This window comes from Canis lupus, chromosome 11 (assembly GCF_003254725.2).
Source record: "Canis lupus dingo isolate Sandy chromosome 11, ASM325472v2, whole genome shotgun sequence".
NCBI classification, from domain to species: domain Eukaryota; kingdom Metazoa; phylum Chordata; class Mammalia; order Carnivora; family Canidae; genus Canis; species Canis lupus.
This window is the reverse complement of record NC_064253.1, coordinates 11847156-11969051: the sequence shown is the minus strand read 5'-3', so window position 1 is coordinate 11969051 and position 121896 is coordinate 11847156. Positions and strand designations below refer to the sequence as shown.

The 121896-nt window shown below is 37.2% G+C and overlaps 1 protein-coding gene and 1 pseudogene across 1 annotated transcript; both read right to left on the bottom strand.

Moving 5' to 3' along the window:
• Window positions 1-7032: 7032 nt before the first annotated feature.
• On the bottom strand, window positions 7033-64142 carry SNX2 (sorting nexin 2). The gene is made up of 15 exons (XM_025432187.3): window positions 63982-64142; window positions 40944-41061; window positions 36034-36197; window positions 34434-34500; window positions 34149-34192; window positions 32656-32797; window positions 27581-27659; window positions 19452-19527; window positions 18206-18319; window positions 17858-17951; window positions 16463-16668; window positions 10218-10361; window positions 8923-9003; window positions 8735-8806; window positions 7033-7190 (listed from the first exon to the last, which is right to left on the bottom strand). The coding sequence occupies exons 1-15, from the start codon at window positions 64087-64089 to the stop codon at window positions 7140-7142; spliced, it is 1560 nt and encodes a 519-aa protein (XP_025287972.1). The 5' UTR covers window positions 64090-64142; the 3' UTR covers window positions 7033-7139.
• A 23803-nt stretch (window positions 64143-87945) lies between these two features.
• Window positions 87946-88967, bottom strand: LOC112650326 (ferritin light chain-like; annotated as a pseudogene).
• Window positions 88968-121896: the final 32929 nt, after the last annotated feature.

The following is a 121896-nucleotide window of genomic DNA, read 5'->3' as shown; positions in this document are numbered from 1 at the left end:
TGGTTGGCTTCACTGTAAATTCACAATTTCCAGACTCATTTGAGTCATTACCCTTCTTACTCATCTCTGTTTTTCTAAACGTGTACCATTTCCTTGGCCTGAAATCTTTGGCTTTCCTGTTGACATCATTCCCTGATGGCTTATTTTCCCGCTTCACCAAGAAAAAAAGCTTTCAGTCTTTATTTCCAGATACATGCAACTTCCATTCCTTTGTGTTCAGAAGTATTTACTTCTGAGACTCTTTCCATAGACCAGACTTTTTTTTTTTTTAAGATTTTATTTATTCATGAGAGACACACATAGAGAGGCAGAGACACAGGCAGAGGGAGAAGCAGGCTCCATACAGGGAGCCCAATGTGGGACTCAATCCCAGGACCCCGGGATCATGACCTGAGCCAAAGGCAGACACTCAAACACTGAGCCACCCAGGGGCCCCTTGATCAGACTTCTTCACTAATAGCTTCACTTTTGAGCCAGGGTTTAAACTGGTGGCTGACAGCTTAATCAGTCTTCACTTCCATTTTCACCTTAGATATTAGTTTTACCCAGGACTTGTCCTCAGCAAACTGATATATTTGCTCTCTGAAGCTGCTTTCATGAACAATCATGGTTTGAAATGTTCACATTTCTAAATGGATGATACAATAATCGAATTCTGACTTCTGTTTTCAACATTTTCATATTGGATGCCCAAAAGTACCTCAAGGATAACACGCCCTAAAGAACTTCATCTTTCCCAAACCTACATCTCCTATAAGATGCCAGTTAAGAAAAGCAGCAGTACCCTAACCCATCAAAGCCCAAATTCTGGGCATCATCCTAGGCAACTTTCTTGTATTTCCCTAATCTCAGTCCATTGCTTCAGTGCCTGACACAAAGTAGAGATTGAACATTTATCAAATGAAGCTTGCCTACTTTTATTTCCATTGTGTTGAACTATCTCCTTTTCTACTTCCACTCAGCGGTCAGACCCTGACCATCCCCTGACTGGCTGATTGCTGCTCCATCAACCACTATCATGGGTTTTTTATTCTCTATTTTTTCTTCACTGTTTACTATTTTCTGTAGTCTACAAATTATTCAGTTCTCACAAAGTTCTTGCGGATGGAAATAAACTACTTTCCCTAACTAAATCCCACATTTCTGTATCACCCTTCCTTCCTTTGTCCCTAGGCTTTTTTAAAGGTCTCTAGCTCATTTTCTGACAAGGCCCATTTGTAGTAGGGATAGTTCTGAACTTTTGTTGGCTGGATATAAACTGATTTTAACTGGAAGCCGTCAGTCCCCTCCACCACTTCTAACCCTCAGCCCCAGGGCTCCAAGAGCAGATCTCAAGGGCAGGGTTCCAAGAGGAAACCCTTCTAGTAAGCCCATTTATCTCATCAAGCATACACCCATTTTATTAAAGAATTCCCAGATACTGGTGAAATAACCAAAATGCAGATACTTCGTTCAGATGGAGATATTAAATACTGAGAAAACATTTACTGGATACATATTAGCGAATACTTATTAAGCACTTGCTAATGCTAAGAAATTCACATCAATTATCCTAATCCCCTTAAGGAGCACCCAAACAAGTACTATATATTACTTTCCATTTTACAGATATAGAAACGTTTTATAGAAAAATAATGGGCCCAAAGTCAATGACACAGACTTTTGAGCCAGGGTTTAAACTGGTGGGCTGACTGCTTAATTATGTACATCTTGGGGCTGTACCATACTAGATTCTACGAGAACTAACAAGGGCATAGTCATTCCTCAAGGGGCATGCAGACTAGTCAAAGCAGTTAAGACCAGGCAACTATCAGCTATAATGCAACACAGCCATCAATAAGTACAGTCTGAAAGGCACAAGGTGTTACTAGAATCCTTCTAGTCAGGTTCTAAAAAGGATATATGGAAGATGTGGACTTTTAAAATCTGGCCTTAAAGTCTAAAGAATGAATAGGATTTCAACAATTGCTGGTAAAGGAGAAAAGGTTAACTCAGACAAGGTAACATCAACAAGAGCACTGACCCAGGAAAGCTTTGGAGCATGCTCACAAGACAGGGGCATCATGTGATGAAAGCAAAGGTAAAGGGTAGGATCAGGACAAGAAGTTTGAGACCAGATTTTGTATAATTTGGAACTTTATCTGTAGTCTGTAGGGAGGTCTACTGAGGATTTCTGTGCTTGCTACTGTGGTTAAGAATTCTTTAGAAAGGTAATTTTAGTAGCTGATAGAAGGACTGATGGAATGGAGGGATTGAAAGAATGCACTTCATAGGAGACTTAAGATAGTTCTGGCACATGGTCACAAGATCTAGACCCTGGGAGAGAAACAGTAGAAATGAGAAGGGAATACATTCCAGAGAGAATCAACTCAAGTTGGTCTTGGAAAAATAATGGTACCTAAGAAATGTAAAAGACAGCATAAAAAGTTTGTGTCTCAACCACTAGAGGCTGGGAAACATCTTAAACTGAAATTTAGAAACTAAGTTGTTTGAAAAGTCTACTGTGATGCATACAAATATTTATGTACACATACCAATGCACACACACTTCATATATATAGTGAGAATACCTGAAATAAAGATCTAGAAAATAGAAGTTAAAACCAAGAGGTAACTTGAGACTTGACTATGGAAGCAGTAGGCAATTTATTGTTTAGTTTTGTTAAATTTTGCCTGATTTTAGTTTTTATTAAACAGTTACATATATATATATATATATATGTAAATTTAAAATAGAACCTTCTTTTTCTCAAAGTACTCCCTTAAAGCAGTTTATCCCACTAACTGGCCTTAATTAAAAAAAAAAAAAAATCTGTGTATTTCACCTTAAATGGCTTAAATTACAAAGTTTCCATTTGATCCAGTTAATAAAAAAAAAAAACAACTTTGAATTATTCAATCCTTTAAGTTTCTTTTTAAGCATGTGACAAGAGAAATGAAGATGAACATTTTTAATTCCTTCACATACGTTAAAAGATTAGACAGCAAGCTACAATTTTCCTGTTTTGTACAATCTTCTTAGTCATTTCTGAATTGACAGTTTGAAGAAATAAATCCTCTGTATCCCAAAGGACTTCCTAGAATTATATGTTAATGATTAGAACATGAATCTTGAAAAGCTTATCACGTATTTTCAAGGAAGAATGTTCACAGATGGTTAACAAAGAAAAAAAAATAGGAAAAACCAGTCCTTTTAAGCTCTAGACCTGCTCATCAGTAAGAGGAAGAAGTTGTACCTCACAGTCTTTAAGTGGCTTCTAGCAATACAGCGCTACAATTTATTCATAGTGGATACGGAGTATCCATCATCTGCAAAGAACTATGCTACAAAGATTAGATTGTACCTGCACTTGAGAGCAACAGCTACTAGTCCCTTTTATTTCTCTTCAAATTCTTCACTGTTTGTGAGATGGTAAATAAACCAGCTGTTGGGACTTAGCCTCCATTTCCACAGGCATTGTTCAAACCTGCACTGTCCAGTACTACAAATATTAGCCATGTGTGACGATTAATCACTTAAAATGTGGATACAGTGTGAATGGAGAAGTGATAAAAGTGTAAAATACCCAATGGCTATCAAAGATTTAACATGAAAAGCAAAATGTAAAATACCACAATAATCCTTGATATACCGGATTACACGTTAAAGTAATAGACTGGGTTTAAACATTTAAATTAATTTTGTTTTTTATTCAGTAAAATTTGGCTATAGAAAAATCATGTAGGTGGTTCACATTACATTTGTATTGGTCTAAACTCTTAAGGACTGCATCCACAGATTACCAGGACCTCTCTTCATAGCCTTGGTTGTAAAAAGCATAATAGTCATCAAGTGTTCACATCCCTTTTCTTGCTAATTCTGTCTGGCCAATCATCTACCTTCATTATTATTTGAAACCGTATCCTTCACTGTGAGGGTTAGTGATATTTATCAGATTCTGGATTTTGGATAGGGAAGGAGATGTGATTCTGTTCAAAGCCTTTTTCCAACTTTGAAACAGACACAACATCACATGGAGAAATACAACACTTCCAGACTAATGAATAGGACATGAAAATGCCTCCAAACTCCCAAGTCAGTGACTAGACTCTTCACAAGTTCTCTTTCCTTCTCACTACGTTTAAAACAAGATAACTTTGTTCAGCCTATGTGTAGTTACTGTTACTGAATTTCTGCTGTCCATCCTTGATTCCTGTCAATCACAGAACTACTCAAGCAGGGAGCCACAACCAGAAAATTGAAGTAGCCATTAGCTTTATAACTAGTCATAAGGTTTAAGACAGAAAAATGGAAGTCGGGGCAGCCCCGGTGGCGCAGCAGTTTAGCGCCGCCTGCAGCCCAGGGTGTGATCCTGGAGACTGGGGATCAAGTCCCACGTTGGGCTCCCTGCATGGAGCCTGCTTCTCCCTCTGCCTATGTCTCTGCCTTTCTCTCTCTGTGTGTCTCTCATGAATAAATAAAATCTAAAAAAAAAAAAAAAAAATATATATATATATATATATATATACACACATATATTAAAAAAAAGAAAAAGAAAAATGGAAGTCTTTATAATTCCCTTACACAATAAGAAGCATTTTTTAAAGGAATATAATCTTACTTCTCTATTTGTCTATATCATTCCTTCAGAAAAACCTGATTTTGTTGAGGCTTATTAAAAAAAACCACTCATGAAACAACTTGTACAAAGAATCTGTAAAACTTTACTAGATCTGGATAATAAAATATAGAGAAGAGCAACAATGAAACAAGGGTATTTTGAGGCCAGTATAAATATATATGCATGTATAAAACGAGCTAGATAGTTGAAAATAGCTTGTCAAAAAATACCATCAGGATAACACCCTTTTAGGTTTTAGAAATCCTCTTTTTACATACATTTCTGTTTTAGTCTTGTTTTATTAATAGGTGATTTTGATTAGAATTTGATTTTCTAATAGATTAATATTGATACTGAAATTTGATATTTTAAGCAAACTATTTTAAAGTGGAAAGGCACTTCAGGAATCAGTCTTATATCCTTGTTTTATAGATGAGTTTTATGTGATTAAGGCCAAAGTCACATAGCTAGGAAGTGACAAAGGAAGACTGAACCCATGTATGTTGACTCTAGGTTCAGCTTGTTCCCGTTTAGTCTTCTTTAACTGGTTTAAGAAAAATAAATTCAGATCTATACAAAAGACTATGTGATCAGCACTATTAATGCCCTGGTTCTATTTACTGGAGTGAAAGAATTTTAGTAATATGAATAGGAAATGTGAAGATTGATAGGTAGAGGTGGGCTGAGTGCTGAAGATACTAAAAAAAAGGCTGGTAGCTATCCAGAGGCTCATATAATTTACTTGACATTTTTAACAGACTCTTTTTTTAGTGAAGGTTGTTAAGGAAAAAGAAATCTGGAGCGGGGTCTGGGTCTGTTACTCTCTTCGGTTTGATCAAGAATAAAAATATTTATTATTTTATTTGAAGGTACTGAATATTCTAATAAATGTACCACAGAAGAATGGAAGATTTTGACTTGAGTAAGTTATTAACCTATGTGTAAACTGTATCTTTGGAAGTAATCTAATTATGGGTAATAGTAAGACATCACTATAGATTTTGCTCAGTATTGATGGGGACCAAGATAGTAACTGATATATATTACTATGAATTGCTCATTTCTCAAAAGTTTCTAAGTTATCTCTAACAGAAGCAACAGGAGAAGTCCTATTTCTGCTTTTTAAGAGAACATATATTATTTTGCATCTTTCCAGATATTTTTTCCTGTTCAAGTCTTTCTTATTAACCTATTATGTGTCAGGTACTCTTCTGAGTTCTAGGTGTCTAAATATCAGTAATGCCTATAGTAGGCTTAAAACTCCAGCTAAAACAAGTGGAAGCAAACATATCCCGAGAATACTTTGATATATTAATTGTATCCAGTAAACTGCTAGAGAGGACTCAGTTACACATACACTTCTCTGGGAGATGTAGCTGGAAAGCTTAAGAGGACATCTTTAAGAACACTTTAAATACTGAAAACAACTCTCATACCAGTCACAACTTAAACTTTCGTCAGCATCAAGGATTAGGTAACAGCCATCTGAACAGGATACAGTATAGGTAAGAAGAGTGTCAAAGATAAATTTCATTTTACTTCAAATGTGCTTTACGTTATCCTTGGTTATTCATCAAATCATGGGGATTTTTAGCACAGTACCATTCTTTGTCAGTTACGATTACAGATGATCTTACCTTCAGTTTAAATTGAAAAACAAAGAAAAGGCAAAGAATAAATTAAATATATGCAAAGTCTAGGACTTTGAAGATAGAAGATGAGCAAAATCACAGGACTTGTAACAGAAGCACATTAATACATTTTTTCCTAATTCCTAAACTGGACACTGGTAATACGGATGGACTAAAACAAGCAAAGAAAATTATTCATTCTCTCTTTTACTCAAGACAAGAGCATTCCCCAGAGTAGAATCAAAAGATAAATGTTCTTTGGTTTATGAGGACTTCAGAAGAGAACTTAACCTTCATTAAGTAATTTATAATGAAAGAGTTCAGCTTTTTCTGTCAACTAAAAAAAATTAATGGATCAGAGCATCACCTATGTACATCTAGAGGCAAAAATCTGTGATTAAAAATGGTTTTAAAAAGATCTCTAACATGTTTACATACCCAAATAATTTGTTACTAATATTTCACAAGGAATATCATTTTATTACTGTAATCACAAAATCATAATTTCTGTACAGGAATGTATAAGTGATCATTAATCAATGCATTGATAATTCACTTCATAAAGAGGGCGAACACACTACAGAATGTATTGTAAAGAAAAAAATATTGTAAAATTTTCTGGCCTTGCAGCGCACTTTTTAGTGCAAGTATTTAAGACACAATAGTGTTCAATTCAGCAAAGTATTGCAGAATGTCATGCCACAGTCCGCTTAATTCAAAGAGGGTCAGGACATGCAGCTTGTAATAAAATGTCAGAGTATATATATACATATATATGTATATAAAAAAACCACATGTAATCCATAAAATATAGAGTGGTTTATTTAGATGATTTTAAATGATTTCACTGTGGAATTCAGCATAACTGGAACAAACATCCAAGATCTTCATAACAGAAATCTTCTTGCTAGGCAATGGCTTTGGCTTCAGGCAGGAATGCCTCCCAGTATTTTATCAGCTGTGGATCATAACCAAAGATATTCTAATTATCTTTTTGCCATTTATATGCATTCATTCTGTATAGTCTTTATGAGTAGCTAACAATGATTAATATTTACTAAAGTCTAGTTCTAAGAGGAAAAATTTTAATTTCCCTACCTGAAGTCTGTCAATATAATTCATGTATAAATTACTTAAGATGTTAATTACTACTAGCTAATTCCAGTTTTTGAGGTAAATTTTTTAAAAACCTTAAAATTTAATTTTCTTTGTTTATGCAAAATTACATATAGAAACAGATTGTTAATGCAAATTAAATGAGACTATCTTAAGTAATAAACTGCAATGAACTTTTCCAATATAAAGTTATAACATATCCTAATTTCAGAAAATATTCACATTTTATGTTACTCTAGCCAAAAACCATGAAAAAAGGAGGAAGAAAACATTAGGCAAGAAATGGACATGTAGTCTTCTTTTGAGAGTGGAAGGAATTAACTGCCAGTGTTTCTTCTGTATTCCATAAAATTAATGAAAGTATAAACTAAAGTTACATTTAAAACAATTCCTTTAAAAACAAATTCATATAAATTATTTCATGAAGTATTTAAAGCCTATAATTTGAAGACATGTTATCTCTTTAAAAAAAAAAAAGATTTTATTTATTCATTAGAGACAGACAGACAGAGAGAGAGAGAGAGAGAGAGAGAGAGGCAGAGACACAGGCAGAGAGAAGCAGACTCTATACAGGGAGCCCGATACGGGACTCGATCCCAGGACCCCAGGATCACGCCCTGGATCGAAAGCAGACACTCAACCATTGAGCCAGACATGTCACCTCTTAATTAAAAAATCAATATATTTATTATATATTATATAATATTATATAATATTATATAACTTACATATATTATAAGTTCCTAACCCACATATTTTAAGACAAACTGAAAGAAACCCTTCTTTTTAAGACATTAAATAATTCGATTATTCAAATTATAAATATTTGAGAATAGACAAATATAAATAATTGAGGATATAAATATAAATATTAAAACATAGTATATTGTTATAGATTTTAATTAAAATCCATGGTCTTCTGTTTTCTAGTTAGGGAGACAAATGTCCCTGTGGGAAACAATCACCGCCAACCACATACAAAATAAAACAAAAATCAAAACAATACAAAACCCCCCACTAACCTTAAAAAAGCTAGTTCTGTTACAGAAGAGAATTTACTGTAAGAATTCACTCAAAGAGGTGTGAGCACTAGAGAAATAAAACTAGGAAGACAGGAAAAGGGAAACACTGTTGAGCATGTTTCTCTTCACCTTAATCTGGGAAAAATGTATCTTAACTGGTATTCAGGAGTAGAGGCAAAAACCATCTGAGAAGTACCAATTTAACTACCATATTTTTCTTTGTGGTCACCAGTTTTCTCTACTCCATTTCTTACTCCTCCTTAAGTTTAAAAACTCCTACCGCTGACATCTTTAAAGTGAACCAAAAATAAGTTCTAGAAGAAGTCTGTAAGTTACAAAGTAAGTCATAAAACAGTTAGCTTACCTGTTGTTGTGTTTGTACTAATGATTCTAAGTACTTGATAATAACAGTTTTAAAATCTTTCACTCGTTCTTTCTGTAGTACAATACATGAAGAAGAAAGCCCATCAGTACAAAACTAAATCTGATTTTACTACAAAATCACAGCAAAAAATGACCATGGTGTTGGGAAAAGTATAAAATTACACTTACCTCAAATCTTCCCACTTCTTTTCGAATTGTTTTAGAAATCTGTTCAAAATCTCTTTCTCCTTGTTGTACTTTTGCCTCCCACTAACAGAAACAAACAAAAACACACACATTTTTAATTCCTGCAAGGAAAGTATTATAGAACTAGCTGTCACAATCACTCATTTAATTTAAAGTAACATCTGTAAAACCCGAGGAAGCTCAATATTCGCAAATATCAATTTAGGATCTCATTCAAACTTTTATCTAACTTTTCAGTACTAGAAACTCTTATCAGCTTAATTTGCACTAATATTTCATTGTCAGATATACTCAAGATTAGTATATTCTAGTATTTAATCAATTACAACCTCCATAGTTTAATTAAATACAACTAAGACAGTGAAAAGATTTTGAGTATAAAATTCACTGTCAAACAATTTAATAGTGTTGGGGTAGCTTTATCATTTCTTTTTGATATCATCAATTATTCCACAGTGAATCAACAACATTCTACCAAGTTCAAGAATACATGTTCACCACATTTATATGCCCATGGAAATACTTTAAGAAAACTGTTCAACAAACATTTAAAAACATTTTTTAATAGTATAATGTTTGAATTTTTAAAAATGTGGAATTACAGTCTACTGAAGACTTACTGGTAAACATTAAGTTCAGTACAGAAACAACAAAACATTATGATTAGTGATCAATGGAGCAGCTAAAATAAAATAACTGAAGACTTAAAGCAATGAAATGATATTTTCCCACTATGTAACCAAAACAGTGGTACATACTCTTCAAAGAGCAGGTACATTTACTTTTAGTAATATAAAGGTTGTCCTACCTCTTCAATTTCCTTATTGAAGCATGGCAAAAAAAGTGTATAAATTATAATAAACTTATACAAATTTACTAAAATACCATATATAGTACATATATATGGGGGATAATGTTGCTTAAAAAGCTAAATGTGGGGCAAGTCTATGCTCTAAAACTATTTTCAGACATAAAATAATTATTTAAATCAAATTAACCATCTCAAAAGAACTGTGTAATTATTAATTAAAGGTTAATTTAAATCTTTTCCTTTTGTGCTTCTTTAACCATTCCATAATCATGTGAAACTAACAAAGGGCCCTGGAGATTTTAATGATGATCAAAATGTTGAAGTAAGTCTAACACAGTTCATAAAACTATGGAAAAATGGCTAGTGTTGATGGTTCAGAAAAAAACTTATGAAAAATTATGCATATATGAATGACTCATGGAAAATTTTGAGTAAAGCGATAAGTAAAGCATTTTATATTAATCACCTCTCTTATTTCATTTTTAGCTTGCTGTATTTTATCTGGTTTGTTAGCAACCATCATTTTTGCCTCAGTTTCACGTTTTTTGAGCAAAGTAATTTGAGCATCTTCCCATTTCTGCCAGCACTTCATTCGATGGTCAAACACACCCTATAAGTGAATGACATAATGCTAGTAAGTGACAACACTGATATAATTTCAAAATACCAGAAGTGCTGTGATACTGAAAACGAACACACACACACACAAAAAAAAACAAGTATTTTACACACTATTATCGTATATTGGCATAATGAAAATAAACATGTCAATACAGAAGAAAAACATCCATATTCATTTGCTTAAAAAAAAAGAAAAGCCCCTGGACAAATCAGAACAGTTCTGAATAAACCAACAGACAAAAACTACATACAAGATGGATTTCACTAGACTTCTGGGTTTTAGATTTGACTTATAATAAGATTTCTAACAGAGTTCTATGCTTTGAAGAAAGAGTTCTTTAAAAGGAAAAAAATCTGGTATCATAAGTTTTCCTACCAAATAGTATCAGAAGCAGATTTGAATGTTGAAAATAGGCCAGAAATTGCAAAAATAAAATGAGGAAAAACTTGTAAGACAACAGGAAGTGAAGAAAAATGTAGAAAAGAAGACCAACAGCAAAAACAAAGGCAAAGCAATTAAAAAGTAAAGGCATAACAATTCAAAAAAAAAAGAAAAAGAGAAAAAAGGAGAAAGAATTCTATACAAAATCAACAGGGCAAATGGGCAGAGATGCACTTGTGTGCATACAAGTAGGTATATGTATGTGTCAATATAAACATAAATATATCTATAACAAACACACACACCACACCTATCTAGGAGGCAAGACCAAACAAAGTACTGGACAAGAAGACCACTATAGACCAAGTCAACCAAAACCACTAGTTGTTTCATGGGGTTTGTTTGGAAAAGCAAGAGCAGGTTGATGGAAGAAAGAAATGAAATATAAACATGAAAGTAATTAAAATCTCAGGAAAAAAGGGGATGGACAGGATGAAAGAAATCCAACAGTAATTCCTTTCCTAATCTGATGCTGGGGATATATTCATATTATGTTAGTATTTACTAACTGAACACATGAAATAAGTCTTAGTAAACTGGGTGAACCAGAAAGCACTAAACCAGAGTTATTTTCATTACTCCAAACAGAACTTTTTGGATCAAGAAACAGTAAATAAATACATGTTATAGGAACTTGCTGAACAGAAAAGTATGTAGATAATTTATTTTAAAAATGTGGGATTTTGGGGTGCCTGAGTGGCTCAGTTGGGTAAGCATCTGCTTTCAGCTCAGGTCATGATCCCAGGGTCCTGGGCTCCCCGCTCAGCAGGGAGTTTGCTTCTTCCTCTCTCTCTAATAAATAAATAAAATCTTTTTAAAAATGTAGGCTTTGGAACTAATCAAATTTGGATTCAAATATAGCTTTGTCATTCTATGATCCTGGGTAACTTAATTTCTTTTTTTTTTTTAATTTTTAATTTTTATTTATTTATGATAGTCACACAGAGAGAGACAGAGAGAGAGAGGCAGAGACACAGGCAGAGGGAGAAGCAGGCTCCATGCACCGGGAGCTCGACGTGGGATTCGATCCTGGGTCTCCAGGATCGTGCCCTGGGCCAAAGGCAGGCGCCAAACTGCTGCGCCACCCAGGGATCCCGGTTACTTAATTTCTATAAGCCATTGTTTTCCCAAATATAAAAGGAAGAAAATAAGATCTATATTAGTGGATTGGAAATAAAATGAAAAAATTTAGCGCAGTGACTGAACCTAGTGGATGTTTAACAATTAGTAAGTATTATTATGGATTACTTCTAAACATACACATATAAATTACGAGTTGATTAACTCTACATTTTTACTAAAAGTGCAAACAGTAACAACTCAGTAACATGGAAAAAATCATAATCAGACTGCATTCATATTACATATCCTTGCCCCTCATCCCTTACAAACAACACCAAAAAATAAGATTTATATTCCTAATCTTTAGGGGAAGAAAGCCATATCAGCTCCTTGTTTATAAACTCCACCGTTTAATAACAATTTAATTATTTAAAATATGTACCAGTACAGGGCAAAAGCTAGCCAAAATGCCCTTTAATTTCAATATTTGCTAAAGTTCTCAATACATATATAAATTTGGTTTTTTTGGGTGATAAACTAATTTGTCCCTGTCCAATTTATTATCTCATAAGATTCCAAAACCATCACATGTTTATTATGGCAAAGATGTAGGAGGTATAAAATAAAGGTAAGGGGGATCCCTGGGTGGCTCAGGGGTTTGGCGCCTGCCTTCAGCTCAGGGCATCATCCTAGAGACCCAGGATGGAGTCCCACATCGGGCTCCCCGCATGGAGCCTGCTTCTCCCTCAGCCTGTATCTCTGCCCCTCTCTCTCTCTCTGTTATCTCTCATGAATAAATAAATAAAATCTTAAAAAAAAATAAAGGTAAAACTACTAAAGTCAGGTTATTTCTGAAAGAAAAAAATCAATCTCAGCTCTGTAAGAAATAATTTTTTCCTCATTTGTTTTCCTACCCTTGGAACACAAAAAGGGAAAAAAGAATCAAAAGCATATTCCATCTAAAAATGCTATCCTAAAGATCAATTAAATCACAACTGTATGTTAAGATGCTAGCCTGCTCCAGTAGACCAGCCTCTCCTATAAGAGGGGCAGATTTACACTGATGATCCACTTTGGACTTCCATCCCTCTGCCAATTTATGTTACACATATGTATGCAAACTAGTTTAGCTTAGACAAGGCTGCAGTTGTGGAACATTTTTCCTGGCCCATCAAAACACTGCAATTGTAATTTTAATTAATATCACATTCCAATTTAGTGACTCTGGAAGTATGCTGCTCAGCTTCCTGGAGTTCTGAAAGGATGCTAATTACTTACAGTCGAACAATGAAGCTTTTCAACTCCTTGGGGAACCCACCTACTAACTGGTTCAAAAAATATTTGATATGTTTTATAAATTTAGATTCCCTGAGAAAATATTTTATCAAGTGCTAGTGCTAAACACATTGAAAACCTTTATCTCCAATCCCTGACCCTACTCTAGTGGTTCAAAAGGCCAATTTATGAGAATGCACGCAATGAGTTTACTATATAATATGTTAGGGAACAGTGCTACCCAAAATATGGAGTCCTAGATGTGAGAGGTCATGCACTGCACAAAGAAAGTAGGAGTTTCCTGGATATGAGGCCAGGCCTAGGTAATATTATAGATGGTTGAAATTCATCCTTCTTTAGGGCCCAAATTTCAATTGGTCATAGTTCCTTTCCCACTTTGGCTCTGTACTCTAATTCTCAAGTACTCTTAGTTTCAAATTTATCATCAGAAAACTATTTTTGGGAAGCCACGGTGGCACAATTGGCTAAGCATCTGACTCTTGGTTTCAGCTCAGCTCATGATCTCAGGGTCGTGAGATGGAGCCCTGCATCAGGATCTGCGCTCTGCAAGTAGTTGGCTAGAGTTTCTCTCTCCCTCTTTCTCTATTCCCACCCCCTCACTGTGCTTAGATGCACAAGCTCTCTCAAATAAACAAATACTTTTTTAAAAGGAAAGTATTTTCAATATGGATAAAAACAAAGGGCTAAGTAGTATTAAATAGCTATTAGGAATATATAAGAGAAAACACAAAAGAAAATTGGGCAAAGGAAAAAAAGAAATTGGGCAAAGGACATGAAGAGTTCACACACACACAAAAAGAAATACTAACGGCTCATCATCCATACAGATGCTTAAATTCACACTAACTAAAGAAATTTATACAAAAAAATACCTTCATCATTGGGTGGGAGAAGAAGGAACAAGTATGCTGATGGGAGTATAAGAATAATAATCTCTTTGAACAGTAATATGAATATATTTTTTGAAATTTAAAAAATTCAGGTGGCCAGGTGACTCCACTTCTATGAATTTTATGTCCCAAGAGTTATTTTCAAAAACCAGTATTTACAACTAGACTGATTAAATAATTTAGGGTATTTTTATATGCTATCTAACAGAATACTATGCAAACATTAAAAAGAACATAACATATCTATATATGCTAACATGGATACCTCTCTAAAATATAATGGGTGAAAAAAGTAGGCAAAGAATAGTGCATATAATATGTTCCTTCGTCAAGAAGGAAGACATGGAGGGAAGGAGGAAGAAAGAGAAAGATGGGAAGAATAAAACAGAAAATCAGCTTCATACACGTGCACAGCTGATTCTGTAAAGACACACAAGAACGTAATAGCATAAGAAGTACTAAGTGGTCTTTGGTAGAGAAGAACTTAACCTTTTTGGGCTGTAAGACTGATGATGTCCAAGTATCACTTTTTCTAATACAAATGAATCAGTTTTAAAAAAAAACCAAACTGAATATCAAGATCATAAAAATTCCCTGTCATGCTACCCCCTAATATCTCAACTCCTTGGTGTGGCTGACCTCGGTCAGGTTTCAGCAGAAAACACAAAGCCAACGTGAAAGAGCTTCATCTACGTCAAGCTCTAACTTGAGCAAAGCTCTTTAAATCTCTTGAAATCAATGAATCACTAATTCAGTTCTTCCCAAAGTCTGTTCCATTTATGTAAAAAGATATTAAGTGGAAAAAGAACTCCTGTTCCTATGAATTTGGAAGTCTCTGAATTAAACAAATTTAAATGTTTTATTTTATTTTTTTACTCATAGACAGTTCTGAGCATTTCAATGTTCCATGACTCTATAAAACAGGGATATTGTACAAAATATTATCTCCCAAACTCAGCTGGTTGTGATACCTCTTTCAGTGTCACTGTCATTCTGGGAAACATGAATCCAAGTACAATTTCTGAGAATGTAAAAATCCAGCAGGAAGATTTAAGTAGCATGAGGCCGGCCAGCCCACGTGAGAGCTCACCACCCAGGACACTAGCAGGCCGTTCCTGCCAGGGACTGTCCTCCCAGATTAGCTCTTCTCAGCTGGTACTCCTCCTCACAGATACTGCCCAGCTTCCCTTTGTGGACCCACAGTTATTTTGCAAAGTGCTCTACTTTTTTACAGCAGCCCTCATGCTTGTGGGAATTCTGAAATGAGGTTGAGAGTGGGTGGGAGAGAAGCAGGAACCATTAATTGTGAACTGGATTTCTGTTTATCATAAGTTGCCTGATATATAATGAGTAACTGCTATATATATTAACTTCTTTAAATAATCAAAGAGAAAATTTAACTAAAGAAGGAATTTAAAGAGTAACACCTAAGAGCAGATACAGACAAAACTGGTAATTTTTCCAAACCCAAGATAGCAACATCTGAAGTACTAAGAATCCTCTAGCCATAATTGCCATGGTCAGCTTGAGAACAGGATCATAAAAGAATACGCAGTATACCAATGACTGTAGATGAATACTGATTTCATCATAGACTTTAGCTGAAAAAAATTTTGCTTAAGAAAGCAAAGAACAAGGTCTCATTAACTTTCAGTAAAAGATAAACTCCCAATTCTTCCGCCCTATGACAATTCTTGCTCATAACAATAACTGAAAAACACCCTAAGATCTTAAAGTACCTTCTGAAACACTGGATAGATAAAATAATACTTAGTTTAACTGTTGGAATACTGGAGATAACCTGTAGAATACCAACTGTCATTTGCTAACTTGATTACTTTCCTAACTATTCAGAAACTCAACTGTTTATCCTTAAACATTACCACTAGATAACACAATTTATTATCTAGTCTCGTTTGATCTATAAATAGTGACTACATATTTCAGTGTATGCACAGAATGTTTGCTTATAGTCCAAATGCAGGCTAAAAGCCACCATTAAACATACTCATGCAACCATCAGCTCTATTTTTGTTCTGCTTCTGTTATACCTTTACTAATGGGAACAGAGGCCAGGCTAGTTTCAGTTCATGTTAGATGAACAATAAATGCTACCAGTCGGTTGTAAACTTGTATATGTCAACACAGAAGTGAATGTGTGCTGGTTTTATCTTGTTTGGCACTTCTTAGAACTCTTAAAAACATTAATTTTATCTATTGTTCAAGTCATAGTGGAAGAAAATATTAGGCTATGAGTCATCATCTTGATGTCATTTTATATGGACTGGTAGAATAAAGAACTTACACTCTTAAATACATGCCTTCTAGCTAACCAAATTCTTCTAGAAGCAAACCACAGAAGTGAGATGATCTGAAGGAAGACTGCAAAATAAGGCTTACTTTCACTGCAGCAATAAGACGAATGTAGTCACTAAGTAGTTCTGAAAACATATAAAAGTCAGCAAAAGCTTGTTCTTGATGTAACTGGTCTATCTTCTCCTCCACCTCCGCAAGCTGAGACAAAGCTCTAGATAAAGCAGTATGGTCCTCAGAGTTACCTAACATGGCAGCACTTTTAGCAAAGGCAGCTGTGTTGGCCGAAAGTTCTGAAACAAAAAAAGGATTCATTTTTAGTATTCACTAGTAAAGTTTTTAAATATTGCAATGATTTTTCTACATTCCCTCTAAATTGTATCAATTCGTGTATCGCTCAAATAATTGTTTTAAAATAATTAATATAAAATCACCAGCCATTAAAATGCCTTTGGTATAAATGCCAATTGCTCAGAGCTCTACTGAAAGTTAAGAAGAACATTAAAGAAAAATTATGAAGAACCACTGCCTATATTCCCAGGGGAGGAACTATGTTTAATAATTTAATATAATAATCTGCCTCCTCTTTCTTCCTAAAGTGCTCATTGCTTTTGTGTATTCCTGCAGAAGATAAAAGATGTTTTTTTAATATGGAAAGCAATGAGAACACAATGACTTATACTACATTTTTTGGCCTTCAAGCATTTAAATGAAATGGAAAATATCTATAACTTTTAATGAATATATTATTTAGCTAATAAGAAAAAGCCAGGTAAAATACACACAATTCATAAAAACCTTATTCTTTTTTCTTTGCATACAATGCTTTAACTATGCTCAACTGAAATACCAAAATTTCTAAAAGAGATTTTTGAACAGTATCATTTCTGATACTTCGAATAAAGAAAAACAGATGTTTACAGAAATATATTGCCTAGAAACTGCTACATTACAAAAAACTCTCTAAGAACCATAAAGCTATTCCCTAAAAGATACAGTACAAATGGCAGTACAAATAGCTGTTATAAACTACTTTCAATAATGAATGTATTGGTTTATTTCCGTAACTGTTTTACTGAAACGGATTACTGGTAATGGCACATACTAAATGGCTTACTATGTATTTTAGAAACCTAACATTAAAATCCTTGTATTCTTAAAAAACACTAAAATTCTCATGATAGAATTAAAAAATTATAACTTAAATTTTCTGTCAATTTTTAACAAACCTCCTCCCTTCAGACTTTTAAATATGGTTGTTCAAAAATGAAGAAAATAACTCAAGAGATTTCTATGAAATACAGGTACACAATTTTTTAAAGATAAATTTCAAGTATCAAATTTTTAATGTTATTTTAATTATATCAGTTACCAATAAGACATCTTCATTCATTAAACTGTAATGTTCATTTTAATAAAATTTAAATAAAATAGTTGAATTAACTTATGGTGTTAAACAAATAAATAATAAGGCAAACAAACCTTTTCTATGACAGACCAAGGCTTCGACACTAGCATGAAGTTTCCTAAGTTGCTGATCCAGATTTTCAAATTGTTGCTGCTTTTCTTCAAACCACTAAGAAAAAAAATGAAAAATGGAGCTAATTTAGCAAGAACAAACCACTGTAAATTAGGTTACCAATAGCAAGGCACATTCCTTGTTTTAAAGCAACAAATTAACCATGTATAACCATGGTAGTCAACTGATGTGGCTGAGAACTAAACTCAATAAGCAAATTAATATCCTATTTTCTACTTGTACAGCTTTAAAATGCAATTGTTGGGCTCATTAATTCATCTCATTATTCAAGTCGAAAAATCAGCTCTTACTGCATCCGATTCATTCATCTTGATTGTCATTTTGTTGACAGCGTCGGCAGCCTTGTTCACCATCCTCAATATTCCTGCTCCACTCAGAGCCTGTGTGTTAACTGCTCTAGGCAGCTGGAATTGAATGACAAATAAGGGCAAACAAACCGGTTAAAAGCCTGGAGGTTTAACTGGGCACAAAAGGGACTGCACACCCCCACGATAAAAACGAAAAAAAAGAAAAAAAGGAGGTTGTATTTTCTTCACTCTCATACATTTCAATAGTGAGATCTAATTTCTCAAACACACTACTTGTACACTCTCAAAGGAAAACTTAAAAAATAGACTTTCCATTTGCTTTTCTTCTGCACGTTTACATTTAGATGGAACAACACTCTGTTTGTCAAAATATATTAAGAAATTGCCAGGTACCTTAACATTGGCCACCTGTTTGCTTGCAGAAATAAACTTGTTTATAAGGGAAGAAGAACAAAGTCTTAAGAAAAATCTCCTTATGCTGTTAAGACAGTGTGATTCCATATTTTTCAAAAATTCTGGATTCAAATAATTTTTTTTAAGTTCAAAGGGTAATAATTAAAACTCTAAACTGTTATGAGCCCCAAATGTACCAAACATCTCAAATAGAAAGAGTAGCACAGTTAGAATTTAAGCTCGTTTAAGCGACAAGTTTGCATTTCAGAACCTTGGTAAAAATATAGAATGTAGACATACAAACTGTGTTGAGTTGTCTCCAAAAGGAGGCCCAAATAAACTTATTTCAACACGATGCCTAAAGCAACAACTTAGGCACTGAAAGTCATTCTTTGAAATGTGGTTTAAAATTTTTGAAAAAGATACTGATCATTCCACAGTTATCAATGCAAAGAAGATCATTTGCTAGCAATTTATTTTTTATTTTTTTAAAGATTTTATTTATTTATTCATGAGAAACACAGAGAGAGAGAGGTAGAGACACAGGCAGAAGGAGCAGCAGTCTCCATGCAGGGAGCCCAACATGGGACTCGATCCCAGGTCTCCAGGATCAGGCCCTGGGCTGCAGGCGGCGCTAAACTGCTGCGCCACCCGCGCTGCCCAATTTGCTAGTACTTTAAATAATTAAAGCTAAACACTAAGCCAAAAAAAAATTTCATTCCATTTACTAATACAACTATTTACTGAACATATATTTTTATAAAAATTATTAAAATGACAAACACAAATAAGGAGAACATTAATAGCCTATAAAAATTTAAAGTAAAAATAATACCTCTGAACTTTCCAGGAATTGCCTTAAATCAGGATCCTGTAGTAAAGTTGGATGCTTCACTGTTCTTTGAAGATACCTAGATTTAAGAATAAAATTTATCCTTTATCAATACCATTTATTTTAAATCTTAATTCAACAGAAAAATAAAAATAAAGAATAATAAAAACTAGGTAAAATGATGTCCTCCCTCCGTCTTCACTTTAATTATTTAGACTCATAGCAATGTTTAGACTCTTTAAAGCTTTTTATCTTTTATAAATTCATAATTATGTAAAAAAAATGGTAGGTCATGAAAGTAGGGTCATGAAAGTAGGTCATAGGAGAGGTTAAATAACTTACCAAATCTCATACTGCAAAGTATTAGAGTTGTAAAAGGAAATATGAGTTTGGTGCATAATTTTATCTTTGGGTGGAGTCACCATGTTCCCAGCTATTATTTCAGAGTCCCAACACACATATCACTGTAAATATTCCAATCAACTATTTGTTGTTACTCCTATTACCAAAAAGGAGAAAAGTCTACCAGTTTTTCTTGTCAACAGATTTAAATGATCAAATCAGCTTTGATCCTTATTTGACACAGTAGCTAAATTTTCTTTAAAATTCTATTTTAAAAAAGATTTTGCTAAAAGTTCATATTTTCTTTTTTTTTTTAAAGATTATTTATTTATTTATGAGAGACACAGAAGAGAGAAGCAGAGACACAGGCAGAGGGAGAAGTAGGCTCTATGCAGGAAGCCGACATGGGACTCGATCCAGGGGCCTCTAGGATCAGGCCCTGGGCCGAAGGCGGTGCTAAACTGCTGAGCCACCCAGGCTGCCCCATATTTTTCTTATATGACACCACATAAAATAAAAATGAGAAGTAAAGAGAAACACTATTATTAATCACTATTAGCCCAACTTCAGTTGTTTGCCTTTAGGAGAAAATAGGAAAGCCCAAATTTCCATCACTTATAAAAAATTAACAAGAAAAAAGGCCCACTATTTAATGATTCTTGATTACTTATCTAATCCCATTTTTCAAAAAACTGTACTTTGCTTATTGATTACATGTGTATTTTGATTATTTTACTGTATTTCAGTTAATATACCTTTATCCTATTTTTGCAGAATAAACGTAACCAGTAATTTCTTCTACCTCATTATAAGATTATAAAATATGCCTGAAGTTTCTTTTTTTTTTAAGATTTTATTTATTTATTCATGAGCGACAGAGAGAGAGAGAGAGGCAGAGACACAGGCAGAGGGAGAAGCAGGCCCCATGCAGGGAGCCCGATGTGGGACTCGATCCCGGGTCTCCAGGATCATGCCTCGGGCTGCAGGCGGCGCCAAACCGCTGCGCCACCGGGGCTGCCCTGCCTAAAGTTTCTGAAAACAATGGTAACCTTTCATTAAGTTAAATTCTATTCAATGGTTAAGATGATTAATTTATCATGGCTTACATATTAACTTCTTTTTATGTATTTAAATAAATTAAACTTCAAGTCATTAGCCCACATAAGAAAACATTACCACAGAAATAGAGCATTTAATAGATGGTGCAAAACAACTACACTGTGGCTTAGGAAAATATATACTGCCTATATTACCAAGCTAAAAACAAGATGCAACACGAACTCTAAGTCTGTGTTAACAGACTTTCTTTAACTTTCCTTTAACACTAAGTCTGTGTTAAAGAAATGTTGGTATCTTCCCACTGGAATTGTAGTTAACATTTTAACACTCATGTTCTCCAATACCGTCAGGCTGTGTACTGCCGAGAGCAGTTTGCATAAGTTGTTCATGAAAGACAAAACATGTCATACCCAAACTTCAAAACATCCCAGTACTTCAAACCTAAATGTATTTACCTAACACCACTTACATTTTTAAAAAAAATTTTTTAAAATATTATTTACTTCTTCATGAGAGACACACAGAGAGAAGCAGAGACAGACATAGGCAGAGGGAGAAGCAGGCTCCATGCAGGAAGCCCGATGTGGGACTCGATCCCGGAACTCTGGGATCCCAGGTGTCCCATACCACTTACATTCTGAACAACTTCCCAAAGTGAGTTCTGTAGAATACTAGTCTCATGCAATATTCTAGGAAAAAGGATGGTTCTACAACCAAAAAGTCTAAAATATATTGCATACATATTTCTGAGTCATAATGAACAGCAGCCTATTAAGCACTGTATGTTGTCCTGCAGGAAAGAAACCTGGTTTAACTTTGTTAAACCTTATGTTAACAAGACTCCACTGTCTACAGTCTACAGACTTTCCTTTTCTCACCCTACCACATACTAGGATTCGGAGGAATCATTCTGGAAAACAGTATTCTAGAAGAGAGTAAAACTTTACTTCTTAAGGCTTATACAGAAGTAAACAGCCATCAACCATTTCTTTAAAACTATTAAATTGGGATGCCTGAGTGGCTCAGTGATTGAGCGTCTGCTCAGGGTGTGATCCTGGAGTCCCAGGATCGAGTCCCACATCAGGTTCTTTGCGTGGAGCCTGCTTCTTCCTCTGCCTGTGTCTCTGTCTCTCTTTCTCTCTGTCATGAATAAATAAAATCTTAAAAAGAAATAAAAAAATTAAATAAAACTACTAAATTTAGATAATGGTAAAATTATAAGCAGAAAACTAAAAGATTTTTTGTTCCATAGGATAATTATCTTTTAATGTTTTTTCTAAGAGTGTGAGTAGGTACACACACAAACTCACAGATACTTTGGTTTTCACAAAAATATAACAATTATGCTTGTAGTCGTGTATCCTTTTACGCACAACAGTATGTTACGGATACCTTTCTGTGGCATTAAATATTATTCTCTAATGCCATTTTTATTTACCACATGAAATTCTAGCATACATATGTAGTATATTTATTTTTTAATACTACAAAGACCACTACTTGCTTTCTTATCATTTGCAAAGTACTATCACATTCAATGGAATTTTATTCTTTAAATTGGTTGTACGTAATGTCTACTTTGCTTATCTCAATAGCACATTTTACTTTTTTTGTTTTTTAAGATTTTTATTTATTCATGACAGACACACAGAGAGAGAGAGACAGAGGCAGAGACACAGGCAGAGGGAGAAGCAGGCTCCACGCAGGGAGCCCGACGTGGGACTTGATCCTGGGTCTCCAGGATCACACCCTGGGACAAAGGTGGCACTAAACCGCTGAGCAACCGGGGCTGCCCTCAATAGCACATTTTAAATGAAAATTCCCTTTTGAGTAAGTGGTTTGTGTTTTTAAATCAGAAAATAAAGGAATGGATTTGCATTTTTCCTCCCTTCACATCAATCTTATTTTTCACTCTTTTCATTAGGTTTTTAATCTTAATTCCATTATAGTTAACATACAGTGTTATATTACTTTTGTGTACAATATAATGATTCGACAATTCTCTACATTGCTCAGTGCTCACCATGTTAAGTGTCCTCTTTAATTCCCACCACCTATTTTACCCATTCCCCACCAACCTCCCCTCTGTGAATCATCAGTTAGCATATAGTATAATAGTAGTTTTAGGTAGACAATTCAGTGATTCAATACTTCCATACTCATCAGGACAAGTACAATGCTTAATTCCCATCACCTATTTAACCCAACAGTCCACCACCACCCCCTCTGGTATCCATCAGTTTGTTCTCTATAGTTAAGAGTCTGTTTCTTGGTTTGTCTCTCCTCTCCCACCACGTTTGCTTGTTTGTTTTGTTTCTTAAATTCCACATGTAAGTGAAATCAAATAGTATTTGTCTTTCTCTGACTTATTTCACTTAGTGATATACTCTTCAGCTCTATCCATGTTGTTGCAAATGGCAAGATTTCATTCTCTTAATGACTGAGTAATAATCCATTTTACACCCACATCCAATCTTCTTTATCCTGGACACTTGAGCTACTTCCATAATTTGGCTTTTATAAATAATGCTGCAATAAACATAAGGGTGCATATACTCCTCTGAATTAGTGTTTTTTGTATTCTTTGGGTAAATATACTCAATAGTGTGATTCCTGAATCATAGGATAGTTCTTTTTTTAACTTTTTGAGGAACCTCCATACTATTTTCCAGGGTAGTTGTACCAGTTTGCATTCCACCTACAGTGTAAGAGGGCTCCTTTTTCTTCACATTCTTGTCCACACTTGTTTCTTGTGCTTTTGGATTTAGCCATACTGACAGGCGTGAGGGGATACCTCAATGTAATTTTAATCTGCAATTATCTGATGATGAGTAACGCTGTGAATATTTGTAAATATTCGCCAACTCAGTATTAAGGTCAGAGAGGTTACAGAGATATAAAGGATGGATGCAGAACAAAAAAAGGAAAAGAATACAGGAAGCAGACATGAAAAGGATCATGAGGAGAAAGAAACACTCGAAGGAAGAGAGAAAAGGAAGGCACAATGGAAATGGTGAAAAGTAGTATCACACTCAATGAGAGGTAGTTGTAGTTTTTCTGCACATTTGCTCTAAGGAAAGGCTGCTGATAAAGTTAGAAAAACCAGAGGATCCCTGGGTGGCTCAGCGGTTTAGCGCCTGCCTTCCGCCCAGGGCATGATCCTGGAGTCCCAGGATCAAGTCCCTCATCAGGCTCCCTGCATGCAGCCTGCTTCTCCCTCTGCATGTGTCTCTGCCTCTCTCTTACTCTCTCTCTCTTATGAATAAATAAATAAAATCTTAAAAAAGAAAAAAGAAAAAACACTGAAGGTTTTAAGCTCCTGTTTATTCATTTAAGATAAAGTAAAGCAGGTTATCCAAAATTCAGAGGAACAAAGTTAGGATTTCTCTTGCTTGAAACTCAAACATGTGCTAACAATGAGGGAGTAGAAAGGCAGAAAGCCTGAATCTTTGATGACATTCATTTGTTCATCCAGCAAATATTTAGTAAGTATTTACTACATGTCATTTTCTTAATGTGAAATTGTATTTTAGTAAGAGAAGGCTGATGATAAACTCTAAATATAATAAACACATAAATTATATACTATGGGAGAAGCCGGCAAAAGTTGTGGAAAAAAGAAAGGATAGAACAGTAGAGCAAATGCAATCAAGTACATAAGGTATTGTTGGTGGCAATTCAAATATAATAGGTAGAATGAAGCCAATCATCAGAATAGACTTCATTGGAAAGATACTTGAACATCTAAACTTGAAAGAGATGAGAGAATTAGCCATGCAGATACCTGGGAATAAAAGCTTTCTAGGCAGTGGGAGAGGCCAGTGAAAAATCTTAAGGTGGAAAAATGCTAAGGATCTTTGAAGAGCAGCAAAACATCAGTGTGGCCTGGAACAAAGTGATCAAGGAGCATACAAGATCAAAGAGTAACACAGTGAGCAGTGCATGTCATGTAAAGTTCTATAGGCCATTATAAGGACTCTGGCTTTTACTGAGTGAAATGGGGAGAAAGGGACATGATCTGATGTAAAGGGATGACTCTGATTGCTATATTAAAAGAGTTGGAGGCTCAAGGATGGAAACAAAGAGGTCAATTAGGAGCTTACTGCAGTTAATTCCAGTATTTGGACTAGTATTGTAGTGGTGAGAAATGGTTGTATTACAGATATCGGAAAGAAGCAACATGATTTCTGAATGAAATGGATAATCCTAAATACTTCTTGATATGAGAGAGTAGACTAATTAACCTACGTTGTTTAGGCCAAGTCAGTCGTGTTTTTGGGTACTTGGAGTACATAATCCTGATATATTTTAAGATAAGGAAAAGTGTATTTAAGTAAAATAACTTGCCCAAAGTCACAGAGTGTATATTGTGTAGTGGATTCTAAATCTTTTTCATGACACTCTATACTTCTGTCTATATTTGCAGAACTGTATTCTTACCTATGAAACAAATTCAACATGGTCTTAAGGGAAAATGTGAAGCACTCTCAAGAAAATCTAGAGAGGGATCTTAGGGACACTCCTCCCAAAAGTAGTTTCAGCTTACTTTAGTGAGAGTGCTCAGGAAAGTATCTTTCTTAACCACTCTCTTTCTCTTCCTGTCTTTTAACACCAGATGTTCACCCTTTCATTCAAGACAGTCACCTAGATTTTCTGAGTGGAGCAAACAAATAAATAAATAGTTATCATAGTATATACAAAGAGAAATACTTCCTGACCCACCAGATTCAACGAGGCTGGGTATCTCACAGATAAGCCTGCCCTAATTTTTAAGCAATGCCACAGAAAAAACTCCCTTTATAAAAAGCATTCCAATTCCTCTGCTTCTAGACCTTTATACCTATATTTTCTTTAGTCATAATTTTTAATGCAAAATGAATTTCTCCCTCATATTATTACACTGTTTCTTCTTCTTTTTTTAATCTGCAAAGTCCACTAAGGTAGCATGTAACAAGTAACATTTATCACTAAAAAACCCGTTTTTAAATACCCAGTAGGTCAAGTCTCAGTATTTCCTTACAGCTCTCCTCAATGTTTCATACTGCATGATGTTATAGTAAGTACTATGCAATGCATTCAAGTTGCAAGAAAGGTGAATGTAGAATCAAATTATATGTCCTTGGTACAATAAATCTTCATTAAGTTCCTTATCAAGCATGCCATCTGAAATATTTCAAATTTACTCATAGAAAAATAGGACTTGAAAGGTTTCTCAAAGGGTCATGGTTACACTTTCAGGAAGAACTAAGCAGAATCAAAACAGAACATTATCTACCTTTACTCTTAAAAACATTGTCTATGACCTCTTTCACAACACAAACAATTCTAATGCCTAACCTAAACTTCTCTTGATGCAATTTAAATCCTTTTCCTGAGTAATTGCATTTCTCACAGACATAATCTCATCCTTTAAGTCCTCCCTAATATCAAGTTGCATATTTTTTAGCTTCCTTGCTGTAAATTGTTCAAATCTGACTTTTTTCTGTGGCATTTTCTTAAAATGTAAACAATTTATAACTAAAACCCAGAAATAAGGTGCTTTAAAAATAGTCTTTAAAAAAATGTGTACCTGAAAATAAATATACTATTACTTAAAATCTGTCCAACCTACCACAACCACTGGTCTTATGTCAAAAGAGAAAATAAAGAATAAGCAAATTCAATTAAGATAACAAACAAAATTCAATTAAAAAAAAAACAAAAAAATCCTAAGCAATTAGAACATTTATATGCCTAAGCGATTACCAACTTATGTTCTAAAACTTGGGTTTTAAGATAGTTTCAAATTTATTTTCTCAATTTTCAGCATAACAAGTAAGGAATAAATGTTGAGATTCTGGGCTTGGGTTCCTCCTATCCATTCCTCTTTTTGGTCTGCTACATTGAAGACAAGTCTTCAAAACTATAGGAAATGTGTCAAGTATTCTAAAGGAAAGCAGAGCAAATACATCAGACTTTAAGTATACAGTTAACTCAATAAATGACTAATACTACTCTGCACTCATGTCAAAATCAATTATACAAAAATAAAGGACGGCACGCAAACCTAATTTCTCATTGTATTTAATAATGTTTCTAACCAAGTAATAATTCAAAGGAAAAATTACCTTCAGTGAACTATAGCCAAATTATCCAACAAAGAACTTGAATATGGGTAGAATTTCCTAAGAACCTAAACAATACTAAATATTAAAAATCCAAATAATTTTATCAATCCTTTCTTCCCTTTCACAAGTTTCATGGTTATCTTTTTATAAGCTTGCCAGTTCCTTACTTCTCATGCAGATTACAGCTATGATACATAAATTATTTTTTTTAAGATTTTATTTTCAGTAATCTCTATACTCAAATCGGGCTCAAACTCACAACCCCAAGATCAAGAGTCACACACGTTACCAAGCCAGCCAGGCAGGCACCCCCATGATACATTAATTCTATCTTCAGCTAACTGATATCTTTATAGTCGTCTTATAGCATACAAAAATAGGTGTTATCCCATTAGACACATTATATGCTAAATATTGATCCACTTATGAGAATTAATAAAAGCAGACCACAGTATTGTATTGTTAAAAAAAGTATTTTCTTAAAGTTTAATGCATTCCTAGCAAAGAGTCATGAAATGGTACTAATGAAAAAATTAATCATTAAAATACAGTGTGCCATATAATTAGACTCCTATCACTAAAGTAAGAACATGAGAATAATAAAGCATAGCTGTTTAGAATTACCTTTCAAGAGCTGCTCTCCGTTTTTCTACAAATTCAGTGGATGATGAATCTTCTTTACCCACTTTGACCTTGGTCATGCCTTTGAAAAAAATTAAATGAGATTCATAATTTTATATTATTGTGAATATCTTTTATAGTCATTTCAGCATAACTTAAAACATACTTCAAAAGGTTGAACTTGACCAAAAAAAGGCTCCTAAATTATCACCAGTTATCATACATCTGAGGAATTAACTCATGATATACTAACATTTCAACCAGATAAAGTAGAAGCTGAGCTCTGTCTGCAGTTTTCTCACCTCTGTTTGGGTTTCTCATCTGTCTGTGATACACTATACTCTTAGTAAATTAAAATGAGTTTGCATTTCAATATGCATAAAGAGATTCACATTAGCAAATTTAAGCTCAGTATTTTCATTTCTTATAAACAATACTTAAGGTTCTTCAGTTTGGGGACTAGAAAAATAAGTGTAAGCCATGAATTTGCTAAATATCTCCCCCAATGTAGAGTCGAAGAACATGTTGTTTATCATAGCTGGTTTGGTTATAGTTGAAACAAGTGCTTTCATAATTTATAAAATAAAAATCGTTAATCATCTCTGTAATGGCAGTTTCAATTTTAATACTCATGTACCAGATTGCAGAGTGGTCTTTTTTTCCTTGTTCTTTTTCCTTCAACATCAATTCTGTAGAAATGAAGTACTGACATATCCTATGACAGGGATGAACCTTAAAAATATGCTAAGTGAGGGCTGTCTGGGTGGCTTAGTTGGTTAAGCATCTGCCTTTGGCTCAGGTCATGATCTCAGGGTCCTGGGATCAAACCCCACATCCAGCTCCCTGCTCAACAGGAAATTTGCTTCTCCCTCTCCTTCTGCCCCTCCCTCATGCTCGTTCTCTTTTTCTCTCAAATAAAATCTTAAAAAAAAAAAAAAAGTATGCTAAGTGAAAGAAGTTTGTCACAAAGGCCCACTCATTATCTGATTCCCTTTATATAAAATGTCCAGAATAGGCACATCTACAGATAAGAAAGTAAATTAGTGACTGCATAGGGCTGGGAGTTAAGGGAAATTAGAGGATGATAGCTAAGGGGTAATAAATAAAAAATATTCTAAAAGTGATTGTGGTGGTGTGAACACAATTCTGAATATACTAAAAGGCTTAAATATTACATTGAAATTGATACACTTTATATTTAAATAAGCTCTAAACTCAATATGGGGCTTGAATTCACCATCCTGAGATTAAGAGTTAATGCTCTAAAACAGAGCCAACCAGATGTCCTGAATTATATTCACTTTAAATGGATAAATTACATGACATGTGGATTATATCTCGACAAAGCCATTAGAAACAGGACTATGTAAAACCATGTAATTCTTATTCAGGCTGGTACATCTGGTAAATAAACATTGCACCTATGAATGTTTTGTTTAACATAATATTTCTGAAACACAAATTTGAAAAAGAAAACTCAAACACCTAAAATTATCTACCCTGAATGGACTACTAGAAGTGGAATGAATGTTAATTAGTTCACATATTGTTTCCCTGAAAATATCTTACCACTACGCAGTTCTTTGCATTTTTCTTTTTAAGGATCTTCTGCTCATGCTAACCAATACAGGCCCAAGCAGCAAATAAAAAACACTCTAATCCCTTAGCTCTTAAAACTTCGCAACTTAGTTGTTATTGTTACTCTTTCCTAAAAGCTTAGTGAAATGTTTTTTATTTATTAATGAGAGAGAGAGAGAGATAGAGACAGGCAGAGGGAGAAGCAGGCTCCATGTGGGGAGCCAGGGACTCGATCTGGGGTCTCCAGGATCAGGCCCTGGGCTGAAGGCGGCGCTAAACCGCTGAGCCACCAGGGCTGCCCTGAAATGTTGTTTTTAAGTTAACTAATCTTATAAACGGGTAACAATTGTGGACTAATGAAAAGACTTCTCTTCCTTCAGGGCAGTTCCAACTTTTCAGCAAAGAAGACAAGTTACTATTCCTTTTCTGCTACCCCACCTTGAGCATTTATCACTTGAAAACTACTGCCTATGTAATTAATAAGGCCTCCCATATTTCAACAATTTCTTAGCCTATTCATTTTTCTTCAAAAAAAACTGATGGACAGTATGAAAAAATGACAGCTTCTCTATTTGGTTGGCTTTCAGGAGGTTCACAGACCAATTTGTTACCCACTTAGTAACTGTTCAGACTTTATGCATATATTCTGAAGAAACTGTTTCACTTGGTTTCACCTTACTATTTCACTATGTTTATTTTTCCCAATAATTTTTTTATTTTGATCTTTAAAAAAACCTGCATTACATGTAGTTGCCTCAAGTCCTTTCTAGAATAAAGTAGTATATAAATAATCTTAAAACAACTCAATCCACCTTAAATGTACATTAGATAAGTCTACAATAATGTAGCATTAGATTATTTTTAAAATTGGAAAGTTTTCTATTTTGAATACAAAATAAAAACAAACCATAACCATATTTTTAAAATCATACCAAAATTAGCAGACCAGAATAGTGATTAAAAGTGTAAGCTCTAGAGTAAGATGGCCTGCAAAGCCCAGCTCTGACTCTTACGAGCTGTATGGAGTGGGCTACGTTCTGTAACCTTGATGAACCTTAGCTTCCTTACCTATTAAATAAGGAAAACAATAAGCTAACGTCATAAAGCTACTGTGAGGATTAAATGAGAGAATGCACATAAATTATTTAGTACAGTACACTCTAAATAAATGTTAATTATCTCTATAATTTAATGGATAGTCTTACAATGTAAAGGGCTATCTATCTTGGTCATGTATATAGATAATGCAAACAAAACCGTGTGACTGTCCCCTAAAAACCCTTTGAAGGGTTTTTTTTTTTTTTGAAGGGTTTTTTTTGAAGGCTGTGAGGATCAGTATCAGAAAACGGTGCTCTTGGGATTTAGTTTCTCATTTCTACTTTAAATTTACACATGCTAAAAAAATAAAAATAAAAAAATTTACACATGCTATTTATTATACTGTAATAATCTGTGGAAGGTTGCAGATAATTAAGGCAAAATATTAGCCTGAAATATAATAAACTTGGGCATTAAAATTTACTTTTTTCAATTTTGAGGGGGGACACTCACTATTTAAGAACTAGATTAGCATGTTAGTCACCAAAATGAGAAAAATAGTTTTTTTCCTCTGATACATAAAAAGAGCTGCACAAAAAAGAAAAAAAAGATAGTAATAATTTGTGATGCGTGAGTTCCCTACACAGATAGTATGATGCCAAAAGCAAACGTCTAGAGGTAAGAGAAATAAGATTATTAACTAGGTTAGCAGTTTTCAAAGTATGGTCAGAATACCAGAAAGATTTCCGATACCCTTTTTGTACAAGTGTGGGGAAGTGTGTACCAAAGGCTACTTTCAGAATAATATTAAACTACTGTCTTTTTTACTCTTACTCTTTCATGAGAGCTCAGTGGAGTTTAACAAAGGTTATGTGGTATGCTATATCACAAGAGACAGGATGCAGAAACACACATGAGAACATCGCTATTTTGTACTAAGCTAGAAGTTAGGGATTTGGAAAACTATAAAAACAAAAACAAAAAGGAAGCCACCATTATCACTAAACATTTTGTCTTACAAATACTGAGTTTATTGGCATTTCAATTTTTTAAAGTTTTTTTTTACATTTAATTTCATTAATTTTTTTTTTTTTAAGGAAACTCTATGCTCAGTGTGGGGCTTGAGCTCACAACCCCAAGATCAAATCACAAGTCACCAACTAAAGCAGCCAGGCACCCCAAAAAAATTTTTTATAATTAAAAAAAACAGAGTATATAACAAATGCATTTAAATATATCAGGTTTCAAAATTATTAAAGATACTATTAGGTGCTTTTCAAAAAAAATGTCTAAAAACAGTAAAAGAAAAAATTAAAAAAAAAAAGAAAAAATTTAAAGAGTAGCAGAATTCATTTTTATATTTTCTGAATAATCTTACATATAAAGAAAAATAAATTATGGTAAATAACTCAACAAATGGGGAAAAAAACTAGAAAAATTTAAGAGAGGACAGATGTCTTTTAATGGGACAATGAAAGTTACCCTCTTTTGTAATTTTTTGTGTATTCTCTTTAAACATTTTAAAAGATTTATTTTCTTTATTTTAGGGAGAGAGAGCCTATACACATGCACAAGCTGGAGGTGGGACAGGAGAGGGGGAGAGAGAATCTCATGCAGACATCACGCTGAGCAGGGAGCCTGACTACAGGCTCTATCTCATGATCGTGAGATCATGATCTGAGTTGAAATCGAGTTAGATCCCTAACCAAATGAACCACCCAGGCACTTCCCTCATCCCTTTCTAAAGTAAGCTCTACACACAGTGTGGGGCTTGAATTCATGATCCTGAGATCAAGAGTCACATGCTCTATCAATTGAGCCAACCAGATGCTCCCTTCTGCATATTCTTAACTTTAGTACTTGTACAGGTAGAATTTTTATTTTAGAGATTTTATTTTTAAGCAATCAAGCTCTACATCCAATGTGGGGCTCCAATTTACAACCCCGAGATCGAGAGTTGCATGCTCAGGCATCTCATAGGCAGAAATGTTTTTAAACATTAAATTTAGGTATGAAATATATTAACATGATAGGTCTTATAAAATCTAGACTGGATGGAATCTTTTTTGGGACAATGAATAGCTGAAAGCCAAATACCTCCATCCCTTAGAAACATGTTAGTATGCTACTAACATAAAATATCTTTTGAGTGTTTCTCAGTAACATGACCCTTTCAACTGCTCTCAACTTGGCAAATCCTGATCCAGTATTTAACATTATATTATATAAATCAAATCTTAAATTGATCCTATATAAATCAAAGTTCTAAGATGTTAGAAAATAAAACTATTAGCTTATACATTCCTTAGTTGATGGGTGATTATCATAAAGGGAATATTTATTAAATTCAGTATTGCTAGACATTATGAGTTATCATGATAATGATCATGGTATCCTAATCTGTATAGTTAAAACTGAGCTAGAAACAGGAACAAGTTTTTAAAAAAATTATTCATACTTACCTACTATACTCTTTTCTGGAGCTGGTGGCACAATATAACCAACATGTAAATACTTGCTTGCTAACTTGCTATGCAAACCAAGAAAGTCACTGAATCTTCTTTTCACTGAAAATTCACTCTTACTGAACATGGAAAGAGAAGTCTACAAGTAAAGAAGAGGCATTTCAAATTCTGAATACTAAGCAATCTTTCAGAAGTTAGTATCACATATTACCATGAACATATACACATATATACACACATATACACATTGGTTTATTTTGCAAAAGAACGCACAGGAGCTAACTAATGTGGTAGACACATTTCTGATAAAAAAAAATCTACATTACACATTTTTGTTTTGTTTTTATAGAAACTTAAAAGGACAAAACGTTTCCTTGACGCGTCTCATCAACTCTAATTGCATTTATGTTAATGACTCTTAAATCTTTACCTCTGGCCCAGATGTCCTCTGAGCTTCAGTCTAATATATCAAAATGCCCAAGGGATACTTCTACTTAAATCTTGCTGCCACCTCAAATTCACCCAATCTCTTGCTGAAACATAATCTCCATGTGGGAAGGGCATTTGTCTGTATTGTTTCCTAATAAACCTTCTTGCTTGGAACAGAGCTGGACCCCATGTTAAGTGTTTAATAAAAATATGTTCAATGAAATAACAAATCTCATGCCAATCCAAACTGTGTTGCTTTTTCTCCGAGCTCACTCTGATAACCGTGGAAATACTCTAGTCAGTAACTTAGGCATCTCTCCTTCACTCCTTACATTCAAGCTCTACTGATTCTACCTCCTACACAATTCAAGAAGCCATTATTTTGGCTTCAGAATCAATTCCTGAGTAAAAAATATTATTTCTCGCAGACAGGATTGCTACAGATCCTCTCCCACTTTAAGATCTAAGCCTACAACCCTTTAGGAATTCTGATGGAATTAACTGGAAATCCTGACCTCTACTTTGCACTCCCAACTTAGTAGTCAGATCTTTCTAAAACAAAAATCTAATTGTGTTATACTCTTGCTTGATCTCTTCAAATGCTCTCCATTATACCATTATACTCAGGATAAAGCCCAAATTCTTTAATGTGGCTGTTCATAACATAGGGAGGCTACCGCCAAACAATTTTAAGTAGGCACCACTTTCTGCAGATCCTGGAAAGCACAATGCTTTCTTGACTCCTGGCCATTAAAAAAGCAAACCCCTTTGCTTGGAACGAGCAATCTTCTCCTTTCTCTGTGTCTCCAACCCCCCGTCACTTTCTCCTACCTTTGTCTATATTAAGTCCCTTCCTGCATACTTTCACAGAATATTTTACTTATACTTTGGAGAACATTACATTTAGAAAATGCTCTTAACTCAATGTAACTGCTTATTTGAAATCTTCAATGAATAGTAACCTTTGTAAAGACAGGAAATCCTTATACTTTATTTGCGGTTATAAACTCATACTACACATGGTGAGGGCTCACTATGTTTTTAAAGGAGCAAAGGCTCACCTTTGTTGTTACTCTATATGCCATGTAAGCATTCATGCCATCACCTATAAGAAAAGTCAAACAGTACTATTAAAAATAAGCTTAGCCACACACACAAAAGGTAGCTGTGAAGTAATATGCTGACCAACTTGATCGTGATGAACAATTCATAATGTGTACATATCTTAAAAATAAAGGTACCATTTTAACATTCAACACTGCACTTAATAAAGAAAAACAGCATATTAATAACCAAGGTACTTATCACAAAGAAGCAAATTTAAAATACTGTAAATACTGACTCACCAACTTTCTCTGGATCTGATACACCAATTTCTATATCAAAAACATCTCCATTTGCTTCTTCTTCAATCTAGAAAAGACAATTCTTTTCATCTTAAGACTCCAAATTACATCACTGTTATAACACTAATAACTTCAATTTTTACCATCTTTTATTAGAGTTGTCATAATAATTTAAAAAGCCACTCAGCATGGTTTCTGAAAAATAAAAGCTTTCATATTTCCTTGACTTTATTTATTTATGTTATGTATTTATTCATGAGAGACAGAGAGAGAGAGAGAAAGAGAGAAAGAGAGAAAGAGAGAGAGAGAGAGAGAAAGAGAGAGAGAGAGGCAGAGACACAGGAAGAGGGAGAGGCAGGCTCCATGCAGGGAGCCTGACGTGGGACTCGATCCCAGGTCTCCAGGATTACGCCCTGGGCCAAAGGCGGCGCTAAACCGCTGAGTCACCTGGGCTGCCCTCCTTGACAATATTTAAACACACACACACACACACACACACACACACACACACACACCAGGAAAAGGATCATTTGGTGAAGTTACAGAAAATCTTGTGTTCTCACAACTCCTCAGATTTGGTTTTCTGTAGGAATACTGTGGAATTGTTGTTCTCTAAACTGAGTCTTCAGATTCAGATAATTAAATACTGATACCTCAATTATTTTTTAATATGAGCACTTTTCAAAGTTGTATCTCTACTCTTTTCAACAGGAGGTAGCCATTACTTTTGCCAATAGAATCCTTCATATCTGTAAAAATAACCATACTGAGAATATCATGATTTCTCTGATAAGCTAGGAAACACATGCTCTTCTTGAAACCCATGAGAGCACTATAAAGCACACTAAGTAGGAAAAATGATTAGCTTGTAAGACTGCAGAGAAGCACTTTTTAATGCCTTTATAAATAAGCAATCCTAGGAGCAGCTCTGCAAGAAAGTCCTGTTACTCTCAAGAAAAGAACACAGAAATTGTTAAATCTGTAAACTATTTTAGAGTAATATTAATAGCTCAAGATTATCTAAAAGTTTTTCTAACCATAATCTTTTTTTCTCCAAAGCTGCCCTCTTGTACAGATTTTTAAGAAACTAAACCTTATTTGAACTATAACATAAACTAAGTAAATCCTAAGTATACAGCTCAGTAACTTTCACAAACACAATCATTATTCACAGGAAGGCCCTCTCGTGCTTCCTCTCCATTTACAACCCATCCTGTACCCTGCCAACATAACCACTAATATTTACTGCATGATTCATCAAATAAAATTACTCAAAATATCACTTAATTAAAGTTTTCAAAGAACTTTCATACATTTTTCTCACTAACACAGAAACGCTGAGAGTCATAAATAAACATCATGAGATCATAAATGATAAAATCTTTGACTTAAAAGGAAAGTAACATGCCCACGTCACTGGGTTAAAATGTGATAAAGATAAAATTAGAAGCCAAATCAGCTGACTTCTTTAGTCCAATACCTTTCCCTCAAAGTATCCAAAGGCTTTGATTAGAGATGACTAACAGGAGAGTGATTCTGTGGGGGAACAAAAAGCTTACTATTTACATATTAACTTAAGGGTACAAACATTTTCCCATACCTCCTCCCTGGATCTATCGAAGATCACAGGAGCAGACATACTCTTTGATTCAATTCTGGGAGCAATGAGTGTAGTAGGGGTCACAGGTGTGACTGCAGGAGAAGGTTCTGAAGACAGGATAGGTTCCCTTTCTGGACTATCCAGAGAAACTTCTTCTGTGGCTTCTAGATACAGATTAAACAAGTTAGTTAAGGATACTGATAACAAACTTCAATAGCCTCTATAGCAGTTAATGAATTATAAAAAATACTTTTATAATACCCACCAAAAAATCAAAATAATGTTACTTAAAAATCGTTGTTATAGTTTAATGAATCCTTCCTTAGTTGTTTATCAATACTTTAAAATCAACAGCTTGTTGATTTTAGGAAGAATTACAGTAAGTCAGCTTAATTATCTATACTAGTGGTAGGGATAAAGCTAGTAGAAAATCAATGATGTGGATAATTCCACATTCATTTGTGCTGGGTTTGTAATAGATCTTATGCTTGGGGTAACTTACCTTTCAATATCTTTTATTCAGGCTAACATTATGATTATTTTATACATACAAACAAATTTTATGACAACAGGCTGCCCAGAACTATCCCAGTTGGGATTAAAAATCTGTTATGCAAAATCCACAAAGTTAGTAATCTAAAGCAATTAACTGCTAAAGATTACTGAGTATTAGTTGAATACATAAACATGACGCGAAGCAAACAGCTGTTTAGGTTTTAATTTAAAATGCTCATCCACTTGAAAAATCTAAAATTAAACATATTTAAAACCAGATCAAATCAATAAACTGATTGTCTACAAGCTATTTAACATTGTGCTAAATGCAATGGAGAAACACAAAGAAATGTAAAATATCATACCTGCCCTCAGGGAGTTTATAATCTAATTGGGAAAACAAGACACAAGGATGTGGAATGTTAAATAATAATAAAAGACAAATAATAGCCAAGAGAACAATAAAAAGAATGTTATAAGACATTTAACTGCTATATGAACTACAAAACAAACTACCATTTGAGATGGGAGACAGTACTTTAGGCTGGGGATATCTGCAATACTTTATGAAATTGATTTGAGAGGATATGGATGGGTAGAGAAAAAATGGAGGAAGAATTCTAGGAAAACAAAACAATAGAACAAACAAAAAGCAAAATCAGAAAAATGAAAATTACAGTCAATGGCCATAATGAAAACCACGGTTCTGTGGGATTATAGAACTGTTAACAGTAAAAGAAAGGCAGGGCTATAAGGGAAACAGAATCAGACCAGTGGTTTCTAACCTGAGATTCTTAGATTCCCAGAGGTTTGGGAAGGTAGTAATGGCAGTCAGTGATCCATTTTAATACCTCAAAAAGTATAGCAGTAACAACATATTTACCTGAAATAAGGTAAATAATGTTAACATTTACATTTAAATGTAAACAGGGTAAACAGGTTAACATTTCATCAGTCTATTCTTACTGGTTTTCTCATATCAATGAGATCCTTACTTGACATAACTCTTTACATTTTTATATTAAACCAGAAATTTTTCCAACTGTGGTAACCAGAGAAGGAAAATAGACGACAGATGTAAAATAGAGAGACAACAAATGACCTCAATATAAAAAATTAAAAGCTTTCTGGCTATTAAGACTGCTAGTATTTATTTGTTTTTTAAAGAAATGAAACCAATGAACAACATAAGAAAATAAGAAAGCAGTGAATCAAAGCTAGAAAGTGTGAGATTATCTACAAACAGGCAAAACAACAAGCAGCAAATAAAATCTAAAATTCTTGAGAAGAGGTACTGCTATTGGCAACACAACCAGAGAGACAAAAGGCTAAAGGCATATTAACTTTATTGATATATCAGGACAGATATGGTAACTTTAGGTTTTCTATCACAATGTACTCAATAACTAGCAGATTTTGTGTTCTTTGCAAAGACAAGTTGTTTCATAAATAATATGAAACCTCTATATAAGAAAAGCTAAATATGAACTAAGTGGCTAATCTGAAGGAGGAAAATGAAAATAAATGGGTAGAGATTTAGATTTAGCATACTAATATACAGTCTGCCTTAAAGTCTTCTCATGACTTTTAGCTAATACTACAAATTCACAAGTCTTAATTTAAACCAGACCTAAAGGTCCAGGAGATGCCTCAGACGTTTTAAGTACAAAGATGAACTTTTCCTGGGAAGAAATAATATACGGACAAGTATAAATCAATTATGTCAATGCCAGGGAAGAAATATTTCACTCATACTCTAGATGCTAGAGAATTTTTTAAACAAAGGAATATTCATGAAACTCACAATTTGGTTTTTTTTTTTTTTGAAACTTACAATTTGTATTATTTGCTGAAATATTTAAGTGAAATAAGCTAAGGACCCTGCAGAAATAAGATTCAAATGTCCAAGACAATTTCCAACTTTAGCAATTTGCTTACCCTCACTTATTCCTCTATGATAGCTTGATGTTCAGCAAAGCTTAGTGAGAAGGATCTAACAAATGGAGGGGCTCTGTAGTCAACCATATTTGGTGAATGCACTCCAAGTAAACTAGTAACAGGAACATGTCACACTCCAACTCTTTCCGGTACCATGTTTGACAAAACAGTACCTGAAATGCTACCCAAAATGTATCAGTACTAATCTCTTCATGGTTTTAAAATCAAAATGGCTAGATCCCTAGAGAATTACTGATACTCTTTTCTCTAATATAGAAGTACATGTTCCTATTGCTTGACAACAGTCTTCATCATCCTGGAAACATATGCTGCTCTTTATTATGGTTTCCAATCATATTCCTCCATAAAAGGAGGAATTTGATATACCAGTTTAAAAGCATTAAAATAAGATGCAAGTGTACTATTAATGCATTCACATAAAAATGATCAAATTAGGTCTTAGAATATCTAATGATATCATTTTTTAAAATTTTATTTATTCATGAGACACACAGAGACAGAGAGAGAGAGGCAGAAACACAGGCAGAGGGAGAAGCAGGCTGCACGAAGGGAGCCCGACATGGGACTCGATCCCAGGTCTCCAGGATCACGCCCTGGGCTGAAGGCAGGGCTAAACTGCTGAGCCATCTGGGCTGCCCTAATGATATCATTTTGAAATGCAGCTGAGTTTAAGATAAAAGATGAACCATAAAGGGTGCCTGGGTCGCTCAGTCAGTTAAGTATCCGACTCCTGATTTCAGCTCAGGTCATCATCTCAGGATAAGATCAACCCTCCCCCTCCCCCACACACACCGCTGGAGTTTCTATGTTTGAAACAGAAACAGATGACTATATTTAGTCCCCGTCTCTCTCTCTTTTATGTTTTTTAAAGACTTTGAGAGAGAGAGCACCAAGTATGAGTGGGAGGAAGGGCAGAGGGAGAAAATCTTTAAGCAGATTCCCCGTGAGTGGGGAACCCAATACGGGGCTTGATCTCATGACCCTGAGATCAAGACCTGAGTTGAAACCAAGAGTTAGACATTTAACCGACTAAATCACCAATGTGCCACCCTCTCTCTCTTTTTCTAACAAATAACAGCGGTGACAATAATTGAATGACAATATTTAGTACAGATGCTAGGTAAATATGAGTAAGATTTTTCTCATCAAGCCAAGTAAGCAAATATTGTATAGTCCTCACTTGGCAAATCAATTAGTGTGCATACTGATAAAAAAAAATACAAAAAACAAAACAAAACAAAACAAAAAACCTTCATAGTTCTGTTGTTAGTTTCTGCATACTCCTTCTGTATGAATTCTGAGACTTCACAAGGTGAAAAGCTCTTTTATAAAAAGAATAATCTGAAACTTCTATGTATAACTCTATACATACACACAATTTTAGATTGGTATCCATTACTCAGGAGAGAAAGGACTTCTATCATTTTCTAGTTTAACACATAAATGCCATAAAAAAACTTTTAAGAGCTGACTGGGAAAAAGTCCATAAAAGGAAACAAAACGGATTGTTACAACTTTGGTTAATTCTAAGCTGTTAGGTAGCAAATAAATAAATAAATAAGAAACATTATTGGTATTTATTAGTATGGTATTTTAAATTCTGACATGATAAAATACATGAATTCATCTGTAATAAACACTTCATAAAACTGATCAAACAGGAACTTGTAAGGACCTATGTGATAGAGAAGCGTATCTTCAAAACAAAAAATATTTATACAAAAAATACAGAATGGTTCAAATATGCAACTACTATGAAACCTGAGGACACAATATTAAATTTTAACTCAATGAAAACCAGTTGAGGTGAATTAACAAAGGTTTACTACTTTAATTTTCTGTGTCATTAATTCTAAAAAATGATTTGCCTTTCAATATCCAAACATTAACTTTTACCTAAATTTAATGTTAAAACAGATGTAACTGTTTTGAAAAAAAATTCATTATTTTAAAGGTAGGACTATACCAAATCCTGCCCTGTAAAACAAATTTCTCAACCATCAATTTACTCACCCAGAAGTGAATCAAAATACACAGGTGGTAAATACTGAAGTATTTTATTAAAACAGAAAGATTTTAAATGATTTTAAAATCCCGAGTTAATTTTGCTGTGACAACCTGTAAGTAACAAAGATTTTAAACGCTGATATTTTCCAAAGTATGAATGCCACAACCATTAGTTTTTTGAGTGTAAGTACTGATCAAAACATCAAATTATAATATGTGATTTATTTTCAAATGCTTAAAACCAGAAAGGATCATGGTTTGCTTCTCTCAACAAACTATATTTTTCACAAAGTGATCTAATTGGAAATTTCCTATCAAGTTGTTAACAAGAAGAACTACCACTAACTAATACCTTACACAAAATTTCAGTTTTGCTTTAGAGAATATCTTGTAACAGGATATATACTACAGTGGACTATTACTAAAAAAATAAAGATATTTATATATACCTGCAAAAAGATCTTCTCTGTCATCATCTAGCACCACCTCTGCAGGTTTGGGACCATTGGAGTTTGTACTAACATCTTCTGCAGGAAGACTAGCTGGTTCCGGAGATGATGGACTTGACTGTTAAAAATACCAATATTAGATAAAGGATTATCATGTTTAATTACGACTCTACACATCATAGAAATAGAACATTCTCTTGATAGAAAGGGAATAAAGAACAAGGACAGTTATTTATAGCTACTTTAAGGGAAGAATAAACCAAAACCACATTTTTACTCACTTTCCTTCTTAACAAAAGTCACTTAAGATTTAAAAAAAATCTTTTCCAGTCATCCCTTTAGATACACTAACTTGTCTTGTTGAGTATAAATTAACAAAGATTTAGTGTTTTACAGCCATATACAGTAACACTGTTTACTATACAATACTAAAAGAAATTCAGATTTGAAAACATGTTGTGTGTATAAGTTCAAGTATTCCTTTACTGTAAAAGTTTAATACTATTTGAATTAAAATACTATTATTCTAAAATTGTATGGTTTAAAACTAAAAATATGCCTTCTTCCCAAACATTGTATTTCAACTGAACTTAGGGACTGTTTTTGCACTTCTTAATTTTAAAGTATAACGACCAACATAATAGAAGCTACACTGTGAAGCTTTTAGCTTTATTACAGGTTTTCGTATAATAGTTAAAACCAATACTCTTTTTTTTAAAAAAAAGACATAAAAATGAACGTGTGTATGTCAAAAGCATACAGCTAGGTATTTTCGCAAACCAAACACACCTGTGTAACCAGCACCCAGATCTAGAAAGAGAACATATCAGCATGGATTAGTTTTCCCTGTTTTTGTCTTCATAAAACGGAATCATACAGAATATTCTTTTGTTTTTGTTCTTAATGTTATGTTTTAAGACACATCCATACTGTTGTTATAGTAATAAATTACACATTCTTGTTGCTGCAAAACATTCCATTTTAAATATACCTCAATCAATTCATTCTATTACTGATGGACATATGCGTAGTTATCAGTTTTGTGCCACTATCAATAATGTTGTATAAACTTCCTAATATATGTGTCTTTTAGTAAACATGTGAACAAATTTGTGTTTGGTATATATGAGTAGAACAGCTAAATGACAGGGTAGGTGAATATTCTGCTTTAGAAATCTAAAGTGGCTGCATATTTTGTGAAAACATCAATTGCTCCACAACCTTGTCAACATTTTGATATATTTTATCTTTCTCATTTTAGCTATTATGGTGGTATAAAGTATATCTTATCGTGTTTGAATTTGCATTTCCCTGATGAACAATGATGCTCAGCAATTTTTCATGTTAAATGGCCTTTGAACATCCTCTTTGAAAAGGTTTAATTCATTTACAGAGAGAGAGCATGCATGCATAGGGTGGAGGGGCTGAGGAAGAGAGTATAATTATGAATATGCCTAAAAACTGGCCCCAAGTTTATCAATCACATTATCTATAATACTGAAGAATTTGAAATAACCTAAAGCATATCTACATAAAAAATGTAGCACAGTAGTCTCAACAAACTAAAAATACAGGGGAACTTTCTCAATTTGAGAAAAAATAGCTACAAAAACCCTACATCAACATTTTTTTTAAAGTAAGCTCCACACCCAATGTGGGGCTTGAGCTCACAACCCTAAGATCAAGAGTTACATGCTCTACCCAATGAGGCAGCCGGGCACCTCCTAAATCAATCTTAATGGTGGGAAACTAGAAGCTTTCTCACTAAGAATAGGAACAAAACAAAGATGTTAACTCTTACCACTACTTTTCAACATTGTACTGGAAGTTCTAGCTAATGCAATAAGACAAGGAAAGGAAATAAAAGGCATAAAAATTGGGAAGGAAAAAATAAAACTGCCTTTGTTAACAGATGACATCAGTGTCTAAGTAGAAAATCCAAACAAAAAAGCCTCCCAGAACTAATATGCATTTACAGCAAAGCTGCAGCATATAAGATTAACATGCAGAACTTAAGTCACTTTCTTACATAGCATCACTGAAAAATAGAATTTGAAGTTAAAAACAGTAACATTCCCCCCAAAATGAAATACTTAGGTATACTCTCATAAAACATGTAATAAGATGTGTATGGGGAAAACTCCAAAACTCTGATGAATGAAATAAAAGATCCAATAAATGGAGAGATGTTCATGTTCATGAGTAGGAAGGCTAAATACTTTCAAGATGCCAGTTCTTCCCAACTTGATATAGAGATTCGATTTAATCTCAATCAAAATTGGAGACAGTTATTTTGTGGATATCAATAAAATAATCCTAAACTTTATAGAGAGAGGCAAAAAAAAACAGAATAACCAAAAGAACACTGAATGAAAAGAACAAAATTGGAGGACTAAAGCTACTTGACTTCAAGCTTATAATAATCAATACATAATGTGGTATTGGTGGAAGAATAGAAAAATGGAAGAGAAAAGCCCCAAAATACATAAATATAATCAACTGATCTTTGAAGAATGAACAAAGAAGAGAATAGGGAAAAAAACAGTCTCTTCAGCAAATAGTGTTGGCTTAACTAGACATTCACATGCAAAAGTATGAATCTGCAGAGACCTTACACCCTTCACGAAAATCAACTCAAAATGGATTACATACCTAAATGTAAAGCACAAAAGTGTAAAATTCCTAGAAACAGGAGAAAATCTTGATGACCTTGGATTTGGCAGTGAGTTTTCAGATACAATAACAAATGCACGCTCCATTAAAGAATTGATAAACTTGGGCAGCCCGGGTGGCTCAAGCAGTTTAGCGCTGCCTTTGGCCCAGGGTGTGATCCCAGAGACCCAGGATCAGGTCCCACGTCGGGCTCCCTGCATGGAGCCTGCTTCTGCCTGTGTCTGTGCCTCTCTCTCTCTGTGTCTCTCATGAATAAATAAATAAAATCTTAAAAAAAAAAAAAAAAAGAATTGATAACTTCATTAAAATTAAAACTTTCTGTGAAAAATACTGTCAAGAGAATAAAAAAAAAGCCACAGTTTGGGAGAAAAATGAAAAGATGCCCCACACCATATATAGAGAAATGCAAATTAAAATAACAATGAGATAACACTATACCTCATGAAGGTGTATCTAATAGGTGTATACCTATTAGAATGATCAAAAATCTTTAACTCTGACAACACCAAATGCTGGCAAAAGGAACTCTCATTCACTTCTGGTGAGAATGCAAAATGGTACAGTTAATTTGGAAAACATTTTGGGAGTTTCTTTTAAGACTAAACATATTCTTGGGGCACCTGGGTGATTCAGTGGTTAAGTATCTGCCTCTGGCACAGGTCGTGATCCTGGGGTCCTGGGGTCGAATCCCACATCGGGCTCCCTACAGGGAGCCTGCTTCTCCCTCTACCTGTGTCTTTTCCTCTCTCTCTGTGTCTCTCTCATGAATAAATAAATAAAATCTTAAGGAAAAAAACACTAAACATATTTACCATATAGTTCAGCAATCACTCTCTTTAGTACTTATCCAGAAGAGCTGAAAACTTATGTACACACAAAAACCAGTACACGATGTTTACAGCAGCTATATTCATAACTACCAAAACGTGGAAACAACCAAGATGTCCCTTAGTAGGTTAATAAGTAAACTGGTGCTTCCAGTCAATAGAATGTTATTCAGCACTAAAAGGAAATGAGCTATCTAGTGACGAAAACATACAGGGAAAACTCAAATGCATATTAGTAAGTGAAAGAATCCAGTATAAAAAGATTACTGGAAAAAAAAAAAAAAAAAGATTACTGGGATACCTTCATCTGCCTTCAGCTCAGGTCGTGAACCTGGGGTCCGGGGATCAAATCCTGCATCAGGCTCCCTGCAAGGAGCCTGCTTCTCCCTCTGCCTATGTCTCTGCCTCTGTGTGTCTCTCATGATAAGTAAATAAAATTTTTAAAAAGATTACTTATCGCATGATTCCAACTGTATGATAATCTGGAAAGTGCAAAACTATAAAGATGGTAAAAAGATCAGTACACTGGAAGGGAAGGAGGGATGAAGAGGTGGAAACACATGATTTCTGGACAGTGAAACGACTCTGTGTGATATTAGGGTGGATATACAACACGTCCTTACACACCTGTCCAAACCCACAGCATGCAAAGCTATAAACTATAAAATTTGATGATTACAATGTGTTAATGTAGATTCATCAATCATAACAAATGTACCACACCACTTCTGTGGACGAAGTTGACAATGAGGGATAACGCATATATAGGGGCAACATATGGGAAATCTCTGTACCTTCACTCAACTTTGCTGTAAGCTTAATACTGTTCTGAAAAATAAGTCTATTAAAAAAAATAATAAAGCAGAGTAGCACAGTAAAAGGCTTATGTCATTATATGGAAAAAGTGGGTACCTACACACGATTCAACTTTCTGATAATATTCATTAAAACTAAGATATACTTATATTGAATAAGATATAAGCACTAAAGTCTTATATACAACTTGTTCACTAAACTAGAGCAGTCAGTCACTTACTAAAAGCTGTAGGAACTTGTCTTTGCTCCTGCCTCCCCATGCCTCTTTCGGTTTCCTAGTAAGTGCAAGAGGTGTGCAATGAGGAAGTGATGGAAGGGAACAAGGATGACTTAATTGCCTAGAGCACAAGTTCTGGGTGATCAGAACTAGTTCTCCAATATATGCAACTGTAGACACATCAGCATTTTTAATAAATGTGTATTTGCCCCCCTACATCATCACCTAGTAGTGTGCTGGAAATTATCCTTATAAAAAGTTCCAAGGTTGTTGTGAATGCCTTAGTATTTAAAATCCCAAACAAGATTAAAGAAGCCTACTAGAGCCCCTTTCTCTCCCAGTGATTAACACTAAAAGCTCTGGATAGAATACACAAAACAAAATCCTAAAATTAAATGATGACAGGTAAACTGGAAAAGGAGACAAAAACGCAAGGGTGAATTTTATGATTTTTTTTTTTTTTTTTGGTCCTTCTTTTCTCTTTCAGCTCCCTGAGAATGGCTCTAATTGTAGAACTATATACTATAGTGTGAATAGCAATGAGACCAAGAAAAACTTTTATCTTCTGATTGTCACACCAGGACTGCTGCTACCAAGAGAATGTAGGTGGAATTTTTTTTTCCCCTTTTCCTCCTCTCCCTATCCCATTTTCTTTCCCGACCCTGCCCTGAAGCCAAACCCAGTAGCTTATTAGGTGCAAGAAACCAGCAAGAATGAGAGCACTGACTTCTAAAATCCAAGAGAAAATTTACTTTTCTGGCCAGCTGAGTCAGGGAAACAGGACCTAGAAATCTGAATAGGAGGAGACAGACATCCTCCTTTGTATTAATTTTCTCTCCTTCCTTTTACCACTCTTCTCTAAGTGACCCAAGCTGAGTGGAAGTGGGTGACAATGCAACAGGTACAACTCTGACAGAAGACCAAGCTCCTGGGAAACAGACTTGGAAAACAGAGGTCACTGTGGGTTTCCCAAAGAACAGATTTGTTTTCTGTCCATTATAATAAAATGTCTTCTCTAGAACAAAGAAGAGGCACACTTATTGCCTATTTTAAGGATATGGGTTTTTCAGCTGTGACACAAACCGAAGACAGATGCAATATCAACCTCCCCTTCTCACCCCATCACATCACCCCATCAAGAGAGATAGAGAAAACTGGCACAAATGTGATATTCATGTGGCTTGCTATGCTTTGAATAAAAATGTTTAATCAACCATAAACCAGCAACCATAAAACATTTTCTAGATTAGAAGATAAAATTTCAGACTCTTTTCAGTTTCTGACAGAAAAAGCCAGTGAACCGTGAAAAGAAAATATCCAATCTGAATAACAGAGAAGGAAAAAAACAAAACAAAACAAAACAAAAAGCAGAAACTCAGGAACCTGTGAGATAGTATTAAAAATTCTAACATTCATGTCACTGGAATTCTAGAAAGAAGCATGCAAAAATATTTCAACAAATGATAGATAAAAACATTCCAAATTCGTTGAAAGACATAAATTTACAGAATCAAGAACAAGCAAACTCCAAATGGACATTGTTGCTATAAACATTGGGGTGCCGGTGTCCTGCTGTTTCACTGCATCTGTATCTTTGGGGTAAATCCCCAGCAGTCCAATTGCTGGGTTCTAGGGCAGCTCTATTTTTAACTCTTTGAGGAATCTCCACACTGTTTTCCAGAGTGGCTGTACCAGTTCACATTCCCACCAACAGTGCAAGAGGGTTCCCCTTTCTCCACATCCTCTCCAACATTTGCTGTTTCCTGTCTGGTTAATTTTTCATCATTCTCACTGGTGTGAGGTGGTATCTCATTGTGGTTTTGATTTCTATTTCCCTGATAGCAAGTGATGCAGAGCATTTTCTCATGTGCTTCTTGGCCATGTGTATGTCTTCTTTGGTGAAATTTCTGTTCATGTCTTTTGCTCATTTCATTATTCGATTGTTTCTTTGCTCTTTAGTTTAATAAGTTCTTCATAGATCTTCGATACTAGCCCTTTATCTGATAGGTATATCTTCAAGATTTGCAAATATCTTCTCCCATTCTGTAGGTTGTCTTTTAGTTTTGTTGACTGTTTCTTTTGCTGTGCAGAAGCTTTTCATCTTGATGAAGTCCCAGTAGTTCATTTTTGCTTTTGTTTCTCTTGCCTTCATAGATGTATCTTGCAAGAAGTTGCTATGGCCAAGGTCAAAAAGGGTTTTGGCTGTGTTCTCCTCTAGGATTTTGATGGATTCTTGTCTCACATTTAGATCTTTCATCCATTTTGAGCTTATCTTTGTGTATGGTGTAAGAGAAGGGTCTAGTTTCATTCTTCTGCACGTGGCTGTCCAATTTTCCCAGCACCATTTATTGAAGAGACTGTCCTTTTTCCGCTGGATAGTCTTTCCTGCTTTTTAGCATATTAGTTGACCACAGAGTTGGGGGCCCATTTCTGGGTTCTCTATTCTGTTCCATTGATCTATGTGTCTGTTTTTCGTGCCAGTATCACACTGTCTTGATGATCACAGCTTTGTAGTACAACTTGAAATCCGGCATTGTGATGCCCTCGGGCTCTGGTTTTCTTTTTCAATATTCCCCTGGCTATTCGGGTTTCTTTCTGATTCCACCCAAATCTTAAGATGATTTGTTCCAACTCTCTGAAGAAAGCCCATCGTATTTTGATAGAGATTGCATTAAATGTGTAAATTGCCCTGGGTACCACTGACATTTTCACAATATTAATTCTTCCAATCCATGAGCATGGAATATTTTTCCATCTCTTTGTGTCTTCCTCAATTTCTTTCAGAAGTGTTCTATAGTTTTTAGGGTATAGCTCCTTTACCTCTTTGCTTAGGTTTATTCCTAGGTATCTTATGCTTTTGGGTGCAATTGTAAATGGGATTGACTCCTTAATTTCTTTTTTTTTTTTTTTCAGTTTCATTGTTAGTGTATAGAAATGCCACTGAATTCTGGGCATTGATTTTGTATACTGCCACACAGAGGAACTGCTGTATGAGTTCTAGCAATCTTGGGGTGGAGTCTTTTAGATTTTCTATGTACAGTATCATGTCACCTGCAAAGAGGGAGAGTTTGACTTCTTTGCCAATTTGAATGCCTTTTATTTCTTTTTGTTGCCTGACTGCTGAGGCTAAGACTTCTAGTACTATGTTAAATAGTAGTGGTGAAAGTTGACATCCCTGTCGTGTTCCTGATCTTCGGGAAAGGCTCCCAGTGTTTCCCCATTGAGAATATTTGCTGTGGTCTTTTCGTAGATGGCTTTTAAGATGCTGAGGAATGTTGCCTCTATCCCTACACTCTGAAGAGTTTTGATCAGGAATGGATACTGTATTTTGTCAAATGCTTTCTCTGTATCTATTGAGAGGATCATATGGTTCTTGTTTTTTCTCTTGTTGATATGATCTATCACATTGATTGCTTTACGAGGGCTGAACTAGCCTGGCATCCCGGGGATAAATCCCACTTGGTCATGGTGAATAATCTTAACGTACTGTTGGATCCTATTGGCTGGTATCTTGTTGAGAATGTTTACATCTGTGTTCATTAGGGATACTGGTCTATAATTCTCCTTTTTGGTGGGATCTTTGGTTTTGGAATTAAGGTGATGCTGGCCTCATAAAACGAGTTTGGAAGTATTCCATGCCTTTCTATCTTTCAGAACACATTTAGCAGAATAGGTATTGTTTCTTCTTTAAATGTTTGATAAAATTCCCCTGGGAAGCCCTCTGGCCCTGGTCTTTTGTGTCTGGGGAGGTTTTGAATGACTGCTTCAATTTCCTCCTTAGTTATTGGCCTGTTCATGTTTTCTATTTCTTCCTGTTCCACTTTTGTTAGTTTGTGGTTTTCCAGAAATGTGTCCATTTCTTCCAGATTGCCTAATTTACTGGCATACAGGTGCTCATAATGTTTTAAAAATCATTTGTATTTCCTTGGTATTGGTTGTGATCGCTCCTTTTTCATTTGTGATTTTATTAATTTGAGTCTTTTCTCTTTTTAATAAGGCTGGCTGATGGTTTATCTTATGAACTCTTTCAAAAAACCAACTCCTGATTTTGTTGATCTATTCTACAGTTCTGGTCTCTATTTCATTGAGTTCTGCTCAAAACTTTATTAACTCTCTTCTTATGCTTGGTGTAGGTTTTATTTGCTGTTCTTTCTCCAGTTCCTTTGGGTGTGAGGTTAGCTTGTGTATTTGAGTTTTTTCTAATTTTTTGAGGGATGCTTGTATTGCAATGTATTTCCCTCTTAGGACTGCTTTTGCTGTATCTCAAAGATTTTGATTGGTTGTGTCTTCATTTTCATTAGTTTCCATAAATCTTTTTAATTCTTCTCTAATTTCCTAGTTGAGCCTTTCATCTTTTAGCAGGATGCTCTTTAACATCCACGTGTTTGAGTTTCTTCCAAATTTCTTCTTGTGATTGAGTTCAAGTTTCAAAGCATTATGGTCTGAAAATATGCAGTGGACAATCTCAGTCTTTTGTTATCGATCAAGACCTGATTTGTGACACAGTATGTGGTCTACTTTGGAGAGAGTTCCATGTGCACTTGAGAAGAATGTGTATTCAGTTGCTTTTGGATGTAAAGTTCTGTAAATATATGTGAAATCCATCTGGTCCGGTGTACCATTTAGAGCTCTTGTTTTGGGACGCCTAGGTGGCTCAGCAGTTGAGTGTCTGCCTTTGACTCAGGGTGTAATTCCAGGACTGAGTCCCACATCAGACTCCTTGCAGTAGGCCTGCTTCTCCCTCTGCCTATGTCTCTGCCTCTCTCTGTGTCTCTCATGAATAAATAGATAAATCTTTTAAAAAAGAAAAAGCTGTTTCTTTGGAGATGTTCTGCTTAGAATATCTGTCATTTGCAGAAAGTGCCACATTGAAGTCTCCTACTATTAGCGTATTATTTTCTAGTATGTCTTTACTTTGGTTATTAATTGATTGATATACTTGGCAGCTCCCACATTAGGGGCATAAATATTCATGATTGTTAGGTCCTCTTGTTGGATAGATCCTTTAAGTATGATATAGTGTCCCTCCTTCATCTCTTACTACAGTCTTTGGGATAAATTTTAATTTATCTGATATGAGGATTGCTACCTCAGCTTTCTTCTGAGACCATTTGAATGGCAAATAGTTCTCCAACCTTTCATTTTCAGGCTGTAGGTGTTCTTAGGTCTAAAATAAGTCTCTACTAGACAGCAAATAGAGGAGTCTTGCTTTTTTATCCAGTCGGGGATACCCTGCATCTTTTGATGGAATCATTAAGCCTATTCACGTTCAGAGTTACTATTGAAAGATATGAATTTAGTGTCATCATAATACCTATTCAGTCCATTTTTGTGGCTTATTTTTTGGGCTTCCTCCTTCTTTTACAAGGTCCCTCTTAATATTTCTTGCAGAGCTGGTTTGGTGGTCACATATTCTTTCAGTTTCTTGGAAGCTCTTTATCTCTCCTTCTATGCTGAATAAGAGCCTTACCGGATAGAGTATTCTTGGCTGCATGTTCTTCTCATTTAGTATCCTGAATATATCCTACCAGCCCTTTCTGGCCTGCCAGGTCTCTGTGGAGAGGTCTGATGTTAATCTAATATTTCTCCCCATATAAGTTAGGGATCTCTTGTCTCTTGCTTGAAGGATTTTCTCTTTATCTTTGGAATTTGCAAGTTTCACTATTAAATGTCGAGGTGTTGAATGGTTTTTGATTTTTTTTTTTTTTGGGGGGGGGAACCTATCTCCTGGATTTGAATGCCTGTTTCCCTCTCCAAATTAGGGAAGGTCTCAGCTATGATTTGTTCAAATAGGCTTTCTGGTCCTCTGTCCCTCTTGGCGCCCTCTGTAACCCCAATTGTACATACATTTTTCCTTCTGAGGCTGTCATTTATTTCCCTTAACCTTTCCTCATGGTCTTTTCATTGTTTTTCTCTTTTTTCCTCAGCTTGCCATCAACTTGTCTTCTATGTCACTCACTCTTTCTCCTACCTCATTAACCCTCGTCATTAGAACCTCCAGTTTGGATTGCATCTTTTAATTGGTTTTTAATTTCAGCCTCATTAGATCTAAATTCTTCAGTCATGAAGTCTCTTGATTCCTTTATGCTTTTTTTTTTCCAAAGCCACCAGTAGCTTTATAATTGCGCTTAATTGGCTTTCTGACACCAAATTGTAATCCAAATTCTATACTCTGTGGCAGAGAGTATTGCTTCTGATGCTTTCTTTTGTGGTGAGTTCTTCTTTCTAGTCCTTTTTCTCAGTGAAGAGTGGCTGTATGAGTGGGCTGAGTCAAGAATATCAACCACGACCTAAGTAAATTTTACCCTAGATGATTCTGCTGAGGTCAGAGACCAGAAATTGAAACCAAAGATCAGAACGAAATAAAACAAAAGGACCACTAAAATGAAAAACAAATTTTAAAACAAAGTAGCAAAAAATAAAAGGCCAATAATTGTAAAGAATAGGGGAAAAAAAAGAAAACAATAAAAGAAAAAGAAAGAAAAGAAAAAAAGAAGGGGGACTAGGAGATGGTGGAGGGAGAATGTAGTCTACCTGAGGGATTCTAGAGGGTGATCCTCTTGTTTCTGAGTATATTAAGTTCTGTATGTTAGAAGATGCTCAGTCCCAAATTTCTGTAAAGCAGAAATACTTGTAGAGGGCCCCAAAATTGACCACCAAAACATAAATGAGATAAAATAAGGGGGCAGAATGCAAATGAGGAATCTCACAGAATGAACCAGCATGGTATACCACTTGGTTCTGGATGCATACTGGTCATGTTTTAGAAGGTATTCAACTTCCGCCATTGTAGAACAAAATGAGGCAGAGAAAAGAAAAAAAAAGCCACACACAAAAACCCGTATCTTGTGTATCTCCCAAAATTAAGTTGAGTATGTTGAAGGGAATCCAGAAGTGGAAAATATATCTAGGACCTTGTTAGAAGCCAAAACCCTTCTCTCTGTAGTGTTCCAGTTCATAGATTTTCAGGATGATTTGAAAGTTATCTAGGTAAGTTGGTGGGGCCCAGTGATTTGAGGACCCTACTCCTCTGCCATCTTGCCCTCCCCCCATAAAAGTCTTACTTTAAAGATACAGATAGTTAACAGTAAAAACGTTAAAAATAAAGAGACCATAAAGAGCAATAAAGAGACAAATCATATGATAAAAGGATCATCAATTTACCAAGAAACCATAACAATGTTATAAGTCTATGTTTCTAAGAACAGAGCATCACTCTGAAGGAAAAACCTAACAAAAAATATAAATAAAAAATTAAAAATCTACATTACATTTGGAGACTTCACCACTCTTCTCTCAGTAATAGAATAGATAAGTAACAAGGCAAAAAATTAAGAAAGCAAAAGCTGATTCTCTGAGAAGATCACAAGATGTCCTGTAGTAAGACTAAAATAAATGAATAAATAAGTAAACAAACAGAAGAGATAAACTATCAATATCAGGAATGAAAAGGCAGGGGCATCACCCACAGATGCCACAGACATGGTCACAGGATAATAGAGTATTTTCTTTTAAAGATTTTATTTATTTATTCACGAGAGACACACAGAGAGAGGCTAGGCAGAGGGAGAAGCAGGCTCCTCCTCATAGGGAGCCTGATGTAAGACTCCACCCCCGGACGAGAATCACAAACCAAAGGCAGATGCTTAACCGCTGAGCCACCCAGGCATCCCAGAATAATAGAGTATTATGAAAAACCTTATGCCCATAAATTTCACAATTTAGACTGAATGGACAAATTCCTTGAAAGACCCATACTACAGAAGTTCTACAAGAAATAACCCTGTATGTATTATGAATTTGAAGTTAAAAGTCTTTCAAAAACAAAACTACATGCTCAGATGATTTCACTAGTGAGTCCTATTAAGACATAAGACTAATTTTATACAACTTTCAAGAATATAGAAGAGGAATAAACACTCTCCAATTCCTTTAATGAGACCAGTATTTCTTATACCAAAATTAAAGACATTACAAGTAAAAGAAAATACTACACAAATATCTATCATGACAATAATTGCCTAAACAAAATACTATCAAGCTGAATACAGCAACATATAAAAAGGTTAAGTACATTTATGATTCTATGGGCTTATTCTAGGAAAGCAAGGTTTATTCAGTGTTTTAAAATCAATCATTATAGGGATGCCTGGGTGGCTTGGTGGTTGAGCATCTACCTTTGGCTCAGGTCGTGATCCTGGAGTCCCCAGGAGGGAGCCTGCTTCTCCCTCTGCCTCTCTTTGTGTGTCACTCATGAATAAATAAAATCTTTTAAAGATAAAATAAAAACAAAAAGATAAAAATCAATCATTATAATCCACATTATAATTAACCTTAGAAGGTTACATAATCATCTTATTAAATGCAGAAAAGGAATTTGCTAACACCAGCCTTCAGTTGTGAATATAAAATTTCAGAAAACTAAGAATAAAACTCCTTTAATTTGATGAAAGAAATCTAGAAAAAAACTTAAGGGGCAACTTGCTGGCTCAGTCAATAGAATATGCAACTCTGAATCCTGAGGTTTTGAGTTCAAGTCCCATGTTGGTGGAGAGATTACTTAAAAAATAAAATGTTTAAAAAACAAAAAAACTTAACAGGTAACATCATATGTAAGAGAGAAAGAATATTACCCTCCTAAAGTTCACAAAAGGGAAAGTGATACCCACTTTTACTACTCCTATTCAATATTATACTAATGGTCCTAGCTATTACATTAAGACATAGAGACTGGAAACAAAACTCCAAATCACAAACAGCATGATTATATACATGAAAATCCCATGGATGCTACAAAAAAACACTACTATACCTAATGAGTGCTTAGTACAGTTCCTGGATAGAGGGTCAACAGGCCACCAATAAATAAATGTAAAAGAAATTGTGGGATCCCTGGGTGGCGCAGCGGTTTGGCACCTGCCTTTGGCCCAGGGCACAATCCTGGAGACCCGGGATCGAATCCCACGTCGGGCTCCCGGTGCATGGAGCCTGCTTCTCCCTCTGCCTGTGTCTCTGCCTCCCTCCCTCTCTCTCTCTCTCTCTCTGTGTGTGACTATCATAAATAAATAAAAATTAAAAAAAAAAAAAGAAATCGTGAAATAAGTATAAGCCAACAAAATATGTGCTAGATTGGTACGCTGAAAACTACAAACAGTGATGAAAAAAATCAAGTAAATCAACAAAATGTAAAGAAACAGTAAATCTATGCCTTAAAGGCTCAACATGTTAAATCTCCCAAAATTAATCTATGGATTCATCACTATCCCAAATAAAAATTTCAGGTGGAAGTTTTGGTAGAAGTCAATCAATTGATCCTAAACTTATATGGAAAGGCAAAAGTAGAAGAGCCAAAACAATTTAGAAAAAAGTCAATGGACTCATACGACTAATTTCAAGACTCAGTTACAGTAAGACAGCATACAACTGGCAAAAGGAAACAGTAAATCCGTGAAATAGAATGGAGTCCAGAAATAGATGTATGCACATATGTATGGTTCAACTGATCTTTGAAAAAGATGCAAAGATAACTCATCAAGAAACATTTTAAATCAAGCCTTTTTTTTTTTTTTAAGATTTTATTTATTCATGAGACACACACAGAAAGAGAAAGGCAGAGAGACACAGGCAGAGGCAGAAGCAGGCCCCATGCAGGGAGCCCAATGTGGGACTCAATCCCAGGACTCCAGGATCACACTCTGGTCAGAAGGCAGGCGATAAACCGCTGAGCCACCCAGGCGTCCCATAAGTTTAGCTTCTTAAACTTAGCACAGAGCATCTGAAATTCATTGATGATGTTGTATACACTGCAAAATACAATCAATCAAATTTGAAGTAACATTTACTGGACACTCCACTTATCAACATCTGACTATACATAACCTTTTGAAATGCAAACAAAACATTTACCACAAGGTCCATACTTTGAGCCATAAAATAAACCTTAACAATATGATTATTTTTCAATAATTGGTGCTGGAACAGCTGGGTATCCATATGCAAAATACCCCATATCGTGAACTTACATGTAAACTCAAAATGAATTGGAGGCATAAATGTTAAGTTGAAATTACACATGTCTAGGAGAAAGTGTAACTAAAACCTTTGTGACCTTGGGTTAGTGTTAGGAAAGGATTTCATATGTGACATCTAAAGTACTATTGATCACAACAACAAAAGGATAGCTCGAAAATAGCATAAAAAGAGAAGGCACGGACCGGGAAAAAATCTGCAAAACCACAACTGGCAAAGGATTTGTATCGAGAATTCATAAAGAATTCTCAAAACTTAATAAAGAGATCCAAATTTTTAAATGGGCAAAAGATGTGAAAGGACATCACCAAAGATGATTTTCAGATGGTGAATAAGCACATGAAAAGCCACTCAACATCACTATAACAGAATGTATATTGAAGCCACAATGAAATAACACTACAAACCAGTTAGAAGGGCTAAAAATCACTGGTGTGCTGGAAAATATTTAGCAAGAAGGTCTTTGAGAGGGAAGACTCATTTACAGCTTTTGCTCAATGCCTGCTGTGGCTATGTACCCCTCACTGAAAGTGGACTTGGAAGATATGTAAGTTACACTGTACAAATACAATAGACATATAACCTCAAGAGCACAGGAAATAATAAAATGCAGTAAGAGAATTCAGAAGTGACAAGTTTTTAATATTTATTACATTTTTTAAATTTTTTTTTTTATTTATTTATGATAGTCACAGAGAGAGAGAGGCAGAGACACAGGCAGAGGGAGAAGCAGGCTCCATGCACCGGGAGCCCGACGTGGGATTTGATCCCGGGTCTCCAGGATCGCGCCCTGGGCCAAAGACAGGCACCAAACCGCTGCGCCACCCAGGGATCCCTATTTATTACATTTTTAAAAAAGATTTATTTATTTGAGAGAGAAAGGAGAGGCAGAATGAGAAAGAGAATTAGTGAAGCAGACTCCCTGCTGAGTGCAGTCCAACACTGAGCTAGATCCCTGAATCCTGGAGATCATGACTTGAGCCAAAATCAAGAGTCGGCTGTTTAACTGCCTGAGCCACCCAGATGCCGCACCTTCATTTTCAATGTAATTCATTTAAATATGTTTGTGTAACTTAATTTTAACAATGGCTTTAAAAACCAGCTTACAAATTCCCAATTGAACAATATTTAACAATCACTTCTTTCAATCCAAAATAAACCAACCTAAAGCTCACCATTACCCAAAATCAAAACCGACATTAGCAAGAGCAGACAAGGTGTGGAGCAACCAGTATTCTCATTCATTGCTATGGTAATGTAACAAAACATCTCCTTTAGAAAAGGGTTTGGCAGTTTCTTTCTTAAGTCCCCCCCACCCCCACCCCGTCCTTTTCCTCCTTGCCTTCCTTCCTTTAAACCTTTTATAATTTTATTAGACTTCAAAGCAGGAATGAATAAAACTTGACCAGAGACTAAAATCTAGCTGCACAGAAGGTTCCCTGGGGCTAGCTTTTCAAGATTACAACATTCAATAATCATATAAAGCGTGACTCTGAATAAAGGTAAAGTTTCTGTATTAAAATGACTTTGATGATGCCAGGAAATACACTGACATGCTTCTGTATTGAAGCATCGTGTTTTTTAAAAAATGAAACCATAGCTTAACGATTCTCCGACTGGAATAACACTGTCCTAATGGGTAACTGTCCTCAGTTGTATTAGTACTAGAGCCATTAACTCATGGGATGAAAAGCAAATGACTTCACTTCTTGTAAAGCGTTCTGGCAGAAGTACAGCAGTTTCTTACAAAGGCAAACATACTTCCCATACAACCCAGCAATCCTGCTTCTAAGTTTTCATCCAAAAGAAAACTGTGTTCATACAAAAACCTGCACGTAAATGTTTATATTAGCTTTATTCATTAATGCCAGCAGCTGGAAACAATGGAATGGCCCTTCAACAAACAACTGTGATATATACATACAATGAAATACTAAATTCAGCAATAAAAAAGTAATGAACTATTGATAATGTACAACATGAGTCTCAAACCATTCACACTAAAGAAGCTACACAAAAAGTTTTATACTGTATGATTCCATCTATATGATATTCTGAAAAAATACAAACTCTACACACATCAGTGGTTGCCAGAGATTAGGACTGGGAAGGGTTGGGGATTCCTGGGTGGCTCAGCGGTTTAGCGCCGCTTTCAGCCCAGAGCCTGACCCTGGAGACCCGAGATCGAGTCCCGCATTGGGCTTCCTGCATGGAGCCTGCTTCTCCTTCTGCCTGTGTCTCTGCCTCTCAATCTCTCTGTGACTCTCATGAATAAATAAATAAAATATTAAAAAAAAAAAAAGGACTGGGAAGGGTTAACTATGTGAGAGAATTTTTTTTAGATGAAAGTGTTCTGTATCTTGATTGAAGTGGTAGTGAATTTTACTAAATTGAGGTTAATTTTGCCTCAAGTAAAAACTATCATCACAGAAAAAAAACCCATAGCAGTGCCATTTCATAGCAAAGTGGCTACTTGTAAAATTAACATCAAAAGCAAATTTTGTTCTTTTTAAGAAGAAAGTTGCAAAAAAAGTGATTAACTCTGCCTCAAGCAACTTCATATAATGACATTTTTTACAGGTACTAAAAGTAACTCATTCTCAAAAAACAGAATTTAATGGTTTTAAGGGAAAAGTGGTCAACTTGATCCTGCTTCATTAAATCTTTCTAGTAATTTTCAACGCTCACCCGCTTTAAACACTTGATGACAAAATGTCTTCTCCCTAACAGAGGTAACTCACACTGAAATTTTCAAAAAAATGAGTACTAAATTGGAGGTCTACCCAGAGATCAAAAAACAGAATTGAGAAAATTTCTACACTGTTACTACCTGTTGTATAGGCACAGCACATACTAATTTAGAAGCTTTGTAGCAATAGTCCCCTTGTCTTACTCTATTCTCTTGATAATTTCACCCACTTTCCAGATTTCAAAGATCATTTCTACGCCATCAAATCACTCAGTCTTCTATATCATTTTTGTGCCATGTGTATATTTCAATTACACATTGATCCCCTGGCATTGCAGGCAACTGTTCACACAGCTATGTTTATTATACTGACTCTCCTTGTTTCATACATGCCTTAGGACACGGACTTGATGTCCACAGCCTGGTTTAATGTAATCATTCAATAAATTTATGACAGATTCCTAAATCAACCTTCTTAGCCCATCCAGTATTTCTAACTACTTAATGTTCTTTTCATTGGTGTAAAGTAACCACAAATGAAACGAAACTTATAATTCCTGTGTCTAAGTAAGAATCACTCAAAGAGAGGGAGACATTTTAAGTCTCTAGATATCTAACTTTTCATCTACTGTTCCATCAATTCCTTTTCTCCTTTATTATTTGTGCTTTCTTTCTTGAGGTCTTTAACCTCAGACATAAAAAAAACCCTCCAACTCATCAACTTACCAGTAATACCTCCTTTTCAAATTTACCTCTTAGGCTGTGGCACATTAATCTTCCCAGGTGATCATGTTAACTGCCATAAAAATCTTTCATAGCTCTCACCCACTTAAATAACAAATTCCAAAGCCCTTCACAATCTCACCACATAGTAAACGTGTAACATCCTATATTCAACAACTCACACAGATTTTTTTATGGCTCCCTAGAATATGGACTGACTCTTGAGTGACCCTTGTTATTCTTTCACTTTGAAATTTCATTACCCCTTCAAGGTCTCTCTTATATATTATGTCTTTAATGAGCTTCTCCCAGCCAAGAGAAGCATTTACTATTCATCTACTATGTGTCAGAAACATCGATAGGAAGGAGAATCTCCCCAGTGTTTCAATGGTATTTTCAGTGGAAACTGGTATATTTTCGGACCATAGAATCACAACCTGTACCAGAGTTTTCTGAACATCTCTTTCTTCTCCACTAGAAATTTTCTGTTCTTAAAGATTTGCAGTAATTTGCTATTTGCACTGATGATCACCTAAACAGTATGGCAAAGAGTAAATACCCAAGTATTTGGAGGGTGAAGTCAATGAAGTCAGATATCTTCTGAGCATAGGGTTAGAGAAAAGGAATTTTAAGACCATCTGGAAACTCAAATATGAAATGCTCTATAATTTCTATCATGTGACACTTGGGAAAACTATGGTCCTCATCTTAACTTCAACTGACCCTTATATTTAAGTTTGGTATGAGAACCAGTGTGAACATCTATGGTCAACTGATTTTTCAACCAGGATGCCAAGACCACTCACATGGGGGAAAGAATAGTCTTTTCAACATATGGTGCTAGGACAATTGAACTGCCACGTGCAAAAGAATAAACCTCATGCCAAATTCAAAAATTAACTCAAAACAGATCAAAGACCTAAAAGAGCCAAAACCATAAAATTCTTAGAAGAAAAAATATATGTAAATCTTCACGACCTTGGATTTGGCAGGGAATTCTTAGATAGGACAGTGAAAGTATGAGCAACAAAATTTAAAAAATAAACTAGACTTCATCAAACAATTTTTAAACTTATTAAGGATGCCATCAAGAACATGGAAAGACAACCCAGAGAACGGGAGAAAACGTCTGCAAATCATATATCTGGTAAGGAACTCGCACCCAGAATACATAAAGAATTCTTATAACTCAGTAATAGACAATTCAATTAAACAATGAGCAAAGGATCTGAATAGACATTCCTAAGGAGACATACAAATGGCCAACAAGCCTATGAAAAGATACGCAACATCTTTAGTCAACAAGAAAATGAAATCAAAACCACACTTCAGGGCAGCCCGGGTGGTTCAATGGGCCTTCAGTTCAGGGCTTGATCTTGGAGACCCAGGATCCAGTCCCATGTCAGGCTCCCTGCATGGAGCCTCCTTCTCCCTCTGCCTGTGTCTCTGCCTGCCTCTCTCTCTCTCTCTCTCTCTCTGTGTGTCTCTCATGAATAAATAAAATCTTAAACACACACACACACACACACACATTCACACCCACTAAGATGAAGAGAACCAAAAAAAAAGTCACAATAACCGGTGTTGGTGACGATCTGAAGAAACTGGTACCTTCTTCATACATGGCTGGTGGAAATGTAAAATGGTGTGGCCACTTTAGGAAACCGGTCTGGCAATTATTCAAATGATTAAATGTAGAGTTACCATAGGACCCAGTAACTCTACCTGTACATAAATGTGTTTATTGCAGTATTATTCATAATAGCCAAAATATGGAAACAACCCATACATCCATCAACTGAGGAATGGATAAACAAAATATGGTATAGCCACTCAATGAAGCAATACTCCATTTCATTCCATTTTGTAAAAAGGAATGAAGTACAGACCTTGAAAACATGATGCAAGTGAAAGAAGCCAGTCATGAAAAACCAATTACAGGATTTTATTCATACAAAGTCTAGAACAGAGAAGTCTGTAAGAGATAGAAAGTTAATCAGTGGTTGTTGAAGGTTGGGGTGTGGGGGCAGGCGATGATAGTTAAAACATACAGGGTTTCTTTTTGAGGTAATGAAAATGTTCTAAAACTGTGGTGATGGTTGCATATATCTATAAATATATTAAAAACTATTAAGTTGTACACATTAAATGAGTGAAATTGCATGGTATGTGAATTATGCATCAATATAGCTGTTTAAAATAGAGAACAAGGGATATAATATAAATTTTCTGACTTTTTTTTATTAAAGATTTTATTTACTTGAGAGACTTGTTGGAGAAAGCAGACTTCCTGCTGAGCAGGGATTCCTAGGACCCTCAGATCAGGACCTGAACCAAAGACAGATGCTTAACGGACTGAGCCACCCAGGCATCCCTTTATTTATTTATTTATTTATTCATTTTCAAGGTGTTGTCTCCATGCTGTTTTAGTGTAAGCACCTTTTAAGCTTAGGGTTGTAGCATTTAAGGAAAAAGCAGTATCCCTAAACAATTTAAAGCCTTGCCTCTCAGGTACCAAAAAGAACGAGCTTTCACTGGATTCTTTCTCCTCATTCCATTCCCTGCCCCCTAATGCCAGCTTTCACCAATTTCTTGTTTCATAGTCAAAACAGAAACAAACAATAGGATTTTTAAATATGCTTTGTTTACTGAATTTGGCTTTATGTGATTATTCTTGATTGTGAATGGAAAAGAGTCTTATATTGTGTTAATAAAAATATACATATGCACTAAGCTTATGGTCATTACAAGCTTAACAAAGATGACAATGAAAATGTCTGTAATTTTATTTTCACCTATATGGATTTCAGTTGATTTTTCCCTCCAAATGCTCTCAAAGGAAAGTTTCTATATAAATAAAATTTTTAAAACTGACTTACTTTTGCTTTAATTAAAAGACATTAAGTTATATGCCTTTCAATTTACAGCTTAGTAATAACTATTTAAAGCAGATAATCTGCATCAGAATCATTTGGGGCTTAGCAACACATTACTGTCTATGGACCAGAAGGAAAGTCATGAGGAGTTTATTAAAAATGCATAATAATAGACTTATCCCAGCCCTACAGAATCATAATTCGTACTTTAACAAGATTCCTAGGTAACTTATGTATAAAGTTTGAACGCCACTGTTCTAGAGCATTTATTACACATGCAGATTCCAGTAAGTTTGAAATGAGGCATCTGCATTTCAAACTAGAATCCCCCCAACACACTGCTGTTTGAGAAGCACTTTTGAAAACAGAAACAGAGTTCATGGAAAAAAAAAAAAAAATCCCTTCAGAACAGTTTGCTATACTGAAAAGCACTGTTGTATATCCTTCCTGTTATAGTTTGGAAACCAAAAGAAGATTCTGAATTTACAAATCTCAGTTATACCACCTTAAAGTCCTGAATGAATCTATAAAATAAGGGATGTACAATCAAAACCAACTTTACAACTTGCACAGTGCACTAACCAAGATTAAATTTATTCATACTCAAACTTCTGTAGACTTCTATTGAAAAAAAAAAAAACCTTATGAAAAAGTCCCATCCAAATGAGAAATACAGATTATAGTTCTTTGTACTCAAATCTAAAAAACCTCAATTATGCAGAATGCTTAGTGTTCACAGTATTCTGGTTTACACTACTAGGTCAATAGTTTGTTTTGATCCTAGCTGATGGAAAACCTTTGCAGCCCTCAAAGGAAATACAGGCCTTTGAATCCTGGATAGATATTCTCATTATTTTTAAGGAAAGCCTTACAGTACATTTAAAGAGTTAAAAAGATACTAAATCCAAAAGGTCAATTCGTTATGCAAGAGAATTCTTACTAATTCTCAGGAGATGCTATTTTGACAATGAATCAAGCAAACATTTACTAATTGGAAATGTTCAAGCCTGGGAGGTACACAAAGATGATCAAGGCACTATCCCTAGCCCCAAGAAGCATATGATCTGAGGGGAGGCGGGGTCTGACTGGGAACCTGTATACACAATTTGCAGAGTATGGTCAGTGCGGAAAACGGTTCCCGGAAGTTTCCAAGAAATGAATTTCAGATGATGAGTATTTGAAAGTAATTTCCAATTGATCTGGTGTCGAGCTGCACGAACCAAGAAAGCTTACGGGAAAAAAAAAAAAAAAAAAAGCACTTTATAAGGAAATATAGCCCAAGGTAAACAATCTTCCGGGCAATTTGCTTACATTCTAATACACACACACACACACACACACACAAAACCGGGCTAGGAGGTGTGCGCGCCCTCAACAAATGCAAAGCAATTCAAACCCGAAGTCGATCTAGGAGGCCAATGCAGTTAACAGTGTTTCCTTTTACAAAAACAGGAACACTCAACTTCAGAGATCGCTGACCATGCGAGAAAAGAGGAAAAAGGGAGTGAGGATCTGCTATTTCTCCGTGGTAACTTAAAAAAAAAAAAACACCTACCAGCACTTTCCTGGACTACTCCCTCCCAACTTTATATTTTATAAACACTCTTATTCTTAAAAAGTCTAGGAACTACAGAAGACAAAAACCAGTTCAATGCATCTAACAGTCCCCGAGCCCCTCCCTCCGGGGGAACTGGCTGTCGGCGCGGGGCCGCGACTGGGAGAGCGCTCCCCGGGGAGCCACGGCCACTCAACGCCCCGTTGCCTGCTCTCCCGTTCCAGGGGCACACCCTCCCTGGGGAAGGGAACCGCGAGCGCCTCTCCCAAGGGGCTGCGGAGGTCGCCGGGAGGGTGGTGGGGAGGCTCACCGGGACTCAGGGTAAGCCCCTCGGTGGTCTGGAGAGGAGGTGCAAGTGACACCGAGGAAGGCCAGCTGAGCGGGGAAGGGTGCTGGGATGCTCGGGCGAGGTCCCGGCCCCTGAGGCTCAGGTCGGCCCCCGGCGGCGGGCTGGTCTCCCCAGGAAGCCTCGCCGTCCAGGTACGTGAGGTGGGGCCCGCGTCACAGGTGTCGCCGGGACCAGGTCCCGCACACCCGGGGGGTGGGGAGGCACAAGTACGGCCAGGGGAAAGGCACCTAAGGGGAGACGCGCGGCGGCAGCGGAGCGCGGCACCCACGGCGGCGCGGTCTCACCTCTAAGGTGGACACAGTGCTGGTGAACAGGTCCTCTCCGTCCTCCAGCTCCTCAAAGTCGGTGGGCTTCGCGTCCCCCAGCGGAGGAGGCTCCCTCTCGGCCGCCATCTTCGCTCCTCCAGACGACTGCGCGAGCGGGGCCTCGCGGGCCTGTCACGTGAGCACGCACGGCAGGGCTGGCGCGCCGGCCGCCCCGCGCCCCGCCCCCGGCCCCGCCCCCGCCCCCGGCCCCGCCCCCCGCGGGCCGCCGCCCGTGGCCCCGCCCCCGGCCTCGTGACCGCGAGCGCCGCGCTCGGCTCCGCCCCTTTGCCTCTCCCTCCTTCCACCCCGCGTCTGGGTCGCCGTCGCCTCTCGCCGCCCGCTTGCTGCTGCCCCGACCTGGGTGGGAGGCTCTTGGGCTCTTCTCACCCTCACCCTCGCAGCACGTCTAGGCCAAGCGATGTCTCTCGCTCTTGCCAGTTTTAAAGCTGGGAGGACCCCTGTTCGGATCTGCTCTAGGAAGTGGAAGGGTTTGGGGACCAGTCTTCGCGCTTGGATTATACACAGATCGAGGGCAAGATTGAGGATTGATGGAAAAGAGCAGGTCCAGGCTGTCCAACGGAACCTCCGAACGTGATGGAGATGTTCTTCTCGGCGCCCTTCAGCGGGGTAGCCAATGGCCACGTGTGACCACTGAGCCTTTCAAGTGGCTATGATTGAGGAGCTGAGTGTTAAGATTTTATTTTACTTACATCTAAATAGCCTCCTGTGGCTACAGGCTGCCTGTTGGCCGGTGCAGCTCTAGATAACAAAAAAGCCCTGAATAATTTGTTGTCTGAGGTTTAACCCCAATTTCATAATGAGCCACATAATATTTTTCCTCCATAAAGGAAAGGAAAGGCTGGGCAAATAACAGGAAAATCAGTAGATGATTGGTAAGAGCATCATACTCCCATTCCCTCTGCCAATTACTGACGCTTCATCATGGAACCATTCCTTGAAGACTTGGGAGCTTCAATTTCCTTAGCAGCAAAATGTTACTAATTCCCCGCTCACTGCATTGCACGGGTTGATTCTCAGGATCATCTGAGAAACTATGTGAAAAATATTCTGAAAGCTAAAAAGTGCTATGCTAATGCAAGGTATGCTCATGGAAAATTAAAAGAGGGCATGGCAAAGAGCAACCTGAGGTTATAATTTTGCTGGAGGAATAAAAAGCTTTGATGGGCTTCTTTACAAATTTAGTACAAACTCTCAGCCTTCAGGAGCCCGGGGAATTATGCCTGGCTTCTACTGGCTTTGCGCAAAACTTAGCTTAGCATCTCTGGACTTATTTTTTAAACTGCGTTGGAACGGGTTTTTCTGCTTGCTAGGATTTCTTTGACTCTTAAATGTCTAAATTTCTATGATGACCATCAAGAAGCATTCGCCCAAATCATGATTAACTTCAGTAAGTATACCAAGATTCAAAAGTTGCTTGCATCCGTTTGATGCATAAGCCAGTTGTCACTATCGTGCTACCATCATCATTGCTATCTAGAACCATTGCTATGTCCCTGTCTGGAAGAATCAGGTTGTTTAGGTGTATTCCCTGTCCTGCACCACACCAACGCACATGCAGTCTGGAGTCTGTCACCGATTAGACACTTCGACCTCTCTTGAAAGCTCACAGCGTTGAAGTGATTCTTTCCTGCATCCCTGATTTTTACCTGTGCCTCTGTTTATTGCTTACTACTCCCTATTTTCTGCTACAATCATTAATATTCCTAGCTAAATTTTTGTACTGCCTGTCTGAATTAGTTGAAATACAGGTCCAGGCACTGCTGACAGAGAACCACATTAAAAGTGGCTGTTCCGCAAAAGGAGGTATATGCAGAATAACCTCCAAAGGCTAAAGGGAGCATAAGACCAAAGAAAAAGGCCGGACAAGTCCAGCTTGACAAGAAATGGTTTTTTATTAAGGAGACTTACAGACAGCAGCATGTCTTCGGTGGCAGCAAGACGAGCAGATTCCTGCAATCCCACCTCCCATAAGACCTGCTTTTATAGCCCTAGAGGCTGGGCAATACTTGCTGGGGGACCACCCAGGAGGAGAATGTTTGAAAATAGGTGTGTGTCATAACCATATCTCCAAAACAGATCAAGGACATTATGCCCTGAGGGTGTACTTAAGGGTGTGGTTAAACAAAAAGAAGAATATGGTGGGTGTTTGTGAGGCTGTACTTAAGAAGGCTTCAGGTCACAGAGGGGTCATCATGACAGATTTGTCCAAGATGGCATTAGTCTGGTTCACATAGCAGCTTTAAAAAATGTAGTTTAATTATCCCTCATATAGGACCATGAAGGCTCTATGAGATCATTCAAGGATTATAGGTTCCTTCTGTTGTTCTATCCACCCTAGGATATAATCTCTTCCTCATGGTCCAAATTGGCTCACCACCACAGCCACTTTCCAGCTGACAGAAGAGGAGTAAAAGGGAAATGGAATGCTATCCCCTTCCCTTTAAGGACTGAGTCCAGAAGTTGCACACACTTCTGTCCACATCCCTTTGACCAGCTAATTAGTTACATGGCTATCCCTAGCTACAGGAGATGAGGAAAGGCAGTTGTTATTCCACTTCCTAAAAACTAGAGGTTCTCATACTCTGGAAGAAATGGAAATTATGGTAGAGAACCAGCAATCTCTGTTATAAAGCATTCATTCAGTCTTCATGGTAGCATAACTGCATTTCCTTCTGGGTAACCATTCCTTTCCCACACTCTGTTGGACGTCTCCTCCAACTCAAGGGTGGAGGGCATGACCTATGGCTTAAACCCAATAGCACAGACTCCCTTAGTCCTAGTGATTGGTGGGAGAGCAGAATTGGCTGTTTTTCCCATAAACTCTCAGAAGCTTCGATTGTCTTTCTTTCCCTATTCAACCTGGATTCCATGAACCAGAACTATAAAAATTGTCTTATTTTTCTCAGTTTTTTTCGTTGGTTTTTTGCTCTTCTGTTTAATCTTCCCTGAAGTCCCAAATTCAACCAACAGCCTTTTTAATCTTGTATCTGTAGCACTAAGACCATTTGATATATAAACCCCAGGCTTGACTGAAAGTTCTGAAGTCCTTAATCTTCAACCCCAACTCCACACTGCCTAGATACCATTTTTGTTTCTTTGCCAAATCCTTCAACTGTTGTTTCCAGAAGAGGTTCTGAAAATTTATTTTCTCTTAAGCAGGTCAAGCTACTAGCACAGAAAGGACCCAGTCTGGCAGCACAACCCTAAGGATCATTTAAGAAATAGGCAAAGGGTGGCTCAGTGGTTGAGTGCTTGCCTTGAGCTCAGGTGGTGATCCCAGGGTCTTGGGATCGAGTCCCATATTGGGCTCCCCAGGGAGCCTGGTTCTCCCTCTGCCTATGTATCTGCCTTTTTCTCTGTGTTTCTCATGAATGAATAAATAAGTAAAATCTTAAAGAAGAAGAAGAAGAAGAAGAAGAAGAAGAAGAAGAAGAAGAAGAAGAAGAAGAAGAAGAAGAAGAAGAGAAGAAGAAAGAAGAAGAAGAAGAAGAAGAAGAAGAAGAAGAAGAAGAAGAAGAAGAAGAAGAAGAAGAAGAAGAAGAAGCCGCAAAGGAAGAAGCGCTATAAAGGAAACTGAAAATTGGTGGTCAGAGAGACAGAAAGCAGTCCAAGAGAGAGGGTTACAAAGGAAATGAAAGGACAAAGTATGTGGCTGTATCAAATGCCTTGAGTATATTGATAAGGTATTGATTGAAAAGGGTGAATCAGGGCAGCCCAGGTGGCTCAGCGGTTTAGCGCCGCGTTCGGCCCAGGGCGTGATCCTGGAGTCCCAGGATCGAGTCCCATGTCGGGCTCCCTGCATGGAGCCTGCTTCTCCCTCTGTGTCTCTGCCTCTCTCTCTCTCTCTCTCTCTCTCTCTCTGTCTCTCATGAATAAATAAATAACATTTAAAAAAAAAAAAAAGAAAAGGGTGAATCATTACTGAGTACAAAAGAACCAATCTAGCAAACTGTGATGGTTACTTTTATACGTCAACTTGCTCAGACCATGGTGCTCAAATATTTGGTCAAACACTTTTCCAAATTTTCCATGAAGATGTCATTGGGATGAAATTAACATTTAAGTCAACAGACGTTGAGTAAAGCAGATTACTCTGTACGACATGGGTGGGCCTCATCCAATCAGTTGAAGGCCTTACTAGAACAAAGACTGGCCTCCCCTAAGCAAGAAGGAATTCTGCCACCAGACTGTCTTTGGACTTGGACGGCAACTTCTTGCATCTCCAGCCTGCTGGTCTGTCTATCTATCTATCTATCTATCTATCTATCTATCTATATTTATATTTATTTATTATTTATTTTTTTGGACTCACCAAATCTTCACAGTTCTGTAAGCCAATTCCTTAAAATAAATCTTTGTATGTATAATACATCCTGTTGGTTCTGTTTCTCTGGAGAATGGAGACAAATATACGAGGATAGACTATTCTTTCAAGACATATAAGTAGAAGGAAGGATAGAATAGGTCAGTAACTTGCCGAAGACACAGGTTTATTTTTTTTGTGTGTGTGTGTATGTTGTTTTATTTTAGGGAGATTTACACATGTTTATATATTAGGGAAAGAAGTGAAAGCAGAGCAAGAGGTTGAAAATATAGCATAGAGAGATACCATCAGAAAGGAAGAGATTTGAAAGTATACCAGCAGGAATGGGATAAAGAGCGAGAAGTAGGAATTTGCCTTAAAAAAATGTATACTTCTTCCTCTGAGAACAGAGAAAGGGAGGTATTAGTTATTGTGTATAACAAACCATCCCAAATTTCATCAATGAAAACAAAACTGGGCACCTGAGTGGCTCAGTGTTTGGCTCAGGTTGTGATCTCAGGGTCCTTGGATCAAGTCACACATCAAAGTCCCTGTAGGCAGCCTGCCTCTGCCTCTGCCTGTATCTCTGCCTCTTTCTCTGTGTCTCTCATGAATAAATAAAATCTTAAAAAAAAAAACAAAAAACCCGCATTTGTTATTTCTAATGAGGCAGCAAGGTAGTTCTGCTGGACCAGATTTGGTAAATCTTGCCTTAGGGACTGTTTGTATTACATCTGTGGTCTGCTGAGGGATTGACCAGGGGCTGGTAGGACAAGGCTTGTCTTGACTAGGACATTTCAGTTCTGTAGCTTGTACTGTCATCCTTCTAGACTGGGTTTCTTTTCAACGCTGTGGCAGAGTTCCAAATAAAGAAGGTGGAAACACACAAGAACTTTTCAAGCCTTCAGAAAAGTCCCATAGCCAAGCCTAGGGTCAGAATGGGAAGGGACTACAAAATTGCAGGGCAAAAGGTGTGGAAAAGAGAGGCCAATAATTTGGGCCGTTGATGCAATCGGTTTACCACAGGGTGGATACATTTCTAGGCTTATTTGTAAATACTACAGGGGCAGGAAATGGGAAAAAGCAAGAGCAATATGGTTTTTTTTTTTCTCTATGGGATAAGAGAGGTTAATTTCTAAGAGAAAAGAGGTCAGTATCCGCACAGGTAGCATGAGGAAATTGAAGAGTATTTTCAATAGATCTGTGAAGATTTGGAGAGAACATTTACCAGGGACATATAAGGAACTGGCACACAGTACTGGAAGCCTAAATGAGGTGGAGACCATATGTTTCTGGTGGCAATAATCCCAACATTTGTGTTATTTTCTCCTGTAGTCTAGCATTGGAGGTGTAGGAGTGGAGGTGGATGGTTGGATTGATTCAAGGTTAGATATTTTGAGAATGAGCTTGGTGGAGGGCTGAGGCAGAGAGAATTTTGAGGCCCCTTAAAAGAGAGTGTCCTTGGGGCACCTGGGTGACTCAGTCAGTGTCTGCCTTCGACTCAGGTCATCATCTCAAGGTCCTAAGATCTAGCTCGGCATCAAGCTCCCTGCTCAGTGGGAAGCCTGCTTCTCTGCTCACTCTGCTGCTCCCCCCTGCTTGTGCTCCCTTGCTTGCACTCTCTCTGGCTTTCAAATAAATAAATACAATCTTAAAAAAAGAGAGAGGGGGAGGGTTCCAGAAATAGGTGGTTTCCAATGACAAGGAGCAATAGCAGGTGATATGCATCTAAAGAGAGAAGCACTTTTTTCAAGGGTATTAAAAAGTTGTAGTATAAAAGTAATATTTAGAACCCAATATGAGCTATACTTTTGGCAAAAAGTAACCTATTACTCAGGGCAAGGAGGTCAACAGAATTTTCTGGGAAGAAATCAATGTTGTAAGAACATTTGTTTGCATGGGAATTGTGGCTGCAGGACCTTGGTGAAGAGAGAAAATCAGAAGCCGGATATGGATGGAAGCGTGTATAGGAGTGAGGCCAATAGATCAAGATCTGGAGAGAACTTGTGCTTGGACTTAACTTCCGGTGAGTGAGGTGACATCTAGTGTAGCAGCTGGGAGCAAATATGATTCATTATGATCTTTGCAATTATATTGGGAAAAATAATCATTTGGTTGCTTACCCAAATAATCCTTTGGTTGCTTAACTTTCGCAGTTGTTTGGTGAAGATATTTAAGCTCCTTACTGAAAGATAATGAAAGACTTCACATTTGTTGGAGGAAGGAAGGAAGTTGATCAATCAAGCATGGCGTTCTCTTTCTCACAGATCACAAATGCAAACAACCTACCATTACTCAATGTGTCAGTGTTCCTTAACCTGTGAACTTTACTAATAGCTATGAAATGGATATATAGCTGTAACCCCTGTGTCTTTGTCCCTAAATGGCACCGAGTCCTAGATACTAAACCATCCTCTGAAAATAACTGTTTCTTCAATTGTATTTCCTGAACACCATAAAGGGAGACATGTAGATCATAACACTTAAAAGAACAAAAGCCCAGTATGTCTTCCTCTCCATTTTTCCCCTCGTACTACCTACTGACCCCATGCCTCTGACACCCCGGCAATACCCCCGCTAAACCCCTCACCTTATGTTTCTAGATGGTACTTTCCTACTGCTCACTTCCCTGGCCACTGCTACAGTCAGGGTTGGCTTCACAGCCGTGAGATGTATGCAGCCACAATGCATCTTGCGCTCAGAAGTGCCCCATTCTTAGTGTAATGCTTTGATGTCACTGTCTGCAAATTCTTAGCAATTTGGAACAAGGGGTCCTGCATTTTCAGTTTGCAGTGGATCTTGCAAATTTTATAGCCAATTCTGACTCCAGTCTGCCAGTTATGACAGCACCAAGAGGATGTAGTGGGATTGGGTATCTCCTGTCCCGCAGGGCAGGGGAAGACTAGCTTGTGCTCCACCTCAATGCTTTTCTTTTTTTAAAAAAATTTTTAAAAAAGAATTTATTTATTTGTTTGTTTGTTTGTTTGTTTATTTATTTATTTATTTATTTATTTATTCGAGAGACACAAAAAGAAAGGGACTGGGGGGTGGGGGGGAACACAGGCAGAGGGAGAAGCAGGCTACATGCAGGGAGCCTGACATGGGACTTGATCCCAGGTCTCCAGATTCAGGCCCTGGGCTGAAGGCGGCACTAAACCACTGAGCCACCCAGGCTGCCCTCAATGCTTTTCTTAAGAGAATTGATTAAGTGGCTTTGGTGGCTTCACCCTTGGCTCTCCACTCTCTTCTTCTGAGAACAACAAAGTGAATGCTGTAGACACTTAGATATTGATAATTCTTGTCCCATCAATACATTCTTTAGAGGATCATAAGTCAAGTTCAAAGACACATGGTTATAAGGTTAGCTTTCCAAGGACTGGTGCATGTGAAGAAAGGCTTAATGCAATTTTTTTGAAAAACAGAATGTTGGCAACAAAATAAGAGAATATTTAATATTTCCAAGAGATGTATTTATGAATACAGAACTTCTTGGGACAAAGTTATTTACTTGGGTGAGCTCAAATAGGAATGGAAACCATTAAACATGAAAGAAAGACATAGGGAATTAAGGTGGTATTGGAGGTCAGGTGAAGAAACTGGACCGAAATGAAAACAAAATAAAATGAAACTAAAAACCAGTTATTGCAACATCTTTTTTCCAGTTTTTTTGTAAAGCCTGTGTCCTACATCAGAGACTTTCTTGTTCCAAGGAAAGATTATATCTTTTTGTCCTTCATTGCCCTTGATACAGTACCTTACACATTGTGCTCTATCAATATTTGCTGTTTAATTGAAAATAAATATAAAATAGAAACAGCCAATTCTTTTAGATCAAAGGAAGCAAGCTGTCAGCCTGTGGGCTTGACTCAGATGGGTTTTATTTGGCCCACACTGTTTTTTGTTTATTTGTTTGTTTTTTTACATTTCAATGAATTGGCAATATTTAAAAATCAGGAATTTCACGTAAAAATCCAGATTTCTGGCTTGTCTTTAAAAAATTAAAAGATCTGGCTACGTATGGCCTAGGTTTCTATGGGTATATGCTCTCCAGGTCTCTGAAGTTTCCAGTTCACCCTGTTGCCCTCCCAACATAAACATTCCCACCTCCCTGCACCCTCCCCCCCACCCAACAAGTGACTTGATCCCCCAAATCCAGCCCTATCCTATTGTTCCTTAGAAGTAAGCATTAGGTTTCATCAGGCATCATGGCAACCAAGGAGAATGTTTTCTCCTTCCTTAGAGCCAGGGTTGGCCATGTGACTAAAGTCTGGCCATCAAATTATTTAATGTCAACAGAGTTTTATGTACTACTTCTGGGAAATGTCTTAAAAGGATGAGACCTACTCTTCCCCCACTTTCTTCTTCTGTGGGTTGGAATTCAAAATTAATTGCTGGCACCCTGACAGACATCTTGGACCATAAAGTACACTTAGGTCCGGTATAGCAATGCAGTAGAGGGGACACCAGTCCTTGGCTCTGAGAATCTGCCTTGCCAGCCCAGAGATGTCTGCCTCCACCCTTTTCCATCAGACAAACACAACCATCTATCTTGTTGAAGCTACCATTGTTGGGGAATTTCTGTCACTCATAGCCAAACCCAACCCTAAATAATACAACTACAAATTATCTCTGATAAGCAGGAGTTTTCTATATTTTTACTCTTATGAAAAGTTAAATATCATGAAAAATCATAGTCTTTGGAAAGAAGGATGTATGCGGTAGAGCCCATGGTTTCAGAGCAGTGTACATTGCATGAATACAAATTGATTGATCCATATCTAAAACTACTCTGTGGTGGCAAAGTTTGCAGGCTTTGCAGTTTCTGATTATTCTTTTCCTTCCAACTTCATCTATAAGATGAGGATAATAAAAATAGTAACTTCCTTAATAGTGTCTTCAAAAGATTAGATGAGATAATGCTCATAGCCAGAGAAATCTCATTCCTTAAATTCTAGGCAGATGAGGCAGGATGGTGGCCTGGAGGCAGTAAGGCATATGGAACTAAAGAGAGGCACATTTTATTTTCTGCTTACTCTGCTCTTCCCACATCAAGAAGTAGTACAAAGGGTGGGAGGAATAGTGAAGAAGTTTTCAGCAGACCATGAAAGAGCTATGTTGTTACTTCAAGCCAGCATATATATGATCTATTTAAAGTTAAGACTAATGAGAGAATCTCTTGTATGGAACAATTTCCATACATTTGCATAATACTTTTTTTTGGGGGGGGGAACCAATGTGCCAGCAAACTAGAATCAGAAGAAATTCCATCCATTTGGTAGGTTTTTATTTTAATAAAATTAAAAAATTTTTCCTTATGCCAATATCTAACCCCTTTCTAAAATAATCTCTAGTGAAGTCTAAAACTTTAAAAATATCTTTAGTTGAAAGTAAATATAGGGCTTAGGAAAAATAAAGAAGACAGTATCATTTTAAGGAAGTAATTTAAAAATGGTTTTATCTTGGCAAACAGAGCATAAATGGAAAATATTTGCATAGATGGAAAAAGAATATTATACATACAGTTAATATGTTATTTACAGAGCTAGATTGTGACACTATTGTTCATTATTCAGTGTCCATAATGAGAACATCTTATTTTTCAGTGTGTTTTTATATTAAAATCATCATTTTACCAATGAAGAAGCAGGCTTCTATCATTCCCTGTTGCCCCACATTTGTTTTTTATTCTTTTATTTTTTAAAGATTTTATTTATTTATTCATGAGAGACACAGAGAGAGAGAGAGAGAGAGGCAGAGACACAGACAAAGGGAGAAGCAGGCTCCACACAGGGAGCCTGATATGGGACTTGATCCCGGGTCTCCAGGATCACGCCCTGCACTGAAGGCAGTGCTAAACCGCTGAGCCACCGGGGCTGCCCTGTTGCCCCACATTTAAAGGAATATTCTAATTAAATTAAAAAACTAAGACTTCTTTATATTAATAATGATATGATATTTCATGAATAAAATATACAAAATGACTCAGATTTTTAATCTGAGAAACCATTATTGTAATTAGTAAAGACTATGCTAATAATTTTTTTCTCACAGTTTTTAAGCTCCATGAAGATGTGATTATGGGGACATTCTTTTTTTATAGTTGTCTATTTATTTTTGTGTGGGTAGGATCCTTCAGGTAAATAGCTATTATTATTATTATTATTATTTATTATTATTATTATTATGGGGGGGCATGGAAGTGGGTAGGGGCAGAAGGAGAAGGAAAGAGAATCTTAAGCAGACTTCTGAGCTCAGGGCCCCATGCAGGGCTGGATCTTACAACCCTGAGATCATGATCTGAGCTGGAATCAAGAGTCAGATGTTTTACCGACTAAGCCACCCAGGCACCCTGGTAAATAGGAATTATAATGAGCCTTTCTGTCTTTGATGCCAGATTCTCAAAGTATTTGAGGCCTTTAGATATCAAATGGTCTGATAAAACTAGATTAAAGATAGAAATTTAACTTTGGATACCAATGGTCTCTTTAAAGTGTTAGTGCATTATTGATTTTTTATTCTCCTTTTATCCATGATTTTGCTTTCTGCTGTTTCAGTTAACCTGAAGACAAACATGGGCTGAAAGCAGATGATCCTCCTTCTAACATAGTGTTAGAAGATCAGTAGTAGCCTAACACTTCGCTATAGTACCTGTGTCATTCCCCTCACTTTATCTCATCATATGGGCAATTTAACCTCTTACATCACCACCTGCATTCAGCACAGAGTCTACTTGAGGATTCTGTCTCTCCCTATGCCTATCTCCCCTCTCTCACACATGCACACACACACTCTCTCAAATAAGTAAATAAAAGATTTATAAAGAGAGGGAGAGAGAGAGAGAGAGAGAAAGGCAGAGGGAGAGGGAGAAGCAAACTCCCCGCTGAGCAGGGAGCCTGACTTGGGGCTTGACCCCAGGACCCTGAGATCATGACCTGAGCTGCAGGCAGATGCTTAACTGACTGAGCCACTCAGGAACCCCAATATATAAATCTTTAAAAAAATAAATAAAAGAATTGGAGGGTCCCGTTTGCCTGGCAGCCCCTTGCCTGAATGAATGCCTGGCTCCCATTGATATGATTGGGCATTCCTATCTCTGTCAATAAGAGGGCTATATCCAGCCAGCCCAATGGGAGGGATTACCCCTGATGACCACCTCCCTGGGACAGCATGATGCATTAGAGCGTACGGACTTCACGCTGCTAGTGTCACAGCCACCACTAGTTCATGTCAATCTTGTTTGTTGGGGCAAAGTCAAATGCAATTTTCCTGCAAGATTTGTTGACTGTATGAATGTCTTTACCCACTCATCTCCTTCACCAGCCTATGGTAGCTGGAGAAACTAACTCTTAGCTGCATTTTGGCTAATGATCCTTTCCTTTCTCCCTCACTTGGTCATGAGAGCATGGGAGATGACAATCATTTTGTTTATGCTTTTTTCACTCTCTGTGGGACTATGTCTTTGTGTAAAAGTCAATTTATAGACAATAGTGATTCTCAAACTTGAGTGTGCAACAGAGTTCTCTGGAGGGCTTGACCAAATACAGATTTCTGGGCTCCACCCACAGCATTTCTGATTCAAATGGTCTAAGGTGGGGCCAAGAATATGCTTTTCCAAAAACATTTCCATAATATTGATGCTTTGGTTTAGAATAGCACATTTTGAGAACCACTGCTCTAGAAGAAAAAAAGCCAATTTTGGCTCTATTTCTAGAACTAGAAAGTTAGTTCTTAAATCAGCTGTTACGTAGTTTTATGTCTTCCAGATCTTTGGGTATTTAAGTATCATTTTGTTTATTGTCATAAAATACATCAAATGGATTCCTTTGTGTTATTCAAATAAGTGCTCTTTGATAATGTTCAGATCCTAAGGCTCTGGATACAGACCTGGGTGCAGGGGGAGCAAACAGCCACTCTCAATGATTTGCCTCTCTCTTCATTGGCTTTCCATTTGGTTGCCTGCCTGCAGGGTGTAAGCTGAATTTTCTACAGCTACTTTCTACTTTATTTTTTTTTTTTTAAGATTTTATTAATTTACTCACGAGAGACACACACAGAGAGTCAGAGACACAGGCAGAGGGAAAAGCAGGCTCCGTGCAGGGAGCCCGATGTGGGACTCAATCCCGGGTCTCCAGGATCACACCCTGGGCTGAAGGCAGCGCTAAACCACTGAGCCACCCGGGCTGCCCTACTTTATTTGTTTTTTAAGACTTATTTATTTGACAGAGAGAGAGGGCACATGTGAGCTGGAAGGGGCAGAGGGACAGGGAGAAAGAAAATCCTCAGGTGGACTCCCTGCTGAGTATGGAGCCTGACCTGGGGATCTATGGAGGGATCGATGTGGGGCTTGATCCCCAGATCTGGAGATTATGACCTGAGCCTAAATCAAGAGTTGGCTGCTTAACCAACTGAGCCACCCAAGTGCTCTGCCACTTTCTTCTTTAAATAATGAAGGCCAGAGCAATTGCCTCCAGAAGGATAAGGTCAAAAAGAAAGGAAGAAGTAAAGGAAGGAAGGTGGCTGCAAAAGGAAGGAAAGAAGAATGAAGGAAAATGAGGAAAAAATGAAGGAAAGAAGGAAGGGACAGGGAAGAAAGGAACACAGAAAGCTTTAATGATTTTTTTAAAATGTTCTTAAAATAATATATTTACAGACTATCTGAAAGGAACTATATTGACATTTTATATATATATATATATATATATATATATATATATATATATATATATAAAACCACATGTACACACAGGTGTATTTCTCAGCCACAAAATGGATAAGATCTTGCTAGTTCTGAAAACGTGGATGGACCTATAGGGTATTATGCTAAGTGAAAAAAATCCAATGTAGAAAGACAAATACCATCTGATTTCACATATATGTGATTTCCAAAATACAAAACAAATGAACAAACAAAAGAAAATAAAAACAGGCTTATAGATACAGGAAACAAATTGTTGCTGGTTATCAGAGTAGAAAGGTGGGAGGGGGCAAATGAGGAGCATTAAGAGGCATGAACTTTCATTTCTAAAATAAATAAGTCATGGGAGGTAATGTATAGCATAGGGAATAGGTACAGCAGGTAATATTGTAATAACTGTATAGTGACAGATGGTACTTAGATTTATGAGGATTATTTTGTAATATTATGTATAAATATATTGAATCACTATGATGTACACCAGAAACCAACAGGATATTGTATGTGAATTTTTTTTTAATTTTTTTTTTTTTTTTTTTTTTTTTATTTATTTATGATAGTCACAGAGAGAGAGAGAGAGAGGCAGAGACACAGGCAGAGGGAGAAGCAGGCTCCATGCACCGGGAGCCCGACGTGGGATTCGATCCCGGGTCTCCAGGATCGCGCCCTGGGCCAAAGGCAGGCGCTAAACCACTGCGCCACCCAGGGATCCCTTGTATGTGAATTATACTTCATTAAAAAAACACTTCATAATTTTAATGAATTTGTGTAAAGTCTTACTGAATTGATCCTTTATACTCAGGTAAGCATTTGTATGAGAATTACGAGTTCTCTGCTCTACTTCTAACTCCATCCTACCTGTTTGCTCCAAGGACCCTGTCATTTGTAAATTGCTCCATCCCTCTCCAATAAACAGCAGTGATTAGGCATTAGATTTTCCCCTGCTAATAGGGAACTTGAAAAATTGCTTTAGTTTCTACTCTGTAGAGTTTGGCTATACTATTGCTGGTTGTCAGTCATGTTGTCAGGCCTTCTAATTACTTCTGGGGAGATGACAGGATTGCTTGACTTCCTTGTGCTTGGGTTTCTAGGGCTCATGTTCATCCTTTGCCATTCCCCCAAGGAGAAATTCATCCTGAACCCTTGCAAACCTGCTTTCGGGGATACTCTTGCCAGCCATTTCCTGGGGACTGGGCTCTGATCTACCCCTTCTGTGTAATGTATTTTTCTACTGACTTCCCTGGCTCTATGTGACTTTCCAGCTGCAAATCCCCACTGCAAACCCCCGAAGGTGTACTCTTATCGGATCTTATGTGATCACATCCTCTGCTCCCTACCTTACCATTATCTTCCCGATTACCTCCTTGCCTTGAGATCTGTGCCACCACTCCCAAACTACCAAGGTATTTTGGTAAGTAGATCATGATGCTGTGCCTAAATTGCCCATCAGATACCGATTTGGAAATAATCCCTGTAGCTTAAATTTAGAAATTCACAAGTACAAAGGAGAGCAAAAACAGGGGTGCCTGGTAGGCTCTGTTAGTAGCATATAGGACTCATGATCTCTGGGTTCTAAATTCGAGTCCCCACACTGGGGGTAGAGATTACTCAAAAAGTAAAAAAAAAAAACAAAAAAACAAACAAAAAAAAAAAACAAAGAAGAGCGAAAACATGAGACACATCAGATAGGTGAAGTTCACACAACAAACAGAAGCCATTGGGCGATTATGATCAGTTTTTGACAAGAGCATCTATTCAGATGTATAGAGAACAGTGCAGCAATGTATGAAACACAATGTTCTTGAGTTGCATCAGTGATGAAGATGAAAATGTTTACATTTATGCAAAATTTTGTCTATTCAAGTTAATGTTTCAATGACAAAGGGAAATTTCCAGCTGAGTGAGGAAAATCTACAATAATAAAGTGTACTCAGCTTCTGTTTCTATAACATCCTGTGTTCTTGATGAATTCTTTCTGTAGATAACAATCTACATTGCTTGCTTATTTGACTTTACAACTACTAGTTTGCAAGGGTAAACATGTGAGATAAACAGTCACATGGTTACAAGCTCTGAAAAATATAATCGTCTAGTGCCATTAGGTTTGTCAAGTGTTACAATAAAAAATAAAGACCAACTAACAGATATTGATGCAAAGGTAGAACCAGCTTCTTTATATAGGCCAATCCTTAACTAAATAAGCTTATTTATTCCCAAACAAAAGATTTATTTTTGACATGTGGAAATGAGGAAAGTATCACAATAAATCATTATATTTACATATAAATAATTTAAGATGATGTGGATGTGATCAATTAAATATAGAAGGCTACAATATATAGTAAGTACTTGGGATAAGCCAGTAAATACACTACGGTTCTTGCCCTCAAGAAATTTATAGGGGCGCCTGGCTGGCTCAGCAGGAAGAGCATTTGACTCTTGATTTTGGGTCATGAGTTTGAGCTCCACACTGGGTGCAGAGATGACTAAAAAAGATAATTAAACTTACTTAAAAAAAGAAATTTACAAAATGAAATTTACAATGTGTGAAGACTTAAAAGTTTGGAAATGCTGGGAAGTCAGCCTAATGAGATTAGGGGCTTGTTCAGGCAGGTTTTGGGTAAAGAAATGATGGTGAGGGTTGGGAAGAAAAGTCAGCAAAGGCTTTAAGGGTGACAGAGAGGGCTATGTTGGACATTAACTCTTACATAAACAGTAAAAGATACTTGATAAGCAGGCAAAAGTAAGTTAATATGTATTCATGTAAGAGTCATAAGACCTAGGGTTTATATCTAGGTGAGAGGAGGAATTTTGAAAGAGCCCAAAGGTCAACTTTTAAGATCAAAGAAGGAGCAGAGCCTTTCTGTGGCATTTCTTCACCTTGCTCTTGTCAGATAAAATCTGATCTTTTAGATTGGCAAGGTCAGTATGTACCTCCAAGGTTGTTCTGGAAGGGGATGATAATAAGCTGAAGGTATCCAGATATTTGCTAATCTCAGCACAGCAGTGATACACTTCATTTCCACTGGTCACATTCCACTGGTCAGAACTAGTTACACAGTCCCACTTAAGGTTAAGGAGGCTTGGAAATGCGGTTTTTGGAGAAATGAAATCCCTGGCTCCATCCTCTCACACTCTGGGAGCATCCTGGGTATTCTCTCCTCAAAATACCACTAAATTGTAGGCAAAACTGGACATCATGCAAATTTTACTTGGCCCATGGGGTGTTGGCCAGGACAGTATTGAAACTTTCTCAATTAGTTGTCAGTATTTTAAAATAGGGATTTTTACATTTTAAAAAAATCTGCATTTTGGGTTTCTCTTTAAAAAGTCAGATTATCTGGCAGTGTAAGGCCTATATTTCTGTATGGTAACAACTGGCTAGAACTGGATAGTGTCTACTTCCCTGTATGCCTCAATCTCATTTAAGTATCCCAAGTAGTACATCCAGTTAGGTTCACTGCTTTGGATTATCTGCTTTGGCACTGCCAGGCATTTGAGTTTGTGATTCTAAAGCAGAAAGGCCAAATTATGGCCTCTTTTGGCTGGACATGGAGGAAAGCTTATTGTTTTGCCATATGTATTAGTTTGTTAGCACTGCTATAACAAAGTATCACACAGTACTCCAATTTCAGAAGCTTAGAAGTCTCAAATCAAGGTGTTGGTAGGGTTTGTCCTTTCTGCAGGCTGTGAGGGAAAAATCTATTCCAGGCCTTTCTCCCTGGCTTGCAGGTGGCCATCTTCATGTTCACATGGCATTCTCTGTGTATGTGTATCTTTGTGTCCAAATCTTCCCTTATTATAAGAAAACCAGGCATACCGAATTAGGCCCTTGCTTAATGAACTTGCTTTAACTCGTTAAAGAAGCTATTACCAAATAAGGTCACATTCTGAGGAAATGGGAGTTAAGACATCAGCATATGAATCTTGAGAACATGCAATTCAATTGTAACACCATGTTCACTCACTTAACTTCACATGCACCATTACACAAAGATAGAAAAAAAACAGACAACCCTAAAAATGTTCTGAAGCAGAAAGCTGCTCAAAAGGGGGGGGGGGGCGTATTTCACAGGACAGTTGAGATGCAATATCAAAATTAAATTATTTTCTGTGTAAGGAATGCCATGTTCTAGATTTTCACCCTCCAGTTGAAATGATCTATATGAAAGAAAAGAAAAAAATCTCTGTGTTCCATGGGAAAGGCTTTTTTTTTTTTTGTATGTGAAGGGTCAGTGCAGAGGATGCTCTGTTCCTTGACAAAAGAAAAAAGCAAATGCAATACTATAGCTCTGCTCAATCTTGCATGAACTTTTCTTCTCTCTTGAGCAGAAAAATATGTTCCCCTTTGAGTAATTGTCTACCCACATCTCTTATCTCCAAAGTGGTTGTGAGGCAACACTTTCAGTGGGCTGTCAAGTCTGTCAGTAACAGGAATCCCCCCTACAGAGCAAGCTACAAAATGGCGCCAAAGTTGAAGTTGTGGTAAATTTAACTGTTTACTGAGGTTAAATGGAACAGTTCCTAACTGCCACTCACATTTTTGAAACTTATCTTACCAAAGTGTTCACTGACTTCTCTTTCTGGGTGAGGACAAGTTGCCAGGGACAGCCAAGACAGGCCGTGATGGTTCGAATGAAAGAGCTTTTAGCAGCCAGGGCACAATGAATGGCATGAAGCACCACACGCCCTTCCTCTTATGCAACCCTTCACTAATAACACACCTGGGCAAACGTGAAAATAAAAGGAAATATAGTAACACCAGTTCTCAAAATCGTCTATATATACTTGGGGGCTCAAAGAGCCAAACCCAAATGACCTGATTTAGATCCAAAGGGCTAATGCATCATCACTGAAACTGGGAAATGAGGCCCAATTTTTGCATCTTTGTGATGGCACGTAGCCACTTTAAAGAGATCAGTTGTTTGAGGACACATAATCAGAGTCCCATATAAAACACTATTTTTAAATCTTAAGTAAAATCAGAGGGTTATGAAGATAAACAAACAACCCCGATGGAAAAATTAGCAAAACATTCTGCTTACTTAGGCCAAAATTCAAAAGTCCTTGGAGCTTCTGAGACAAATCAAGAGCACTTGGTGCCAGAGCAGTCAAATGATTCATTTCCTCCCTCATGACATGAGAGGCTGATACCTTCTTTCATTAGCATTGGTTGAAAAAGAGGATCTGGGAAGCCTTCTCTGGCTTCTGAGGTGCTGAGTAGCAGCTGAATGCAGCTATAGCCTCCTGTAACTCAGCAAAATGAGATACTCTACATGTTAGTCTTCTTAGGAACAATGTAGGAAACAATTCATCATCTCTTCTCCTAAGTAGAGCTGTCTTTAAAAAGCATGTGGCTACATCCTCCTTTGGCCCAAGCCTTTGCTCCTGGGGGCTTCCTAGTCCTCTGTCTTTCTGGAGTCACTTTTCCTTTAAGAGTAAAATAACATGGCTCAAGCCCCTAGTCCTGGCTGCCCAGAGGCACCCCCACCCAAGAAGCCTACTTGGGGAAGAAGCGTCCAGGGTGTTTCTGCATCTGCTCCCAAAGCTGTCTGCACCTATAGAGCCTCTTGGTTCCGTACATCACTCTTGGCTATCCCACTCTTCCCATTTTTGTACTTTAAATACAAGACTATCAGACTTCTGCTGGAAAGGCAATAGAGAGTAATTACAGCTCAGGCCATTAGCCATTCCTATTCTAAAATTCCTCAGCTATCTTCATCATATAAAATCTCTTGTACAGCTTTCTCTCCAGCCTCTACCTGCCATCATAATGCTTGGGCCTCTGTCTTTTCTAGGTTATCCTCAATCCCCCACAATAGCTGCCACTAAGGCTCCAACAGCCAATTTTCTTGTTAATAGTGGCCATAAAAGTGGGCTTAGCTAGTTACTCATGGTTATGAAAAGAACTGTTCTGGAGGGGGGTGTCTCTGGTTCTAGACTTCAAACCCTAGCCAAAGTCTCTTGTTGATATGCAACTTCATCTAGATGAAAAATACAATCAAATTTGTTCTAGAAAGCAAATCCCAATGTATGTTTGTTTGCATAACAATGTTTCTTTAGTGGCAGGTGTTTTTTTGTTTTGTTTTGTTTTTTGTTTTTTGTTTTTTTACCTCTGGGAAGATTTGGAATATAGAAATGAGGAAGCAGTTAATCCACATTATTAAGATATTTTTGTTAAGGAATAATCTTAATTAATAAGAGATTATTTATGTATTTATTTAGAGAGTGTGAGCAGGGGGCAAGGTAGAGGGAGAGGGAGAGAGAAAATCTCAAGCAGACTGTGTGATGACCATGGAGCCTGTTGCAGTGCTTGATCTCATGACTCTGAGATCATGACCTGACCTGAAATCAAACATCAGATGCTTAACCGACTGAGCCACCCAGGTGCCACAGGAATAATCTATATTTAGATATTTACAATGTTTCAGATAATTTGACCTGTTAGGAGGGCCCTGTGATTCCAATTTAACACAAGTGTATAACTGCTTTATATTTGTGATTTTAAGTAAAAATCTTATGAAATTCTCAGACCAATTAAGAGAATTTAAGATTTATCTTCTCTATATATTTAACTCCTTTGATTTATAAGATTCAATTAAGGAACATAGGGTTTCTTTGCAGTGATGTAGATGTTTAAATATTGATTGTGATGATGGTTGCACAACACTGTGAATAAAATAAAGCCACAGAATTATATACTTCCGTATATGTGTATACTTTTAAGTAGGCTTCGTGGGCATGGAGCCCAACGTGGGGCTCATGACTCTGAGACCAAGAGTTGGACACTTAGCCTACTGAGCCACATAGGTACCCCTGAATTATATACTTTCAATTGTAGGTTTTAAATGGGAGAATTGCATGGCAGCAATGTCCACAATAGCCAAACTGTGGAAGGAGCCCCGATGTTCTCAGCCATCAGAAAGGACAAATACCCACCATTTGCTTCGATGTGAATGGAACTGGAGGGTATTATGCTGAGTGAAATAAGTCAATCGTAGAAAGATAATCATCATATGGTTTCACTCATATGTGGAATACAAGAAATAATTAAAGGGATTATAAGGGAAAGGAGGGAAACTGAGTGGGGAAAATTAGAGAGGGAGACAAATCATGAGAGATTCCTAACTCTGGGAAACGAACAAAGGGCTGCAGAAGGGGAGGGGGGTGAGGGATGGGGTAACTGGGGGATAAACATTAATGAGGGCATGTGATGTGATGAACACTGAGTATTATGCTATATGTTGGCAAATTGAATTTAAATAAAATATTTAAATAAAAAAATAAATGGGAGAATTGTATGGCATGTGAATCATTAACAGAGCTGTTAAAAGAATCATTTGAGGGATGCCTGGGTGACTCAGCCATTGAGCCTCTGCCTTTGGCTCAGGGTGTGATCCTGGGGTCCTGGGATCGAGTCCCATATTGGGCTCCCTATGGGGAGCCTGCTTCTCCCTCTGCTTATGTCTCTGCCTCTCTCTGTGTGTCTCTCATGAATAAATAAATAAAATCTTAAAAAAGAATCATTTGAGTTATTGAGATGGTTGGTTTGTGAGTCAACTGTAACACTGAAAAATAAAATAAATACAGCACTGAAAAATTCAATGTAAGAATATTTAAGAGCATTACATGCAGTTGTAAAAGCCACCCTCAAAAGATATTAAGATTGTTCTTACTTTTAAAATTAGAGATTCAGTTATAAGCCTTGTGAAAATAAATCTAGACACAAGAAACACACAACATGTATGCACTGTTTTGTTTTTTAAGACTTTATTTATTTATTCATGAGACACACAGAGAGAGAGAGGCAGAGAGAGGCAGAGAGACACAGGCAGAGGGTGAAGCAGGCTCCATGCAGGGAGCCAGACACAGGACTCCATCCTGGGTTCCCAGGATCACGCCCTGGGCCAAAGGTGGCGCTAAAATGCTGAGCCACCTGGGCTGCCCTGTATGCACTGTTTTTGTTATTTAACTAAATTAACAGTTACTTTATCCATATAAACAGTTTCCAAATATGTTCAAAGGAAGAAATCCAGTGGAGAGGCAGCGTCATTCACTCCAACAAAATGTGCCAGCGATTCACGTGTTTAAAATAAACAATGATTTTGAGTCTAAATACTATTAGCCCAGGTCACTTGATTTACAACCATGGTGATAAATAAATGAGTTTTTAGAAAACACTAACTATGGCTCTGGTCCTGTGCTGATGTGTTCGTGTATATCATCTCTGTGCTTTTCTTAGAAACTGATGACATGTGATTTATTTGAGAGCTCTCTTTCTCCAAATCCCCCTCTCTAGATTGTTCCAATGTAGAGATGGACAAAGAAGGGCCTCTTGGGACATTGTCAGATACAGTGATGGGAAGATGCAGAGATGCCCTGCAGGTTCCATTGTGTCCTCACTGTCCTTACTGTCCTAAATCCCTGCAGCCCAGCTGTGGCCCCAGGCTCACCACATGATGTGTAGTTGTGGACTAAACAGCCCATGGTTTGGACAGGAAAGTTTCCCCTTCTTTCGCCACCTTACTCACAAATCACGTTCCCCAAAGGTATGGCTTGGGGATCCAGTCAGTGTAGTTTGGATTACTCACCACCCCGCGAGGACCAGCATCTGGAGGGTTCCACCCAAGGTACTGCATATTGGAAAATAGATAACTTTTCGTAAAGGAAAGCAGACTTTGGGTAGGGCTAATGAGAGGGGTTCCAGTCTTCTGAACTTCCCTGCCTGGGCATCGGACATGTGGCTGAAGCATCTTACAGGGTTCCGCCCCGCTACCATCTAACTGCAGATGCATGAGCAACTCTAAGCAAGAGCAGCAGAACTGCCTCATTGAGACTAGACAGGCCAAAGAATTGTGTTTAAGCTGTTAAATTTTAGAGGGCTCTGGAGCAATACATAAGTGAAAAATCTGGGTGCAACAGGATTTTTCTGGATATGGCATCACCGGGGCCGCACACTTGAGAGCACCTGCTACTCTGACCTGGATGGAAATACTTCAGAGTGGAGGGGGCATTTCTCATCCCATAGATCTGAATGCATGTCTCTCACTCTGCTAATTACTGTAGCTGCTAGTGCGTTCCCTTTACTTTTGTATTCTTTACCTGGGGCAGAGGGGGTGGGGTGGTGCGGCTCAGTGTCTTTGAGAACCACAACCACTTTTCTGAGTCCCTGTCTTTGGACGTGTTTCAGGATGAACATATTTTGAATTTTAGACTGTTTGCTTTCTTTCTTGCATGGAATTGTAAATATTTCATTGGTAGCAGTTAATATTCTTTTCCAGCTTTCTTAAAAAGATAAGTTATTTTCTCTCTGTATAATTATGTTCTTTTCCAAGATAACTTCTTTTGGAGAAGAAGATAGTTTCCTGTAGTTAATCTGCCTTCTTGATACAGTTCTGTTTATCCATTTATATTTTCCCCAAAGTTTTGTGATCTAATACATTGATTTTCTGCCATATTCAACTTGCTTTTAACTGCCTATGTTTGTAGACATAATAGCATCAGTGCTTAGAAGACCAGACTCTGAGTCAGACTACTTTGGATTGAATTCAGGGTGAACCACGTAGTAGTAGTCTCAGTAGTGTGTATCTTGGCTGAGATATTTAACTTCCATCAAATCCTTTTCATACCCTGGGGAGAAAATAGAGAAAGTAGCAATGCCTAACCTATGGGAACATTGAAAGTATTAAATGAAAAAAAAAAAAAAATCAGCTGGCACATGGGAAGCACTTGATAAGCGGTTGATGGTATTATAGGGAAACTTTATTAATAATAAAGGGAGAAGTTAAAATCACCAACCCTGATTTTAATTTATCAAGTAGGTGCATGTTCATAAATGAAATCCTGGAAAACAAGTGGGAAAAAAAAACCTATATTATATAGGTTTTTCACTCTATATTATATCACCTAGAGAAAATCACTGTTCACATTTTGATGTCATTTATATGCATGTGTAACAAAACGTTATTGTGATTTCCATACTACATTTTTTATATTTAACATTATACCCTGACCATTTCTACAAAGAAATAAATATTATTCCACACAATTATGTCTAATGGCTACATGATACTGTAATAATAACCATCATAATTCCTTTTCTTTTTTCTTTTTCATTTTCTTTTGCAAACATGAATTTAGCTTTTGTTTAAAATCTTTAATGCATACTAATTGTCTCAGGATCAAATTTACCTTTTTTTAAAATTTTAATTCCAGTATAGTTAACATACAGTGTTATGTTAATTTCAGATGTACAGTACAGTGATTCAACAATTTTTTAAAAGATTTTTATTCATTTATTCATGAGAGACACAGAGAGAGGCAGACACATAGGCAGAGGGAGAAGCAGGGTTCCTGCGGGGAACTCAGTGCAGGACTTGACCCCAGGGCCCCGGGATCATGCCAGGCCTGAGACAAAGGCACTCAACCACTGAGCCACCCAGGTGCCCCTGATTCAAGAATTGTATACCTTACTCAGAGGTCATCATGATGACCATGATTATCTTTCGTGATTACCTATATAGACACACAATAAGTCTCTTTAACCAGGTCCCCGATTTTGGATATTTAAGCTATATCCAATTTTCCCCTCTTAGAGACTACTGTGCATAAGTTCACATAGTGAACTTGTTTGCTCCCATGTGTGACTATTTTTTCAGGATAAATTCTGAGAAACTGGATTATTTTAAAACTATCAAAAACTTGTATCACGTATTTTTCAAGTTGTTACCTATTGTTGAAATGTCTCTCATAGGAAGTATATCTTTACTTGTTTTTTTTTTTTTTTTTTTTTTTTTTTTTTTGCTGCAAAAAGCTTTATTGTCTCCATTTGGTCCACGTTTTGGGAAAGGGCTCCAGAATGGTTAAAAAGCTGCCTAGTGGCTGCATGGGAAAAGGTTCAGGCACAAGCCCTGGCACCGGAGGTGGGGGGTGGGGGGTTGCCCTAGGAGCCCCTCAAAGGCTGCTGGTCTCCAGGGGCTCCTAGTCGTGCTTGAGAGTGAGCCTTTCGAAAAGATACTCGCCCAGCCCAGCCCGGGGGTGGCCAGCTGCGGAGGTTAGTCAGGTGGTCGCCCGTCTTCTTGATGAGTTTTACCTCCTCATCTAGGACGTGGATGTCCAGGAAGTCACAGAGATGGGGATCCGCGCGGGCAGGACCCAGGGCATGCAGATCCAGAAGGGCCTGGTTCCGGCTCTTCTCCAGAAGCAGGGCGGCTTCCGTGGCGTCCAGGGTCTTCCCCCACTCATCTTGGGCCGGTTTCTGCACGTCCTGGAAGAGGGCGCGGCCGCCGCGCTGGTTTTGCATCTTCAAGAAACGCCCCGCGCCCTCGCCCTCGCGCTTCTCCTCAGCCAACTCGCGGAAGAAGTGGCCCCCACCCTCCAGAGCCGCACCGTCACGGTCGAAATAGAAGCCCAGGGATCCCTGGGTGGCGCAGCGGTTTGGCGCCTGCCTTTGGCCCAGGGCACGATCCTGGAGACCCGGGATTGAATCCCACATCGGGCTCCCGGTGCATGGAGCCTGCTTCTCCCTCTGCCTGTGTCTCTGCCTCTCTCTCTCTCTCTCTCTGTGACTATCATAAAATAAATAAAATTAAAAAAAAAAAAAAAAAGAAATAGAAGCCCAGAGAGAGGCAGGGTGTAGGAGGCCCGCAGGTGCATGTCGGCCAGGCGGTTGACGGCGGCCTCCACCTCGGTAGAAGAATTCTGACGAATCTGGGAGCTCATGGTTGATCCTGGACAAGGAATTAAATTCAAACTTGGGTGTTCGCTGCCGGTGGCAGAAGATGGCCAGGAAGATGGCCCCGAAGGTTGCGACTGGAAAAAAGGTTGGAGGTGGCCGTTGGCTGGTAGAAGGGGCGTCCCTGGGTCTGTTCCGTCCAAACACTGTTGAAGCAAGAGACAGATCCGCAGGACCGCCGAAAGCACCTATATCTTTACTTGTAATAGCATTCAAGTTCCAGGACAGGAATTTTGGTCTGTATTACAACTGTATCCTACGCGTATAGAATAGTGTGAATGAAAAAAAAAATGGTTTTCAGTAAAGGAAACAAAAAATATTTTGAGTACATTTCAATGTGGACTAATATGAGTGAGATGATTTTGAAGACCTCTGCCAATAATATAGAACTTGACTGAAAAAAATAAATAAATAAAAGAAGGGGTATGGCTATCCAGGAGGCAGTCAACAGCATCTGCTGCACAAGTAAAAACATAGCTTTCCAGTCTTGAATTATCATGCACATGTTACTTCCAGTTAAATTTGTAGTAATATTCTTGATTGCTGTATTAGAATTTAGGAGGATAATTGTTTCTGGTATAGTTAAATGCTATTACAAGAAACCAAATAAGCATATATTAAACATTAGAATGCTTTCAGCTTTCAGTTGTAGTTTTCTTAAAACACACAAATACGTGCACACAAACACACAGTTCTGGCCCTTGAGACTCGAGGAGAAGCCTGCCTGGTGTGTAATGGGAAATTCTGAGAAATTCTTCCTTCATCTTAAAAAGAGTCTCAGGGAAGAAAAGAGACTTTGCTTTCTTTTTCCTGTCTCTGAACATTGTATTCATTTCTCAAATTATCCATGGTGGGGAGGTTAGTCTGAGGATGAGGCTGATGGGCCAAGGAGGCAAAACAGAGATATGGAAAGAATCCATCCCTGGAAATGTCACTGAGCTGCCAACTTTAACCCTCCTGAAACCACCCTATCTCATGACCATTTATCACGTAAGAATCAATTTTCCTGTTGTTTTGGATGTTCAAGACAAGGCTTTCTGTTCCTAGAAGCTGAAAGCATTCTAATTAATACAATATACCACAGACATCATTCCACGTATTTTGGAGTAAGTCATGTGTGTAGTAGTACACTTGCAGGCATTTGATAATTCTTAGTGCCTGTATTTTAATGACAAGAGAGGTATATAGGTACATATTTAGCATATATGGTATATATGCAGTTAAAACATTTATAAAACACTTATGATATGCCAGGGTTTAGCTTCAACGTTGGGAACTCAAAAATAAAGAAAACAGAGCTTTTACCCTCTGGGAGAAAAACATGATTGTTTCACAGTAATTTTTGTTTTTATCATGTGTTTCCAGGAATGAAAAAATGAGCTCTGTTTAATATATGTTTATATGGTTTCTTTCTTTAAGATCTTCAAAGGATCATACAAAAATTATGCTATTTTAAAGCCCTAGTAAGAGAACTAAGAACATATGTGAAAGGCTCAAGGAAAGATCCTCACTTATGAAAATTGCTATATTTATATGTATTTTCTGTAGTTGTGTATGAGAACTCTGCTTTTGAAAATACCAAAGGTTTGGGATTCATAGCACTTCCCACTGGAAAGGTAAATTTGTATATTAATGTCCTAATAAATTTTTAGCACATATTTTATGAGAAAGGTGAAATATTATAATATTTTTGACAGCTAATCAATAAGGCAGGCATTTAGTTTTACTACTTTCTGGGTTATTAGGCTTTGAGTGAAAGCAATATAACTAGTTAAAGGAGGTATCCATTTAATAAAAGGCATGTAAAATGCTAATTGGTCTTTAAGATATATGCCATGTTCCTAGTGGCCCTCTCCTATTTCCTTAGCTTGACATTTAAAAAATTAAGTCCCAAAGTCCTCAGGTACCTTTCTCCTTTCTTCATTGATCTTCCTTAATACCTGTCACTGACCAACATTTAAACACAACACCTAAATCATGCACATGCAGTTATAAGGCTCAAAGAGTAATGTAACAAGTAATAAGATAAAGCTGCAAGACCCTACTTGACATTGTATTTCTATGAGGGGGCTGTTTTCCAGGGACCGAGGCTGCACCATGAGGCCCAGTCCATGAATTTGTACCTCTTAGTACTTCACCTCAAGGCATGCAACTGTGGGATTGGAGGGTGCGATTGCTCTGAGTTCACTGCACCATTTCCATATTTCCCACCTAGGGAAGTGCACTGGCACCTTCAGGTCCTCATGCCAGCTAGCCAACAACATTTCAGAAGCTCTTTCAGAGCCTTACTCTTGGATTTTTCTCCTGATCTAAGAAAAGAGATCCTCTTAGTGGAGGATCCTTACCTTTTAGGTTGGTTCCCGGTTTTTGAGAGAGAATCTCAGGGATCACTAGAGTCATCACAAACTATTCCCCCTACAGGTCTGCCTGGGATCTCTACTCAACATTCCATCCAACTGTTTTGAGATAGGTTAGTAGACCTTGCGGGTGTGCATTGTGTCTATACAATGTAATTAATAATTAATTTGTGAAAGGTGCTCTGGGGAATACAAAGGAAAGAAGGAGACCCAGTTGCTGCTTTCACTGGGAGTGCTGCATAGCTTCCATATTCCATTCTAGGTTCTGTAGACATACTCTTCCCTAGCTTGACTTCTGTCCCAGGAAGCACACCAGTAGAGACTCCATCAACGAGTTCCTGTGGCTCCTGGCTTCTGGTTGGAGTCAGCTAATGGGTTGTTTTGACATGAAATTAGAGGAGGGGAAGAGAATGAAGTCAGCTATTTATGATCCTGGTGACCTCCCTGTGAAGTCACCTTACAAGTTGGCCAACACAGAAAGTCATGGCTCATCTTAAGAAGATCTACTGGCCACGGCTCTCCCTCCTTCTGATAACCACTTCCTCCCTTTGTGCCTAAGGGGGTAACGGAGCTCTTAAACTAGCCCAGATTCACAGACTATTTCTTGCGGTTCTGTATCCCACCCAGGGCCACGGAACAAGTTCACTGTGAATTATCCCTGTTTGTGTGTGCGTGTGTATGTGTGTGCGCAAGCGTGTGCACTGTTCAGTTAGTGTTGGGACCCTGGCTGTAGTAATGGGCTTGTAAGGCATACATACAGAGATTCATAAAGAGATTAGTTGTATTGCAGATTAACTGATAAAAAAGGATTTTATAAAAAGGAGTAATTCATGCTACCACTGAGTAATGGAAGAGGTTTTGTTTCTTGTTTTGTGGGTTTTTTTTTTGTTTTGTTTTGTTTTGTTTTTTTTTTTTTTTAGGGATAGGCTTTGAACAAGGTGCAGGGGAAAAGGAAGCTCTGATCTGCATTTCTCAGGATCGTGCCTGAGCAGAGGTCTCCCTATACTATGCTCATTTTGAAAGAGAGTGGAAGGTGAGACAAAATTTTCAAGGTAGTCATCAATAGCTGCTGAGTATATTTATCAAGTGCCTAATTTAATGGGAGAAATTTGGTGATAAGCAATCCTTTTCCCATTAACAAAGCTTATCTTCACTATTCTATACGTTGCCTGAAAGAGATTACAAAACATGTTTTTGTTCCTTCACTATTTTCTATAAATTTGTTCCTAAGGAATAGAAAATGAGAATAAATTATAGCTCGTTAGTTCTTAGCTGTCCCACATTTAAGCTTATAAGTTTATCATGGATACCTCTAATTCTCATTTGCTTTAGTTAGAAAATCTATATGTGATTGTCCTAGGTACAAAGAGTCATAATTAAAGATCTATTAAAATGTGCATCAGAATGCTTCTATAATTCACTTATTCAACAAATATTCACAGAGGGTCTACTATGTGGCAGGCGCTCTTCTGGGCCCTAGTCATAGAGCAATGGACAAAGATCCCTGTCCTTATGAAGATCACATTTTTGTAGGGCTAGACTGACAGTAGAGAAAACAAAGAAGTAAAATATAAAGAAAGTTAATGCCATAGAGAAGAATAGCTCAGGGAGAAAGATAGTGAGTATTGGAGGTAGGGTCACAATTTTAGACTGTGTGATCCTGGAAAGGGTGGTAGCTTTGTAATGTGTAATTTGAGTGGGCTGAATGATGTTTCCCTTCCCCGTATGTTTCTTGTGTAATATTTGTTGGGAGGAAGTAAAGCAGCCACTATTTGTTGTTTATGCTCGAAAGGTCAGGACAGGTACTTCTGTAGCTTATGTAAAGTGTAGCTCATCTACTGGCTCACTTTATTAATAAGGGGCAGTGACCAGGCCACCAACTGCCCTACCTTCCCCTGTATGTGCTTCAACTTCTCTGACTCCTAGGCCATCTGAATGTTTAGTTCTGGAATGGAGGAGGCTAAGTCCTTTAGTCGTGAGGATATCCATATCAGCAAGTTGGAGGCAGGAACAGATATGGGTTCCAGTGTGTCCTGCTGGATTCCAGCTTCTCCTTGTTTTTCCCAGCTTTAAATCTGTCCTTCTGCCCTACACTCTGAGCTGTAGACTTCCAGGCTCCAGCATCAGATTTGAAGAAAAGAAACATGTCCAAGTCTGCTAGCCTTACCTATCCTATTACTTCAATGAGTAAAGCAAAGATGACAAGAAAAGCTAAGCGCTGAAAGCAAGCCCAACCATCAGTATTATTGCTCCCCATTAGGTTCTTTGTGAGTTCACAGAAACATTGCATGGGCTACAACAATAAAAATCATTCCCTTTGTCACAATAGATACCACACAAAAGAACAAAAGGCAAGGAGTATATATGATGGCAAAAGAACTACTGTTAGGTAAGAGGAAGAACTTTGGACAGGGCGTGTAGAATTGTGATAAAGTATAGCTCAAAATTCTAAATTCCCAAGATTTTTCAACAAGGTAGATAACTATTGGTCTAATAGAGTAATATTTAAATCTATCCTCAGTAATTTCTAGCTCTGTGACTCTTCACATGTCCTTATATGGCACCAAAATAATTTGTTGATTCAATGCCAATAAATCAAACTCATCATTTTATCTTATACATCCACAATTTAAAAAAAAAAGAAAGAAAATAGCCTCACAGAGACTGTTAACGAGCTCTCACAATTGCATAAAGTCAAGTTTTTTTTAATAATAAATAAATTTTTTATTGGTGTTCAATTTGCCAACATACAGAATAACACCCAGTGCTCATCCCGTCAAGTGCCCCCCTCAGTGCCCGCCACCCAGTCACCCCCACCCCCCGCCCTCCTCAAAGTCAATCTTTATAACAAATCTTTCTCATTCTCTGTCTATATAAAATCTACCTATCTATCTCCATATGATTCTGCTCCTTTGATTGAATCCTGTCTGGAACAGAAGGCCTAACTTAGAAGGTGATATCTTAGAAAGATCAAATGGTGGTGAGGGAGCAAGCTACATAGATATCTGGCATAAGAGCATTTCAGGCAGAACAGAAAAGGCCCTGAAGCAGCAACATGACCAGTGTGGTTAAAGGAGCAGCAAGGAAGCCAGTGAGGTGGCATTTCAGTAGGGTCGGGGAGAGGAGCTGGAGCAGAGTTCAGAGAGGCAAAGGTGAAGGTGGGGGGCAATCTTACACAGTGTAAGGCCACACAGGTCACTAATTGTGTTGGCTTTTACTTTGAGATAGGGAGCTATTGGATGGTTCTGGGGCAGAGGAACAATATTTGGCTGAAACTTTAGCAGGATGCCTCTAGCAGCTGCATAGACAATCAGCTGTAAGAGAGGAGTGGAAGGAAGCAAGGGGACCAGTTATAAAGCTATTGGAGAATTCAGGCAAGAAATAAGGATGGCTTGGAGTCATGTTGAGCATTTGTGGTGGTAAGAACAAGTGTGAGATCTTCAATATGATTTGGAGAAAGAATTGATAGGACTTACTGTGGATTCCATGAAGAATGCAAGTTAAAAAAAGTGAAGGGCAATTCCAAGGGCTGAGGCCTGAGCAGCTAGGTGAATATAAGATGGGGGAATGATCATGGAGGAAGGTTTGTGGGAGAAAATTGAGGACTCAGTTCTACATATAATTTTGAGACATCTGTACTACATTTGAGTGGATGGTCTGGAGTTCAGCCGAGGAAATATGCAGGCTGGAGAAAGAAATTTGTGAGACATTACAATGGAATTTAAACCATGGTGTAGACTGAGAAGCTGGTGCCCTTGATAAGGACTGTTTGGGTGGAGTCATGGGGATCAAAGCTTACCTGGTATGTGTCCAAGAGAAAATAGGACAAGAAAAATGGAAGATAGCAAATCTAGGCAATGCTCTTGAGTCTTCCTGTCATCAATATCAATTTATAACCACAGCCAAAGTATACTTAATACACCACCAAACATTTGTATCTTACAGACACTTTCATTAAAGAATCAATGATGACATTTTATTTAATTTTCGTTCATATCTCTGTTTTTCCCACTAGCCAACCAGCTCCAAGACAAGAGAATCTGTTTTTCCCATCTTTCTATTCTTACCAAGCATAATGAATGAAGTAGACATTTACTGAATTATAACCTCTCATTAACTGTTCTTCTGAGTTAAATGCTTTGTCTAACTCTGCACAGTTCTTGGGAATATTTAAGCATTAAACTGGGCATGGTTTTCATATGATCATAGCAGTCCAAGAAGATATTAGCATCTAGGGATTTAGTGGAAGGCCTGTTCATTTTTAAAATAAATGTTTTGCTAGCCACAGATGGAAAGTAGGTAATGGCTCTTTTTAAAGAACTATATGCTTTTTTATATCAGAGTAAGGGAGCAGAGGAATAGTCAAAGATGAATTCAGAAAGGGAGGCTAGATTGTATAATCTTTTTTCAAAGTAAGGTTTTGGGATTCCTGCGATTATATATTTAACCTATTCGTATCTTGATTTAGTACAGGAAAATAAGTATTACTTACATTTCTGAGAAATTATTGACTTCATTTAAGGCTTAAAATTTCAAGAGGCACAAAGATAAGTAAATAGTGTAGCACTCTGAGGAACTTAGAAAAATGGGTAACAATTATTAGAAGAGAGATCCACATGAGGGTCTGTGAGTAAGATGGATAGAGAACACTGAAGAAACACAAAACCTGGAATGAGGGGAATATGAAGACATTAAAGGGCCAAAGAAATAGAATTAGTGTTGCTGTAATAGATATAGAGGTATCTAACACAGAAAATATTTGTTGTAATTGTGAGCACTTCAGTGCCAGGTATTGAGGATGCTGACCGTGTCCTCTTAAATTTATATGTGGTAGCCCTAAACCCTATTGTGACTGTATTTAGAGAGAGGCCTTTGAGAGGGCCTTTTAGTAAGGTTAAAGTAAGTCATAAATGTAGGTTCTTCTCTGATGGGAATAGTGTTTTGACAAAAAGAAGATGATACACTACATGGGTATAAGAACACAGCAAGAAGGCTGTTCTCTGTAAGCCAGGAAAGAGTGTTCACTAGAAACCAGATCCTACTGACACCTTGATCTTGGACTCTTCAGCCTCCAGAGCTGGGAGAAAACAGATTTCTGTTGTTTAAGCCCATTACCCAGTGTATGGTATTTTGTTATGGCAGCCCAAGCAAACTTAGACAGGGGACAATGGTTAAAAATGGAAAGAAATACAGTATTATTTTATTAGTAGATGAAAAAATACCTAGAACCCTTAGAAGGGAATGCGTACATTATGCCAGGTACATTTGGTTTCATTTAATCCTTAGAAATAGTCTTTGAGATAAGTATCATGATTTCAATTTTAGGGAGACCAGAGAAATTAAGTAAGTTATTCAATGTCACACAGCCAGGAAGTAGAGAAGTCAGGCTTCATTCATATTTGTCTTCATTTAATATTGAAGGCCAACTATTTCATTTATTCTTCGAATAGTATTTAAGTTTCTACTATGTGGCAGGAACTAAAATGGATAAGATATGATCCTGACCTGTTCCCTGCTGTTAAGAGGCTTATAACTTGAGGTTCTAGGGACTGGACTGGGATGCTATTCTGATATCCTGAAAGCCTGGGCCAGAAATGGGGAGGGAACACCCCAGAGACAGAGATGAAAACATCTAGTGGTTCAGATTTGAAGTGAAAGGTTAGATGAAGAGTCTGAAAAATTTTGATATATTTGAGGGCAGTACTTCTCAAACCATACCGTGGATACAAATCAATGGGGCAATGTGTTCAAACAGTTTCTGGGACAAACCCAGGTGGCTCAGCTGGTTAAGCATCTGACTCCTGATTTTGGCTCAGGTCATGATATTGGGGTCCTGGGACCAAGCCCCTGAGTTGGGCCTTGCACTAAGCAAGGGGTCTACTTGAGATTCTCTCTCTTTTTCTCTCTCCCTCCGCCCTGCCCTTGGCTCCTGCTCTCTCTCTCTCTGCAGTTTCTGATGTAGGAGGAATGGCGTGGGGCCTGAAAGTCTGCATATCTAACACACACCCAGTTGTTATAGAAGGGTGTTGATCCCTGGACCACACTGGAAGGGTCAAGAGATACGGAACAGAAGTGATATTTGTTTCATGGGGTGCTCCACCTGTCAGTCCAGGAAGAAGCCAGAACAAGACAGTCGTTCTGCATGAGCACACATATTCAATGAGCTCACTAATAGGTTAGGTAACATAAGAAAAGATGTTCTTTTCCTGAATTATTCCTCATTGAATGCCATGTTTTAATTAAGTCAGGTTTTATGATTCATTTCCAAGTGATCAGTTTGACAGAATTTTAAATTTTACAATGAATGTGTTTCACTTTTTTTTTTAACAGGTCCAGGTTTTCACTCCTTTATTCAAAATCATTATGACATCCCTATGTAGAGGTTATAGAAAGAAATTAAATTCCCTGAACAAAAGCATCGTAGACACAATGAAGTGTTTTTCATAGGTTCTGAACAGTTAGTTGGTCACACAATTAGCTTTATTTCAGTTATGGAAACTGAGCCTTGCTCCCTTTCTTCTTTCTTTCTCCATCCCTTGATCCTAGATTTATTGAGATATAACTGACTACCTTTCTTCTTAACCACCACCTCCAATGACAAACCATATTTGAGGCTGACCAACAAGATGGTTGCTTTTCTTTTTTTTTTTTTTTTAAAGATTTTATTTATTTATTCATGATAGTCACACAGAGAGAGACAGAGAGGCAGAGACACAGGCAGAGGGAGAAGCAGGCTCCATGCAGGGAGCCTGACATGGGATTCGATCCCGGGTCTCCAGGATCGTGCCCTGGGCCAAAGGCAGGCGCCAAACCGCTGCGCCACCCAGGGATCCCAAGATGGTTGCTTTTCTGAGCCATGAATACTTAGGCAACTCCAATCTGTTTGGGGATAAAATACAACCTTTTAGCAGAAAAGTTTTGATAAAGCCATTTCTGTGGTGATTTCACAGTGAGTCTTTCCACTTTCTTGGACAATGCTATAGATTCTTCCTCAAGAATTTAGAGTTTCGAATTGCTAATATTTCTATCCAGGGAAGGCCAGAGAAGCTATAAACATTTTAAACAACCTTCTAAAATCACTATAACTGAGCCCTTATCTTCAAGTCACACACAAATACTGTTTGTTTGTTTGTTTATTTTTAAGTAGGCTCCAGGCCCAGTGTAGAGCCCAGCATGGAGCTTGAACTCATGACCCTGAGATCAAGACCTGAGCTGAGATCAAGAGTTGGATACTTGGCAGACTGAGCCACCCAAGCACTCCTACAAATACTTTTTAAATACAAGGAAAAAATAGTTATAAGAAATTCATGTCTGTCTTAGACTTCTTTCATGACACCTAATTTATCTTCCTGAAAATTATCATTTGGTATTTACAGAGTGGCTTTCTCCAAGTTTCTCAATACCAATCACACACTTACAAATATTGTCCCAACACCTTGATAGAGATCGAAAGGAAGAGTAAAAGCAACCCTTGCCCTGAAAATGCCCTTGAAAACAAATCTTAAACTGCTAACAGAACAAAAACTTTTATAAAGGTTAGAGAAATTTGAGCTGAAATGATAAGAGATTTACTTGAAGGCAAAAATAAAGGATCATCCCAGTGACGGAAGTGACACAGGAAACAGTGGTGATTGGACAGGAAGCAACTGTGGATTAGAAAGTAGGATGTGGCTCCAAACCAGTGCAGGACTTTTTTTCCCCTTCCTTTCTGGTTGTACTGCCACTTCCCTAGAAGAAACCATGATCATCAATCATGAAATGCAGGCATTTGCACTGACTGCAGATTGACATCCCTGCCCCTCCTCCCACCTTCCCTCACATTCCTGGTCTACCTTCTCACTGCGCCAGACTCCAAGGTCATGGAAGTGCAGAGCCAAAAATGCAGACCCATCCTCTGTCCCTTAGCTCAGTGAAAAGTCCTGCAGTGCCTCTTTGGGTACGTCCAGATGCTAACTGCTGTCACTAATCCCCAGAACTCTAGTGGCTCAAAGCTCTGGAGTTTTTTCAAGCATATTCAAAATGAACTCTCCTAAACTCATTTGCCAGAGTCAACAATTTTCAACTTTTTGGCCAATCTTGTTTCATTTGTCCCTCAACTTTTTGTTACTTTTTGTTGGATTACTTTGAAACAAATCCTAGATACCAAATCATTTCAAATACTTCCACATGCAACCATAAGAAATAAGGACATTGGGCAGCCTGGGTGGCTCAGTAGTTTAGCACCGCCTTCAGCCCAGGGTGTGATCCCAGAGACCCGGGATCCAGTCCCACGTTGGGCTCCCTACATGGAGCCTGCTTCTCCCTCTGCCTGTGTCTCTGCCTCTCTCTCTCTCTCTCTGTGTCTCTCATGACTAAATAAATAAAAATCTTAAAAAAAAAAAAAAAAGAAATAAGGGCATTAAATGCACCCACTCATGATGCCATTACCTTAACAATGATTCTTTAATACCATCTAATACCTACTCCTTGAAATTTTTACAACTGTGGGGGAAAAGGTCTTTTTACAATCGATATACTTGGATCATTCATTACATTTGGTTGCTGCAGCTCTTAAATCTCTTTTTGTCTGTAACTATTCCTCCATACCACTGGCTAGCTGAAGAAATCAGATCTTGGTCTTTATATTGTTCCACATTCTGGAATTGACCGTGTCCCTGTTGCATTGATTTGTTCCTCTCCCCATTCTTCACCTCTCCCTTATTTCTCCTAAATTGGCAGTTAGACCTAAATGTTTGATTAGATTCTGGAATAGTTTTATGGGAGAGAGGACAAGAATACTTCATAGGATTGCTTCCCATTTGTGGTAGCAGACCTCCAAGATGGCCCCCAATGGCCCATATGCTTCCTCATATTTGTGCCCTGTGTATTCTCATTTCCTCCCCCAGGAAAGAGTAGGATTGACTTGTGAAACACTAGGGCATGGCCAAAATGATGATATGTGACTTATAAGGCTAAGTCATAAAAGACCTTATAGCTGCTTCCTCTCTCTTTCCTGGGTCACTATGTCTCAGAGAAGCCAGATGTCAAGGCAGATACAAAGTGGCCCTATGGAGAAGGCCTCACGCTCCTGCCCCAACCATGAGAGTGAGCCATCTTGGAAGTGGATCCTCCAGTCCTAGTCAAGCAAGCCCTCAGATGCCTATAGCTAACATCTTGACTGCAACCTCAAGATTCCTTGAGCTAGAACTGCCCATAAAAATCACCCCTGAATTCCTGAGCAGAGACATTGTGTAAGATGATAAATGTTTGGTATCGTTTTGAGCCACTAGACTTTGGAGTAGCATATTATATAGCAATAGAAAAAAATTATGAATGTATCACATCCTGTTTACCTGACATACTTTTAATGATCAATCAATAGGTTCAGGTGTTGTCAGCCTGACCCTTCCATTATAAAGTTCTCTCTTTTTAAAGATTTTATCTTTGGGACACCTGGGTGGCTCAGTGGTTAAGCATCTGCCTTTGGCTCAGGGCATGATCCTGGAGTCCCAGGATTGAGTCCTGCATCGGGCTCCCTGCATGGAACCTGCTTCTCCCTCTGCCTGTGTCTCTGCCTCTCTGTGTCTCTCATGAATAAATAAATAAAATCTTTTAAAAAAATAAAGATTTTATCTTTTTAAGTAATCTCTATCCTCAAAGTAGGGCTCAAACACATGGCCCGAAGATCAAGAGTTTCAGGTTCTACTGACTGAACTAGCCCAGTTCCACCATCATAAAGTTCTCTGTGAATATTTTGCCTTATAGTGTTAATAGCCATTGCTGCTCACTTACTAGATTTAATCTTTTTTTTTTTTAAGATTTTTTTTATTCATTCATGAGAGACATAGAGAGAGGCAGAGACACAGGCAGAGGGAGAAGCAGGGTCCATGCAGGGATCCTGACAGCTAGACTCAATCTCAGGACCTGGGTATCACACCCTGTGCAGAAGGCAGATGCTCAACCACTGAGTCACCCAGAAGTCCCTAGATTTATTCTTTTATTGGGCTTCCATATATCTTTCACATTTATTAACTGGGATTCTTCTATAAAGATATAAAGAACAACATCCCCTTACCACCACAGGAAAGCACTACAATACTGCTTGTACAGGAAAAGTGTGATTAAACTCTGTTTAGAAGGTTCTTAATGACAAATGTAGAAAAATCACTAAAAAAGTAACTGATATTTAAAAGTGCTCAAAAGCATGATAGTTTTATGTTGGCTAAGTTAAGCAATACTTCAAAATTTTTAATTCTTTTAAAAAAAGATTTTATTTTTAAGTAATCTCTACAACCAACACAGAGCTTGAACTCACAACCTCGAGATAAAGATTTGCATGATCTACTACCTGAACCAGCCAGGCGTTGCTCAAATTTTTCATTTTTATGTTATTTTGACATCTCCTTCACTGATTGGCCCAAGTGAATTAATATCAGTGTTTTCAAGTCAGAACATTTTAAATATAAATGTCATGGGGATGAGGTGAGGAAGATTTATGACACGATGCTAAGTAACTAGTCTGTTCTGTTTTTCAAGAGTGTAACTGGATGCTTCAGTGTCAGGTGGTAAATGAGATGTGAAATTTGGAGAAAATGACCCTGTGTTTTAGTTGCCAGTGAGTGCTGACTTTAACTGGAGGAACAGGTCTAATATGACTACCAGCATTTTCTGTTCCATTCAGCTTTAAAGAGTCTCCTGGGCTAAGTATTTTGCAAAGCAGCAAACATTACTGCCTATGTAGTTCTTATTATAATCACTTTAACACGATTTTATGTAATCACTTCTGGGCTATAAAGCAGGGCAATTCCCAATGCTTTATAAGGTCATCTTAAATTATGACTAAAAGTATATACAATAATTGTCTACAATTCCAGAAATTATTCCCCAGCCAGATCTGGTTATGAGGATGGATTTTTCCCCCCTCTTTTCAAATACATCACCTGTCACATATTATATTTTCTAAATAGCGAATCTGTTAAACTATTTTATTTCTTAGGATCAGGAATAGTTAAATGCCACCATTTTGCTTTAAATGGTTTTCAATCATTTCCTCAGGGAAAGCTTTTATAGACATTAAGATTTTATTTCAGATTTTGTGAAAACCCACTGTTTGGGGAAAGGAAACTCTGAGTTCTCACATTTAAATGTTAATGTTAGAAGTGTGTATCCTTAACTCATGCTTAGCTTTGATCAGTTACCATTGTCATTAACTTACTTTTAGGTTTTACCTTCGATTCAATTAAGTTCCACTTTCTAAACGTTAATTGAATGTTTATGCTCATAAGACATAAGCTATTAAGGTTACCAATGTGAAAAAGTGAGGCTATAGTGCCTAGTATTCATCCAAAATGGCCAGTAAATTTCATTTCATGAGCAATTTTTATTATTGAAGGTTTCTGGGAGTGCTATATGGAGAAGTCTATGACCATGACGTTCAAGATCAGTCACATCAAATTGATATCTTCCACGGTCTAGAAGGTGGGAATTGGTGGTGAAATTGCAAATTTTAACCTAAAAATTATGAGAAAATTTAGGAAAAAGAATAATTATTTCTTAATTCTTTCAAAGAGAAAGTAGCTAAGCTTTAGGCTGTGGAAAAGCAGAATTTAGATATCAAAGAAAAAAGAAGGGAAGGAACTTCCTAGGCATTAGGAATCTGGAGTATCAAGGTATATAGGTAAGCAATCTAGAACAGCTAATTGGTGAGGCTGAAGCAAAATTTGCATGAACAAATATGGAAGACAAGTCTGGAAAGAACAGTGACTTAGGAATGAAGTCAACATCTCATTAGGTATCAAAGTGATTGGGCTTGATATCTTTTATACTTATATATCAGATTATGGAGTCTGTGAGACTAAATGACTGTATTTCTTACTTTAAAAAATATAAGCAAGATTTGAAATGTCTTTTACTAACATAACAATATTATCATAGTGGACAGTTGCTGTTGCCCAACATACATTCCCATTCTTTCTGGTATCTTAAATTTCCACTGAAATCATTCCCCTCTGCTCAGCTATTATTTGTTCTGGAGCAATAGTTTCCCCTGTTTTAGGAGAAAACCAATTTGTATGTCCAATCCTCTGGCCAACTAATTGTGATGGGCATCTAACCCAATCAGAGCCAAGGAGACAAGACATTGGCAAGTCTTCTGAGACAGAAGAGTTTTCACTCCTCCACAGAATTTGGTCATGCAGGGATGGAAGGCTTGATACTGCTGCAGCCATCTTGGTTCTGAAAAGAGAGTCTCAAGACAAAGCCAACACACAGAGGAGGACAGAGTTGAGATTTGAAGATGAATTGAGTGCATAGAACATTGTATGAGCCCCTAGATCAAGTTATACCTGAAGCTTGGGTAATCCTTGAGCCTGCAGATAGATGAACCAACAAATTCCGTTTATTAATTAAGCGAGTTAGTGTTGGATTTTCCATCATTTGCACCAGAGAGAGTCCTAGCTTATAGAATGATATTAAATCATCACAGTTTGAAGTTCTTTTTGGAGTCCAAGAAAAGTTATTTCTGTGGTTTACATGTGCTCTTGTTAATTTGCTCCTGAGACTATATTGATGAGCAACCTCCAGGGAAACAGAGACCAGTTACCCTGTCACCCAGTGACTTTTACATTTTTGTATATTGATAGGTTTATGTAAGTGTTCTTGGAATGCTGGTTCATTTTTTACTTTCTTAGTGTAGCCTGGTTGCAAATCTTCTTTTTGTTTGATTGTTGATGGACACTGTGTCAATTCACCCTCATTTAGTCAAATTGCTGTCAGAGCACAAAAGGTTCAACTAAGACTCAGTTTGCAGGGAGACAAGTTCATGTTTCATCCATCTTTGAGCAATATTTATAAACATTCAAGGACCATGTTTATCTTTTTAACAAATAGCATCAAGTAACACTTTGCATTTCACCGGCCATCTCTTCTGATTCATTGTCAAACTTTTGGGAGTATCACAAAGGTAAGAATGTGTGAGTCAAACTGCTCATATATCCTGAAGTTGTCTATGGTTCTAATGGGCCTGTATTTGAGTTTCTCTGGCATTTGAAACTGCTCTCTCTGGTTTCATTCTGGAGAAATTGATTTTCTTTATATCATGCAATACTTTATTTTTTTTTCATGCAAATACTTTAAAAACCTTAAGAGATGGTCTTAACAAGTGAGGGAGAATGAAGGGAAATTATTTTATCATTCAATCATCACTTTATTTTGAACATTTTTGGGGAAGAGTTACATGAAAATTTCTGTCAAAGAATTTTAGTGGTCTCAGCTCTGTTCTGAAAAATTTTAGCTTTTCTTATTTGGTACTATAACGACCATTAAAGAGAATTTTTTTAAAGCTGAAAAAACAGCTTTATTATAAAACTTAATCACTAAATCTATATTCAGGGTAACTATTTTCACTACTGCTAATTTAAAAGGGCATTTATGCTCCACTGAAAAATGAGATTTAAACCTAGAAATTTAAATCTATAAAGCATCTTCAAAGAGGTTTTAAAAAAGGCCTAGGCATTCATAAAAATGTTCAATCACCTAGGAAGAAACCATCCGTTTTTCTCTTATGTACATTTTTTTTTTTTTTTGAGAGAGAGAGAGAGAGTATAAGAACTGGGAGGAGAGGGGCAGAGGGACAAGGAGAGAATTACCACAAAATAATGACTGTTTTAAAAGTTAATATTACATGTGAGAGTGAGGTGCCTGGGTGGCTCAGTCAGTTAAGCATCTGACTTGATTTTGGCTGTGATTTTGGCTCGATTTGGCTCGATTTTGGTTGTGATTTCAGACTCGTGAGATCAAGCCCCACATTGGGCTTGGTCCTCAGCATGCAGTCTGCTGGAGATTCTCTCTCTCTCTGCCCCTCCCACACATTCTCTCTCCCTCTAAATAAACAAATAAAATCTTTAACATAAATAAGTAAAATACTCATTGTTTTGAAGAAATGATGTTTAGATTTAGATGTGTTCACGCTGAAGTAATAATGTATCTTCGAACCTCCTCCTGGAAAAAGAAAGAGAAGTGGTGGTTGTCACTACTGAGAATGAGGACAGAGAAAAGGCCACACTGTGTTTGGCACAAGGAGAGCCCTTCAGTCCTCTGGGACAGCAGATATTGAGAGTGACAGGAAGGTAAGTAATGTCTGGTGAGTCTGGAGGAGGAAAATGCTGCCAAAATTTTGGCAGTAGAGGTGTTTAATAATTCTCAGAGAGAAACATGTAATGCCAGGGCCAGGCAAGTGAACTTCTTAAGACACTTGGACAGATTATTTAATCACCCTAAGCCTTAATTTTCTTGTTCCGTATATCTATTACTGAGTAGCAGACTAGCCCAACACGCAGGGGTTTAAAACAATAATAATTCGCTTTGCTGACAAAAAGGCAATTTGGGAAAGGCTCTGTATTTGTTTCCTATTGCTGTTGTAAAAATGACCATAAACTCAGTGATCTGAAACAACAAAAGTGGACTCTCTTTCAGTTTTGTAGGTTAGAAATCCAACATAGTTCTTTCTCGTTGGGCTGAAATCAGGTGTGGGCAGGGCTACATTCCTTTCTGGAAGCTCTATGTCATTGCCTTTTCTACCTTTGAGAGGCTGCCTGTGTTTCTTGGCTCATGGCACCTTTGTCTCTTCAAAGTCAGCCAGCATTCTCCCACAGAATCATTCTGATCTCTGTTTTCTTTTCTATTTTAAGGATCCTTGTGATTGCATTGGATCCACTAATATAATCCGGGATAAATCTCTCTAGCCCAAGGTTAGCTGATTAGTGATCTTAAGTCCATCTGTAACTTTAATTCCCCTTCGCCATGTAATGTAACATATTCTCAGGTTCTGAGGCTTAGCATATAGACACCTTCCCATTATTGTGCTTACCACATGCTCAGGGAAGATGATGGCTCATCTCAACTCCACACAGCATTAGCTGGGACTGCTGGACTGGGTCTGGAGGATCCACTTCCAGGACAACTCAGACCATCTGTTTGTGGGCATCTCCACAGGGCAGCTGTAACATCCTCACAATACTATGCTTACTTTATGGGAGCTATGATTCCAAAGGACAGGAAGTGGAGGCTGCTCACCAATTAATGCCTGGGTCGGGAAATTGACAGAGGGTCACTTCTGTCATATTCAGTTGGTCCAAGTCCTCACATTGCCCATCTAGATTCAAGGGGAAGAGTCACAGACCCTCAGCTCATAAAGGGAGGAGTGTCAAAGAATTTGTCACCACCTCTAACTCTCCACATTCCTTACTGATAAAATCGAGATAATCTTTACTTGCAGTATTGCTATAATAGAAAGGCTATGTCTAAGGTGGCTAATCACGTTCCTACTACACATATAACAATAAGTGGGGGAAAAAAAACTCTTGGAGATGTCTGTGGATATCTGGATATATATGAACACCTGAATGCCATAGTTCTTATTATTTGTGGGTGTGGATTTGTATCAAGATCTCTTTGCAAACCTGATGAAAGTTGTGATCATTCTCCCCAGAAAAATGTGCACAGGCACTTTGAATGCCCTGGAAGACCATTTCAAGGAGTTTCCATATTAGGTGAAGATCCTTAGCGCATAGAGACATAGAGTGACGATAGATGAAAATACTGCAGGACAAAGGGGCATGTGATGTGGGGCATAATTTGGATATATTTCCTTTTTAGATCTGGGGCCGGAGAGTTTTCATATCTGCTTCCAAGACAGCCTGCTTTGCTTTCTTCATTAAGCCAAAGATGTGCAGAAAAGATGTTCCACTGAAAGTATTCAAAGTGCCTTCATGTGTTGTCTAATTCTTTTTCCTGCTCTTATAAAGGAAACACTATTCGATAGCAATCACCTAAGAAAGGAAGGGCTGAGTGTTTCCGTCATTCTTCCATTGTATTTTAATTTTTTCTTTTACTTTTTCACTTCCACTCTGGTATCATGTGTATATGAATCATTGCACATTTATGCAATTAATCATTAATTGTTTCAATAGTATTTTCTATTTTAAAAAGCATTACATATTCCAACTAATCAAAATCACAGTTACTCCTGAGAATTTAAACAACATGGAGATAAAATAAAGAAGGAGAGGTCTTAAGATGCTTTATATAATGCATGGGCATAACCATGGCTAATGGTCTGGAAGACATCCTTCCAGACTTATGTTTATATATACATAAAACAAAAATGGGACCATATATTGTGGATACCATGCAGCTGTTTCCTTTGTTCCCTTAATATATCAGACATATCTTTTAAGATTTTATTTACTTATTTATTTTAGATAGAGTGCATGTGCATGCACACACGAGTGGGGAGACGGGCAGAGGGAAAGGGGGAAGGACAAGCAGGCTCCTCGCTATCTGACATCTTTCCCCTTTACCTAATTTATCCTCATGCTAGTTTCCCTGGAAGATGCCACTAGGAAATGCCCTCTTGTCATTTATTTCTTTTTACCCTGCCATAGTCTGCAGAGGGTTGCTGCTATGAAAAGAGCTCTGAGAGGGGCTCCCAACTGGCTCCATTGGTAGAGCACATGACTCCTGCTCTTGATATTGTGAGCTTGAGCCTCATGTTGGGCATAGTGTTTTCAAGAAAAGAAAGAAAGAAAGAAAGAAAGAAAGAAAGAAAGAAAGAAAGAAGAAAGAAAGAAAGAAAGAAAGAAGAAAGAAGAAGAAGAAAAGAAAGAAAGAAAGACAAAGAAAGAAAGAAAGAAAGAAAGAAGAAGAAAGAAAGAAAGAAAGAAAGAAAGAAAGAAAGAAAGAAAGAAAGAAAGAAAGAAAGAAAGAAAGAAACATAGGTCTGAGAGCCCAGAGATTTGAGATTGAATTTAAATCTGCCACTCAGTGTGTGACTCTGGGTGATTTCCTTACTGCTCTGGACTCCTTTCCTCATGTGAAACGACATAAATAGATTAGATGGCCCCTGAAGCTCATCTCTACTTGGATTCCTTGACTCTCTCGTGTCCTGAGCCCTGCACCAGGGACTTTGCAGGCTGTCCTTACACCGAGTCCATAAAGTACATAACAGAATCCCCATTTCTGACAGAGAGTGACGGTAGGGACATGTAAGAACTCTGTAAAATAACAAAAAGGAAGCAGGAAATTTTGCAGATCTCATTAGCTTTACTAACTGGCACCTAGCAAGTAGAGGGATGCTCCAGAGAGAGAGAGGGAATGGAAAAAGGAAATTATTAGTGAAGAATCCATTGTTTTAAATGAGGTCTCTGGCCTAAGGGGAATGGAAGGGGTCTATCAGTATGTTTCCTAGTGCTGACCAGGAAAATCCCACACTGACTGGTTAAAAGTCATTGGTGGGTGGGGGGAGGGTGTTGAAATTGCAGTTGGGTTAGGTATTAAGTCTTGGTTTATTGACTTGGAGTCTTCACCTAAATGAGGCCATTTTGGTTTTCTTTTCAGCCATTCCACATCAAGAAGGGAGCCTGGCATGATCAGAATGAAGCTGAGCCAGAAGAAGAGTTGGAGATTCTGAACTCCAGAAGCAGCTTTACCTAAACTGAAAGCCTGGAGTTCACCAGTGCTTGAGAGTGAATGGTTCTAGTTCACAGGTGTTTCTTCACTTCTGCGTCCCCAACTCCTGTGTGTAGATGGAAAAGATTTTTATTCTCCTCAAAGCTGGTAACACAGAGAGGCTAAGGGGCCTTTACAAAGTTATACAGATAGGAAGTGGTATTAGAATTAATTATCGTTTAGCAAAAAACCAACACCAGGCCTTTGGACCGAATTGTGATCATTTTCATAATTCGTATTGCACTACTTGATTTCCCTGTGCCAATTTCCCAGTTACTCTATGGAAAAGGGAGCTTAGAAATAAAAAGCATTGGAAAGAAAATATTTTTGGAAACCAATATACAATATTTGCATAGACTGTTACAGTTTACATTTTTAAAATTCAGTTAAAATTCTATTTTACTGCCATTCTTTTTATGTATTGCCTCTACGTCTTTTACTAATACTACATTTAGGAAACTGGCAATAAGAGGATGCTTTGAAATGGCAGTGGACTGTTAGTCAGGCAAACATTTGTCATGAGAATAAGAAAGGCATCTTTTCCCGATACAGTGAATATCTAGTTTAAATTCTGTTTGTGAGCCACTGGCAGGCCCGCATCCCTAGAGGATCATCTTGTTCTATGGGTATTTAAGGTAGACACAGATCATAGGATTTAAACAAACTCCCTAGGTAAGCGGAACTTAATGTTTTCTATTGCAAGGCTTTCAAAAGCAGCCTCTCACCTTAATTTAATTTCCATCGTCACATTTCAAAAGATCACTTCCCTACCCTATAAAAACACAGGAGTGTCCCATCTAATAGCACTATCAAATGGCAATGTTGCTTACTCATCATCCCAAAGTGTCCCTTCTGGGCATTATAGTGAGATTTGCTTAGAAATAGGCAAATGATCTCTCAAGTCTCTGAAGACCTAGTCCATCTTTATGTATCAACATTGCACCCACTCAGACTCGGTTTTATTATCTCACTTTTTAAACTTGTACTTTTGTCCCAACCAGTCTTGGTTTCAGTTACACATTTGGCTCAGCTCCGTTAATTAGCTCTGGGGAGGCTCACACAGAGTTATCAGCCCTGCTCACCTTCCCTCCCCTCCCCTTCAGTCCCCACCCCCTAGCCACCAGTCATATCAGAGGCTCTTTGCTTGCCCTGGGCTTCATGCTACTTCCTCTAATCTTATCAAATACTCTGATTTCCAAGTAAGTTTTTTTTCCCTAATTCTCTGCCCTTCTTATACCAGAAAGAATTTTTTAAAAAACTTTTTGCCTCCTTAAAAGGGAGAACTGGCTGTTTTCCCAAATAATTCTTTTTTTTCTTCTTCCTTAAAAAATTTTTTTTAGAAGATTTTAGAATTTTAGAAGATTTTATTTATTTGACAGAGATAGCCACACACATGCACAGAAGTCAGGGACAGGGGCAGGCAAAGGGAGAAGGGGAGGGAGAAGCAGAGTCTCCATTGAGCAGGAAGCCTGACTCGAGGCTCCATCCCAGGACACAGAAATCATGACTTGATCAAAGACAAACACTTAACCAACTGAGCCACTCAGATGCCCCTGCCCAAGTAATTTTTTAAAAAATTCCAGCTTTATTGAGGTATAATTGATATGGCATTGTGTAAGTTTTAAGGTATACAATGTAATGATTATACATATATAATCAATAAGATAATATTAAAAGATATATATAAATATTATTTAGATAAATATATATATTTGTATTTATAAATATTTATATATATAAAATAAAAATGTTTACCATGATAAGTTTAACACACCTTTCATCTTCCATAATTATTATTTACTTGTTGTTATGGTAAAACATTAAAGCTCTCCTCCCATAGCAACTTTCAAGTGTACTATATAATACTCTATCATCACCATGTTGTACATTAGATCCCCTAAATTTGTTCATCTCATAACTGGGAGGTTGTATTTTTGATGAACATCTCCCATTTTCCCCACCCATTAGCCACTGGCCACCACCATTCTACTCTCTATTTCTATGAGTTCAATGATTTTAGATTCCACATGTAAGTGAGATCATATAGTCTCTGTCTTATTTTAGGATAATGACCTCAAGGTCCATCCATCTTGCAAAGAGCAGGATGTCCTTCTTTGTTTATGGCTGAATAATATTCCATCATGTTTGGATATGTGTGTGTGTATATCACATCTTCTTTATCCATTCATCTACTGATGGACACTTAGGTTGCTTCCTCTCTTGGCTATCATAAATAATGCTACAATGAACATGACAGTGCAGATATCTCTTTAAGACTGTGATTCCATTTCCTTAGATGTATACTCAGAAGTGGGACTGCTGGATCATATGATAGTTCTACTTGTAATGTTTTTGAGGAAACTTCTTACTATTATCCACAGTGGCTGTACCAGTTTACATTCCTACCAATAGTGCACCAGGGTTCCCTTCTCTCCACATTCACTCCAACACTTGTTGTCTCTTGTCTTTTTGAAGGTAGCCATTCTGAGAGGTATAGTTGATATCTAATTGTGGTTTTGATTTATATTTCCCCCATGACTAGTGATGTTTTCATATACTTGGTGATTTGTATATCTTCTTTGAAAAATACCTATTCAGAGCCTCTGCCCCTGTTAAAATCAGATTATTATTATTATTATTATTATTATTATCTGCTATAGAGTTATATGACTTCTTTATAGATATTGGATATTAACTCGTTATGGAATAAATGGTTCCCAAATATTTTTTCCCATTCTATGTGTTGCTTTTTCCTACTGTTGATTGTTTCTTTTGCTTTACAGAAGCTATTTAATTTGATGTAGTCCTACTTGTTGCTTTTTGCTTTTCTGGCCTCATGCTTTTGGTGTCAGAACCAAAAACTTATTGCTAGGACCACTGTCATGGAGTTGTCCTCTCTGCTTTCTTCTAGGAGTTTACGGTTTCAGGTCTTATGCTTAAGTACTTAATGCATTTCAAGTTAATTTTTGTGAGTGGTGTGAAATTGGGGTCCAATCTCATTCTTTTGCATGTGCATATCTAGTTTTCTCAACACCATTATTGAAGAGACTATCCTTTCCTCATTGACTATTCTTGGCTCCCTTGTCATTTATTAGTTGGCCATCTATGCACAGGTTTATTCCTGGGCTCTTCGTTCTGTTCTATTGATCTATGTGTCTTTTTATGTTGGTATCACACTGTTGTGATTGCTATTACTTTGTGCTATAGTTTAGAATCAGGAAGTTGATGCAACCAGCTTTGTTATTTCTTAAGATTATTTTGGCTATTCAGGGTCTTTTGTGGTTCCATATGAATTTTAGGATTCCTTGTTCTGTTTCTATGAAAACTGCCATTGGAATTTTGATAGGGACTGCACTGAACTTTTATATAGTTTTGGGTTGTATGGACATCTTAACAGTTTTAATTCTTCCAATCCACAAACATGGCATATATTTCCATTTATTTGTGTCTCTCAATTTCTTTCATTAGAATTTTATACTTTTCAGTACACACATCTTTCACCTTCTTGATTAAATTTATTCCTAAGTATTTTGCTATTTTTGGTGCTATTGCAAATGGCATTGTTTAACTTCTTTCTTTTTCAGATAGTTCACTGTTAGTGTATAAAAACACAACGGATTCTTCTTTCTCACATTGCACCCTGTGTAAGCTGACCATACCTAACATGGCAGCTCCATGATGTCAAGGACAGTTCCCTTCTATTTTGTTGCCTTTAATGTGTGATTTAACATGTGACTTCCATGTTTTTGTACAAGATGACTTCTCTAGCTCTTGCCACAATGTCATGTCCCAGTCATTGGAAAGAAGCAAAAGGAGAGTTGGAGAGCATGACCCATTTCAACCAGGGAGTTATAAATGTCACTTTTACTTGGCCAGAACTTCACTACACTGTCATGCCTAGCTTTAAAGGAACTTGGAAAGTCTAGTTACATACCCCACTAACATTTTGGGACTCAACCAACTAAGAAAAGGAGAATGAATATTGGAAAGAGCTAGCAATTTTGGCCATATTACTTGAATCTAAATCATATTTCTTTAAAAAAGTCTGATGTCTGTAACCCTCCAGTAATAAGTTATGTTGGCTCCTCACTTTTCTTCAGTGGGTCTGAAATATTTTATCCCCCCAAAACTAGCTAGCACTTTGGAACTCTCTGAATGTTGAAAATGATCTCTTTAAAAGAGGGCTTTTGTTACTTTCTACCAAGAATCACATCATTCAATATTTTGTTGAAATGGTAGATGGAATCCTCCAGTCTCCCAAGGAAACTTTATTTCTTGATGTATGAGGAACTATATTAACAAGGAAGCCAGAAGTTAGCTGGGAGAATTACAACCAAGTTTGCTCTAGCCAAAGTTTGTAATGGTCCTGTAATACTGAAAAAAAAAAAACAAAACACTTGTCAAATAACTTACTTTTTGGCAAGAACCTCTGTATAACTCAGGGTTCTCCAGAGAAACAGAATCAAACAGATTATACATATAAATTTATTATCATTAATTGGCTCATGCAATTATAGAGGTGGAGGAGTCCTTATAATATGTCATCTGCAAATTGGAGAACCAAGAAGCTCGTGGTGTAATTCAGTCCAAGTCTGAAGGCCTAAGAACCAGGAGCATGGATGTCTGAGGGCAGAAGATGGATATACCTCAAGCAAAGAAAGAAAATTCATACTTTCTCTGCCTTTTTATTCTTTGTGGGCCCTCCATGGACTGGATGGTGCCCACTCATACCAGTGAGAATGATCTTTTTCACTCTGACTACTGATTTGAATGCTAATCTCTTCCAGAAACACCCTCAGGAACACACTCAGAAAGAATGTTTTTCCAGTTATCTGATCATCCCTTAGCCGAGTTAAGTTGACATGGCTAAAATTAACCATCACAATATTTAAGTATTACAACCACAAAGAGACTTAAAAATAAGAAAAAGCTAGGACTGATGCTAGAGTTAGAAATAGTCTAATTAACTCTCCTCCTTTCCATGCAAACAGAAAATGGTTATTTGGAGAAATAGCTGAATCTAGGGCTGGAGCAGGGAAAGTACAAGATCAGCTTGAACATCCTGTGGGGCCAGAAAGTAAGGAAATGGTAAAAAGTGATATGGAGTCATGTCAAAAGGATACAGGAGTCAATAGGAGGAAGTCCCCAATGACCACATCTGGGACAATTGAGCAAAAAAAAATTTTTTAAGTAATTAATTATAATCCATAAGATAAAATAAATATTCATGGGTCTCTATAGATAGAAGTAAGTAATTAAATAACTAAATGGGAGAGAGTGGGCAGTTCTTCCTTAAAATAAAATTCCAAGTAATAAAGGCAGAAGCAATGATGGAAGAAGAGAACTGTCATATAGCAAACATTTTGTAATGATTATTATGGGCAAGAAACATTAATGAACACTAATATCAGAATGTTTGCTGAGAGATGGGATATTTGCATGGGCTTAAAATATCTCTCCATAAAATACTTACTAGTTACAGTGCGAAGGGAGAACTTAGTAGACTTGACCTTAACCAAGAGATCAAAGTGAACATCATTAGTCATGAGATGTGTAATATATTATATTCCTCCAGATAAGGAGAACTGACCTTGACTCTGTGGTATTCTTGCCAAAAATGCATAACCGGAATTTAATCATGAGGAAAGAGACACACAAAAATTAAAAGACATTCTATAAATAACTAGCCAGTACTCTTAAAAAATGTCAAGATCAAGACAGACAAGGAATGGCTACAGAAATATCTGGACTGGAGGAGACAAATGAGAGTCAACTACCAAACACAGCATGATACCTTGGATTGGACCCTGGATCAGAAAATCAATCTTAATGGGGCAGCTGGTGAAATTTGAATAAGTACTGTAGAATAGTTAATAATATAAATCAATGTTAATTTCCTGGTTTTGATAATTATAGTATGATTATATAATATATTAACATTTGGAGAAGCTGGTGGAAGCTTGGTATACATGTAGTCTTTGTACTATTTTTGTCTAAGTATGAAATTATCTTAAAATAAAAAAAATTTAAAGGAAGTAAATGTGGGAGGGGGTGGCTTAGCTCGAGTGTCCGACTCTCAATTTTGGCTCAAGTCATGATCTCAGGGTTGTGAGACTTGAGCCCTGCATTGGGCTCCATGCTGGGTGTGGATTCTGCTTAAGATTTCTCTCTCTCCCTCTCCCTCTGCCACCCTCTTCTCTAAAAAATAAATAAATAAAGTAAATAAAAGGAAGCAAATGGTGATAAAAGTCTTGGGAGGTGATCACAGGTATGGGGTAGGTTCTTCTTCCCTTCGAGGGTTATTGAGTTGAACTTCGAAAGCATTCTAATCTGTATCCTTTTTGAGCCAAATTTATACGTCATCAACTTCTTATTCACTCTTTTCTGGATCTTCATTTCTCTTGATTCTGTATTATAGTTTAGCAACTCTGCGGTATTCCATATTTAGCAATATTGGGATGGGATATTGATTTGTATCCGATATCCTTTCCTGACAAAGCATGGCCATTTATTTAACTTTTGGCGGTAGTTTATGGGAATCTATGCTTCTAGAGGTCTACGAATGTGACTTTTTGAGATTCAGTCTCCAGATCATGACAGAATAGAACATTTAACTGTCATTAAAGTTTTCTTTGAAAAAGCTTGTATTATCTGCAACGCCCCCCACCCCTGTGCCCTTTAGATTATCTCAATTTACATGACGTTTCCTTTTGATTTTTTGTTTTCTACTTTTCTTATCATTGCCAGAATCTTGATTCCTGTACAGTGCAGGAAACATTTGAATCTGGCATGTCAGACATTATTGGAGCCATGTGGCCAGTGCTAGGGTGGCTGCATTGAAAGCTTATTTGTATGTAGGCTGACAAGCTTCTCTGGGGAAAAAAAACTTATGGGTGTGTCTCATCTCTAATCATGTAGGACTAGAACCTGTTGTAGATTACTTACCATTTGATCTAATATCTCTTACTTTAAAACAATCTATGAGAATTTTCCTTGCATCCAGGGGTTTTTCTGTTACCTCCCTTTTTCCATTTACTATGGGATAGTGCTATTACATCTATACATTTTATATGTATTATCTTTAATCTTTTGAGGCATTAGTATATTCCTTTTTCAGTTGAGAAAAAGGAGGTTCAAAGATTACACAACACCCAGAAAAATATCACTTTGAACTTCATCTACAAAATGTAAGGTTTGTGATTATTCCAGAATGTTATGATTCCCAAATGTTCAGATAACACCAGGGAATCTCTGATGGATTCTAGCTGGCTTTTACACTCTGATACATGTAAGTAGCATAAATATCTACTTCTGGCCAATCACATAGAAAGTTCTGTTCCCTCTGGAATCAGATTTCTTTGAAAACCAATCAAAAGGAAACAAAACAAGAATAAAGTATACTCAGGAGCTTTTTTTTTTTAATAAATTAAATTTTTTTTTATTGGTGTTCAATTTGCCAACATATAGAATAACCCCCAGTGCTCATCCCATCAAGTGCCCCCTTCAGTGCCCGTCACCCAGTCACCCCCACTCCCCGCCCACCTCCCCTTCCACCACCCCTACTTCGTTTCTCAGAGTTAGGAGTCTCTCATGTTCTGTCTCCCTTTCTGATATTTCCCACTCATTTTTCCTCAGGAGCTTTTTTAAAAGAAAAGGATAATTGATTAATTTCTATTAGGTCTGTGGCCTAATTCTTGGTCAGGCCTTTTGGAATTACTTCAGGCCTTAAGTGTAAGCTGATTTTCATATCTCTAAAAAAGTTCTATGGAGCTATTTCTAGATCTCAGTATCCTCACTGGCATCCCCAAAACTGTATATTTTCAATTTCTCCATACTGCCTATGAGAGATCAAACTTCAAAACAGTCACTTACATTACAAACTAACAAAGTTTTACTTCCCCTACATCTAATTTTAAAAGAAGTTTGGCTTGATAGGGTAAGCCTGATAATGTAAGGAATTAAAGACTTACATAAGTTACATCTGTAGGGGTAAAACATTTTCTATCTAGAAATAGTCTTCCCATGCTGGTATTTTGAGTTAGTGTGCCACATGAAATATAGATATTTAAGGACTTATATTTTGTTAAGTAATTGTTTCTTCTACTTTTTGTATAGCATCATTTCATTTATTCAATCTCAGTGAATCCCACAAGGGCATTACAAAAAAAAGCACTTAAGGCAAAGAGGGATCTCAAAATAATTGGAGGCTGAAACTAATTCTTGGGCACCTGGCTGGCTCAGTCAGTAGAACATTTGATTCTTGATCTTGGGGTCCTGAGTTCAAGCTGGGCCACACTGGGCAGGGAGTCTACTTAATTTTAAAAAAAGAAAAAGAAAAAAAAGAAGAAAAAAAAAGAAACTGATTCTTGTCTAGAAGTTCATTTACTAGCAATGTAATGACAGTTCTACATTTTAAACAATAAAATATGATCATATAATAGAGAACATAATTACACAGTATTTTCTTTAAATTATGCATATATTCTCTGTTCTTATTTTCTAACCCATGGCAAGAAGGCTGGAGTTATATATTTCCTCTAAGGAAGGAGGGGTTGAACATTGCTTAGAGTGACATAAGAAGCAAATAGTGTTTGTATAGAATAGCAAATTCAAGATATCTCAAATCTATAGCACTGACTCTAGAAATTCAGATACTTTGTTTTTATGTAAGTAAATTTCTTTTATCAGTTGGTGATCTATAATTTAAAAAAAGGGACTGTTAACTCCTACTACCATATATATTCACCATATACTTGGCTCTTTATGCCTTTGCTTCATTTCTGACATTGGCCAAAACCATAAACATTGTTAATACCACCTGACTGGATCTTTAGAAGCTGGAGTCATAGTACTTAGGAGTTAGAGTATCCTGAGCCCTTTTCAGCAAAATATACTACAGAACACTTTTCCGGTGCTCTATTTTTTTGTGTGTGTGCTCTATTTTTTATTCACAGCTACAATGTAAACCAGGAAATATAAAGATATTATCCAAAACAAACCAAACCAAAAGGGGACAGTCCCCCCAATAGAGACATACCTTAAAATTTGCCAATTTCTTTTTAAGAGCTCACCAGTTTTTATATTACTTAGATGATTTTGGCTATTCTCTAGAGAAATAGTTATAACTATTAGAGAAAAAAACTCAATTTGCTCTTCTCATATTTTTATTGCTAGTATTATTAAGGCAATCTGTTTATTGCTAGAGATTGTTCAGGTGCTACAGCTCTTGGGACCTCTTTTGGAAAGCTGAGAAGAAGATTGTGAAGGTACATAGAGTTGGGTTTTTATTTATACATACAGGATTAACCAGTTTTGGATCAATATTTTTTTTTAGGATCCATTAAACAGAAATGATGGTGCTTTGCTGGTTTGATTACAATGAATTCTATTATCATAATTTTGTTTTTCCTGGAAAATTTAGACCCTAGTGCTACAACAAAGGTCTTACTTTTTGTTTTCTGCCTATAATAAAAGCTTAGAATTGGAAAAGATTTTAAAGATCACCATACTTCCTTCTTTTTTTAAAAAAAATTATTTATTTATTCATATGAGAGAGAGAGAGAGAGAGGCAGAGACATAGGGAAAAGCAGAGTCCTCACAGGAAGCTCGATGTGAGACTCGATTCCCAGACCCAGGACCATGCCCGGAGCCAAAGGCAGACACTCAACCACTGAGCTACCCAGGTGTCCCACCATACTTCCTTCTTAGTGTAGAATCTTTACTATGGCATCATAGGCAGATTGCCATTAATGATTTTACTGATTACTTCTTAAAAGGAAGTAATTTTTTTTTCTAGAAGCTCCTTATCATTCCTAGAAAGCTTCTTTTTTTCTAGAAGCTCCTTATCATTCCTAGAAAGCTCTAGCTGTTACAGACTTCCATGTCTTCTGAACACACAATGAACACAACTCTTTGTCACCTCTACCTGCTAATTTTCTTTCCATCATCTTGTCTGGAGGATTTCTGATAAACTCTAGTCAACACTAAATAATATGGCCTAAAGTTCCACATATTTTGGAGAAGGAGTTTTGATACTTTTCTGACTTCCTGGGATTAAAGGTGGGTGTAGGACTTTGGGATAGATTGTGTTCTTGGGGTAGATTGTGTGTACTTATTGTGTTCTAAGAGGTCAAAATGGAAGAAGTTGGCCAGAATAAACATAAGGTCAAGTCCATTAATCTAATTATACCCTTTGCTGTTTACAGCAAGAATGTTTTCTTTAAATGAATTTAAATGAGAGATACAGAACTTTCAAATCAGAAATACTCTTGGATTTAGAGTTCAAATTCTTCATTCTATGGCTGGAGGAACTGTACCCTGAGCATTATTAGCATTTGCCAAGTTCCTAGGGATCTCTAGCCTCTGTGGCTTGTCAGGTGGTTTACAGATAGTAGTGTGAATGTTTCAGGGGGCCTAATGGAACAATTTTTTTTTTACATACATTTTCCAAATATTGAGATTTAACATGATCTACTATTTTCACAAGAATCTTCCCTATCTCAATAAGTATGGTATTCTGGAAAGTGTCTGTATGACAAGAACTGTGTTGGTCAGTTCATCTAGTGTGACATATATACACATAATTTGCTTGTTATTTCTATGTGTTAAATTTGCCTTTTAGTATTATTTTTTATATATTGCTAAATATCCAGTTCACAAGACTGAATCAATGGAGCAAAGTGACAAACAGCCACACAAAGTGTCCAACTCTGTGTCACTATAAAATGTAACTCTCATGATTTGAGACAAATGAATTGATAATGTGAAGATTTCACACAGACAGCTAGAAGAGGAAAGGGTGAAATCTGAAGTAAAAAAATAAATAGCTGAATACTAGGTTTAATTGGATTGGCAGTCACTTTGTCCCTCATTTCTGATGCCATGACAGTTATGAAACTTTTATTTAATGGCATGAAGCCATTGAGACATTTGTGTAATATTCAAGCAAAGCAGAGTGATTTCACTGGTAAATCAGTAGAATTGTTCCAAGAACACATATAAAATAATGCTTTCCAGGGCAAAACTGCCAGAGTTTAAGAAGGCAGGCATACAAAAGCTTTATTCAAAGCTTCAACACTTATAAAAAAAACCAATACAAATTACACCAGTGTTAAGAAAGTTATCAAGGCAGCTCTGAAAGTGAAGATAATTATTATGATCAGAGGTAAAGCAAACAAGAAAAAAGAAAAGAGCCATCGACAGAATTCCTTGTCAAATGACAAGGCTGGGGTAATATAATGACATACAATACGGAAGAAGAATTACTGTTAACAACACGCAAATGGATATTTTACTTTATAATTGGGTGAAATTTCCTTCAACTTATGGGAGGAACATAAATGAAGGGAGAGATGTTTGAGGTCTGCTGGCTTTGTTGCTGCTAAAAAAAATCAAGCTTCAGAGAAAGTTTTCTTTTCACTTGTATAACAATGACTGTCAGAGCATCATGGAACATCGAAAAGGTTCATTGGTTTTGTGCTGACAGAACTTTCAGTTCAACAGGAAAAGGCATCACAAAAGGAATAAAAGAAGCCAACAGAAAACCAATCCACACCATTGTTTTAGTGGCAGAACATGGTTGATGGTTGATTCAACATTGGGAGAAACTGTGAAAAGTTCTGAATAGAACTAATTTGTAGCTACTGAGATTACATATTCTCAGAAATGTGCAAAGAAATGGGTAACACAAGACTGGATGCCTTTTAGGAAAAGATGTTTACACACTTTTTAAGTGAGGGAAGACATAGAGTAATTTTTTTCCCGTGTAGATAAAGACCACTCCAGTGATTTCAAAAGGCTTGCTCAACTGACATTTCTCAGCAACATTTCAACATGTTGATGAGCCTGAAGTGACCACTTTGGGGCTGAAATATAATTTTTAATGTTGAGGATAATGTATCCAGGTCTTCTTTGATCAAACTAAACTATGAATGGCTGGTCACCAAGAATATTATGTTTTCTTCGGAACTGATGATTTTTTTTTCACTAATCAGAGACAGAAATCAATGATGTACTATCACGCATACTTAAAAATTATCACATCCAGCAGCTGTGATAGAGCATGAAGCTGTGGCAGATCTTGTTAATTGCCCCTCCCCCTCCCGTTGAATCCCTGTTTTTGGGGTTCAATTTCCTGATTCTTTAAGTGTGGGCATCAATTTCAATATAAAATACTGTGGGGAGTATGTAAGATGTTATTGGGGGATGCTAGATGAGGGTACATTGTAAATTCACTATATTATTTTTATTTATTTATCTTTTATTTTAAAAATATTTTATTTATTTATCTGTTTCAGAGAGAGATAGCAAACATGAACCTGGTGAAGGGCAGAGGGAAAAGCAGACTCCTACTGAGCAAGGAGCCCCATGCGGGGCTTGATCCCAAGACCCCAGGATCATGATCGGAACCGAAAGTGGACGCTTAACGAAATGAGCCACCCAGTTCCTCCTTACTATATTATTTGTATAGCATCTTATGGCCTAAAATGATTTCTAAAAAAAAATTTTAAAAGGAAATATTGCCTGTACTGAAATGGTCTAGATATGGCTCATAAATTATCAGTTATAAGTTTGGCTTTATAAATGGATTCTTTGGTAAAGGAAATTTTAAAGAGCTATAATATCCAATTTTTTAAAAAATATTTTATTTATTTATTCATGAGAGACACAGAGAAAGAGGCAGAGACATAGGCAGGGAGAGAGAAGCAGGTTCCCTGTGGGGAGCCTGATGTGGGACTCAATCCCAGGACCCTGGTGTCATGACCTGAGCCAAAGGCAGATGCTTAACCACTGAACCACCCAGGTGTCCCCCCCTCCTTTTTAAGTAGGCTCCACAGAGAGCCTAATGTGGTGTTTGAACTCAGGACCCTGAGATCACTACCTGAGCTGAGATCAAGAGCTGGACACTCAACTAACTGAGCCACCCAGGCACCCTTAAAGAGCTATAATATCCATTTGTTTGTTCATTCCTTATCCATCTATTTATTCAAAACTACTTATTAAGAATCTATTATGTGTTCCAGGTGCTAGGTAGGGTACATCAGTAAACCGAAGAGATCCTTTAATGTAGTCAATGGATTAGTTATGTAATAATTTAAGAAGTGATGAATGCTATTGAGAAAATGAAAGGAGGATGTAGAGAGAGGGAGGCAATTTAAAATAAATCAGTTCCAGGTTAGGGTACCTGGGTGGCTCAGTCAGGTAAGCATCTGCCTTGGGCTCGGGTCATGAGCTCAGGGTCATGAGATGGAGCCCTATTTCTGGCTCCCTGCTCAGTGGGGAATCTGCCTCTCCGTCTACC

What these genes read in the sequence shown, in the direction of transcription:
- SNX2 (XM_025432187.3), bottom strand. Translation starts at nt 64,089, where the DNA reads ATGGCGGCCGAGAGGGAGCCTCCTCCGCTGGGGGACGCGAAGCCCACC. An exon ending in CTAAAAATGAAATAAGAGAG is followed by an intron (nt 9,004 to 10,217) that starts GTGATTAATATA and finishes TGTTTCTGTTAG; the next exon opens with TGGGAGGCAAAAGTACAACA. An exon ending in TAGTACAAACACAACAACAG is followed by an intron (nt 7,191 to 8,734) that starts GTAAGCTAACTG and finishes TATGATCCACAG; the next exon opens with CTGATAAAATACTGGGAGGC.